The following is a 144,179-nucleotide window of genomic DNA, read 5'->3' as shown; positions in this document are numbered from 1 at the left end:
CAAATTCGGTGTTTGAATAGGTTTGATTATTTGAACATTTACCTCCATGTGACCATTTTCCGCATTTGTGACATCTTTCAAGGTGTCGTGCTCTTCTTTTCGCTGCGGATTTTGATTTTCCTTTACCAAATTGTAACTTATTATCTTCGCATCTGGATTCTTTTCTTACTCCGTCCAATCTTTCTCTGATTACTGATACTAGATCACTCGGAAGGACGTCATTATTACGTTCAGTAATCAAAGCGTGTAGCATTAGACCATGGTTTAGTTCACAGGAAGTCTTCATTTCGTAAAAACCTAAAATAAAAATAAAAATTCAGAATGGGGGGAGAAGACTAGTTCTTTAGGGTCTGCTAGGGAAAGACCATTCGGGTTCCATTTTCGAGAACTACACGAAAACAGACAATCTAACTCTAACAGAAATACATATTATCCTTTAAAGACTTGATTCTTCCCACACTTAGTTAGCTGTGGTGTTGAAATTGTGATTAACTCCGTTGTCAATTTCCATCGGACTATCTATGTAATGTTTAACTCTGTGACCATTAACCTTAAATTCAATCCCATTTGAATTTATTAATTCTACGGTTCCGTATGGGAAAACTCTTTTGACTATGAATGGTCCAGACCATCTTGATTTCAATTTTCCAGGAAATAGCTTGAATCGTGAATTGAAAAGAAGAACTCTATCTCCTTCTTTAAATTCTTTTGAACTTCTGATTCTTTTATCATGCCATTTCTTTGTTCTTTCCTTATAGATTAATGAATTTTCGTATGCTTCTTGTCTTAATTCTTCTAATTCGTTTAATTGACTTAATCGTAGACGTCCAGCTTCATGTAAATCAAGATTACATGTCTTCAAAGCCCAAAATGCTTTGTGTTCAATTTCAACTGGAAGATGACATGCTTTTCCGTAAACGAGTCTAAAAGGTGTGGTTCCAATTGGAGTTTTGTAGGCTGTTCTAAAATCCCAGAGTGCATCCTCCAATTTAATGGACCATTCCTTCGGATTTGATCCTACGGTTTTCTCTAAAATACGTTTTAAAGCTCGGTTAGTATTTTCAACTTGTCCACTTGTTTGTGGATGATATGCGGTGGAGATTTTATGAGTTACTCCATATCTTTTAAGAACTTTCTCAAGTTGATTATTACAGAAATGAGTACCCCGATCACTTATTAAAGCTTTCGGTGTTCCAAACCTTGCAAAAAGACGTTTTAAAAAGTTGACTACAACTCGTGCATCGTTAGTTGGGAGAGCTTGTGCTTCCGCCCATTTAGATACATAATCAATGGCTACGAGAATGTATAAATTATTATGAGATTTTGGAAATGGACCCATAAAGTCAATACCCCAAATGTTTCACATACTTGAATGACATTTTGTCGCATTTCATCACGTTGACTTATTTTTCCGGCCCTTTGACATGCATCACAGGATTTGCAAAGAAGGTGTGCGTCTTTGTAAATTGTAAACCAATAGAATCCAACATCATAAACTTTTCTTGCTGTTAGTTGAGGCCCATAATGCCCTCCTGTTGGTCCTGTGTGACAATGGTTTAAAATTTTACTAGCTTCATCTCCGAATACACATCGGCGTATTATTCCATCTGGACAACTTTTAAACAAATGTGAATCTTCCCAGAAATAGTGTTTTATATCACTGAAGAATTTCTTTCGTTTTTGGTACGATAATCCTTTTTCAAGGAATCCACATACTAAGTAGTTTGCATAGTCTGCAAACCATGGAATTTCAATATAATCTATCTTCAATAGATATTCATCAGAAAAGTTGTCTTGTATGGTCGATTCATTTAGAACTTCTAATTCAGGATTTTCAAGACGAGAAAGATGATCAGCGGCGAGATTTTCTGCTCCTCTTTTATCTCGAATTTCAATATTGAACTATTGTAAGAGTAAGATCCAACGGATTAATCTTGGTTTGGCATCTTGTTTCGAAAATAGGTATCTAAGAGCAGAATGGTCGGTATAGACCACCGTTTTTGCTAGAACGAGATATGAACGAAATTTGTCAAATGCAAAGACAATAGCAAGGAGTTCTTTTTCAGTAGTTGTGTAATTTGTTTGTGCTCCTTGTAACGTCTTACTAGCGTAATAAATAGGTTGAAATTGTTTTTCAATCCTTTGTCCTAAAACGGCTCCCATTGCAAAATCACTTGCATCGCACATTAGTTCGAATGGTAGATTCTAATTTGGTGTTATCATGATCGGCGCATTAGTGAGTTTCTCTTTAAGAATATTAAAAGATTTGATGCATTCATCTGAAAAGATGAATGGAGCATCATTTTCTAGGAGTTTATTCATAGGAGTGGCAATTTTAGAAAAATCTTTTATAAAATGTCGGTAAAAATCGGCATGCCCTAGAAAACTCCTAACTCCTCTAACATTGGTGGGATGTGGAAGTTTAGCAATTACATCTACTTTAGCTCTATCCACTTCAATTCCTTCCTTTGAAATTTTATGACCAAGAACGATGCCTTCTTTAACCATGAAATGACATTTCTCCCAATTAAGAACTAGATTTGATTGTTCGCATCTAATAAGCATTCGTTCAAGATTAATTAAACATGTTTCAAAAGTATCACCGAAGACTGAAAAGTCATCCATGAAAACTTCCATGCATTCTTCTATCATGTCGTGAAAAATCGCCATCATGCACCTTTGAAAGGTTGCAGGGGCGTTGCAAAGTCCAAACGGCATGCGTTTGTAAGCAAAAGTACCATAAGGGCACGTGAACGTGGTTTTCTCTTAATCTTCGGGTGCTATTGGAATTTGAAAATATCTGGAAAATCCATCAAGAAAACAATAGTAACTATTTCCGGCTAATCTTTCCAACATTTGATCAATAAAAGGTAAGGGAAAGTGATCTTTTCTGGTGGCGTCATTTAATTTTCTATAATCAATACATACACACCATCCTGTTACAGTCCTAGTAGGAATAAGATCATTTTTCTCATTTGTGATGACAGTCATGCCACCCTTCTTAGGCACGCATTGAATTGGGCTTACCCATGGACTATCAGAAATTGGATAAATTAAACCTGCATCAAGCAGTTTAATAATTTCTTTCTTAACTACATCTTGCATATTCGGATTTAGTCTTCGTTGGTGTTGCACATACGTTTTATGACCTTCTTCCATAAGGATTTTATGTGTGCAATACGAAGGACTTATTCCTTTTATATCATTAATCTTCCATGCAATGGCTGGTTTATGAGCTTTCAACACAGAAATGAGTTGTGATTTCTCATTTTCAGTAAGAGAAGACGATATTATTACAGGTAATTCAGATTCACCATGTAAATAAGCGTATTCCAAATGATTTGGAAGTGGCTTTAACTCTAATTTCGGTGGTTCTTCTATCGATGATTTATATCGATATCTGTCTTCTTCTTTTAGCATTTGAATTTCTTCTGTTGTTGGTTCATATCCATTAGCTATTAGTGTAGCTAACATTTCAGCTTCATCAATTGGTTCAGTACTTTCTCCTAAAGAACATTCTCCTGTTCCTTGTAATTCTGGAAATTCTTCTAACAATTCTGCATGTGAATCTATAGTTTGAATATGTGACGATCGCTCCAAATCCATATGGACAATACGTCATTCCTTGATTTCATTGAGAGGTATTTGACCTCTATATGATACTGATAATGCTAAAAACGAACATATATTTCATAGCATTATTTCTCAAGAAAGACAAGCTTTTAGTTGCAATTGTTCTATTTACAAGTGATATTCGTTTAAATAATAAAAGGTGAAGACAAAAGACAGATTCGACGAATTGAAGACGCAAACGACCAAAAAGCTCAAAAGTACAAAAGACAATCAAAGAGGTTCCAATTATTGATAAGAAACGTCTCGAAATTACAAGAGTACAAGATTCAAAACGCAAAGTACAAGATATTAAATTGTACGCAAGGACGTTCGAAAATCCGGAACCGGGACCAGAGTCAACTCTTAACGCTCGACGCAACGGACTAAAAATTACAAGTTAACTATGTATATAAATATAATATAATATATAATTAATTATATTAATTATATATATATTATATATATATTATAAACCGTCGGTAAACAAAGAGCCAAACTCCTCTGAGCTGTAAAAGTAACCTCCGCGACTCGCGGAGTTTGAAGGCAAAATTGGCCGCGAGTCGCGGAGCCCCAAAATGAAAAAATGCCTATAAAGCCAACCGAATTCTGATCGCAAATATCCATTTTTTTCTTCTTCTCCTCATACGTAAAATTTATATTTATATTTATAATTTATATTTTAATTTTAATTATAATTCTAATAATAAGGGTATGTTAGCAAATGTTGTAAGGGTGTAAGTCGAAATTCTGTCCGTGTAACGCTACGCTATTTTTAATCATTGTAAGTTATGTTCAACCTTTTTACATTAATGTCTCGTAGCTAAGTTATTATTATGCTTATTTAAAACGAAGTAATCATGATGTTGGGCTAATTACTAAAATTGGGTAATTGGGCTTTGTACCATAATTGGGGTTTGGACAAAAGAACGACACTTGTGGAAATTAGACTATGGGCTATTAATGGGCTTTATATTTGTTTAACTAAATGATAGTTTGTTAATGTTAATATAAAGATTTACAATTGGGCGTCCCTATAAATTACCATATACACTCGATCGGACACGATGGGCGGGGTATTTATATGTACGAATAATCGTTCATTTAACCGGATACGGGAATGGATTAATAGCCACTAGAATAATTAAAACAGGGGTGAAATTACATTCAAGGGTAATTGGTGTAATTGTTAACAAAGTAGTAAAACCTTGGTTTACACGCAGTTGATAACCTGGTGTATTCATTAAACAAAGTATTAAAACCTTGTTACAATTCGAATCCCCAATTAGTTGGAATATTTAACTTCGGGTATAAGAATAATTTGACGAGGACACTCGCACTTTATATTTACGACTGATGGACTGTTATGGACAAAAACCAGACGGACATATTAAATAATCCAGGACAAAGGACAATTAACCCATGGGCATAAAACTAAAATCAACACGTCAAACATCATGATTACGGAAGTTTAAATAAGCATAATTCTTTTATTTCATATTTAATTTCCTTTATTTTATATTTAATTGCACTTCTAATTATCGCATTTTTATTGTTATTGTATTTAATCGCACTTTTAATTATCGTACTTTTTAATTATCGCAAGTTTATTTTATCGCACTTTTATTATTCGTAATTTCATTTATCGTTATTTACTTCATGCTTTAATTTAAGTCTTTTATTTATTTAATATTTTACATTTGGTTTTAACTGCGACTAAAGTTTTAAAATCGACAAACCGGTCATTAAACGGTAAAAACCCCCCTTTATAATAATAATATTACTTATATATATATTTGTATTTTTATAAAAGTAAACTAATATAGCGTTGAGCTTTGTTTAAAAAAGATTCATTGTGGAACGAACCGGACTTACTAAAAACTACACTACTGTACGATTAGGTACACTGCCTATAAGTGTTGTAGCAAGGTTTAAGTATATCCATTCTATAAATAAATAAATATCTTGTGTAAAATTGTAGCGTATTTAATAGTTTTTCCTAGTAAAATATAAGCTATTTTATATACACCTCGCACGACATCAAGTATTTTTGGCGCCGCTGCCGGGGAACTTTCTAAACGCCGGAAGCGCAACGCTAATATAAAAAAAAAAAAAGATTTTTAGTTAACTTTTATTAAAAGTCGCTTTTGTAAAAATACGTTTTAAATATTCGAAAATATAAAAAGAAAAACAAAAATATAAGTATTTTTAAGATTTTGTTAAATATTTAAGTTTATTAAGTTTCTTTATTTTTATTTTAGTTTATAAAAATATAAGTTTTATTTAAATATCTTTTATTTATATAAAAACAGAAAACAGAAAATAAAAAAAAATAAATAAAGAAAAACGCGTTGAAATTAAACCTGTCAGTTGAAATTCTGAACCCCGCGACTCGCGGGGTTTGATGTTTTAAATACCGCAACTCGCGGAGTGACTCTGACACGAGACAGAACCCTAATTCAGCATTAATTACGGGTTATTTAATAATTATTATTATTATTAACCCTAATTATTATTATTATTATAATTAATTTTATTTTAACTTTTACTTTTTATTTAATTTATGTATTTAGTATTAATTAGTTTTATTAAATTGTTAAATTAATAGTTTTAATAAATAAATAATATAAAAATAATATTTTTATAAAAATTGTACTTTTTACAACTTTTTGTATATTTTTAAATTTTGTCCCTTTTTAATCGTTGTAGCATAACTTTTGTATTTTTAGCTCATATTTAATTTTAAACTTAGTTTTTGCCATAGTCATTTTTACTCCTAGATTTTTAGGCTTTGCCGTAGAATTCCTTAAGTGCTTTTTCTCTAGACTAAGATTTAGGTACTTTAGAATTTTGCGACGCCTTTTTAAGTTTTAGTTTCTTTTTAAGTTATTTCCATTTGGGATTTAGTTTTTCCTGTAAGCTTTAATATTTTTAGACACCTTTTACTATGTATCAATTATCATTCCAATTAGTAATTTCAATTTGCGATTATAATTTTAAGTTAGTTGTAGTAATAAGGATAGGTTAGTCAAGTATTTTTAAGTTTTTATAAGTTTCTTTTATTTTCCCGTCACCTTTTATTTTTCAACCATTTTTTTTTTCTTTTTCGACCTTTTTCGACGAACTCTTTTTCTTTCTTATTTCTCGCTATTTTAGTTTTAGGACATAGATTTTTATTCTACTTCTTATCTAAATTTCTTAAAATTACGAAAATTTATTTTAAGTGGTTAAATTGATAGACATCAAAATTTTCTGGTTCGTAGTAATAGTTGGATTTGTACGTGGACCGGGTTATTGGAGCCAAACAATCCTCAATTATATTGAGACCAAACGAATCCTGCCCCTCTGCTGCATCTTTTGGCTATTCAAAACGTGGGCAAAATCAGAAAAGTCTATTGGTTGGATAACTTATTATAATTTTTCTTTCCTTTTAAAAACTAATAGGATATTCAGTGAATGCACCGAGCAAGACGTTCACCACCTTTTGTACGTTCACCACCTGTAACTAGATCAAGACATTTAGCAAATATAACTGCCGTTGATTTTTCTTTAGAATCGTCATCCAGTAGACCAAGTACTTCAGTTCAAATTTCCGATAATCCATTTTTTGAACCCGACCTCACAATTGAGAATCCGGAGAATATTCAGGAACGGTTCATAGATCCTGAACCCCTAAACTTTCCTCCGGAACCACCAATCATTCAAACAGAGATTGTTGAGGAACGAACCATTAAATCAGAATCATCTAGTGATACCGATTCAACAAATTCAATTATGGAGAATCTGGAACCTTTAAGTATGGAAGACCGAATGAGAGCTAAACGCACTGGCCAAGGTCACGCAATTACTCATCCAGACATTAATGCGCCAGATTATGAAATCAAAGGACAAATTCTACACATGGTGACTAATCAATGCCAATTTAGTGGTGCGTCGAAGGAAGATCCAAATGAACATCTACGTACCTTTAATAGGATCTGCACACTATTTAAAATCCGAGAAGTGGAGGATGAACAGATATATCTCATGTTATTTCCCTGGACTTTAAAGGGAGAAGCCAAAGATTGGTTGGAATCGTTACCTGAAGGGGCGATTGATACATGGGATGTTTTAGTTGACAAATTTCTTAAACAATTCTTTCCTGCATCTAAAGCCGTAAGACTTCAAGCAGAAATTGTTACGTTTACACAGAAGCCAAATGAAACTCTATATGAGGCATGGAAAAGATATGGAAAGTTGTTAAGAGGATGTCCGCAACATGGTTTAGACACCTGTCAAATAGTACAAATATTCTACCAAGGATGCGACATCACTACAAGGAAAGACATAGATATAGCAGCTGGTGGTTCTATTATGAAGAAAACCGAAACTGATGCTTACAAAATTGTTGATAACACTGGTTCCCACTCACATGAGTGGCACCAAGAAAAAGACATCGTTAGATCATCTAAAGCAGCTAGAGCCGATTCTAGCCATGACTTAGATTCCATTTCCGTAAAGATAGATGCTGTGGAGAGACGAATGGAAAAGATGACTAAGGATATTTACTCAATACGAATTAGTTGTGAGCAGTGTGGAGGACCACATTTGACAAAAGATTGTCTCAGTATTGAATTAACAATGGAACAAAGAGAGAATATTTCATACATAAACCAAAGGCCTGGAAATAATTATCAGAATAATTATCAACCGCCAAGACCGATTTACAATCAAAACCAGAATTATAACCGAAATATTCCATACAACAACCAACAAGGTCCTAGCAATCAACAAGTATCCAATAATAATTACAATCAGCAAAGACCAAATTTTCAAAACAAACCACCACAACAAACAGATGATAAAAAGCCGAATTTAGAAGATATGATGACAAAGCTAGTTGAAACTCAAACGCAGTTTTTCACATCTCAGAAACAAACCAATGAACAAAATGCTCAAGCATTTAGAAATCAACAAGCTTCTATTCAAAATCTAGAACAAGAAGTAAGTAACCTAGCAAGGTTAATAGGTGAAAGAAAACTGGGAAGTTTACCGAGCGATACAAATGCTAACCCCCGAAATGAAACAGCTAAAGCCATTACCACAAGAAGTGGAACAACACTTAAACCACCTGAAATACCTGTAACTTCTGATGAAACCATTCCTACTCCACAAGAACCACAACCTGATCAAGATAAGGAAAAAGAACCGGTAGTTGAAAAGGTTAATGAAGATAACACAGTTAAGGATAAACCTTATGTTAAACCATATCAACCACCACTTCCTTACCCGAGTAAAATGAAGAAAGAGAAACTTGAAGCCGAGCAATCCAAATTTTTGGATATGTTTAAACAGATAAATGTAAATCTTCCTTTCATTGATGTGATTTCAGGAATGCCTAGATATGCTAAATTCTTGAAAGATCTAATCTCAAATAGAAAGAAAATGGAAGAACTCTCGGCTGTTACTATGAATGCTAATTGTTCAGCAGTGCTGTTGAATAAGATACCAGAAAAACTATCTGATCCAGGAAGTTTCACAATTCCATGTTTTTTGGGTAGTCTTAGTTCAATAGAAGCATTAGCAGATTTAGGTGCTAGTATAAATCTAATGCCGTATTCACTATACGCTAAACTAGACCTTGGAGAATTGAAACCAACCAGAATAAGCATACAACTAGCCGATAGATCAATAAAATATCCTAGAGGGATAATGGAAAACATGCTAGTTAAAGTTGGTACTTTAGTATTTCCAGTAGATTTTGTTGTTCTGGACATGGAAGAAGATTCTCAAGTTCCTCTCATATTAGGAAGACCATTCTTAAACACGGCTAAAGCAATGATAGACGTGTTCGGTAAGAAACTGACCCTAAGTATAGAGGATGAGAGTGTTACCTTTTCAGTTGATAGAGCAATGCAACAACCACAATCTGCAGATGATACATGTTATTATATTCAAACTATAGATGCACATGCAGAATTATTAGAAGAATTTCCAGAATTACAAGGAACAGGAGAATGCTCTTTAGGAGAAGGTAATGAACCAATTGATGAAGCTGAAATGTTAGCTACACTTATAGCTAATGGATATGAACCAACAACAGAAGAAATTCAAATGCTAAAAGAAGAAGACAGATATCGATACAAATCATCGATAGAAGAACCTCCGAAATTAGAGTTAAAGCCACTTCCAAACCATTTGGAATATGCTTATTTACATGGTGAATCTGAATTACCTGTAATAATATCGTCTTCTCTTACTGAAAATGAGAAATCACAACTCATTTCTGTGTTGAAAGCTCATAAACCAGCCATTGCATGGAAGATTCATGATATTAAAGGAATAAGTCCTTCGTATTGCACACATAAAATCCTTATGGAAGAAGGTCATAAAACGTATGTGCAACGCCAACGAAGACTAAATCCTAATATGCAAGATGTAGTTAAGAAAGAGATTATTAAACTGCTAGATGCAGGTTTAATTTATCCAATCTCTGATAGTCCATGGGTAAGCCCAGTTCAATGCGTGCCTAAGAAGGGTGGCATGACTGTCATTACAAATGAGAAAAATGAGCTTATTCCTACTAGGACTGTAACAGGATGGCGTGTATGTATTGATTATAGAAAATTAAATGACGCCACCAGAAAAGATCACTTTCCCTTACCTTTCATAGATCAAATGTTGGAAAGATTAGCCGGAAATAGTTACTATTGTTTTCTAGATGGATTTTCCGGATATTTTCAAATTCCAATAGCACCCGAAGATCAAGAGAAAACCACATTCACGTGCCCTTATGGTACTTTTGCTTACAAACGCATGCCATTTGGACTTTGTAACGCCCCTGCAACCTTTCAAAGGTGTATGATGGCGATTTTTCACGACATGATAGAAGAATGCATGGAAGTATTCATGGATGACTTTTCAGTCTTCGGTGATACATTTAAATCATGTCTAGTTAATCTGGAACGAATGCTAATTAGATGCGAAAAATCAAATCTAGTACTTAATTGGGAGAAATGCCATTTCATGGTTAAAGAAGGCATCGTTCTTGGACATAAAATTTCAAAAGAAGGAATTGAAGTGGATAGAGCTAAAGTAGATGTAATTGCTAAACTTCCACATCCCACCAATGTTAGAGGAGTTAGGAGTTTTCTAGGGCATGCCGGTTTTTACCGACGTTTCATAAAAGATTTTTCTAAAATTGCCACTCCTATGAATAAACTCCTAGAAAAGGATGCGCCATTCATCTTTTCAGATGAGTGTATCAAATCTTTTAATATTCTTAAAGAGAAACTCACTAATGCGCCGATCATGATAACGCCAAATTGGAATCTACCATTTGAACTAATGTGCGATGCAAGTGATTTTGCAATGGGAGCCGTTTTAGGACAAAGGATTGAAAAACGATTTCAACCTATATATTATGCTAGTAAGACATTACAAGGAGCACAAACGAACTATACAACTACTGAAAAAGAACTCCTTGCTATTGTCTTTGCTTTTGACAAATTTCGATCATATCTCGTTCTAGCAAAAACGGTGGTCTATACCGACCATTCTGCTCTTAGATACCTATTTTCAAAACAAGATGCTAAACCAAGATTAATCCGTTGGATCTTACTCTTACAAGGGTTTGATATTGAAATCCGAGATAAAAGAGGAGCAGAAAATCTCGCCGCTGATCATCTTTCTCGTCTTGAAAATCCCGAATTAGAAGTTCTAAATGAATCAGCCATACAAGACAACTTTCCTGATGAATATCTATTGAAGATAGATTATAAAGAAATCCCATGGTTTGCAGACTATGCAAACTACTTAGTTTGTGGATTCCTTGAAAAAGGATTATCATACCAAAGACGAAAGAAATTCTTCAATGATATAAAACACTATTTCTGGGAAGATCCACACCTGTTTAAAAGTTGTCCCAATGGAATAATACGCCGATGTGTATTTGGAGATGAAGCTAGTAAAATTTTAAACCATTGTCACACAGGACCAACAGGAGGGCATTATGGGCCTCAACTAACAGCAAGAAAAGTTTATGATACTGGATTCTATTGGCCTACAATTTACAAAGACGCACACCTTCTTTGCAAATCCTGTGATGCTTGTCAAAGGGCCGGAAAAATAAGTCAACGTGATGAAATGCCACAAAATGTCATCCAAGTATGTGAAGTATTTGACATTTGGGGTATTGACTTTATGGGTCCATTTCCAAAATCTCATAATAATCTATATATACTCGTAGCCATTGATTATGTATCTAAATGGGCGGAAGCACAAGCTCTCCCAACTAACGATGCACGAGTCGTAGTCAACTTTTTAAAACATCTTTTTGCAAGGTTTGGAACACCGAAAGCTTTAATAAGTGATCGGGGTACTCATTTCTGTAATAATCAACTTGAGAAAGTTCTTAAATGTTATGGAGTAACTCATAAAATCTCCACCGCATATCATCCACAAACAAGTGGACAAGTTGAAAATACCAACCGAGCTTTAAAACGTATTCTAGAGAAAACCGTAGGATCAAATCCAAAGGAATGGTCCATTAAATTGGAGGATGCACTCTGGGCTTTTAGAACAGCCTATAAAACTCCAATTGGAACCACACCTTTTAGACTTGTTTATGGAAAAGCATGTCATCTTCCAGTAGAAATTGAACACAAAGCATTTTGGGCTTTGAAAACATGTAATCTTGATTTACATGAAGCCGGACGTCTACGATTAAGTCAACTAAACGAATTAGAAGAATTAAGACATGAAGCATACGAAAATTCGTTAATCTATAAAGAAAGAACGAAGAAATGGCATGATAAAAGAATCAGAAGTTCAAAAGAATTTAAAGAAGGAGACAGAGTTCTTCTTTTCAATTCACGATTCAAGCTATTTCCTGGAAAATTGAAATCAAGATGGTCTGGACCATTCATAGTCAAAAGAGTTTTCCCATACGGAACGATAGAATTAATAAATTCACATGGGATTGAATTTAAAGTTAATGGTCACAGAGTTAAACATTACATACATGGTCCGATGGAAGTCGACAACGAAGTTAATCACAATTTCGACACCACAGCTAACTAAGTATGGGGAGAATCAAGTCTTTAAAGGATAATATGTATTTCTGTTAGAGTTAGATTGTCTGTTTTCGTGTAGTTCTCGAAAATGGAACCCGAATGGTCTTTCCCTAGCAGACCCTAAAGAACTAGTCTTCTCCCCCCATTCTGAATTTTTTTTTTTTAGGTTTTTACGAAATGAAGACTGACTGTGAACTAAACCATGGTCTAATGCTACACGCTTTGATCACTAAACGTAATAATGACATACTACCGAGTGAATTAGTATCAGTAATCAGAGAAAGAATGGACGGAGTTAGAAAAGAATCCAGATGCGAAGATAATAAGTTACAATTTGGTAAAGGAAAATCAAAATCCGCAGCGAAAAGAAGAGCACGACACTTAGAACGATGTCACAAATGCGGAAAATGGTCACATGGAGGTAAATGTTCAAATAATCAAACCTATTCAAATACCGAATTTGTTACTTTATGCAGAGACGGACCGTTCATATGTTTAGAAGAAAAGACACTGAATGCTCGAGGTTACGCCTATGTAGCTATGGAAAACCAATTAAACCGACTATCTTATGAATGGGATAGATCATATAACTAAGAAATCTATTTCACATGTATGTCTGTACAGTTTTTATTTTTATTTTTATTTTTAACCTTTTGATAATAAACGCTAATTTGTTCGCTAAAAAGTATTAAATTGGTATTAAATAAAATTAGGTTTGGCGACCGAAATTATTGATATCATTCAAAAATTTATTACATCACTGCGAAATTTAACGTTTATTCTTAAGGTATAAATATCTTTAAACAATCAACCCAAAATATTTTAAAAATTCGTCATGAGTTAAATTAGGTCTTGAAACCAAAATTACTTTACCGAAAAGAGGGGCGCATATTTTTGATAATATTTGATTGATTAAAGTGGGATAAAAAGCCAAAAAAATTTTTAATTTTATTTTTACCATGTTTTTAAAATTAATATTTAAATCTTAAATTAATATTGTAAACTTTGTAAAAACAATATATTTAAAATTGTAAATATTTGAAAAATTAATATAAGTTTGGTGTGAATTTATAATATGAATTTTTAAATTAAGATTGGTGTAAATTTTTAATTTTTAAAATATAAATTTTTAATTTTATGCATTTTAAATTTTAAGTTTGGTGTGAATTTTTAATATTAATTTTGAATTTTATATTTAAGTTATGTGAATTTAAAAACAAAAATTTACTTTATCTCATTAAGTTAAGAATATGAAATTTTAAAATTCGTCGTAAGTTGAAGACTAGGTCTTTGAACCGAAATTGCTTTACCCGAGGAAGGGACGAGAACTTTTATTATCATTATTTTTAATCTTATTGAATTAAAGTATGCCAAAAACATTAAAAAACTCCAAAAATCTTAGCTTTTAAAACAATCGCTACAAAAAGACAAATTTTAAAATTTTGTCGAGGGACGGACTAGGACATCGATCCGAAACGACCTCGTCCTAAATAACAAGGGAAACAAAATTTTAAAATTAAGTACTTAATTGTTTTATAAGTTATTGATTATAAAAAAAAAAAAAAAAAAAAAAAATATCAAACTCCGCGACTCGCGGAGTTTGAAGGGTTATTCACCGCGAGTCGCGGAGGGATGAAAAATCAAAAAAAAAATATAAAGAGCTGGAACAGATCAGTCCCAACCCCAAAACAATAAAAACCTGCGAAAAACTGCACGCGAAAAACCCGAAAAATACACCCCAAAATCACAATTTTTAACCGTTAATCACCAAATCTTTTGCTAAAATCATGTTGAGAAGGATGCTATCTAAGAATTACTCAAGAAAAACGGTAAATTTCTACACCTAAACACCATTTAATCCGAAATTTGGTGTTCTTGAGTCATTTTTTTTCCCAATTTGATTTTGATGCTTTTTAGTGTAATTAGGCTTAAATTGTTTATGTATTATGCTTGTATAACCTAGATTGATGCTGTTTAACATGATTAGAAGCCTTAAACTTCACATTTAGAATAATCTAGGGTTTGTGTTCTTGAGAAATTTGGGACTTTTTGATATAAACAGGTTATGGCCGATTTTTGTCATGAATTGTTGCTAAATTGAGTAGTGTAACATGTCTAGGTAGTTAAATGATCCAAACTTTGAGCCTAAACATGATTTTGAGAATTAAAGTGGACTTTTTCAAGTCTAAAATTCATGAACTTGATTTTTGAAAGATAATGCCATTTGAGACTTGTTTAATTGCTAGTAATGATTATTTTGACATGTTATTTGAGTTGAATGCTTATAAACTTGGCGAACATTTTCGTATATGCTTATTTGAAAAAGTGTAGATTTGATGAAAATATGAAAATAAGCTTAAGTTTGATATAAATTGATAATGTCATTGTAATTATTTTGATTGATGATTTTGCTGACACTAATGCATATTTGGATGCACAAAAATTGTGTTTGATGTGTTTTGCAGAATGAAAGGGGTGAATCTTCATCCCAAGCCCGCAATGCTCCTGCTGAGAATTTGAAACAACAGGAGGTGGATAACTACTACAAGCAGGATATACCTCATCCAGTCATGACCTTTTCTGATATGCACTTGGAAGAGTTGCACCCGAACCTGAGATTTGACAGACTTTGGATAGATTATCCAAAATACCAAAGGGGTTTGCATACTCTTCATTCTAAGGTTGTTGAGGTACCGAGGGTCATAGAATGGGGACCCTTAGAAGCTGTAGAATTGGCCGGGCCAATTAGGGAATTACTTGTACAGAGGTATGGTAATTCTTCTTTTAATGAATGGGTACGTTTATTCACCATACGTAGACCTGTATATAAAGTATGGTGTGAAGAATTGTTATGTAGTATAGAGTTGAATGATCGGGTAGCTAGTTTAACCGATCGTTCTTTTATTAGATTTTTGTTAGGCGGTTCGATGCGCCACATGTCTTTACTGGACATGGCTCAGGCTTTACGTATATATACGCCTGAGGAGTTAGCGTCTGCCGATTGTAGAGGATTGATACTAAACGGTAGAAAGATAGATGAAAATTTTGATACACACGGTGTGTGGAGTCAAATAACAAGCCATCACCGTTTCAAAGGGGGAAATTACTCTTATTTGGATATAGATAGAGCAGAATTAAGAGTGATACATAGGTTTTTAGCTAATTCGATTACACAAAGGGGTAAGAACAAGGAAAAAGTAAATGAACAGGATTTGTTTTACCATATGTGTATTCGAGACCCACAAAGCACTGTAAGTATACCATATTGTGTGGGTTATTATTTATCAGCTATGGTTCGGGGGATGCGACCGCATAGCATAATAGGAGGTGGTATTTTTATTACTTTGATTGGTGAATATCTCGGTGTGGATATAAGTCGGGGGGGATTATTAGTAGAAGAACCAGAACCCCGCGATACTATAGGTTTAAATGTATACCATGGTGCGAAAGTTTTGAAGAGGCGAAATAACGCCGCAGTACGATACCATGGTAGACATCCACAAGTGGAGAGAAACCAACAGCAAGGTAATGTAGGAGGGGGGAATGAGATGCAAGAAATGCAAAGGTTTATAGCTTCTAAGGAATACGAAAATGCTAGACAGAGAGCATTTGAAGATTGGCAAGTTCATCAGAACCAAATCATAGCTCATTGCCAACATATAGGTAGAAACTATATTCCTACACCGAAACCCATTTTCCCTCCCTGGTCTATAGAGATGCAGCCACCATATCCTACGTATAACCCTGCCGAAGCATTCTATAGCACCTATGGTTATGCCTGGAACCCCTATTGGTACCAATATCATCCTTAGTTTACTTATTTTTTTTTTATTTTGTAATTTGTAATGATTGATACGTTTAATACTTTTGTTAATATTGTAATCATTTTTATAATTGTCTAACTTTTATTCTTAGATTTTAATAATTTTTGAATGTGGGGTAATATACCAAACTTCAAAAATATGTATATATGTTTGCAGTTTATCTTATGTACACAACAGGGTAAAACAACGCATTTTCAAAGACTGGCATTAAGTTCAGCAAAAGCAACTAATTTTGACGACAAGATGCAAAATATATGTGAAATAACAACAAGACGGAATGAACAAATGATGTGCACCATTTATCATTCAGCAAACAAACGCCAATATATTTGGAAACTTTGGTAAAAATTTAATCATTATCACACTAATCACCCTCAATAATTTAAATTGTTACTGATTTCTTGCAAATGAGGGCATTGCAAGATCTTAAGTGTGGGAAGGGGTTAAATTCTTTCGGATTTTAAAATTTTTATCTTAAACACTTGGTTACCATTAAAAATACTAGTAAAGCAGTAGTTGTATTAGAATCTAGTGCTCTCTGATAAAAAAAAAACCCTAGTCTTATATACTAGCTACCCAATTCTAGTAAAATTTTTCAAAATTTTCAATTAAATGAACTAAAAATCATGTTTATACATATTTATGAACGATAAAACTAGGTTTTAACACCGAAATTATTGTTACCTCAAAAAGGACATAAATTGAGAAACAAACTAAAATGTTAAAATTCATTTAAAATGGAATAGAGACGATAAAAAGGAAAATAAAAGCCAAGTGTGGGAAAATTTACCAAGTTATCTTAAACATATGTCACATATATCTGTAACAAATAACTGAAAATACTTTTGCTTTGGACTAAACTAAACTGTTTTACCCGATGAAAGAAAATAAGAGATGGATCTACACGATGAATCAATTCCATCATTAAAAGGAAGTAAAGTCTTCCGAAAAAGACACGCGCCTCTTGATTTAGGTCATGAAGTTGTCGTCCAGACCAGCTGTAGGTTGACGAAAAATCTAGAAAAGTCATCACTAAAATCAGCAGGAAATCCACGGACCTCAGCATTAAACAGGGTCGCCAAGTGGTCAGATTTATCCTAACCATGAGAAGGATTTATCTTGTACAATGGGGGGGGGCACCATGCAAATTAGCTGGATAAGACTAATAAATCAGATCCCCAGAAAGGATAATCTCCTTAAAGATTAAAAATCAGCTTTTAAGCCTGATATTACTCAATCCTAGAGATTGACCTTAAAGATTGAGAATTCAAACTCATGGAATTCAATGATATCTAAACTCGAGCTTGAACGAGAAAATATTTTGATCAAAATTATAAACCGATTTGTTTTCTGAAAACCCTATTTTCAATGCGTTCATTACCATTGAACGTAAAATCCTAGGAATTCACCTGGAATTCATTAGGTCACCTGAACCAAATCGGGTGTCAACCGTAAGAACGGTGGTTGCATAGTGGTCAAAGACAGGACCTTGTGCCATACCGAAAAATTATAAGGGTGAGCTTTACTATTGCTCCTACCAAGGATAGTAATTGCGTCCGACACGTTATAGACCATAACTAAAAGCATGTCAGGGGACATTGCCTTAACAGTTGCTTGTTCAACGCTTTCCTTTCAACCGGACGGTAGTTTACCGAAAGGTAATATACGGGACAAGTAAACTGGACGTGTTGCATTCCAAATACAAGGTTAGCAAGTGGGTGACACAAAACCGCAGGTTTGAGCTAAAATTTTCAAATCTGAAACCCACCAAACCCACAAAAATATTTTGCAAACACCGGTAAAGGGTTATCCCGGAAAACTTATCTAGGGTAAAAACTAGATTTAATTTTCAAAAGATCAAATGTTTTCATAAAGATCCAATTTCCTTAATGGATCTAAATTTTTATAGTCATGTGGGACTGTAAACCATATCGTTACTACCATTGTTTATACCGCCGTATAGAAATCACTGATGTACAAAGTGTGAAGAATAAAGAAGTGATTCTAGTATTTCAAGACGATATTGCTTGAGGACAAGCAACGCTCAAGTGTGGGAATATTTGATAATGCTAAAAACGAACATATATTTCATAGCATTATTTCTCAAGAAAGACAAGCTTTTAGTTGCAATTGTTCTATTTACAAGTGATATTCGTTTAAATAATAAAAGGTGAAGACAAAAGACAGATTCGACGAATTGAAGACGCAAACGACCAAAAAGCTCAAAAGTACAAAAGACAATCAAAGAGGTTCCAATTATTGATAAGAAACATCTCGAAATTACAAGAGTACAAGATTCAAAACGCAAAGTACAAGATATTAAACTGTACGCAAGGACGTTCGAAAATCCGGAACCGGGACCAGAGTCAACTCTTAACGCTCGACGCAACGGACTAAAAATTACAAGTTAACTATGTATATAAATATAATATAATATATAATTAATTATATTAATTATATATATATTATATATATATTATAAACCGTCGGTAAACAAAGAGCCAAACTCCTCTGAGCTGTAAAAGTAACCTCCGCGACTCGCGGAGTTTGAAGGCAAAATTGGCCGCGAGTCGCGGAGCCCCAAAATGAAAAAATGCCTATAAAGCCAACCGAATTCTGATCGCAAATATCCATTTTTTTCTTCTTCTCCTCATACGTAAAATTTATATTTATATTTATAATTTATATTTTAATTTTAATTATAATTCTAATAATAAGGGTATGTTAGCAAATGTTGTAAGGGTGTAAGTCAAAATTCTGTCCGTGTAACGCTACGCTATTTTTAATCATTGTAAGTTATGTTCAACCTTTTTACATTAATGTCTCGTAGCTAAGTTATTATTATGCTTATTTAAAACGAAGTAATCATGATGTTGGGCTAATTACTAAAATTGGGTAATTGGGCTTTGTACCATAATTGGGGTTTGGACAAAAGAACGACACTTGTGGAAATTAGACTATTGGCTATTAATGGGCTTTATATTTGTTTAACTAAATGATAGTTTATTAATGTTAATATAAAGATTTACAATTGGGCGTCCCTATAAATTACCATATACACTCGATCGGACACGATGGGCGGGGTATTTATATGTACGAATAATCGTTCATTTAACCGGATACGGGAATGGATTAATAGCCACTAGAATAATTAAAACAGGGGTGAAATTACATTCAAGGGTAATTGGTGTAATTGTTAACAAAGTAGTAAAACCTTGGTTTACACGCAGTTGATAACCTGGTGTATTCATTAAACAAAGTATTAAAACCTTGTTACAATTCGAATCCCCAATTAGTTGGAATATTTAACTTCGGGTATAAGAATAATTTGACGAGGACACTCGCACTTTATATTTACGACTGATGGACTGTTATGGACAAAAACCAGACGGACATATTAAATAATCCAGGACAAAGGACAATTAACCCATGGGCATAAAACTAAAATCAACACGTCAAACATCATGATTACGGAAGTTTAAATAAGCATAATTCTTTTATTTCATATTTAATTTCCTTTATTTTATATTTAATTGCACTTCTAATTATCGCATTTTTATTGTTATTGTATTTAATCGCACTTTTAATTATCGTACTTTTTAATTATCGCAAGTTTATTTTATCGCACTTTTATTATTCGTAATTTCATTTATCGTTATTTACTTCATTCTTTAATTTAAGTCTTTTATTTATTTAATATTTTACATTTGGTTTTAACTGCGACTAAAGTTTTAAAATCGACAAACCGGTCATTAAACGGTAAAAACCCCCCTTTATAATAATAATATTACTTATATATATATTTGTATTTTTATAAAAGTAAACTAATATAGCGTTGAGCTTTGTTTAAAAAAGATTCCCTGTGGAACGAACCGGACTTACTAAAAACTACACTACTGTACGATTAGGTACACTGCCTATAAGTGTTGTAGCAAGGTTTAAGTATATCCATTCTATAAATAAATAAATATCTTGTGTAAAATTGTAGCGTATTTAATAGTTTTTCCTAGTAAAATATAAACTATTTTATATACACCTCGCACGACATCAGATACGTTTTGTAAACATTGCATTCTTTTGAAAAGGCACACCATAAATGAATATTTAAATCAAAGGTTTTCGACATCTGATGATTTCTACATATAGACAATCACCGTAAATAATAGTTTACAATAGTACTTCCGTTGACAATGCAGTCAAAATAAGATACATGGTAATTATTTGGTGAATGCAACGTTTTCTTGAAAAGTATGTCATGTAAGACTCCATGCACATAGCTTGTCTAACATATAAGCAACAGCGGAAGACTTCTAGTAAACCTGAGAATAAATATACTAACAAGTGTCAACACAAAGGTTGGTGAGTTCATAGTTTTATTGTTTCGTATAATCTGTATGTAAAGGTGAATCACAAGTTTTCAGTTGTTTTATCCAGAAACGTTTATCAAAATATTCTACGAAATTGAGCACCCTGGTAACTAAACTTAACGTATATATATTTTATACCCTTTGTATAATCATCTTAATAATACACGCAAACCAACGTGTACGCTTCTCAAATAGAATACGTCCGTTAAAAGGCTAGCGCTCTAGCTCGGACGGGGATATCAAGCCCTATGGATCCATATACCTCTATTCGCGCCCATCGGTTCTTATAACCGACAGTTACTAGTTACCAAAGCTAAGGGATTTTTGGTTCAAACTCAGTGTAGAATTTAGTATGTACTTGTATCCATTGCGTTTAAAATAAAGTGCATGTATTCTCAACCCCAAAATATAGATTGCAAAAGCATTTAAAAAGGGAGCAAATGAAACTCACCTTAGCAGCATATAAAGTCGTTCACCAAAATGTGACTAAATCTCGGATTACCAAATAACTGTAGATCTCAACCTAGAGAACATATGTTGGTCAATAAATGTCTATCAAGTTAGGTCAGGTCATAGTGTATCATAATCCTAATGCTCGAGATCGACATACAAAAGTTATCCAAAGTCGTTTCAAAAAGTCAATTTTGACAATAATTCAACAAAACGAGATGTGCCTTATATATGGATTCATTTACTTGGTTGGTAATATTCAAAAATCCAATTTATCATTCTTACAAACAAGTTTCAAAAGCAATTTCAATCAATGTCAATCATAATTCAGTTGATCATATCTTTTAATTCGTTCACCGAAATTACGCGATTTCTAAATGAAATGTTATTGATTTTTCGCCAGCTTTCCAAAAACATGCATATCATATACCTTTTATCAGTAATATATGTATTTACTTCATGATTCATCATAACTGTTTAACGACAAAATTTAGCATACAAGCATGCATAAATATATATACTCGAGCACTAGACATGGATACACAATTAATGTATAAAAATAAGATATGAATGCTCACGTATCAATATTGTGATCCAATATTGCAGGAAAGTACGTAGACGCAACAGAGATGATAAACACTAGGTTTATCTTGCGAATAATACCCATAAATATTACCCATAACTTCCATATTTAAAACCCATAATTTCATTAGCTCTATCCCGTTTGAAAACCCATTTTGAAAGTGACACGCTCATGACCTCGTCGTAGTATTTTATGTATAAATAATAATAATAATACTAATACTAATACTACTAATAATGATAAGATTAATAATAATATTAATCTTAATAATAATAATAATAATAATAATAATAATAATAATAATAATAATAATAATATATAATTTAAATATATACGGAGTAAAATTATTGAAGAAACAACTGAACGAAATCGAGTTTTTATAGTATGTGGCATGCTACAGTACCCCATGCGATCGCATGAGTTTTCAGTGTTTTTGCCATGCGATCGCATGGCCGCCTTATCCTGTTTTTGTTTGCTAGTTCGTCGACATCAAATAGTGTTTACTGTAGCAAATAGTGTACTGTAGCAAATAGTGTTTTACTGCAGCAAATAGTGTTTTACTGCAGCAAATAGTGGTACTGTAGCAAATCACTGTAGCAAAATACGGTTTCACTGTAGCGCTGTAGCAAAATACGGTTTTACTGTAGCAAATAGTGTTTTACTGTAGCAAATAGTGTTTTACTGTAGCAAAGTCATTTTTACTTGTACATATATATATATATATACATACATATAATTGTTCATGAATCGTCGAGAATAACCGAAAGGTATTTGAATATATGAAAGTAGTTCAAAAATTTTGAGATTCAGTTTTACAGACTTTGCTTATCGTGTCGGAAATGTTAATCATACAAATATTAAGTTTAAATTTGGTCAGAAATTTCCGGGTCATCACAGTACCTACCCGTTAAAGAAATTTCGTCCCGAAATTTAAGTGAGGTCATCATGGCTAACAATAGAAATGTTTTCATGACGAATATGAGTTGATAAATAGAATTTTATCACCGTTGAATAATATGGATAAAATAATCCGATTATTCGAAACGTATGAGAGAAGTTATTGTAAAAGAGTGAAATGGAGAATAGAGATTCGTTTTAACTCTTGATGTAGTAACGATTGATTTTCGGATTTTAAGGAATAGAAAATCTTCATAATTTAAATAAACTTTGATTCTTCAGAATTTAAGAAAATTAGGATTTCCTTTGATTAAATGCGTAATCTGCCTCGATTGCTATGTCTGATATTTTGCTATAAAGTAACCTCTTCCATTTCATTTATTTTCACCACTCCTATAATCTTCTTTCTTATTTCATACTTACAAAAGATTTGTGAAATTGCTTCATCCAGTTCTGATTCTTGATATTTTCTTGGCTATCATATCATTCATTCTTCTTTTCCATCTGCCACCAGAGGAGGTTATTTTCTTCTACTATTACCTTGGGGTTATATAGTTTTTCATTCTCCCGTGTCTTTATATTGCTATACGCATTGATATACACTGTTTGTAATTTCAGGGTTGTTTTCGGGCTTTATATTTTCCATTATATTTCGGAGCTTCATGCTTTCGTTTTCTCTTCCCGACTTTAAGTCAAGCGAATAATGGTTCAAAATTCGTAGGTATGGATTTTGAAATGAACATAATTATTGTTCTAAGAAAGAAACGGTAATGGCACAATCTGACTTGTCAAATTACCAGAATACCTCGAAAAAGATCGAATCATCAAGAAAATATTTTCTTGATATGTTTAGAGGTTAAATAGAATGAAAGAGTTATGTAACATGGTTCATGATGAGGGTATGATCTGTGAACCTCTATCACGTTCCATTAGAAACTCAGCATGACTTACTGTAATATAATCACGTTGATCAAGTGTCGTTATATTATACTAACTCATGCTTCAATTTCCAACATTACTTCAAAACATTTATATTTTAAACTTGAAAGTTTCAGAATTTAGAAACTAAAATAGTTTCTGTTATGGTGTAACACAGATATCGTAAGGAGAAAATTGATTTTCGATAAGAATGATTATGGAATTATCTCCAGATATATGGAGGATATTTATAATGAAAGATACGATGATATCTTAGAATTTCTAATATCAGAGGATGATGCGAAAAATATGTCTGTGAAGGTTTAGAATAAGAAGTAAGGTTCTTACTAATGGTTTCAGCAGTCACTGAATCATTTGGATTCTTTGAAGGCAGGTTCAGTCTTTGTGATTTATTCACAGCCTCTTTCATACTTTACTCAATCCGTTTTTCAGTTCCAAACCTTCTCTTTTTCTCAGTTTTACCACCATACTATTCTTTATCATCAAACTTTTGACTGTTAAGGTCGTTTACAGTTTTTGCTGCTTCATCAAAATTTTTCCAAAATTCGGAGAACTAGTTTCGTAGTTTGGGGTGTTTTTCGGAAAACTTCACATTCGAAGTGTGTAATTCCAGGAGATAGACGTTATATGAACACATATAACTGTTGGCGTAGACGTGCTGCAAGATTTCAAAATATTGCTTGCTAATTCCCGATAGTTGGTATGGCAATTTCCGTTACAAGATGTGGATGAGTACATGACACGGTTTCAATGAGTATAAGGATTTTTCGGAAGGTCAAAGATCAATGAAGTTGTTGGTAAATTTACTGCTAATATGGTGGAACATGAAAGATTCCCCGATAACAAAAACGTATATGCCAAAGTTACAAGTCTGAAAGGTCGTCGTTGACTGGTTGAACGGTTGATAATACTGGATACTTTGAAAAGAAATTACAAGGTTATTTTCAGTAATAACAATGCTAAAGGATCTTTCACATTTTTGAAGTCAAAGTATAGCTTTGAAAGATGTAGAGATCTAAGAATGATGTCACCCGTTAAATCTTGACTTGGATTCTGATCCGTCAATATCAGAATATGTAATTGAATTTGTATGGAAACGATTGTATATCGCTGTGAGCATAGTTAATAATTTTTGAATCAAAGTTGAAGAATGTACAGTATAACATATTAATTGTGAACTTATATATTTCCCGGGAATTACCTACCCGTTAAAGATTTCACAAGTAATATTTTGTACAAAAGAATTTTTATTACCGTCTTTATGAAAATATATGTATGTATATTTTCTTTAGATGTAATACAGATTTGATGAGTTAATATCATATTAAGCTCATTTGATTTTTGACTTGAATTAAAAATGAATAATCTCTAAAACATTAAAGATTTAATAATCTTTACGGATTATTTCACTAATGTAATCAATACTCAGTTTCATTGATATTTTCTCAGTGAATCATGTTAGTGCTCATGGAACTCTTGCTAACTTCGCAAGGTACGAATGATGTTTTCTAGAAAGTTTCGAATACATCTAAGATGAAAGTATAAAATCAACCATATAATTGAATAATATACTTAGTTTATTATGAAATGGAATTCATTGAGTTGGAAACAGAGATTGTAGTTAACGATGGTTAAGTCATTAACGAAGGATGTACATCATAGCATATTAGTAATATGAATTAACCGAGTAGTACCTACCAGTTAAGATTCACACGTAATAACTTGGTATGAAAAGATTTATTTTGATTTAAAAATTCATATATATTAAATATACATAAAATTTCTTCAGGGGAAATTAGTTAATACTTCATCGGTTATTGTTGCTGGTATTTATTGGTAACTACGGTGCATATGACGTTGATACTCGTGGAACAGATTGTGAAGTTGAGGTTTGCGATGCGGATGTTGTTGGTGGTGGTAATGGTACTGTTGGTGTTGTTGTCGGTGGTACTGTTGATGCCGGTGATGCTGCTGGTGCTTGTAACCTTTGCACCATATTCTCCAAAGACACTACCCGAGCGCGAAGCTCGTTGACTTCTTCTACTACACCGGGATGATTGGCGGTTCGGACGAGCGGATGAATAAGATCCAGAATTTGATATAGTATATTATCGTGACGAGATACTCTAGAAATGAGAGAGAAAATGGTGTCTCGAACAGGTTCGCCGGTAAGTGCTTCAGGTTCTTCGCCAAGAGGGCAATGTGGTGGATGGAAGGGATCGCCTTCTTCTTGTCTCCAATAATTAAGTAGGCTACGAACCCATCCCCAATTCATCCAGAATAGATGATGGCTAATTGGTTGATCCATTCCGGTTACACTGTCTTCGGAATTCAGGTGAATATCCATATCGGAATAGCTGTCAGAGTTTAAGGAATTTGAACTAGATACGGGATCCATCTTGTATAATTAGGGAGATGATTTTTGATATGAATTAGATTATAGAATTTAGTTTGGTATTCTTCAATACATAATTTACATATGTATATATAATACCAAATTCCATAAATCACGGAGAAATTTTCGGAAGATGTCAGGAAAAGTTTACAGTAACAGATACGCAAAGATATGAATTTTTCTCTATACACTATTTATGCAATAAATGCAGGAAAGCGTGTCTAGACTTAAGAATGATAAACAGCTAATTTCTGACAAACAAAAAAAATAATAAGCAAAACTTTTGACATGCAGCTACGGTCGAAGTCCAGACTTACGAATGCATCCTAACAATTATCAGTTAGACACATTAATGCAAGACTTGGTTCACTAGGACCAATGCTCTGATACCAACTGTGACGATCGATCCAAATCCATATGGACAATACGTCATTCATTGATTTCATTGCGAGGTATTTGACCTCTATATGATACGTTTTGTAAACATTGCATTCTTTTGAAAAGGCACACCATAAATGAATATTTAAATCAAAGGTTTTCGACATCTGATGATTTCTACATATAGAAAATCACCGTAAATAATAGTTTACAATAGTACTTCCGTTGACAATGCAGTCAAAATAAGATACATGGTGATTATTTGGTGAATGCAACGTTTCCTTGAAAAGTATGTCATGTAAGACTCCATGCACATAGCTTGTCTAACATATAAGCAACAGCGGAAGATTTCTAGTAAACCTGAGAATAAATATGCTAACAAGTGTCAACACAAAGGTTGGTGAGTTCATAGTTTTATTGTTTCATATAATCTGTATGTAAAGGTGAATCACAAGTTTTTAGTTGTTTTATCCAGAAACGTTTATCAAAATATTCTACGAAATTGAGCACCCTGGTAACTAAACTTAACGTATATATATTTTATACCCTTTGTATAATCATCTTAATAATACACGCAAACCAACGTGTACGCTTCTCAAATAGCATACGTCCGTTAAAAGGCTAGCGCTCTAGCTCGGACGGGGATATCAAGCCCTATGGATCCATATACCTCTATTCGCGCCCATCGGTTCTTATAACCGACAGTTACTAGTTACCAAAGCTAAGGGATTTTTGGTTCAAACTCAGTGTAGAATTTAGTATGTACTTGTATCCATTGCGTTTAAAATAAAGTGCATGTATTCTCAGCCCAAAAATATAGATTGCAAAAGCATTTAAAAAGGGAGCAAATGAAATTCACCTTAGCAGCATATAAAGTCATTCACCAAAATGTGACTAAAACTCGGATTACCAAATAACTGTAGATCTCAACCTAGAGAACATATGTTGGTCAATAAATATCTATCAAGCTAGGTCAGGTCATAGTGTATCATAATCCTAATGCTCGAGATCGACATACAAAAGTTATCCAAAGTCGTTTCAAAAAGTCAATTTTGACAATAATTCAACAAAACGAGACGTGCCTTATATATGGATTCATTTACTTGGCTGGTAATATTCAAAAATCTAATTTATCATTCTTACAAACAAGTTTCAAAAGCAATTCCAATCAATGTCAATCATAATTCAGTTGATCATATCTTTTAATTCGTTCACCGAAATTACGCGATTTCTAAATGAAAAGTTATTGATTTTTCGCCAGCTTTCCAAAAACATGCATATCATATACCTTTTATCAGTAATATATGTATTTACTTCGTGATTCATCATAACTGTTTAACGACAAAATTTAGCATACAAGCATGCATAAATATATATGCTCGAGCACTAGACATGGATACACAATTAATGTATAAAAATAAGATATGAATGCTCACGTATCAATATTGTGATCCAATATTGCAGGAAAGTACGTAGACGCAACAGAGATGATAAACACTAGGTTTATCTTGCGAATAATACCCATAAATATTACCCATAACTTCCATATTTAAAACCCATAATTTCATTAGCTCTATCCCGTTTGAAAACCCATTTTGAAAGTGACACGCTCATGACCTCGTCGTAGTATTTTATGTATAAATAATAATAATACTAATACTAATACTACTAATAATGATAAGATTAATAATAATATTAATCTTAATATTAATAATAATAATAATAATAATAATATATAATTTAAATATATACGGAGTAAAATTATTGAAGAAACAACTGAACGAAATCGAGTTTTTATAGTATGTGGCATGCTACAGTACCCCATGCGATCGCATGAGTTTTCAGTATTTTTGCCATGCGATCGCATGGCCGCCTTATCCTATTTTTGTTTGCTAGTTCGTCGACATCAAATAGTGTTACTGTAGCAAATAGTGTACTGTAGCAAATAGTGTTTTACTGCAGCAAATAGTGTTTTACTGCAGCAAATAGTGGTACTGTAGCAAATCACTGTAGCAAAATACGGTTTCACTGTAGCGCTGTAGCAAAATACGGTTTCACTGTAGCAAATAGTGTTTTACTGTAGCAAAGTCATTTTTACTTGTACATATATATATATACATACATATAATTGTTCATGAATCGTCGAGAATAACCGAAAGGTATTTGAATATATGAAAGTAGTTCAAAAATTTTGAGATTCAGTTTTACAGACTTTGCTTATCGTGTCGGAAATGTTAATCATACAAAGATTAAGTTTAAATTTGGTCAGAAATTTCCGGGTCATCACAGAATATAATAACATGTATCATCTGCAGATTGCGGTTGTTGCATTGCTCTATCAACTGAAAAGGTAACACTCTCGTCCTCTATGCTTAGGGTCAGTTTCTTACCGAACACGTCTATCATTGCTTTAGCCGTGTTTAAGAATGGTCTTCCTAATATGAGAGGAACTTGAGAATCTTCTTCCATGTCCAGAACAACAAAATCTACTGGAAATACTAAAGTACCAACTTTAACTAGCATGTTCTCCATTATCCCTCTAGGATATTTTATTGATCTATCGGCTAGTTGTATACTTATTCTTGTTGGTTTCAATTCTCCAAGGTCTAGTTTAGTGTATTGTGAATACGGCATTAAATTTATACTAGCACCTAAGTCTGCCAATGCTTCTATTGAACTAAGACTACCCAGAAAATATAGAATTGTGAAACTTCCTGGATCAGATAGTTTTTCTGGTATCTTATTCAACAGCACTGCTGAACAATTAGCATTTATAGTAACGGCCGAGAGTTCTTCCATTTTCTTTCTATTTGTGATTAGATCTTTCAGAAATTTAGCATATCTAGGCATTCCTAAAATCACATCAATGAAAGGTAGATTTACATTTATCTCTTTAAACATATCCAAGAATTTGGATTGCTCGGCTTCAAGTTTCTCCTTTTTTCATTTTACTCGGGTAAGGAAGTGGTGGTTGGTATGGTTTAACATAAGGTTTAGCCTTAACTGTGTTATCTTCATTAACCTTTTCAACTACCGGTTCTTTTTCCTTATCTTGTTCAGGTTGTGATTCTTGTAGAGTAGGAATAGCTTCATCAGAAGTTACAGGTATTTCAGGTGGTTTAAGTGTTGTACCACTTCTTGTGGTAATGGCTTTTGCTGTTTCATTCCGGGGGTTAGCATTTGTATCACTGGGTAAACTTCCCGGTTTTCTTTCACCTATTAACCTTGCTAGGTTACTTACTTCTTGTTCCAAATTTTGAATAGAAGCTTGTTGATTTCTAAATGCTTGAGCATTTTGTTCATTCGTTTGTTTTTGAGATGTGAAAAACTGCGTTTGAGTTTCAACTAGCTTCGTCATCATATCTTCTAAATTCGGATTTTTATCATCGGTTTGTTGTGGTTTGTTTTGAAAATTAGGTCTTTGCTGATTGTAAGTATTGTTGGATACTTGTTGATTGATAGGACCTTGTTGGTTGTTGTATGGAATATTTCGGTTATAATTCTGGTTTTGATTGTAAATCGGTCTTGGCAGTTGATAATTATTCTGATAATTATTTCCAGGCCTTTGGTTTAGATATGAAATATTCTCTCTTTGTTCCATTGTTAACTCAATACTGAGACAATCTTTTGTCAAATGTGGTCCTCCACACTGCTCACAACTAATTCGTATTGAGTGTATATCTTTAGTCATCTTTTCCATTCGTCTCTCGACAGCATCTATCTTTGCTGAAATGGAATCTAAGTCATGGCTTGAATCGGCTCTAGCTGCTTTAGATGATCTAACGATATCTTTTTCTTGGTGCCACTCATGTGAGTGGGAAGCAGTGTTATCAATAATTTTGTAAGCATCTGTTTCGATTTTCTTCATAATAGAACCACCAGCTGCTATATCGATGTCTTTTCTTGTAGTGATGTCGCATCCTTGGTAGAATATTTGTACTATTTGACGGGTGTCTAAACCATGTTGCGGACATCCTCTTAATAATTTTCCAAATCTTTTCCACGCCTCATATAGAGTTTCATTTGGTTTCTGTGTGAACGTAACAATTTCTCCTTGAAGTCTTACGGCTTTAGATGCCGGAAAGAATTGTTTAAGAAATTTTTCAACTAAAACGTCCCATGTATCAATCGCCCCTTCAGGTAACGATTCCAACCAATCTTTGGCTTCTCCCTTTAAAGTCCATGGAAATAACATGAGATATATCTGTTCATCCTCCACTTCTCGGATTTTAAATAGTGTACAGATCCTATTAAAAGTACGAAGATGTTCATTTGGATCTTCCTTCGGCGCACCACTAAATTGGCATTCATTAGTCACCATGTGTAGAATTTGTCCTTTGATTTCATAATCTGGCGCATTAATGTCTGGATGAGTAATTGCGTGACCTTGGCCAGTTCGTTTAGCTCTCATTCGGTCTTTCATACTTAAAGGTTCCAGATTCTTCGTAATTGAATTTGTTGAATCGGAATCACTAGAGGATTCTGATTTAATGGTTCATTCCTCAACAATCTCTGTTTGAATGATTGGTGGTTCCGGAGAAAAAATTAATGGTTCAGGATATATCAATTGTCCCTGAATATTCTCCGGATTCTCAATTGTGATGTCGGTTTCAAAAAATGGATTATCGGAAATTTGAATTGGAGTACTTGGTCGACTGAATGACGATTCTAAAGGAAAATCAACGGCGGTAATATTTGCTAGATGTCTTGATCGAGTTACAGGTGGTGAACGTACAAAAGGTGGTGAACGTCTTGCTCGGTGCATTCACTGAATATCCTATTAGTTTTTAAAAGGAAAGAAAAATTATATAAGCTATCCAATTAATAGACTTTTCTGATTTTGCCCACGTTTCGAATAGCCAAAACATGCAGCAGAGGGGCAGGATTCGTTTGGTCTCAATATAATTGAGGACTGTTTGGCTCCAATAACCCGGTCCACGTACAAATCCAACTATTACTACGAACCAGAAATTTTTGATGTCTATCAATTTAACCACTTAAAATAAATTTTCGTAATTTTAAGAAATTTAGATAAGAAGTAGAATAAAAATCTATGTCCTAAAACTAGAATAGCGAGAAAAAAGAAAGAAAAAGAGCGCGTCGAAAAAGGTCGAAAAAGAAAAAGGGTTGAAAAATAAAATTGGAAAGAAAAAGAGTGACTATAAAACTTAAAAACACTCGACTAACCCAACCTTATTACTATCACTAACTTAAAATTATAATCGCAAATTGAGATTACTAATTGGAGTGATAATTGATACATAGGTAAAAGGTGTCTAAAAATATTAATGCTTACAAGTAAAACTATATCCCAAATGGCAATATCTTAAAAAGGAACTAAAACTTAAAAAGGTGTCGCAAAATTCTAAAGCACTTAAATCTTAGTCTAAAGAAAAAGCACTTAAGGGATTTTACGGCAAATCCTAAAAATCTAGAAGTAAAAATAACTATGGCAAAAACTATAACTTAAAACTAAAAATGAGCGAAAAATACAAAAATTACGCTAAAACGAATAAAAAGGGACAAAATATAAAAATATACTAAAAGTTGTAAAAAGTACAATTTTTATAAAAATATTATTTTTATATTATTTATTTTATAAAATTAGTAATTTTATACTTTAATTAAACTAATTTAACAAAATAATAATAAAAACTAAAATAAATAATTAATTAAAACCTAATTAGGGTTTTATAATAATAATTATAATAATTACCCCGTAATTAAATGCTGTTAGGGTTTCTGGTCACGTGTGTCAGGGTGGCTCCGCGAGTCGCGGTGCCACCTGGCAAAAATCTCCGCGAGTCGCGGTGAATGAAAATTCAGATCAGGTGCAGTTTTAAATTCGACGTTTTACTTTTTTTTATCTATATTTTTTATTTTTCTGTTTTAATATTTAAATAAAATATTTATACAAACTAAATAAAAACTTATGTTTTAAAAAACTAAAATAAAAATAGAAATACTTTATAATTTTATAAAAATCTTAAAAATAGATTTATATATATGTTTTTTTCGGTTTTTTAATTTTATGCTTTAAATAAAAACAAAATATTTAAATAAAACTTATATTTTTTTTTAAAAAAAAATAAAGAAACTTTATAAAACTTAATTATTTAACAAACTCTTAAAATTATTTAAATTTTTTTTTCTTTTTTTTTGAATATTTAAAACGTATTTTTACAAAAGCGTATTTTTATAAAAGTAAACTAAAAATAAAAATCGTTTTTTTTATATTAGCGTTGCGCTTCCGACTTTTAAACTAGATTTTAAGTGTCCCCGGCAGCGGCGCCAAAAATACTTGATGTTATGTGAGGTGTATATAAAATAGCTTTATTTTTACTAGGAAAATCTATTAAATACGATATTCTTTTACACACGATATTTATTTTTTTATAGAATGGATATACTTAAACCTTGCTACAACACTTATAGGCAGTGTACCTAATCGTACAGTAGTATAGTTTTTAGTAAGTCCGGTTCGTTCCACAGGGAAAAAAAATCTTAAAAACAAAACTTAACGCTATATTAGTTTAATTTATAAATTACAAATATATATATATAAGTAATATTATTATTATAAAGGGGGGTTTTTACCGTTTAATGACCGGTTTGTCGATTTTAAAACTTTAGTCACAGTTAAAACCAAATGTAAAATATTAAAAATAAATACAACTTAATTTAAAGCGTAAAGTAAATAATGATAATGAAATTGCAATAAATAAAAGTGCGATAAAATAAACTTGCGATAATTAAAAAGTACGATAATTAAAAGTGCAATTAAATACAATAACAATAAAAGTGCGATAATTAGAAGTGCAATTAAATATAAAATAAAGGAAATTAAATATGAAATAAAAGAATTATGCTTATTTAAACTTCCGTAATCATGATGTTTGACGTGTTGATTTTAGTTTTATGCCCATGGGTTAATTGTCCTTTGTCCTGGATTATTTAATATGTCCGTCTGGTTTTTATCCATAACAGTCCATCAGTCATAAATTTAAGGTGCGAGTATCCTTGTCAAATTATCTTTATACCCGAAGTTAAATATTCCAACTAATTGGGGACTTAAACTGTAACAAGGTTTTATTACTTTTTTTAATAATTACACCAGGTTATCGACTGCGTGTAACCCAAAGTTTTAATACTTTGTTATCAATTATGCCAAGTGTCCTTGTACATAATTTCACCCCTGTTTTAATAATTCTAGTGGCTATTAATCCATTCCCGTGTCCGGTTAAATGAACGATTATTCGTACATATAAATACCCCTCCCATCGTGTCCGATCGAGTGTATATGGTTATTTATAGGGACGTCCAATTGTAAATCTTTATATTAAAATTAACAAACTATCATTTAGTTAAAAAAATATAAAGCCCATTAATAGCCCATAGTCTAATTTCCACAAGTGTCGTTCTTTTGTCCAAACCCCAATTATGGTACAAAGCCCAATTACCCAATTTTAGTAATTAGCCCAACATCATGATTACTTCGTTTTAAATAAGCATAATAATACCTTAGCTACGAGACATTAAATTAAAAAGGTTGAACATAACTTACAATGATTAAAAATAGCGTAGCGTTACACGGACAGAATTTCGACTTACACCCTTACAACATTCGCTAACATACCCTTATTATTAGGATTTAAAATTAAAATTAAAATATAAATTATATATATTTACTTATACATATATAGAGAGAGATTGATTTTATGGATATTTTTACGTCGAACTGCGCTGGCTTTTATAGGGAATTGAGTCCAGGTGAGCTCCGCGACTTGCGGCCTTTTTCTTCTTCAAACTCCGCGAGTCGCGGAGTTTGTTTTTACAGCTCACCCAGCTTTGGCTCTTTGTTTGCCGACGATTTTTAAATATATTATAATATATATATTAATTTTAAGAATTAATTATATATTATATTATATTCATGTGCATAGTTGACTTGTAATTTTTAGTCCGTTGCGTTGAGCGTTGAGAGTTGACTCTGGTCCCGGTTCCGGATTTTCGAACGTCCTTGCGTACAATTTAATATCTTGTACTTTGCGTTTTGAATCTTGTACTCTTGTAATTTCGAGACGTTTCTTATCAATAATTGGAACCTATTTGATTGTATTTTGTACTTTTGAGCTTTTTGGTCGTTTGCGTCTTCAATTCGTCGAATCTGTCTTTTGTCTTCACCTTTTATTATTTAAACGAATATCACTTGTAAATAGAACAATTGCAACTAAAAGCTTGTCTTTCTTGAGGAATAATGCTATGAAATATATGTTCGTTTTTAGCATTATCAATCATAATCCCCTAGATGAGGTTTATCTGAATTAATCAGAAGATTTAACCTCTCAGGTTGATGAGGAGTTCTACTAGATCTACGAATTACAAGTGCAACACGTTATGGCTCACCAACAGTGTGTTCAGCTTCAACGTGCAGTCGGCTAGTGCCTTCAGAAGGTATGTTATTATGTGATTCTTGAATTTCTTCAAGATCTACTTTACTCCCTCAGACTTCTTGTAAAAGAAGATCTCTTTCAAAGAATTCTACAAACCGAGCAGTAAACACTTTGTTTTCAGCTTGGTAGTAAAAGTAGTAACCCGTTGTTTCCTTTGGGTATCCCACAAAGTGACATTTGATACCTCTGGGTTCTAACTTGTATAAAGTGTCACGTTTCACATACGCTTCACAACCTCGGACTTTCAAATAAGACAATTTAGGACTCTTTCCATGCCATAACTCATATGGTATCTTTTCTACCTTCTTGGTTGGAAGCATATTGAGTATGCGTGCAGCAGACTCTAATGCATAACCCCATAAATACATTGGTATAGTAGTTAGACTCATCATAGATCGAACCATATCAAGTAAAGTTCGATTCCTCCGTTCTGACACACCATTGTGCTGTGGTGTATAAGGTGGAGTGAATTGTGAGACAATTCTACGATTCTTCAGGTGGTCTAAAAACTCTTGACTCATATATTCCCCTCCCCTATCAGAGCAAAGGGCTTTAATGGTCTTTCCAAGTTGATTCTCTACTTCTTTTTGGAAGATTTTGAATGTTTCAAAAACTTCATGTTTATGTTTCAGCAAGTAAACATAACCATATCTACTTTAATCATCAGTAAATGTAATGAGTATGATTCACCATTTCTAGACATAGTTCTAAAAGGGCCACATACATCAGTATGTATTAGTCCTAAAAGATCTTTAGCTCTTTCATCTAAACCGGAGAAAGGAGCCTTTGTCATCTTTTCACATAAACATGACTCGCATACATCAAATGACTCAGAGCCAGTTGATTCTATAATCCCATCAAATTGGAGTTTTGAAATGCGTTGTTTGTTTATATGACCAAGACGATAATGCCATAGGTATTATTTAAGTCTTTTTTGACTCGTTTGGAAGTACATGTATATACAGAATTATTATTTGAAATCACACCATGCATATTAATTTCAAAAATACCATCACGTGGAATATCATTAAAATAAAATACATTATTCTAAGAAACTGAAATACCAAGGTGCATAAAAGTAAGTTCAAAACTAACATATTTCAAAAGAGAAACTGAAATTACATTGCTCGTAATACTAGGAGCATAATGACATTGTTCCAACAAAACAATAAGACCACTAGGTAGAGTAAGCTCATAGGTGCCAATAGCTTCGACAGCAGCTCTAGCCATATTGCCCACTCTTAAGTCTACTATGTTGTTCTTCAGTCTCTTACTTCTTCTCATTCTCTGCATATTGTTACAGATGTGAGTACCACAACCAGTATCAAAAATCCAGGAATCACTAGAAAAAGTGTATAACTGTATATGAAATATACCTGATTTCCTGGTCTGGCCAGCTTTGCCTTTTCTCAACTCAGATAGGTAGGAAGGACAGTTCCTTCTCTAGTGGCCAACTTTTCCACAGTGGAAACATTCGGCATCTTTCGCTGGGTTTTCTTTCTTGGGAGGTGGTGGAATTTTCTTCTTAGCAATTGACTTGCCTTTTCCTTTTCCCCAAGTTTTTGGCTTATTCTTTTTCACCTTACCATCCCTAATCATCAGAACACTTGGATTGGAAACCTTATATGGAATATTCTGTTCAGCAGTTTTGAGCATCAAGTGCAACTCTGCCAGAGATTTCTCCCAACCTTGCATATTGTAATTCATCACAAATTGGTGATACGATTTTGGTAGTGAAACCAAAACCGTGTTCACAGCCAAGTTAGGCGGCAAGGTAGTTCCAAGTTTTTCCAATCGGTCAATGTAGCTTTTCATTTTTAAGACATGAGAGCTCACTGATTGACCCTCCTTCATTTTGCATGTTTGAAGAAGCTTATAAGTTTCATATAACTCTTGACTAGCCTGTTTCTGAAACATATTTTTCAGCTCAGTCATCATATCATATGCTGTACGATCTTCCATTTCCTTTTGGAGGTCAGAAGTCATAATAGCAAGCATGATTAAAGCTATCTTCTCTTGCTCATCAAACAACTTCTGATAAGCATTCTTTTGAGCAGCGGTGGATGTCTCAGCAGGAGAATCAGGTAAGGGTTCTTCAATTTTGTTCAACTTCCCTTCATATTTGAGAACAATTCTCAGGTTGCGGTACCAATCGAGGAAGTTTGAACCATTGAGTTTCTCTTTCTCCAACAAAGAACGGAGGTTGTTTTTGTAGCGACCCGACAAAATTGTCATTGACGGCGCCGTCTACTTAGGTCCCGTTACGTGGTCATAATTCTTTAAAATGACGTTTGACCAAAATATGTCGCATTCATTTCAAATGTAAAGATGTTTCAAGTTTACAAAAGTAGTTCAACGACTAGTTACAATACAACGTTTAACGTACAAATGAAACCTATGCGACACGATTTAAAAGCAAGTCAAAAGATGCTTCATGTATGCATGTATACTCGACATCCAAGCAAGTATCAAAAATAGTGAGCGGAAGCATGTAACACCTATTGTTCAAGGACCCGAGAAAAACATAGAAATCTGTCAACGAAAACGTAGGTGAAATCATAGGTTTATGTAAGTAAGTGAATAAGTACAAATGAACCACAAGATTTATAATGTTGAAATAATAGTAAACCATTCTAAAAATTGTTATCACGAGCACCCAATTATCAAGTCTTAACTTTCCACGAACCCCATACACATAGTGTTAGAACCTACACTGTTTCTCGAAAATATATTTCATCCGAATAACGGTAGCGAACCGTCTGAATGAGGGTTTGTCAAATCCATATGGCCATACAACATAAGTTCTCGCTTACACCCGGCAAGTGTAACTAATGGTAATCGAATTAAGGATTTTTGTTCTAACTCGTACGTAGAATGTTTGTTTCCGTACTCATGTTCACTTTGTAAAACGAAACGTTTATGTTTTCTCATCCCAAATGTAAGTTTAAAAGAGTAAAAGTGGGACTATGATCTCACCTTGAGTGCACAAAGGTAAAAGTACTTCACAAGTAAACGTGTGCAAGAACGGATGCTAGTCGTGACCTAAACAAGTAGGTCGTATCAATAACGGTAAACATGATTGGTCAAAGTTGTTCAATTAGTCCTATGCCTCGTTACGACTCGATTATATATAGCATGTGAATCACGTTGCCAAGTTTCATGCATGATACAAATATAAAAGCATGTTAAAAGGATTGCATAAGTATTCGATTAAGTTTGAACAAAAGTCAACTTTGTTCAAGTCAAAGTCAACGAAAAAGTCAACACGTTCGGGTCGGGTCCCGAACTATTTTTCTAAGCTAATTAATCATATATAGGCATGTTAGAACAAGTTACATGTCAATCGGAGGTGCGTATCATAGTTAGAATTTTTGGTGTAAAAGTAAAGTTGATCAGTCCCTGGTCACGCCTAATGTCGCGCCGCGACCAAGGAGTGTCGCGCCGCGGCAATCAACGTGAACTGGTGCCTGTTCAGTTTCAATTGTTCAAGTCTCAACCAAACTTCAATTAATCACAAATCACAAACCGTAAACACTTAAAATGCATACCATACATCGTTGGAAAGGTAATTTAACGAGGAATGCGACTAAACACATTTCATCAACCAAAATCATCATTTACAATAATCAAATTTCCAAATTGAATGATCAATTAATGCTCATCATAAATGCTTCAAGTTCATAAATGTATATTGATGATTCTGGAATAAAATGCACACATATGATATGTCGTTTCGTAGGTAAGTACGCATACAATGCAACTAGACACTTACAAATAACATTGCAAAGCATTCAATGCATCAAAAGTTCATTTTACTTCTATCAAACCCTAACTCAAAATCATAAACTTAACAATTATGTTTATGAAGCTTTTCCATGTCAACCTACACACCAAATTGAAGCTAGTGATGCTCGTAACACATTTAATACATGCACTTTTAACATCTAACAACATTTAAGCAACCAAATCACAAGATCAAACACACCAAATTTCAAGTTCATGCTAGTTACTTAAAATAACAAGTTCGAGCATATAAATCACATATTCATGTTAGACTTGAGCCATAGACACTAATTAACACTTCTATAAGTTAAAAACATCAAGAACAAAGAATCTAGTGTTTTTAGAAAGTTACCCAAATGAGATGAAGTTGGTATGGATTCGAAGAGGAAGATGCAAGGATTTCGAATATGTAATTTGTTTTGATGAACACTTTCTAGATCTAAATTGGATGATGATTCTTTGATTTGGGTGTTGAGAGAAAATGATGGAAGTATAAAGGAAAAGTGGAGGATGAATGAATTGAGGAGATAGTGTTGACCATTTGACCTAGTCAAAAGTTTAGTCTCTTGGCAAGTTTAGTCCCTCAAGTTTGAAGCGAGTGCGTGAATTACCTAAACGAAATATTTTAAAATGCGTATTAATGGAAGATGTTATAATTATATAACGGACTTTATAATAGATAGACGGAAAGTAAACGAAAAAAGACGGGATGTTACAGTTTTGGTTTACGTTTTGATTGTGTGACAACCCGGAAATTTTCGACCAAATTTAAACTTTAATCTTTATATGATTCCGACACGATAAGCAAAGTTTGTAATGTTGAGTCTCGAAAATTTTGGAACTATGTTCACACATTCAATTACCCTTTTGACTATGCTCGACGATTCACGAACGAATATGTAAATAGATATGAATATATATATATATATATATATATATATATATATATATATATATATATATATATATATATATATATATATATATATATATATATATATATATATATATATATTATAACTTGAAAACGTTAACAAAGTATTAAATGTATAATATTTTAGATTAAACGTATTTATCTCAATATATGCTTAATATATTCATCTACGGAATTAGAAGATAATACCAACGATTAGATTAGCAGATATTTCAACAATTATCAATCCCGTAAGTATTGTGATAAGTCTTTGTTGAGAGGTCCACCTTGATTTAAGAAATCTTTCCTTTTTAACTGTATTTGATATATAAATAACTTGTAACGTGTATAGAAAAAGTATTTATATATATATTGTATATATATATATATATATATATATATATATATTAAGGTTTGAAATTATTTTTGTAAACAATAGTAACACCCATTTATTTTTCCGTTTGATAAATAAATATTATATACAAATTTATATTTTTCTAAACGAAAATATATATTTTAAAATGTGATAATGCATAGAATTGAATTAGATATAAAACGTTTCGATATTATTAAATATATTTTAATAAACAACGAGGAGTTGATTTATAGAAGCAAATGACCAAATTACTAAAATGTATAAGTTATACTTTGATTAATATAGTTTATTGATAATTTAAGATTATATTTTGAAAAGGGTACGAAATTGAATTAGATATAAAACGTTTCGATATTATTAAATATATTTTAATAAACAACGAGGAGTTGATTTATAGAAGCAAATGACCAAATTACTAAAATGTATAAGTTATACTTTGATTAATATAGTTTATTGATAATTTAAGATTATATTTTGAAAAGGGTACGAATCACGAAACGTAAAGTACAAGTTTTCTAAGCATACGAAAATGCATTCGAGAAACCAGAACTGAGACATTAGTCGAGCGTAAACATACGAGTCATCGGACTAAAAATTAAAAGTCAACTATGCAAGTGAATATAATATAATATATAATTAATTAATATAAATTATATATATTATATATATATATATATATATATTATAAAAATATGTCGACAAACAAAACAACCAAAAATTGTGAGCTGGATTTTGGGGCCATGCGATCGCATGAGAAATAGGCATAAAACCCATGCGATCGCATGGCAGTCAGGACTCATAAACATTCTATAAATTGGCCAGTTTGCTCGACGTACACACACCCCCATATTCTATTTCTTACTCCCTCTGTTATATAATTATTATTATTATTATTATTATTATTATTATTATTATTATTATTATTAAGATTAATATTATTATTAATCTTATAGTCCGGAGTATTATTAATTAGTATTATACATAAAATACTACGACGAGGTCATGAGCATGTCACTTTCAAAACAAGTTTTCAAACGGGTTTAAGCTAAGGAAACTATGGGTTATAGCTATGGAGATTATGAGTAATGTTCATGGGTATAATTCGTAAGTCTAACCTAGTGTTTATCAGCTCCGTTGCGTCTACGTACTTTCCTACAATATGGAATCACAATATTGATACGTGAGCATTCATATCTTATCTTTTATATATTAATAGTGTATACATGTCTAGTGCTCGAGTATATATGTGTATGCATGCTAGTATGCTAAATTTTGTCGTTAAACAGTTTATGATGAATCACGAATTAAATACATATATTACTAATAAAAGGTATATAATATGCATGTTTTTGGAAAGCTGACAAAAAATCAATAACTTTTCATTTAGATATCGTATGATTTCGATGAACAAATTAAAAGATATGATCAAATAAATTATGATTGACGTTAATTGAAATTGCTTTTGAATCTGCAATTAATATTTAAACAACTTGTTTATAAGATTGATAAATTGAATTTTTAAATATTACCAGCGGAGTAAATGAATTCTTATATAAGGCACGTCTCGTTTTGTTGAACAATTGTCAAAATTGATTGTTTTATCATATTTTAAAGCCTTATAAAAACTATAGTTTAATTTTACAAAAATTAGGAAACTATGTGAAATGTTAAAATGTTTCGATTGCCATGATCATTCAACTATTGTATTGAGTCAGATTGACTTTTTGAAATGACTTTTGATAACTTTTGTATGTTGATCTCGAGCATTAGGATTGTGATACACTATGACCTGACCTAGTTTGATAGACAATTATTAACCAACATATGTTCTCTAGGTTGAGATCTACGGTTAATTGGTATTCCAAGTTTAGGTCACATTTCGGTGAACGACTTTATGTGCTGCTAAGGTGAGTTTCATTTGCTCCCTTTTTAAATGATTTTGCAATATATGTTTTTGGGCTGAGAATACATTCACTTTATTTTAAACGCAATGGACAAAAGTACATACTAAATTCTACACTGAGTTTGAACTGAAAATCCCTTAGCTTTGGTAACTAGTAACTGCCGATTATAAGAACTGGTGGGTGCGAGTAGTAGTATATGGATCCATAGGGCTTGATATCCCCGTCCGAGCTAGAGCACTAGCCTTTTAACGGACGTATGCTATTTGAGAAACGTACACGTTGGTTTGCGTGTATTATTAAGATGATTATACAAAGGGTATAAATTATATATACGTTAAGTTTAGTTACCAGGGTGCTCAATTTCGTAGAATATTTTGATAAACGTTTCTGGATGAAAAACTGAAATCTTGTGATCCACCTTTATGTACAGATTATGCAAAACATTAAAACTATGAACTCACCAACCTTTGTGTTGACACTTGTTAGCATGTTTATTCTTACGTTCCCTAGAAGTCTTTCACTGTTTGCTTATATGTTAGACAAGCTATGTGTATGGAGTCTTACATGGCATGTTTTTCAAGGAAACGTTGCATTCACCAAATCATCACCATGTATCTTATTTTGATTGTATTGTCAACAGAAGTACTATTGTAAACTATTATATTACGGTGATTGTCTATATGTAGAAATCATCAGATGTCGAAAACCTTTGATTTAAATATTCATTTATGGTATGCCTTTTCAAAAGAATGCAATATTTACAAAACGTATCATATAGAGGTCAAATACCTCGCAATGAAATCGATGAATGACGTGTTCGTCCATATGAATTTGGGGTGACTGTCACAGTTGGTATCAGAGCGTTGGTCCTTGCGAACCAGGTCTTGCATTAATGTGTCTAACTGATAGTTGCTAAGATGCATTAGTAAGTCTGGACTTCGACCGTGTCTGCATGTTAAAAGTTTTGCTTATCATTTCTTGTCGAAAATTACATGCTTATCATTCTTAAGTCTAGACACGTTTTCCTGCATTTATTGTATAAATAGTGTATAGACAAAAATTCATATCTTAGCGTATCTGTTACTGTAAACTTTTCCTGACATCTTTCAAAAATTTCTCTGTGATTTATGAAATTTGGTATTATATATACATATGTAAATTATGTATTGAAGAATACCAAACTAAATTCTATAATCTAATTCATATCAAAAATCATCTCCCTAATTATACAAGATGGATCCCGTATTTAGTTCAAATTCCTTAAACTCTGACAACTATTCCGATATGAATATTCACCTGAATTCCGAAGACAGTGTAACCGGAATGGATCAACCAATTAGCCATCACCTATTCTGGATGAATTGGGGATGGGTTCGTAGCCTACTTAATCATTGGAGACAAGAAGAAGGTGATCTCTTCCATCCACCCCATTTCCCTCTTGGCGAAGAACCTGAAGCACTTACCGGCGAACCTGTTCGAGACACCATTTTCTCTCTCATTTCCAGAGTATCTCGTCACGATAATATACTATCTCAAATTCTGAATCTTATTCATCCACTCGTCCGAACCAACAATCATCCCGGTGTAATAGAAGAAGTCAACGAGCTTCGCGCTCGGGTAGTGGCTTTGGAGAATATGGTGTAAAGGTTACAAGCACCAGCAGCATCACCGGCATCAACAGTACCACCGACATCAACACCAACAGTATCATTACCACCACCAACAACAACATCTGCATCCCACACCTCAACATCATAATATGTACCTCAAACACCAACGTCATACGCACCATAGATACCAAGGAATACCAACAACAACAAACGATGAAGTATTGATTCATAACTTCATCGAAGAAATATTCTTCAGAGAATATGTAGTTTCTAAAAGTTTTAGAGATTATATATTCTAGTCCTAGTCGAAAACCAGATGAGATTAATATTATGTTAACTCATTAAATCCATGATTACACCTAAAGAAAATATATATGTAGGTATATTTTCATAAAGATTGTAATTAAGAAAATTAATTTACGAAAGTCTAAGATCCACATAGAGGTTCCATAACTACATCTGTTGATTAGCTAGCATTTATGGAATCTACTGGTAGGTAGCGAGTACCAATTGCATCATAGGTGCAACTCTTAGATCTTTATGAGACCTAGAAATATGTTTTGTTCAACAAACCACTATTATCTAATGGCATGTTTGTCCCACCCTTGCCTTGAATTCAGGTCTCACCGTGAATACGATTAAGTCGTCCAATTTGGAAACAGTGAAAATTCAGCCTAGTCTCACTCGTAACTGAAAATTCACCTCGTGGCTATAATTCAATTAGGTCTCACGTAATCAAAAAAATAACGAGGAGTGTTTGCAAGCTCATTGGATGGCATGACTTAAATTTGACGGTTATTTTAAAAAAGTTTGTGTTAACGAATAATGCATGCACACAAGATTCGCTACACTATTTGTTAAAAATCATTTTAACCAATTTTATATATGTCGATCGTGTTTATGCATCTAGTTTGTTATTTTATTTTATATATAAAAGTAACAAATACACAAACGTGTATCGTTTTAAAACAATTTTAAAAGATTTCGGTCATATATAATTTGTGTTTCAAAAATCATTTAACTTTAAACTCGTTAGAGTTTAACTTTTAAAATCATCAATTTTAATCTTTGAAACTGTTTACGATTTTATTTGATGTTTTCATCAAAAACATTTAGCATATATTATAATCAACAATTATATATAAATGCGTAAAAATAAAACAAAACCATACCATGCATCACACACACATAGCCTAGCCTAAAAATCCTATGCTTGATCCCATGAGCCGACATGGTATCAAGAGATCAAACTAAGGGTAATATCGTAGCTCCCACTTAATTCAAGAATCAAGTGAAAACTTGACAAACGTCATCGTTGTCAAATTGACCTGTTCGCCATCCTCTAAGTCAAACTCCACGTTGCATCTTTATCTTTAATCTTCATCTTATTACATTTATTTAAAATTGAAAAATACAACTAATCTAATACTTTTACAATTTAGAATAAACTTAAATACAATACTATGAAAATAAATATAAATATAATACAACTTTGGCTTCAAAATGGCCTTTCTTATAAAAATAAATAATCAACATGACATAATATTGCCGTAATCAACAATCACAACAATCACATATAATCAAACACATAGGTCGGGGCATTACGGGCTATGTATGCAATCACAATTTTAATAATTATATTATTAAAACCTATATATGGCTTGTCCATGGTTACAATGCATGTGTATAACCATGGAATATAACAATCAACAATTATAATAAATATTCAAGCCATTACAAATAAATTCAAAATTTAAAACTAGTGATGTTTCTTAGATCTTATTTCTGCGTCGTGTGGTTAAAATCTAAATCAACTAAGTTGAATTTAAAACCGTAAATGTTTCAATTTTACCAATTCACCACAAAGCTAGATTTAAGAAAATCACATGACAATTAAAATGGTGTAAAAGCGGCTCGGATACCACTGATGAAAAATCCTGTGTACTTTTAAATCAGATTAACGCAGCGGATAGTTAAAATAATAATCAATTATTATTTTATAAACCATTTACAAAATTAAATATTTATATATATTTAAATTTAAAAAAACATGCACATGATTAACGATCCCAAAAATCCAGTTACACCACTAATAATTGTCAAAATATGTAATTCACAAAGTGAGTAAACGATATATCTTTCTTAAATAAACTAATTGAAGGAGAGAAACCTACGATCAAAAATATGACCGTCTCTTAGGATAGTCCACACTGCACTTCAAACAACCGTCAATGGAACTAGTCCAAACTCAAGTAACGTATTAATATAATCATATTATATTAATCAACTATATATATTAATACTTCATAACAAGAACTTGTTGCCAAAGATAATCGAATTAAAGCTTTGAGATGTTATATGAATTCGTGCAGTAGTAGTAAAAGATAATAGCAATAATGTGTGTGTTTTATATTGGTTTTCTTTCAACTGCTCCTTTCAACTTTCTTTTCAACTGCTCATTTCTTTGTAGATATATATATATATATATATATATATATATATATATATATATATATATATATATATATATATATATATGACTTTTTTGCTCCGTTGGTCCTTCACTTATACACGAAATTGCAATCCGAGTCCCTCAAGTTTTTTTTGGATTTTCGAGTCTTTTAAATTGCAAAATTTAGCAATCCGGGTCCTTCCGTCAGTTTGCCGTCTAAATCGACCGTTAAGTGCCGTCACGTGATTAATACGTGATGGGCAATTTCGTCTTATTATTTTATTTTCGGCCTTTTTTACTCTGTTAGTCCCTCGTTTTTACAATGTTTAGCTACGGTGATCCCTTCTTTTAACAATTGTTGCGTGTAGGGTTGTTAACGAATCGAGTTTTTAAAGAGCTATTCGAGTGAACTCGTTTATTTCAAATTCGAGCCTTAACGATTTCGAACTCGAGTCGAGTCCGAACAAAAAATAATATTCGATTAGTTTCACGAGCAGAGTATAAAAAAATTGATATTCAGCTTGACTGGCTCGAAAACTCGTTTACAAGTCGAACGAGTAATCGAGCATACATGGCTCGAATGGTTCGGAAGCTCGTTTATGTTCGAGCAATATCGAGTCGAGCGAGCATACGTAGCTTGAATAAGTCAAATGATCATTTACGCTCAATCTTATTCTTAATAAAAATAATAATGCACCTTAGAAGATTAGAAGTCAGGACCACTTCAATACATTCCTCATACGGTTACCACTTGAACGTAAGACACTTTTATTTTATGTATGATTTTATTTAGTAGTAACAATTGGATATTATTATTGGAAAATTATCTTTTTACATATAAAAAAATCGTTGATTGACTTTTTTTTTTCGCAAGTCCGAATGAAAGCAAGCTCGATCTTATAGTTTGTTTCTAATATTACTATTAATGGTACGTACACCTAATTTTCTTATGTTTTACTTTTCTTACGAATACATAACATAAATTATTAATTTGTAATATCAATATTGGAAATGAAATTTAACAAGAATTTTAAATTACATACAGTAAACACAAAAATGGAATATATAATAATTCTATTCGTAATTTGGTATCTATTTGGATTTTTAATTAATTTTGCCATTTTAGTTTTCTAAAAGACCAAATAATGAAACTTTCCTAAAGCCTTTCATTTTATTTGGTTTTTACGTTTCACTAATATATATAAGAAAAGAATTAATATAAACGAGCTCGTGAAATTGTGAAACTAATCGAACATTATTTTTTGTTCGAACTCGACTCGAGTTCGAAATCGTTAAGGCTGGAATTCGAAATAAACGAGCTCGAACTCGAATAGCTCTTTAAAATCTTGATTCGTTAACCACCCTACACACAACAATTGTTAAAAGAAGGGATCACCGTAGCTAAACATTGTAAAAACGAGGGACCAACAGAGCAAAAAAGACTGAAAATGAAATAATAAGACGAAAATGTTCATCACGTGTTAATCACGTGACATCACTTAACGGTCGATTTAGACGGCAAACTGACGGAAGGACTAGGATTGCTAAATTTTGCAATTTAAAGGACTCGAAAATCTAAAAAAAAAACTTGAGGGACTCGGATTATATATATATATATATATATATATATATATATATATATATATATATATATATATATATATATATATATATATATATATAATATTGGATCAAGTTGATTTAATTTAACACGTTTTGGCATGTTATAAATATTAAATTAATTAATTAATTCATATCAATCAATTAATTCATATTCATTTTAAAAAGTCGTATTTTTCAAATACTTTAGGGATATGTTATGTAACTTATAATTAATAATTTCTATCATGTCGCTTTCATGTAAATAGTAAATTAATTAATTTCGTTTCATTTAGTATCATATGAATAGTAAATGAATTAATTTCGATTTATTATTTTGTTACTTGAGTAATATATATACATCATATATATATTTTTATTTGACGTCTCGATGTATATGTGTGTGACTCCGAAGGCTCAAATGAAGTTGGCCATATAGTTATATGTTGTACCTTGCACATTAATCCTACACATTATACATGTATATGAAGTATATATAAACTTTTGGTCATTGTTTTTAGCAACGTGTTTGTGATAATAAGTTTGATAACTTAAATCAACTCACAATCGACTATCTAAAGAGAGTTAAACATGTTTAGTACCAAACGAGCGTTTAATTCTTTATTATACATCGAGGATGATCAAACTAGCAAATTGATAATATTTCATTTTCAGGTATGTCGTTTTATAGATCGATCTACTACCCTTAAACGGAGTATTTCAATATGTATTAATTTATGTAACTATTGATATTTCTGTGATACCTATTTGTTAATACGTTGTGTTACTTAGTGTACAAATAAAACTTATCTAACCACACAGGTTCGAATCTCGGCAAAGCCATTTTGTTCAAATAGTGAGTGTGACCAGAGAGTGTGATTTGTGCGCAACTTATCTGGTACCAAGTCTCGCGCTCAGGAGCAGGGGCGAAGATGGTATGGGGCAGGGGGCGGGCGCCCCCGGTGGATTTTTTTTTAGTGTAAAAATTTTGAGTTTTTCAACTTTGCCCCCGGTGGATTTTTTTTGCCCCCAAACCTACATATTTTGCCCCTAAATCTTCAAATTTTGCCCCAAATTCTCCAAATTTTGCCCCAAAATCTTCAAATTTTGCCCCAAAATCTTCAACTTTTGCCCCAAAATCTTCAAATTTTGTCCAAAAAAATTGCTACGGTTAAAAAAAAAAAAATTTGCCCCCGGTGAAATAAATCCTAGTTTCGCCTCTGCTCAGGAGGTCCGAGATTTACCCTTTATGAAGGAAATCAATGTACTCATTCATAGGGAGTTTCCTCGTTAATTCAAAACATAAAACTTATCTATCAATGTGTAAACAACACAATCTTGTGTGTTTTGTTCTTTGTGGCCGGGGATTATTTTATTTTAGCATTTACATGATATTTGCACAAAAAGTGATCACATATGAAGCCTTATGAGATTTTGACAAGTTCTAGGATTTGTAAGTGATACAGGTAGTGGATTTAATTTTGATTACAAACATGATTATGATTAGCAGTCCACTTGTTACTAAAAGTTGTTTACCACTTAAAACAACCAAAAGAAAGGGGTTAGTGGTGAGGCATGATTACAAAGTTCATGAGACCTTTTAATCTCATTTGTAAATAATATATATTATATCAATGATTATGTTATCATGATGTTAACGTTGGTGTTTTAATAGGTGTTTAAGCTTTAAAGGATGAGTATAAAGTGACGGCAGAAATGTAGAAATTAATGACCATCACCCCTCCGTTACACATACTTTTTTCTACAGGTGAATGCTCCAAATATCAAAAATTATATTATTAAAATTTTTTAAAAATTGATAGCCATAGTCTTTAGGGTCGTCTCACTGTTTTATGAGCTCCGTACGAAACATTAAAAAGAACTTCATAAACGTTATATTTATAGTAATACATATAGAAAGATAAGTAGTACTAAAATTTTATGAACAGAAAATGTGCAATTAAGTTGTTCGATAATTAACTTTTCATGATTTGATTTATGAAAAAAGATATAAATATAAATGAATGTATTATAATATGGGACTTTTATAATTTTGGGGCTTTTAAAATTTAGAGTCATGTTCGGCTACACACTTTGCACATACTGCTAATCAATAATTATAAAGTTAATATTTCTAGTATGAAATTACATATTTTCATAAATAAATTGACCACCTGAATTTTAAGTATGAAAAGTATGTTATAATATAAAAAATTAACACTTTAAAATAAATGCTTAAATGTATCCTTTAGAGCTATGTTTAACATTATTAAAGTAGTATAGTATATAACTACTTAAAAAAGTATAAATAAAAGCAGATCACCTTCGCTTGAATTGATACTCTGTAATAGATCGAAAAACTTAAATTTGATCGGTTCAATTTATAAGACTTTGTATCAACTATAAAATTAATAAAATAAAACTATGAATTCTAAAAACAAAATATTCGTAGTAAAGCCGAATAACGAATTTTGCAACAAGCCTTACAAGGAGCTCTAAAAACTCTAAATATTTATTTTAGGAATTCGTGCCAATATTAGCGTATTGAGAGCAATGAAACAAATATTGAATTAGCTCATGGTAACCATTCAAGTCGACGAATATGGTTATACTAGTTAATTTCTCCTTTTTTAAATACAAGGCAGTATAGTAATTTAATTTGCTACTTTTTATTTTTTTTTTATTTTTTTTTTTTTTTTTTTGGGTATGGCCTAAACGAACTGAAAGTTATGTACTCGTATTCGATATCCATAATAATTTGTGGGTTACATTTTAATTTGGGATTGTGGATGTGGATATGAAATATATAAATTATTTTGTACATAAATTTAATTTTATTTGACAAGTTAAATGTTAAAAAAAATGGACTGTATACTTTTGTATCTTTATGAGGAAAATATAAGTCAAAAAAATTACGGAGTAGTATTATACAAAGGGGCACGTTTGAACATTACTATTAGAAGCAACACAAAGTAGTGACAACTACCACTTATTTCCATCCATTCAAAACAACTTGTATTATTTGATCTATCGACACGTTTTTGTGTCCCTTATCACTAGCCGACCTGTTTATTACTAATTATCACGAATCATGATAAATAACAAATAACCATATCAGAAAATAGCCCAATAAATGAGCTCATTATATCCTTACAAGAGATCTCACTTTAAATCTTGAGGTGATCAGAAAAATAGTTGAAACATTCAGAGAGTAATCCTGCTAAATTGTGTATATTAGAATATGAGGTAGAATTACTCGTCTTCCGGATAAATCGGACAGGAAAAACCTTGTAACTTTAAACGTATATGAATACACAACAACAAAATTCAATTTCACATATGTGTGGTATGAGAGAGGTAAGATGTAGACAATCTTTCTCATATACTAGAATAAAGAGATATCATTTCTCTACTCGGAGTTACAAACCCCAAGATTAGAGAAAGTCATATCTCTCAATGTTTTATGGATAGAGAGATTGTTTCTGAATGGCTCTCGGGCCAATAAGTAGGTTAAAAAAAACGTGTGAGACGCCATGAAGATGGTAGAATAAATTTTTTATGGGTTTTAAATCTGTCTGAAGTTCAATTTAGGCTCTAAGCGACAGTCAAGTCGTCAATAAATCAACGCATGCTATTGACTCGATTAATAACCAAATAAACGTAAACGTATATGAATAAAAAGGTTAAAATAAATGATAATGAACATTTATATAAATAAATGAAGTAATATAAAATAAAATAAAAAAGAACATGCTCTTTATAAGAGATAATTACTGCCGCATAACAAGAGGAAGTAATCGAGTGCATCTCACGTACAAGTCAGCATGCACACGCAAATAATTGGCCATTAGATAAGATTTTATTCAAATTTCTTTGTGTCTCATAATTGAGTTCTTATTTCTTAAAAAAACAAAATTTATTTAGGGTATGTTTGGATGAAACTAGCTGAAGCTAGAGCTTGCAGTTGAAGTTGAAGTTGAAGTTGGTAGACTAGAGCTGGAGTTGGAGCTTATTTTTGAAGTTGATAACTAGAGCTTATTATTTTCTACAAGTGTTTGGTAAAATAGCTGAAACTTATTTTCTACTAGCTCTACTTTTTTTCATAAGCTACTAGAAGCAAGGTTGTAAAATTCGCTATTCGTGGATTAATCGGCCGGGACATTAGAAGGATTAATCGATAATTCGAGGATTAATCGGAGATTAATCGGATTGTACTTTTTACATTTAAATAATAAATTTTAAAAATTATATGTGTAAATATAGAAAAAAAATCATAAATATAAATATAAACTTTGACATAATTGTTTAAATTCATGTTAAAATGTTAGCCATTTTTTACTTTGACCGACTTTGATTACCAAATTCGATTTTGACCCATTAATTGACATTGACCGCTTAATTAAACGGATTTTTGGAAATCGGAACGAATTTCTCTAAGAAATGATTAATCGGAGATTAATCGGTGAGTAATCGGGTTTTTTGCAACACTGACTAGAAGTAACTTATTTTTCAAGAGTTTATGACTTTCATAAGCTCTACTTTTTATGTTTACTAAACAAAGTTTATTACTTTGAGCTTATTAAAATCATAAGTTCAAACTCCCATATGCTCTCATAAGCTCCCATAAGCTCTTGTGTCAAACACACCCTTAGTTCCCCGACTGCTTGTAACTTTTTTATAAAAAAAAAAAGCAAAGCAATTTTTTATTTAACATACAAACAGATTTACAATATGTATATGAGGACTTGTTTCTAATTTACTACAGTATCGGTTAAAGAAAATTAAGCTCTGTGGTTGATAAACGAGTATTTTATGGTAGAAGAATGCATATCTTCACCAGTTTACCTTTTGATCCGTCAAGAGACACTACTAGTTTGAAAATTTTGTGCAAAAAACACCATTTAAAATGTATGAAACATCACTAAATTTAACTACGGAACCTCATATATCTTTCGAATTTATAGCTTTTTCTTTGAATTGTATAAGATACCGCTAAATTTAACTAGTCAACCCCATATATATTTTGAATTTGTAGTTTTTTAAGGTAAATAACCATTACAATAGCATTAAAATATAATTAGTACTAAAAAAAATCGAGACCCATTACATTTTGATTCTGAAATCGCCACTAATCTTCAACTTACCTACTCTATATCTCGTACATAGAGAATTGAGTATCCATGTTATATTATCAAAATGAAAGTAGGATTCAATAGCGATTCTAAGATCAAAAAATGATCTCGAAGTAGGATAATTATATTTAGTGACTATTTACTTGAAAAAATTCATAAATTTTAAAAATATACGAGAAGTTATAGTTAAATGTAGTACAATAATCTATATATTTATATAAAAGAGAGATTTGATTAGATTACATGTCATTAGCTCCTTAAATATTGCATATTAAGCCAATTGCAATTTTCACATGTCACAATTATTCATATATACCCTTATCAACTTTTAAAATCACATATTTATTCAAATAAATCATATAATATCATATATACCCAATTTAAATATTAAAACTATCATATGTACCCACTTAATTTTAAAAAATTCACTAAACTCAATTTCACAGATTTTAATTCCTATTTGATCTCTACACCTATATACTACTACGATCATCACGAAAACTACATACATTTGTTCATACACACATGTCCTAATATTATAGTATGTTCATACACACATTTGTTCGTATAAAATCATAAGAAAAACTACCGAACAAATTTTAATACTAATTTTGAGGGAATGGTAACGTATTACTCTGTATTAGTAAAATTATACCATTACATAATTAGATTCAACCGACTTCTTAAATCTGATAAAACTCGGGCAATTTTTTGTTGTTGCAACTACAAGCAATATGAAATATATACGTATTTTATAGTCCCGTTATGTCAACGAGACATACTAACATACTAGAAATTCGTCCTTTTCTAATAGCTTTCGGCGATCGTCGGAGCACATCGAAAACGATGACACATGGATGGTTTTGTTTTTAAGAACAACCATTAATTAAAGATTTGTTAATTTGTTAATTGTAATTAAAATAAAAAGAATTGGGACGAATGGAGTACATAATTTGTTTGTGGAGATATAACGTCAAATAAGAAAATTGATACATAGTTTGTTTGTTGGAGAGAAGGTTGAAAAAAGTGGTTTATAAATCTGTATCATAAAATATGTATGTTCCTTCTATAACTTCTAAATTATGAACTTGGTGGAAGCTATAACTGATTCTGAGAGCTAAATCGACTGTACTTCTCTAACCTCTAAATTATGAACTTGGTTTCAACACTTCTTTGTCCATTTCATTTTAGTCTTATTGATTCCTCTGTGTTATTTGTAATTGTCAAAATATGATGTAACATATTATTTGAAAGACGCATATTTAAAATATTTCAATGAACCAATAACAAAAAGGGTAAATTTTAACCTTTTTGATATGATCAACTAATCAAACACATTACCATTTTATAAACTTTCAAATAGTAACCGCTATAACCTATTGAAAATAGAGTACGGGCTCAATTAACCACACTTAAGCTATTGGGTCGACATGTCCTCCTTAAATACAACCACAAATAGCGTTTGAAAATGTAGATCAAACGTCATAAAATTAAAATAAGTGACTTATTTAAAACGGATTTTGAGTACACGTGCAATGCACGGGCTCAAAACCTAGTATCTTATATTTTATACAATTTGAATGATAGTTTTTTCTTTAAAAAAAAAAAAAAAAAAATTAAAGTAGTAATGTTACGGGATATCACATCACAAGTTATTACAAAAGCTCATGTGTACATAACTAAATATTTTTGTTCTAATATCAAAGAACCTACTCCAATGGCAATTGATAATGATATTTCTACTATTATATTTGATCGATTCATTATAACTATGCATTAAGTATTTATATGGTACAATTACTTAATGACAGAGATGAAATTGTGTTTTTAATATGTAGCCTAAGAGAGTCGAACTTCGACCTACCCTAAAGGAGTCTGGCCACCAAACCACATCACAACTTATTACTTGTTACTTAATGTAAGATTATGGTGATATATCAAATACAATCTTGGATTTATCGATTTCAATTTTGAAGAGATAACTTAGTATCAAATCTTTGAAGGGAATCATACTGTAGCTAGGAAGGAGAATACTGATTACCGCAGTCATATGGATAGGTTATTGTGTCACAAGGAACCTGCGACTGATGACGTGTCAAGTGGGGCTCATATACGAATGGTCCCATGTGTTTAAGAACTTCTCAACCAATCATGAAACGAAACGAAGGTGTGATACGGTACACGCAGCCCCACCACTGTAAATGTGTACCTTTCTGGTACGTCTAATTTTCGTTTACACGGAGACTCATACCAAACCTAAATTACAGTATTTGTTTTTCCTCAAAAATAACATTCAAATCATATTCCATACGAATATGATTATTTGTCTCAAGTATAAATATGTTTTTGTTAATTTAATGAATTTTACAAAGAACAAGAAGCTCGTTCATGTAAACATAATTTTAATAATTGCAATGTGGTCAAGGTCAACAATTGCTTCCAGCGACGGACCTTAACCCAAACATTGAGGGGGCAAAAAAACTTAATCAAAACATGTAGTCTCTTGTATGTAAATAAAATTCATAAATTTCATGAATAATACGTTTAATTGAAGAGAATACATAACCTTTCATTGAAAAACGGTATGCTAGAAGTCAAAATTTTAATTTGGTGGGGTCAAAATTTGAATTTAACATAATCCCCAAATCATAAAAATTGCTGGTAATGACAAAATTTGTTGGGGGGACCATGGCAACCCCTCCCCTTTAAATACTCTGTCGCCGATTGCTTCAAAACTATTTGTTACTACGACTCACTAACCATTCATTTTCATTAAGTATATCAATATCATTATATCAATACCCTCTCATTTATAGTAATATCAAATTGATTATAGTGGTTAACATTACATAGAGGCCAATAGTTAGCAGATTTCAAATGAAAATTGAGTCAATGTGCTCATATTAATATGTTGTTGACCATTGTTTACCGATTAAGTCAATGTGTTCATATGAAGGTTGAGTTAAAACAGAATTACTAAAATCGATTGGCCGTGGCATTAGTTATGACTTCTCAGCCACTTTTATAAACGTAGAGGAGATAATAGCGATAATTTATTCACCTCGTGGAGGTTTTTCATCCCGTTATGGAGAGTTTTCGTTAATTGGTGAATTATCGGGGATCCAATACCCACGGAGGTGGTATATATCAAACAAGAAAATTTTATTATTGTCACGAAGGAGATAAATCTAATTAATCTTGCTTCAAGGTGTGTCCTACTGTGGCTAATTTGAAGTTGGATTAATATATATTAATATGTATTAAAACACGAAACTTTGGAGCAACGACGATCAATTCTTAGTAAGACAACTTTGCTTCTATGAGAATTCTTTTCAAAAAGAAACTCAAGACTTCCGGCCAAATTAGAAGTATGGTAGGTGAATTCAAGAAACACTAAGGCTTAATGGTTAGGTTTTGTGTACATAATTTTTCACACGTCTTTGGATTGCTTAAGTATGTTCCTTGCGAGTTTGTGATTGTAACAGCGAAATTAGGAGTCGCCGACGGGAAACCACCAAAGGAGTTCTCGCCATCCGATTATATCCATCCCACGTGTCAAGGATGTTTCACTGAGCAACTGTCGTACGACATGCTCTGTGTGTAATCATTCTTGTAAAGCACCCCCTTGTTGGAAAATCGTGTGTACTTTTAAATTAGATTAACGCAGCGGATAGTTAAAATAATAATCTTTTATTATTTCATAAAACATTTACAAGATTAAATATTCATATATTTAATGAAACATGCACACGATTAATTTATCCTAATGAGATCCAGTTACACCACTAATAATTGTCAAAATATGTAATTCACAAAGTGAGTAAACGATATACCTTTCTTGAAGAAACTGATTGAAGGAGAGAAACCTACGATCAAAAATATGTCCGTCTCTTAGGATAGTCCACACTACACTTCAAACGACCGTCAATGGATGCTAGTCCAAACCCAAGTAACTTATTATAATAATCAAATTATTATAATAAAACAATATATAATACTCCGTATAACTCTTGTTTTCAAGAACACTTAAGCATCTCTTCATGCTAATTAATTTCACGAATTAAAGAGCTAAGGATGAGATAAAAAGGGTTCATTTGATTTGTGATGTATGTGTTTCCTTTTCTTTTTGTCTGACTTACTCTTCCAAAAACCAATCAATGCTTATATTTATAATATATGTGTAAAAGTAAACACTGAATTATGAAGTCCGTGAAACAAAACACGTACAAAGTTATTTTGTTTCTATCTATATTTAGATTCCCAAAATCTATATTTCGTTTGATTTTATTTTAAAAAGTCGTATTTCTCAAATACTTTAGAGATATGTTATGTAACTTATAATTAATAATTTCTATCATGTCGCTTTCATGTGAATAGTAAATTAGTTAATTTCGTTTCATTTACTATTCATATAAATAGTAAATGAATTAATTTTGATTTACTATTTTGTTACTTGAGTAATATATATACATCATATATATATTTTATTTGACGTCTCGGTGTATATGTGTGTGACCCCGAAGGCTCAAATGAAGTTGGCCATATAGTTATATGTTGTACCTTGCACATTAATCCTACAGACTCCCACTTGTGCATGGCACAACACTAAGTAACTATACAAACAATGGTAAGCGTCTAGCAATACGTCATTGTCCCCAAATTCATGTGATATAGTGACCCGAACTTTTCCATGTTTATATATATTAATTGAGATTGATATTTACATGATTAAATGTTTCCAACATGTTAAGCAATCAAACTTGTTAAGACTTGATTAATTGAAATATGTTTCATATAGACAATTGACCACCCAAGTTGACCGGTGATTCACGAACGTTAAAACTTGTAAAAACTATATGATGACATATATATGGATATATATATAGTTAACATGATACTATGATAAGTAAATATATCATTAAGTATATTAACAATGAACTACATATGTAAAAACAAGACTACTAACTTAATGATTTTTAAACGAGACATATATGTAACGATTATCGTTGTAAAGACATTTAATGTATATATATCATATTAAGAGATATTCATACATGATAATATCATGATAATATAATAATTTAAAATCTCATTTGATATTATAAACATTGGGTTAACAACATTTAACAAGATCGTTAACCTAAAGGTTTCAAAACAACACTTACATGTAACGACTAACGATGACTTAACGACTCAGTTAAAATGTATATACATGTAGTGTTTTAATATGTATTTATACACTTTTGAAAGACTTCAATACACTTATCAAAATACTTCTACTTAACAAAAATGCTTACAATTACATCCTCGTTCAGTTTCATCAACAATTCTACTCGTATGCACCCGTATTCGTACTCGTACAATACACAGCTTTTAGATGTATGTACTATTGGTATATACACTCCAATGATCAGCTCTTAGCAGCCCATGTGAGTCACCTAACACATTTGGGAACCATCATTTGGCAACTAGCATGAAATATCTCATAAAATTACAAAAATATGAGTAATCATTCATGACTTATTTACATGAAAATAAAATTACATATCCTTTATATCTAATCCATACACCAACGACCAAAAACACCTACAAACACTTTCATTCTTCAATTTTCTTCATCTAATTGATCTCTCTCAAGTTCTATCTTCAAGTTCTAAGTGTTCTTCATAAATTCCAAAAGTTCTAGTTTCATAAAATCAAGAATACTTTCAAGTTTTCTAGCTCACTTCCAATCTTGTAAGGTGATCATCCAACCTCAAGAAATCTTTGTTTCTTACAGTAGGTTATCATTCTAATACAAGGTAATAATCATATTCAAACTTTGGTTCAATTTCTATAACTATAACAATCTTATTTCAAGTGATGATCTTACTTGAACTTGTTTTCGTGTCATGATTCTGCTTCAAGAACTTCGAGCCATCCAAGGATCCATTGAAGCTAGATCCATTTTTTTATTTTCCAGTAGGTTTATCCAAGTAACTTAAGGTAGTAATGATGTTCATAACATCATTCGATTCATACATATAAAGCTATCTTATTCGAAGGTTTAAACTTGTAATCACTAGAACATAGTTTAGTTAATTCTAAACTTGTTCGCAAACAAAAGTTAATCCTTCTAACTTGACTTTTAAAATCAACTAAACACATGTTCTATATCTATATGATATGCTAACTTAATGATTTAAAACCTGGAAACACGAAAAATACCGTAAAACCGGATTTACGCCGTCGTAGTAACACCGCGGGCTGTTTTGGGTTAGTTAATTAAAAACTATGATAAACTTTGATTTAAAAGTTGTTATTCTGAGAAAATGATTTTTATTATGAACATGAAACTATATCCAAAAATTATGGTTAAACTCAAAGTGGAAGTATGTTTTCTAAAATGGTCATCTAGACGTCGTTCTTTCGACTGAAATGACTACCTTTACAAAAACGACTTGTAACTTATTTTTCCGACTATAAACCTATACTTTTTCTGTTTAGATTCATAAAATAGAGTTCAATATGAAACTATAGCAATTTGATTCACTCAAAACGGATTTAAAATGAAGAAGTTATGGGTAAAACAAGATTGGATATTTTTTCTCATTTTAGCTACGTGAAAATTGGTAACAAATCTATTCCAACCATAACTTAATCAACTTGTATTGTATATTATGTAATCTTGAGATACCATATACACGTATACAATGTTTCGACCTATCATGTTGATGTGCGAAAAGTGTCGTATAAAATTGTCTTGTAAATAATATGGAAAAATACCGATTTAAGATTGCTACACACTAACGGGCAGTGTACCCGATCGTGTAGTAGTATAGATAATGGTAAAATCCGTGTATCGTTCCAAGGACAGTATATCAGTCAAACTAGAATTAGAAACTATATTATGATTAACTAAGTTAATTAAAGTAAAAGTACAAGTTTTATGTTTTGTGGCTGTTTTAACGATTTAGCCAAATCAAAGAAGGTTAAATGTAAAAACAATATTTTTAGTCTTTTGGTTTATAAGATGCAAATAAATGCAAATAAAGCAATAAAGATAGTTTTGAATTAAATCAAAGAGATGAAATGTTCATCTAGATATTTTACCCTCGGTATTGGATGTAAATTAGATATTAAGCCCTGATTGAATAATTATGTGTGTAGTTATCTAATAGGTTTTACTAAGAGTTCTCTCGGATAAACACTCAAATACAATAACAAGCTCAAGGGTTCCCTTTTCACTATAGTTCTTGTATTTGTAATCAAATAACTATAAGCATGCTAATCACCTAAATCGACTCGCCAAGAGTTCTCTTTAGCAAGTACTCAAACTAGAATTACTAAGCGAGGGTTCCCTATAACTTAGACCTTTTCGTTTGTGACTAGTTGATCAACAAGATTAAAGACTTGAATAACAATTGCCTTTGCGTTCGCTCTACACAATTCATTCCTATTTTGTCTAACTGTTTTAATCTAGTTTACCCCCTTGGTCCGGTTTAGCAAACAATCAATCTAAGACAAGTTGATTGTAAATCAATATGATACATTAACAAGAGTTCTCTTTATCAACAACATATCAATTAACTAGATACAAATGGTTCTAACAACAATAAGCATGGTTCTCTATTCAAGCTTCAATCTAACACACATAATACATTCAATCAATAAGATTACATCCAATACCTTGGTTATTAATCTAGACAAACATTAATGAAACTAGCCAATAATCATTGTAACAGACAACAATTCACTCAAATTATAAACTGAAATCATTTCTGAGAACAAGTATATAACCTACAAGAACAAGAGTTCTTGGATGAAGAAGATGTTGATGGATGATGCCTTGATGTTTGGCCTCTTCAAAGAGGTTGGAATTCTCCAAATAGCTCTTCAAAATCGTCCCTGAAACTCTCTGTGCGTAACTCCAATGAAACAGTCCCCAAAATGACATTTTAAGGTGGAGAAATTAGGTAAAAAGCAGATAAATCGGGTACACCTACTTTGGGACGGCGTCCTAAAAGGCAGGACGGCGTCCCGGTTTAATGATCAAGACGGCGTCCCAACTTGAAAGACGGCGTCCCTTTGCGAAGGCCAGGACGGCGTCCCGGATATCTAGACGGCGTCCTGGTGGGTTTTAAGGCACTGTTTCGTTTTCTCTTTAATATTAGCTCATTTGGACGAACTCTCACATATCGGAGGCTTTGTTATATCATTTTAAAGCGCTATCTTGATACTAACTCGTATCGGGATCAACCGATGTCATAAATCATCGAAATTCTTTGCAAACTACTCTTCCGATACAAATTCGCGCATCTTGACATATCCCTTGTAGATCATCTTCATTATCTTCGAATATAGAGTATTTTTAGTGATATTGCGATAGATATATATGATGTAATTGAGCAATATCAAAACACCCCACACTTAAACCTTGCTTGTCCTCAAGCAATTCTTTCGTTACAAAGTAGAACACTATCAATCATAATCACACAATATAGATTACAAACATTACATGAATTACTCGAAACACACGAAACACACACGTTGATATGAAAACACAATTCACACTATATGAAACGCACGCTTTAAGTAACACACTCACGCTATATACACTATAGAAACACACGCTTTAAGTATATCACACATTTATTGAAATCACACGCACGCTTTAGACACAATGGAAACACACACACACATTTTTGGGAGATTAGAGCCAAGTATCCGAAAAATTTGATCCTAGGGAAATCAGGACCTTGATGAAAACGTTTTATGGTTTTGAAAATATCATGCTAGTTTTTAAATACTAGACACGTTTTCCGATTTTGTCGGATTTTCTTAATTTTGAAAAATGAGTGCGGGTTTCCCGCTATTGGTCAAGCCAATCCCTCCCACGGTACCTAACATTACAAGATGTCGGTAGAAAATAATGTGCTTAGGAGGATACACATCACATCCGGATATCATTGACAATTATGAGGTAATCATCTAATCCGTTAAGTCAATCATAAAGATTGAAGTTTATCAGGCTTAAAAGCTGATATATTACCTTTCCGGAGGTTATCCACTGGGAATCTGATCAATCACTGACAATTTGTGTATCATGGTGCGCTTCCCATTTGGCTAGCAAATCTTCCTCATTGAGATAAGCTTTGACTACCAGTTTCCCTGTTTGATGTTGAGGCCTGGTAGATTTCCAGTCGATTTTAGCAATGACTTTTCAAGACTTTTCGTCACCCTACAACTGGTCTGGACTACAACTTCTGAAATAAATCAGCAAGTGTGTCGTTCGGGAGACTTGACTCCCTTTAGGATGGAATAGATACATCCTATTGGTCATAAGAGGTGGTCGGACGCAACATTGTCCTTGTTAGGAGAAACAATGAGGATCGTCCTTAAGGTTTTCGATCTGGCGCGAGATCCGGTTTCCGACCACGCTATACAATCACCGCTCTCTCACGGTTTACACTCGTTTTGGTACAAGTGACCTACTCGTTAGCTTACTAAACTAGTAGGATTTTCATTCAAATAATTGAATGATGGAGCAACTTCAAAGACTATTAATAATTTAAAATGCAAAACAACATTTGTTTTCTAAATTTTAAGACCATAATGTGTATAAAATGTTTTTCGGGCTTTTAATCGTTTTTAAGGCTGCTTGAAAATTTTAAAATTTTTTATATAAGCTTATAATCAATTAAATTTATAAAATATCTTTTAAAAATTTATATTTATGATGGAAATTCGGTTGTTAAACCTGATCTTAATCCGTCTATAAATTTTAAAATAAATTTTATAAAATTTAACCTTTTATAAGTTATTTTGCCTTTAACGCCTTATTTTTAGTAAAACGAGTTCCCGATAAATTTCTACTCCCCACCCCACACTTGAGATCATGCAAGGCCCTCATTGCATGAAATCAGAAAAAGGTTTAAATTTAGAGGGCAAAGTGATAGGGTGATTGTAGAAATTTCCAATTTTTAACCTGTAAATCGTGGAACAAGTAGACGGATGCCGCTGAACTTACTGCCAGCATAAGAACATCGTCTAGTCCGCGATTATCATCATACACACATCATAATATCAAATGTCGCTGAACTTAATGCCAGTCTTGGAAGTTCAATCATGCTGCAAAAAATAAACAAACCACACAAAGCATATAAAAATAACGGTGTTTATTCAACCACATCCGTTTAATCAAACCACACATTAGTATAATTATTACAAACCATAAATGTATCCAAATACATCACACAAATAAAAAGTCTCAAACAAGGTACAAAAAGATCAAATAGGCACGCAGGCCTAGTTATCAAACGGCCAAAAATAATTACCCGAACCATCGCGGTACGGGCGTCCCTGTGGATATTGCTGCTCAAATCTGTTCCGAGCATCCTGCAACGCAGCGGTATTATCATAAATCGGGTGAGGCGGAGGTGGGTTTTGAGGATCCGTGTAATATTGGGGTGTCAGACGTGTCGTCCCATAGTACTGCTCGGGGTTGGAATAAAACAACTCTGAGTTATGGTTATTCCAATCAATACCATAACTCATCCATCCCTGATCGTGCACTTGAGCAATCTGTCGTTGCTCCATTCTTTCCTGACTATCCCACATTTGTTGGTTGTGCCTCCTTTGTTCATTCGGGCTCAATCGCATGTTGTTAACACTACCAACCAAACTGTCCCAATTCTCTTGGGACGGTTGCCACGGAACCTGCAAATTAACATTAGTTTGGGCCTCCATTTCAGCCTCCTCTTCCTGCTCCTGTTCCTGTTGAACACCACTGCCACTCGTGCCACCTGCACCGGCTGCCACAAAGGGGACCAAATGCCCATTTGCGTCTTTCATAAGGATTTCGGCATTAATATAAAAAACCTTTTTCAAAGGTTTCATTATACTCGGTAATTCCTGTAATCTGTCGAAATCAATGTTAAAGTGTCGGGCAAATCGGGTTATGTAGTGCCCCCCCAAAAGTGGCTTCCGTACCCGCGTCTCGGTAGCAATGGAAAGAAAATAGTTACCGATTAACCCAGGAATATCGGTATAGGCCCCCCGCTTGATCTGATCCATAATCCACAAATCTAAGGTTTTCACCTTCTCATTACCCTCTATCCTTGCATTAAAAGTACATGCAATGAGTCGGTGAAGCAGCTTATCATCTCGGGCTGCGATTTCATTGTACCGGTGTTTGCTCGATCGAAAATGGGCCGGCGCAATATTTGGCTTACAGATTCGGCGCCAATAAGAGGTATCGTCAAACTGATGTCGGCCAACGTAATCCGAAGCCCTCAAGTACTCACCTAACTGTGTGTCGGTGAGTTCCTCAAAAATACCCAAAATTCTACACACTTGAAAACTGCTCAAACCCCTATCTTGGCCTCCAAGACGAAACCGTAGAAACTCAGCGGATAAATAATCGGCTACATTGCTAAACCGCATTGTAGAGTAGAATTCTTTAAGAAGCACCGGGTAGATTGGTTCATTGATGCTAAAAAGATGTTCCCAAGCATGGGTGACTACTCTATTGTATGGAATGGCGAGTAAATTAGTAACATGACGGCGCATGCCCGCCTCCTCCAATGGCCCCCAAATGAAATACCAAGTAGCATTAATGGGCCTGCGGTTTATTCTTTCAAAGGTTTCGGTGTAGTCATCGTCATTCTGTACCTGATTTAACCAAACCCGAGGATCATTGAGATCCTCCCCTTCTTCTTCTCCCGAAGAAGATGATGAATGATGTTGTTCCTGTGGTGGTGGTGGTTGTCTTGGTGGAGCCAAACCCGATGGCCTTCCCCTTTTAGCCGCCGGTCCTCCCCTGCTAGTTTGTCCCTGCAAAACATTATACACAAAACCAAAAGAACATAGAAATCGTTGTGTTAATGTTAGCCAAAATATAACCGAATAGCAGGAGAGATTAATCACTCAATTCCTAGTTCAAAAGTAGTATGATTCATTTACACAAAAGTGCATGTTCACAAGTTTATACCAGAGTCAACCAAAGTCAACTTGAATTCATTAGCACACTTTCAAAAATGAAAATCATAACATCACAATGTAGCACAAACTTAGGATTCAAAGATCCAAGTATGTTGCGTTATAGGTCATAACTTTTAACCTTGCATTCTAATCATATTCATCACAAATCATAATACAATTTTCACAATTTTTAGCTCAAATGACCATCTTAACACATACATTATGGCATTACATTCCATTAATTTGATACAACATGACCTTACAAACGAAAAACAAGCATACACATTTCATCAATTCATTACAATTCACAATATGCTTAGAAATTCACTAACTTTCAAAAACGACCCGGCCAATGTTGACATCATCATCACCAACATAATCAAATACTTCACAAGAATCATAAACATCAAACATAAACCCAACATCATGAATTAAGCACTTAAAATTCGGATTTAAATTTTACAAACCCTAGCATCATGAGTAAACCCTAAAGAACATGTTAATCTTCGCAAAATAAACACATAAGGGCAATTTAAACAATCTAAGGCATGTTAATCTTAACAATAATCAAGTAAATCAAACACCCCACACTTATCTTTAATCAATTGATAAATATAAACATACAATGTAATTAATTGATAAAGAAAAGTGAAGAAATGTATAATTCATACCCAAAAGTTCATGATTAGAAGCTTGAAATTGAAGAGAAAATCGCGAATTTGAAGTAGAAATTAGGGTTCTTGAAGTTTGGTTCGGGTTAGGGCAGAGAGAAAGAGATAAGAGTGTGTTTTTGTGGATGAAAAATAAGTGGAAAGGGTATAAAACGCGTAATTTTTTTTTCTGACTTGGGGTTCGGGACGTCGTCTCGGAGTGGAGGACGGCGTCTCGATTAGTATGTTGGGACGGCGTCGAGCAAATTAAGACGGCGTCTTTCTCTTTTAAGTGGGACGGCGTCTTGCCTGTCGGGACGGCGTCTCGGTCTGCATATTGGGACGTCGTCTAGGCCAAATGGGACGGCGTCCCGTAACACTAAAACCCACTGATCTGAATTTTCGAGTCGTTCGCGTTTCGAGGTCATACGGTAATCGTTTTGTACCAAACAAAAATTTATAATACACACAAAACAAACCTAATTACAATGGTGAACCAGTTTTTACGAGTCGTTCACCCAACTCGTCCCCGTTTTGATTTAAGCGTTTTTGTTGAAGTTGAGGCTAACCTCATCCTCAATTTCCAGGGGACCATCAACGTAGTGTTTGACCCGGTGGCCATTCACTTTAAAAGTATCGCCTTTCCAGTTCACTATTTCAATTGTACCATAAGGGTACACTCTTTTAACCACATATGGTCCCGTCCATCGGGACTTTAGCTTTCCTGGCGATAACTTAAAACGAGAGTTATAAACAAGGACACGGTCTCCTTCCATGAATTCTTTCGGGTGTTTCAACCGTTTGTCGTGCCATTGTTTCGTCTTTTCCTTGTAAATTAGAGAGTTGTCATAGGCTTCAAGCCTCAACTCGTCTAATTCATTCAATTGGGTCAAACGTAACCGACCCGCTTCTTTGTAATCCAAGTTGCATGCCCTTAATGCCCAATGAGCTTTATGTTCAATCTCCAACGGGAGATGGCATGCTTTTCCGTATACCATACGGAAAGGAGTAGTTCCAATCGGTGTTTTGTAGGCCGTGCGAAATGCCCACAATGCATCATATAACTTGTTGGACCACTCTTTTGGATTAGCACCAACGGTCTTTTCTAGTATGCGTTTTAACGACCTGTTGGTGTTCTCTACTTGCCCACTCGTCTGAGGATGATAGGATGTCGAAATTTTATGGATTACTCCATATCTTTTCAACACCTTTTCCATTTGCTTATTGCAAAAGTGGGTGCCTCGGTCACTTATTAGAGCTTTAGGCGTGCCAAATCTAGAGAAAAGCTCCATCAAAAAATTTACTACTACTCGGCCATCATTTGTTGGTAGAGGCTTTGCCTCTGCCCATTTTGACACATAATCGATGGCGACAAGTATGTAGAGATAAGAGTGAGATTTTGGAAAGGGGCCCATAAAGTCAATTCCCCAAACATCGAACACCTCGCATACTTGGATGCTTTGTTGAGGCATTTCATCCCGTTTGGTTATTTGACCCGCCCGTTGGCACGCGTCACAAGCCTTGCAAACAGCGTAGGCATCTTTGAATATTGTAGGCCAATAGAAACCGGCCTCATAAACTTTCCTCCCCGTAATTTGGGGACCAAAGTGCCCACCTGTGGGACCACGGTGACAGTCAAGCAGAATTTCGGTGCATTCCTTCCCTGAAACACACCTGCGAATAATTCCATCCGCGCATCGCCTGAATAGATAAGGGTCTTCCCAAAAATAGTATTTTAGGTCACTAAAGAATTTCTTCCTTTTCTGATGTGACCAACCAGTTTCTAGGTACCCTCCAACAATATAATTGGCGAAGTCAACAAACCACGGATCCTCCACCTTCTCTACTCTCATTAGGAATTCTCCGGGAAAATCATCTTTAATACTCGATTCATGGAGTACTTCAAGATTGGGATTTTCGAGTCTAGAAAGATGGTCCGCTGCAAGATTTTCTGCACCTTTCTTGTCCTTAATCTCGATATCAAATTCTTGCAAAAGCAAGACCCACCTTAACAATCGAGGTTTTGCATCCGGCTTAGAGAAAAGATATTTTAATGCCGAATGATCAGTAAAGACAACAGTCTTTGATAGGACAAGATAAGATCGGAATTTGTCAAAGGAAAAGACTATCGCAAGGAGCTCTTTTTCTGTTGTTGTATAATTTAATTGGGCTCCTTGTAAAGTCTTGCTCGCATAATAAATGGGTTGAAAACGTTTCTCAACCCGTTGGCCCAAGACTGAACCAACCGCAAAATCCGATGCATCGCACATTAGCTCGAATGGTAAAGACCAATTTGGAGCTATAATTATTGGTGCGTTAACAAGTTTTTCCTTTAAAATTTTGAATGCCTTAGTGCATTCACTTGTGAAAACAAAGGGTGCATCTTTTTCAAGAAGTTTATTTAATGGCGTTGCAATTTTTGAAAAATCCTTAACAAATCGCCGGTAGAACCCGGCATGCCCAAGAAAACTTCTCACACCCTTTACGTTTGAAGGAGGTGGAAGGTTGGCAATGACATCAACCTTTGCTGGATCCACCTGAATACCAACACTTGAGATTTTGTGCCCTAAGACAATGCCCTCTTTAACCATAAAGTGGCATTTCTCCCAATTCAGCACTAAGTTCGACTTCTCACACCTGTTTAGCATTTTCTCCAAATTTAGAAGGCATGAATCAAAAGTGTCACCGAAGACTGAAAAGTCGTCCATGAACACTTCCATGCAATCCTCAATCATATCGTGGAAAATGGCCATCATACACCTTTGGAATGTTGCAGGAGCATTACATAGACCAAAGGGCATTCGGCGATATGAGAAGGTGCCATAGGGACACGTGAAGGTAGTCTTTTCTTGATCTTCTGGGGAGATGGGAATTTGAAAGTACCCCGAAAAACCATCTAGGAAACAATAAAAGCTATTTCCTGCAAGTCTCTCTAACATTTGATCAATAAATGGTAGAGGAAAATGGTCTTTTCTTGTGGCTTCGTTTAACTTTCGATAATCTATACAAACCCGCCACCCCGTAACAGTTCGTGTTGTGATAAGCTCGTCCTTATCATTGGTGGTAACAGTTATACCACCCTTTTTAGGAACACAATGAATCGGGCTTATCCACGGACTGTCTGAAATCGGGTAGATTAGACCCGCATCTAGCAATTTAATGATTTCCTTCTTTACAACGTCTTGCATATGAGGATTTAGTCTCCTTTGACGTTGCACCACTGGTTTGGAATTCTCTTCCATTAAGATCTTGTGCGTGCAATAAGAAGGACTAATTCCTTTTATATCATGGATTTTCCATGCAATGGCCTGTTTGTGGGCCTGTAGCAAGGAAACAAGACGTTCTTTCTCATTTTGAGAGAGAAGTGAGGAAATAATTACCGGAAGCTTTGAATCTTCCTGAAGGAAAGCGTACTCAAGATGATCAGGGAGCGGTTTAAGCTCCAAAATGGGAGGTTCCTCAATTGAGGATCGACTCCGGTACTCGCTATCCTTACTCAGGGTTTCTATTTCCTCTTCAGTTGGTTCACACTCATTGGCCATCAAAAATGTGGCCATCACATCCATTTCTTCTTCGGTGAATTCATCATCTCCATTTGCCAAATCGTATACACCTGTTTCATCCGATTCGGGAGATTCTTGCAAGAACTCATAATGCGAATCTATACTTTGCATAAAATAACAAGTATCATCTGTAGATTCAGGATATTTCAATGACTTGTCAATTGCAAAAGTCGCACTAGCTTCACCAATTCTAAGGGTCAACTGCTGGTCATAAACATCAATGACACATCGAGCAGTATTTAAAAATGGCCTACCCAGAATAATTGGTATTCTCTCATCAACTTCCATGTCTAAAACCACAAAGTCAGCCGGAAAGATCAGATTTCCGGTCTTAACTAACAAATTCTCTATTATTCCTCGAGGGAATTTTATAGAGCGATCAGCTAGTTGAATAGCCATTCGTGTGGTTTTGAGTTCTCCAGGGGCTAACTTAAGGTAAATTGAATAGGGCATTAAATTGATACTAGCCCCCAAATCGGCTAATGCCCTCATGCAATCAAGGTCACCCATTAGACATGGAATAGTAAAACTACCCGGATCTTGAAGCTTTTCAGGAAGTGTGTTAGACACCAGCGCGGAACATCTAGCATTTAAAGTTACTGATGAAACGCTTTCCATCTTCTTTCGGTTAGTAAGTAAGTCTTTTAAAAACTTAGCATACTTTGGCATTCCGGAGATAACATCAATAAAAGGCATGTTTATGTTTATCTGTTTAAACATATCTAGAAATTTTAGCCTTTCGGCTTCTAGCCTTTCTTGTTGTTGTTTTCTTGGGAATGGGAGCGGTGGTTGATATGGTTTCACTACGGGTTTTTCCCGTTCTTCCTTTTCAACCACTTTTTCCGGCTCCTTAACCGGTTCATCGTTTTGGTTCAATGGAACTCTGAAATCAGAATTTTTGGGCATTTGTGGAGCATCGTATGCTAAACCACTCCGTGTGGTAATAACATTTGCGTGCTCATTTCTGGGGTTCTTGTTGGTATCTCCCGGTAAACTACCGGGTTTTCTCTCACTCAGTAAATTGGCTAAACCACTCATTTGTTTTTCCAAATTTTGGATTGATGCTTGTTGGTTACGAAACTGATGTTCGTTTTTCTCGTTGGTTTGATTTATGTTTGTGACAAGCTGAGTTTGTGATGCAATTAACTTTTCCAACATATTCTCTAAATTTGACTTTTTCTCCTCCTGTTGGGGTTTTTGATAATAACCCGGAGTTTGTTGTTGGAACCCACTACTTGACCCTTGTTGAAAATTAGAATTTTGACCTTGAGGGTTGTAGGGGTTGTTAAAGTTACGGTTAAATTGGGCTCTACCCTGAAACTGGTTATTATTTCTTTGGCTTACAAAAGCCACTTCTTCTTTTTGAGCCATGGTTAACCCGGCATCACAATCTTTACCTAAGTGTAGACCACCACAGTATTCACAACCTACTTTCATACTATGGATTTCTTTTGTGATTTTGTCCATGTTTCGGACAACACCGTCTATTTTTACACCTAGGGAGCTGAAGTCATCATAAGCACCGGCGCTTTGGACTTGAGCATTTCGAGTAATTGGGCGTTCTTGATGCCACTCATGAGAATAATCGGCTAATTTCTCGATTATCTCATAAGCCTCTTGCTCGGTTTTGTCCATAATTGAACCTCCGGATGCTTGATCAATGGAAATTCGGGTTGCAACTTCGCAACCCTTATAGAAGATTTGAACCTGTTGAAAGGTATCCAAACCATGGTTTGGACAACCTCTAAGCATTTTGGAAAATCTATTCCATGCTTCGTACAAGGTTTCCATAGGCTTTTGACAGAACTGGGTAATCTCCTGTTGGAGTCTCGCGGATTTAGACGCTGGAAAATATTTCTTAAGAAATTTTTCCATCATACTATCCCACGTTCTTATCGTAGCCTCGGCTAATGAATCTAACCAACTTCTTGCTTCCCCGTGGAGTGTCCACGGGAAAAGTCTTAGAAATATAGCCTGGTCAGTTTCTGGTTTTAATTTGAAAAGAAGACATATCTCTTCAAAGAGACGAATATGTTCGTTTGCGTCTTCATTAGGACCGCCACTAAATTGACACCTATTATTAATCATTTGAAGAATAGGTCCTTTAATTTCAAAATTTACCTCACCCGTGAGCGGAGTAATAGCACTACCTTGTCCGGTTCGCGTCGCTTTCATCCTTTCTGCCATTGATTGTCTTTGTACCAACGGTCTTTCTCCTTCCATTTCAAAATTTGGTGGTTGAACTGGTTTACCAAAGTCTGAATATCTAGGCTTGGTGGTACTTGATTCTGAATCAAAAGTTTCCTGCTTTGATGAAGATTCAAAAATATCAAGCACTTCTTTTGGAATTCTACCAAGCTTTCTATCCGGTTCTGTCAATGGTGTAAATAATGGAGATTCTGAACTTCGGGTATGTGGCATATGCAACCTATAATCTGCCAATCACACAACTAACAAAAACTATCACACATACCGATTCTACAAAATTAAAAATCAAAAACTATTAATAATTTAAAATAATTAAGAAACTACTTAATCACAAATTAGTTAATAATCCTATTTTGACACAAAACTGTCCCCGGCAGCGGCGCCAAAAACTTGATGTGCGAAAAGTGTCGTATAAAATTGTCTTGTAAATAATATGGAAAAATACCGATTTAAGATTGCTACACACTAACGGGCAGTGTACCCGATCGTGTAGTAGTATAGATAATGGTAAAATTCGTGTATCGTTCCAAGGACAGTATATCAGTCAAACTAGAATTAGAAACTATATTATGATTAACTAAGTTAATTAAAGTAAAAGTACAAGTTTTATGTTTTGTGGCTGTTTTAACGATTTAGCCAAATCAAAGAAGGTTAAATGTAAAAACAATATTTTTAGTCTTTTGGTTTATAAGATGCAAATAAATGCAAATAAAGCAATAAAGATAGTTTTGAATTAAATCAAAGAGATGAAATGTTCATCTAGATATTTTACCCTCGGTATTGGATGTAAATTAGATATTAAGCCCTGATTGAATAATTATGTGTGTAGTTATCTAATAGGTTTTACTAAGAGTTCTCTCGGATAAACACTCAAATACAATAACAAGCTCAAGGGTTCCCTTTTCACTATAGTTCTTGTATTTGTAATCAAATAACTATAAGCATGCTAATCACCTAAATCGACTCGCCAAGAGTTCTCTTTAGCAAGTACTCAAACTAGAATTACTAAGCGAGGGTTCCCTATAACTTAGACCTTTTCGTTTGTGACTAGTTGATCAACAAGATTAAAGACTTGAATAACAATTGCCTTTGCGTTCGCTCTACACAATTCATTCCTATTTTGTCTAACTGTTTTAATCTAGTTTACCCCCTTGGTCCGGTTTAGCAAACAATCAATCTAAGACAAGTTGATTGTAAATCAATATGATACATTAACAAGAGTTCTCTTTATCAACAACATATCAATTAACTAGATACAAATGGTTCTAACAACAATAAGCATGGTTCTCTATTCAAGCTTCAATCTAACACACATAATACATTCAATCAATAAGATTACATCCAATACCTTGGTTATTAATCTAGACAAACATTAATGAAACTAGCCAATAATCATTGTAACAGACAACAATTCACTCAAATTATAAACTGAAATCATTTCTGAGAACAAGTATATAACCTACAAGAACAAGAGTTCTTGGATGAAGAAGATGTTGATGGATGATGCCTTGATGTTTGGCCTCTTCAAAGAGGTTGGAATTCTCCAAATAGCTCTTCAAAATCGTCCCTGAAACTCTCTGTGCGTAACTCCAATGAAACAGTCCCCAAAATGACATTTTAAGGTGGAGAAATTAGGTAAAAAGCAGATAAATCGGGTACACCTACTTTGGGACGGCGTCCTAAAAGGCAGGACGGCGTCCCGGTTTAATGATCAAGACGGCGTCCCAACTTGAAAGACGGCGTCCCTTTGCGAAGGCCAGGACGGCGTCCCGGATATCTAGACGGTGTCCTGGTGGGTTTTAAGGCACTGTTTCGTTTTCTCTTTAATATTAGCTCATTTGGACGAACTCTCACATATCGGAGGCTTTGTTATATCATTTTAAAGCGCTATCTTGATACTAACTCGTATCGGGATCAACCGATGTCATAAATCATCGAAATTCTTTGCAAACTACTCTTCCGATACAAATTCGCGCATCTTGACATATCCCTTGTAGATCATCTTCATTATCTTCGAATATAGAGTATTTTTAGTGATATTGCGATAGATATATATGATGTAATTGAGCAATATCACATGTCGACACATCTATATATATTTCGGAACAACCATAGACACTCTATATGTGAATGTTGGAGTTAGCTATACAGGGTTGAGGTTGATTCCAAAATATATATAGTTTGAGTTGTGATCAATACTGAGATACGTATACACTGGGTCGTTGATTGATTCAAGATAATATTTATCGATTTATTTCTGTACATCTAACTGTGGACAACTAGTTGTAGGTTATTAACGAGGACAGCTGACTTAATAAACTTAAAACATCAAAATATATTAAAAGTGTTGTAAATATATTTTGAACATACTTTGATATACATGTATATATTGTTATAGGTTCGTGAATCAACCAGTGGCCAAGTCTTACTTCCCGACGAAGTAAAAATCTGTGAAAGTGAGTTATAGTCCCACTTTTAAAATCTAATATTTTTGGGATGAGAATACATGCAGGTTTTATAAATGATTTACAAAATAGACACAAGTACGTGAAACTACATTCTATGGTTGAATTATCGAAATCGAATATGCCCCTTTTTATTAAGTCTGGTAATTTAAGAATTAGGGAACAGACACCCTAATTGACGCGAATCCTAAAGATAGATCTATTGGGCCTAACAAACCCCATCCAAAGTACCGGATGCTTTAGTACTTCGAAATTTATATCATATCCGAAGGGTGTCCCGGAATGATGGGGATATTCTTATATATGCATCTTGTTAATGTCGGTTACCAGGTGTTCACCATATGAATGATTTTTATCTCTATGTATGGGATGTGTATTGAAATATGAAATCTTGTGGTCTATTATTATGATTTGATATATATAGGTTAAACCTATAACTCACCAACATTTTTGTTGACGTTTTAAGCATGTTTATTCTCAGGTGATTATTAAGAGCTTCCGCTGTCGCATACTTAAATAAGGACGAGATTTGGAGTCCATGCTTGTATGATATTGTGTAAAAACTGCATTCAAGAAACTTATTTTGTTGTAACATATTAGTATTGTAAACCATTATGTAATGGTCGTGTGTAAACGGGATATTTTAGATTATCATTATTTGATAATCTACGTAAAGCTTTTTAAAACCTTTATCTATGAAATAAAGGTTATGGTTTGTTTTAAAAATGAATGCAGTCTTTGAAAAATGTCTCATATAGAGGTCAAAACCTCGCAACGAAATCAATTAATATGGAACGTTTTTAATCAATAAGAACGGGACATTTCAGTTGGTATCAGAGCGTTGGTCTTAGAGAACCAGAATTTTGCATTAGTGTGTCTTATCGAGTTTGTTAGGATGCATTAGTGAGTCTGGACTTCGACCGTGTTTACTTGAAAAAGGATTGCTTAACAAATTTTATTGGAAACTATATATTTTTAACATGTGAATATTATGTGATATATTAATCTCTTAACGCGTTTGATATTATGTGATAGATGTCTACCTCTAGAACAAGTCCCATTGACTCACCTAATAATAATGAAGAGTCAAATGTAAATTGGAATGATTCGTGGACTGATTCACAAGTCCCCGAAGAGGAACCGGAAGAAGAGTCGGAACCGGAAGAAGAATCGGAACCGGATGAATAAATAGAACCGGTGGGGGAAATAATAAAACGGTTAAGTAAAAGAAAATCCTCAACCAACCGACCAAGGTTAATTATGGTCAATGGTGTTTCCGCCAAGGAAGCAAAATATTGGGAGGATTACCAATTCTCCGATGAATCGGATTCCGACGAGAATTCCGATGATGTTATAGAAATTACCCCAACTGAATTTAAAAAGGCAAAAGAAAATAATAAGGGAAAGGGCACAAAAATAGAGAAATCTAATTCCAACCCCGATGAACTTTATATATATCGTCAACCCCCGAAGTCCTTAAGTTGTAACAATGACCCGGGAACCTCTAAACCACCAATGTGGATCACGACGGCTCGTATTAGGGGAACATCATATATCCCTAGAAACTTGGCAAAACGAACCAAAACCGAAGAAGAAGAAACAAGCGAGTCGGAATAAGATAGTTGTATTCGTGTGGTGTAATATATGTAATATAGTGTGCTTATGCTTTATGATATATGTAAAAATTGCTTGTATTAATAAGTATTTTTTTTTATGAATCTAACTCTTGTCTATTTTACAGTATAAAAACACAAAATGGATAGACAACCCAATATTTTAAGAGACCTACCCGGAGACATGATTGATGAAATCTTGTCTAGAGTCGGTCAGAATTCTTCGGCACAACTATTTAAGGCGAGATCAGTTTGTAAGACATTCGAAGAACGTTCCAAAAATGCCTTGGTTTATAAAAGGCTTTCGTTCGAAAGATGGGGGATATCACATTGGGAAATCCATAAGTTACGATGTGTTTACTTTGACGCATATATTGCGGGGAACCCAAATGCTATTTTACGCAATGGGTTAAGAAATTATTTTGACTCAATATATCCGAATATTGGACTTCGTGATTTAGAAAAAGCGGCTAACATGCAACATAAAGAAGCATGTTATGCTTACGGATTAGTAATGTTCGCTTCTCACCAAAGTGAGAACAAGAACATCGGGCTACAACTATTAAACAAAACGTTCCCACAAGTGACGGAGTCGGTAATTGGGGTAAGAAATGAGGTTTTTAGATTGTTACGGGACTGTTGGACATTACGTAACCCTCGTCCCTTTGACGACGTTACAACACGCTGTCTTATCAACGGCCTTAACGGTTATGTTCCACAAGACCAAGGATGGGAAGTAATCCTAGTAAAACCAGAATGCATGACTTGTTTCTGGACGTATGAATTACGTGTCTTTATTGCCTTTGCTGAACGACTTGTGTACTAGCTAGAATTATCTTCACAGCCATCTTGTATCAAATTTATTGTGTGCTATATTTCATGCTATATGTAAAATAAGCGGTATTGTAAGTTTGTAAAATATTGTGTAAAAGTTTGAACGCGAAATATTATTATAATCAGTTTTTCATATAGAATTGTAGTAGTTGAATTGTATATTAGCTACTAAGTATGAACTTAACGGGTAGGTACTACCCGAATTTAAACTTATAAAACGCTAATATGAAGAAAAAGCTTTTATAAATGAGTTCATATTATGCTACGAAATACTATTAACTACTCTTAATATTCTGTATGATTAACTTGTTCCATTTAACTATTTTGAAGGAAATAGCACCGACTACTCGACACACCGTGAATATGAATGAAGAGGAATTCCGTACTTTTCTAGCTTTAAACATAGCCGCAGTACAGGCTGCGCTACATACCAACAATAACCTTGGATCTAGCAGTACAGGAAATCGTGTAGGATGCACCTACAAAGAATTCACTGCCTGCAAACCTTTGGAATTTGATGGAACCGAAGGACCGATCGGATTGAAACGGTGGACCGAGAAGGTTGAATCGGTGTTTGCCATAAGTAAGTGTACTGAAGAGGACAAAGTGAAGTACGCTACGCATACCTTCACAGGTTCTGCGTTAACATGGTGGAATACCTATCTAGAGCAAATGGGACAAGACGATGCGTACGCACTACCGTGGTCAGCATTCAAGCACTTGATGAACGAGAAGTACCGTCCCAAAACCGAGGTCAATAAGCTCAAGACAGAACTTAGAGGGTTACGAACCCAAGGATTTGATATTACCACGTACGAAAGACGATTCACAGAATTGTGCCTATTGTGTCCGGGAGCATTCGAAGATGAGGAAGAGAAGATCGACGCGTTTATGAAAGGATTACCGGAAAGAATCCAAGAAGATATAAGTTCACACGAGCCCGCCTCCATACAACAGGCATGTAGAATGGCTCACAAACTAGTGAACCAGATTGAAGAAAGAATTAAAGAACAGACTGCTGAAGAGGCCAATGTGAATCAAGTCAAAAGAAAGTGGGAGGAAAACGGTGATAAGAATCACCAATACAACAACAACAGCAATTATAACAATAATCGCAACAACTATCCTAACAATCGCAACATCAATCGCAACTACAACAAACGGCCCAACAACAACAACAACAACAACAACAACAACAGCAACCACAACAATCATCCTAACAACAATAATAACTGCAACAACAACATCAATCAGAAGCAGCTATGCCAAAGGTGTGAAAAGTATCACTCGGGGTTCTGCACCAAATTTTGCAACAAGTGTAAAAGAAATGGTCATAGCGCGGCGAAGTGTGATGTCTACGGACCAGGGGTTAACAGAACGAAAGGAACAAATGGTGTCGGAACGAGTAATGGCGGAGCAAGTAGTGTCGGAGCAAGTTATGCCAATGTAGTTTGTTATAAATGTGGAAAACCGGGCCACATTATTAGAAATTGCCCGAACCAGGAGAACACGAATGGACAAGGCCGCGGAAGAGTTTTCAATATTAATGCGGCAGAGGCACAGGAAGACCCGGAGCTTGTTACGGGTACGTTTCTTATTGACAATAAATCTGCTTACGTTTTATTTGATTCGGGTGCGGATAGAAGCTATATGAGTAGAGATTTTTGGGCTAAATTAAGTTGTCCATTGACGCCTTTGGATAGTAAATTTTTACTCGAATTAGCAAATGGTAAATTAATTTCAGCAGATAATATATGTCGGAATCGAGAAATTAAACTGGTTAGCGAAACATTTAAGATTGATTTGATACCAGTAGAGTTAGGGAGTTTTGATGTGATAATCGGTATGGACTGGTTGAAAGAAGTGAAAGCAGAGATCGTTTGTTACAAAAATGCAATTCGCATTATACGAGAAAAAGGAAAACCCTTAATGGTGTACGGAGAAAAAGGCAACACGAAGCTACATCTTATTAGTAATTTGAAGGCACAAAAACTAATAAGAAAAGGTTGCTATGTTGTTCTAGCACACGTCGAGAAAGTACAAACTGAAGAAAAGAGCATCAATGATGTTCCCATTGCAAAAGAATTTCCCGATGTATTTCCGAAAGAATTACCGGGATTACCCCCACATCGATCCGTTGAATTTCAAATAGATCTTGTACCAGGAGCTGCACCAATAGCTCGTGCTCCTTACAGACTCGTACCCAGCGAGATGAAAGAACTACAAAGCCAATTACAAGAACTTTTAGAGCGTGGTTTCATTCGACCAAGCACATCACCGTGGGGAGCTCCTGTTTTGTTTGTCAAGAAGAAAGATGGTACATTCAGGTTGTGTATCGACTACCGAGAGTTGAACAAACTTACCATCAAGAACCGCTACCCACTACCGAGAATTGATGACTTATTTGATCAACTACAAGGCTCGTCTGTTTATTCAAAGATTGACTTACGTTCCGGGTATCATCAAATGCGGGTGAAAGAAGATGATATTCCAAAGACTGCTTTCAGAACACGTTACGGTCATTACGAGTTTATGGTCATGCCGTTTGGTTTAACTAATGCACCAGCTATGTTCATGGACCTTATGAACCGAGTGTGTGGACCATACCTTGATAAGTTTGTCATTGTTTTCATTGATGACATACTTATTTACTCAAAGAATGACCAAGAACACGGTGAACATTTGAGAAAGGTGTTAGAAGTATTGAGGAAGGAAGAATTGTACGCTAAGTTTTCAAAGTGTGCATTTTGGTTGGAAGAAGTTCAATTCCTCGGTCACATAGTGAACAAAGAAGGTATTAAGGTGGATCCGGCAAAGATATAAACTGTTGAAAAGTGGGAAACTCCGAAAACTCCAAAACACATACGCCAGTTTTTAGGACTAGCTGGTTACTACAGAAGGTTCATCCAAGACTTTTCCAGAATAGCAAAACCCTTGACTGCATTAACGTATAAAGGGAAGAAATTTGAATGGAATGATGAACAAGAGAAAGCGTTTCAGTTATTGAAGAAAAAGCTAACTACGGCACCTATATTGTCATTGCCTGAAGGGAATGATGATTTTGTGATTTATTGTGATGCATCAAAGCAAGGTCTCGGTTGTGTATTAATGCAACGAACGAAGGTGATTGCTTATGCGTCTAGACAATTGAAGATTCACGAACAAAATTATACGACGCATGATTTGGAATTAGGCGCGGTTGTTTTTGCATTAAAGACTTGGAGGCACTACTTATATGGGGTCAAAAGTATTATATATACCGACCACAAAAGTCTTCAACACATATTTAATCAGAAACAACTGAATATGAGGCAGCGTAGGTGGATTGAATTATTGAATGATTACGACTTTGAGATTCGTTACCACCCGGGGAAGGCAAATGTGGTAGCCGATGCCTTGAGCAGGAAGGATAGAGAACCCATTCGAGTAAAATCTATGAATATAATGATTCATAATAACATTACTACTCAAATAAAGGAGGCGCAACAAGGAGTTTTAAAAGAGGGAAATTTAAAGGATGAAATACCCAAAGGATCGGAGAAGCATCTTAATATTCGGGAAGACGGAACCCGGTATAGGGCTGAAAGGATTTGGGTACCAAAATTTGGAGATATGAGAGAAATGGTACTTAGAGAAGCTCATAAAACCAGATACTCAATACATCCTGGAACGGGGAAGATGTACAAGGATCTCAAGAAACATTTTTGGTGGCCGGGTATGAAAGCCGATGTTGCTAAATACGTAGGAGAATGTTTGACGTGTTCTAAGGTCAAAGCTGAGCATTAGAAACCATCAGGTCTACTTCAACAACCCGAAATCCCGGAATGGAAATGGGAAAACATTACCATGGATTTCATCACTAAATTGCCAAGGACTGCAAGTGGTTTTGATACTATTTGGGTAATAGTTGATCGTCTCACCAAATCAGCACACTTCCTACCAATAAGAGAAGTTGACAAGATGGAGAAGTTAGCACGACTGTATTTGAAGGAAGTCGTCTCCAGACATGGAATACCAATCTCTATTATCTCTGATAGGGATGGCAGATTTATTTCAAGATTCTGGCAGACATTACAGCAAGCATTAGGAACTCGTCTAGACATGAGTAATGCCTATCATCCACAAACTGATGGGCAGAGCGAAAGGACGATACAAACGCTTGAAGACATGCTACGAGCATGTGTTATTGATTTCGGAAACAGTTGGGATCGACATCTACCTTTAGCAGAATTTTCCTACAACAACAGCTACCATTCAAGCATTGAGATGGCACCGTTTGAAGCACTTTATGGTAGAAAGTGCAGGTCTCCAATTTGTTGGAGTGAAGTGGGGGATAGACAGATTACGGGTCCGGAGATTATACAAGAAACTACCGAGAAGATCATCCAAATTCAACAACGGTTGAAAACCGCCCAAAGTCGACAAAAGTGCTACGCTGACATTAAAAGAAAAGATATAGAATTTGAAATTGGAGAGATGGTCATGCTTAAAGTTGCACCTTGGAAAGGCGTTGTTCGATTTGGTAAACGAGGGAAATTAAATCCAAGGTATATTGGACCATTCAAGATTATTGATCGTGTCGGACCAGTAGCTTACCGACTAGAGTTACCTCAACAACTCGCGGCTGTACATAACACTTTCCACGTCTCGAATTTGAAGAAATGTTTTGCTAAAGAAGATCTCACTATTCTGCTAGATGAAATCCAAATCAACGAAAAACTTCAATTCATCGAAGAACCCGTCGAAATAATGGATCGTGAGGTTAAAAGACTTAAGCAAAACAAGATACCAATTGTTAAGGTTTGATGGAATGCTCGTAGAGGACCCGAGTTCACCTGGGAGCGTGAAGATCAGATGAAGAAGAAATACCCGCATCTATTTCCAGAAGATTCGTCAACACCTTCAACAGCTTAAAATTTCGGGACGAAATTTATTTAACGGGTAGGTACTGTAGTGACCCGAACTTTTCCATGTTTATATATATTAATTGAGATTGATATTTACATGATTAAATGTTTCCAACATGTTAAGCAATCAAACTTGTTAAGACTTGATTAATTGAAATATGTTTCATATAGACAATTGACCACCCAAGTTGACCGGTGATTCACGAACGTTAAAACTTGTAAAAACTATATGATGACATATATATGGATATATATATAGTTAACATGATACTATGATAATTAAATATATCATTAAGTATATTAACAATGAACTACATATGTAAAAACAAGACTACTAACTTAATGATTTTTAAACGAGACATATATGTAACGATTATCGTTGTAAAGACATTTAATGTATATATATCATATTAAGAGATATTCATACATGATAATATCATGATAATATAATAATTTAAAATCTCATTTGATATTATAAACATTGGGTTAACAACATTTAACAAGATCGTTAACCTAAAGGTTTCAAAACAACACTTACATGTAACGACTAACGATGACTTAACGACTCAGTTAAAATGTATATACATGTAGTGTTTTAATATGTATTTATACACTTTTGAAAGACTTCAATACACTTATCAAAATACTTCTACTTAACAAAAATGCTTACAATTACATCCTCGTTCAGTTTCATCAACAATTCTACTCGTATGCACCCGTATTCGTACTCGTACAATACACAACTTTTAGATGTTTGTACTATTGGTATATACACTCCAGTGATCAGCTCTTAGCAGCCCATGTGAGTCACCTAACACATGTGGGAACCATCATTTGGCAACTAGCATGAAATATCTCATAAAATTACAAAAATATGAGTAATCATTCATGACTTATTTACATGAAAACAAAATTACATATCCTTTATATCTAATCCATACACCAACGACCAAAAACACCTACAAACACTTTCATTCTTCAATTTTCTTCATCTAATTGATCTCTCTCAAGTTCTATCTTCAAGTTCTAAGTGTTCTTCATAAATTCCAAAAGTTCTAGTTTCATAAAATCAAGAATACTTTCAAGTTTGCTAGCTCACTTCCAATCTTGTAAGGTGATCATCCAACCTCAAGAAATCTTTGTTTCTTACAGTAGGTTATAATTCTAATACAAGGTAATAATCATATTCAAACTTTGGTTCAATTTCTATAACTATAACAATCTTATTTCAAGTGATGATCTTACTTGAACTTGTTTTCGTGTCATGATTCTGCTTCAAGAACTTCGAGCCATCCAAGGATCCATTGAAGCTAGATCCATTTTTTTCTTTTCCAGTAGGTTTATCCAAGTAACTTAAGGTAGTAATGATGTTCATAACATCATTCGATTCATACATATAAAGCTATCTTATTCGAAGGTTTAAACTTGTAATCACTAGAACATAGTTTAGTTAATTCTAAACTTGTTCGCAAACAAAAGTTAATCCTTCTAACTTGACTTTTAAAATCAACTAAACACATGTTCTATATCTATATGATATGCTAACTTAATGATTTAAAACCTGGAAACACGAAAAACACCGTAAAACCGGATTTACGCCGTCGTAGTAACACCGCGGGCTGTTTTGGGTTAGTTAATTAAAAACTATGATAAACTTTGATTTAAAAGTTGTTATTCTGAGAAAATGATTTTTATTATGAACATGAAACTATATCCAAAAATTATGGTTAAACTCAAAGTGGAAGTATGTTTTCTAAAATGGTCATCTAGACGTCGTTCTTTCGACTGAAATGACTACCTTTACAAAAACGACTTGTAACTTGTTTTTCCGACTATAAACCTATACTTTTTCTGTTTAGATTCATAAAATAGAGTTCAATATGAAACTATAGCAATTTGATTCACTCAAAACGGATTTAAAATGAAGAAGTTATGGGTAAAACAAGATTGGATATTTTTTCTCATTTTAGCTACGTGAAAATTGGTAACAAATCTATTCCAACCATAACTTAATCAACTTGTATTGTATATTATGTAATCTTGAGATACCATATACACGTATACAATGTGGACAACTAGTTGTAGGTTATTAACGAGGACAGCTGACTTAATAAACTTAAAACATCAAAATATATTAAAAGTGTTGTAAATATATTTTGAACATACTTTGATATACATGTATATATTGTTATAGGTTCGTGAATCAACCAGTGGCCAAGTCTTACTTCCCGACGAAGTAAAAATCTGTGAAAGTGAGTTATAGTCCCACTTTTAAAATCTAATATTTTTGGGATGAGAATACATGCAGGTTTTATAAATGATTTACAAAATAGACACAAGTACGTGAAACTACATTCTATGGTTGAATTATCGAAATCGAATATGCCCCTTTTTATTAAGTCTGGTAATTTAAGAATTAGGGAACAGACACCCTAATTGACGCGAATCCTAAAGATAGATCTATTGGGCCTAACAAACCCCATCCAAAGTACCGGATGCTTTAGTACTTCGAAATTTATATCATATCCGAAGGGTGTCCCGGAATGATGGGGATATTCTTATATATGCATCTTGTTAATGTCGGTTACTAGGTGTTCACCATATGAATGATTTTTATCTCTATGTATGGGATGTGTATTGAAATATGAAATCTTGTGGTCTATTATTATGATTTGATATATATAGGTTAAACCTATAACTCACCAACATTTTTGTTGACGTTTTAAGCATGTTTATTCTCAGGTGATTATTAAGAGCTTCCGCTGTCGCATACTTAAATAAGGACGAGATTTGGAGTCCATGCTTGTATGATATTGTGTAAAAACTGCATTCAAGAAACTTATTTTGTTGTAACATATTTGTATTGTAAACCATTATGTAATGGTCGTGTGTAAACAGGATATTTTAGATTATCATTATTTGATAATCTACGTAAAGCTTTTTAAAACCTTTATCTATGAAATAAAGGTTATGGTTTGTTTTAAAAATGAATGCAGTCTTTAAAAAATGTCTCATATAGAGGTCAAAACCTCGTAACGAAATCAATTAATATGGAACGTTTTTAATCAATAAGAACGGGACATTTCATGTGAGGGTAGTTTCTCGAAACTGTTTATGGTAAGTTTTAAATGTCATTCGTCCTTTTGTTTCAGATACTTTAATTAAACTTGAGATATGGATCATCGGTCATTCTCATTTGTTTAACAATTTTATTTCTCGATCTTAGAACTGAATTAGATCACTAAATTAATTAAGTATCATCTTAATTACATCCGGGTGCGGTCACACAAATATCTTATTCATTTATCGAGGAGCTCAAAAAGTATCTAACTTCAAATATTTTAGAGGAACAAATCCTATATTGCATACACGTGTCTATCACGAGCTTTACATTATACCCAATAATGACCTTTATAACAGCCTTATTCAGGACAGCGTTTAACCATATCAAAGTACAATGCTACACTCATCAAGACGGGCGTGCATCTCAAGTCTAAGGACACAAAGACATAATCACTAAAAGATTCACTACTGACTACGATCCATGTAGTGACATCCCATGGTTGGGTCATTTCAATATTCATCATCAATGAATACATATGAATTTTGGTCTCAACAAATTAACTATTCATCATCAATGAAAATAGCCAAAATTTCACATTAATCTTAATTCATGTTATTCCCATAACATGACCGATTATGGAGATTTTGATTAATCAACAATTATTCATGGATTAAACATGCTATATAGAACACAGTGATATAAATGAAAACGATCATACCAACTATATATCAATTCATTAATACAAAACTGCTTAATGTTCCAAAAATATCCAAATACTAAATTACAAATAAAAAAGATCAGCATCATAACGAAGTCCAGTAGTACTAGAATGATAATCATGCTTGTTGTGCATCATTGGCTTCATAAACGGGTCAGCCACATTATCATTTGTATGAACCTTTAAGAATACTAATATCATTCCTCTTAATGACTTAATGAAATGTAGTCAAACTTTTGAAGAATGTGCCAGATACTTAAATGTACATGTGATTCTTTCAAAAGTATATTAACACTCGAACTATCACAGTACATATTATAGAAGATTAAATGTTGTGTACTACTATGAGTATAACAACAAACTTCCTTATCCAGACAGCTTTCTGAGCAGCTTCTCAGTCAACAATGTATTCTGCTTTTGTTGTAGATTGTTCAATAGTGCTCTGCCTAGAGCTCTTCCAATCAACTGTCTTGCCCATCATGACAAAGAAACAACGTGACTGGATCCAGAATCATCTTGATCAGTTTGGAAACTAGAATCAGTATAAAACTTAATACTTAACTCTTCTTCCAAACCACCGTAAACCAAAAACATATCATTAGTACTCTGCAAATACTAAAGAATTTTCTTAACAACAATCCAATATAATTCATCTAGATTATGTTGACAATGACTCGTCAAATTCAAAACTAATGAAACATCGAGCATAGTACATATCATGGCATACATAATGGATCATTTAGCCGAAGCATATGTGATACATTTCATTTGTCTCATCTCATCTGCTGTGATAGGACTTTTGAGACTTTCTCACGGTTATGCCCTTTTGCATTGGCAAAGCTCCATGCTTGGAGTTTTGCATGCTAAATATCTGCAAGATAATGTATGTACTTTGATTCAAACCAATAAGCCAATTGGATCTATTGTATAGATCCTCATTCCAATAATATAAGTAGCTTCATCAAGATCCTTTATGAAAATACATTTTCCAAGCCAAGACTTGACATCTTGCAAATTGGAATGTTATTTCTAATAAGTAATATGTCATCAACATATAAGATCAAGAAGACTACTCTGCTCCCACTAGCTCTAATGTAAACTCAGGGCTTATCTTGGTTTTGAGAAAAATTAAACACTTTGATTTTCTCATTAAACTTAAGATTCTAGCTCCTGGATGCTTGCTTTTATCCATAAATGAATTTTAGAAGCTTGCATACTTTATTAGGATGCTTAGGATTCATAAACCCTTCCTGCTGAACCATATATACGTCCTCGCTTAGGTCGCCATTTAGAAAAGCGGTTTTGACATCCATTAGCCATATTTTATTATCATGAAAGGTAACCATGGCAATAAGTATCCTAATTGTTTTAAGTCTCGCGACTGGTGAAAAACTTTCTTCACAACTTTTTGTTACCAATCGAGCTTTAAAAGTGTTTACATTACCGTCCATATCAGTCTTCCTTTGAAGACCCATTTTTACCTCATTGTCTTACAATTGGGTAGAAGATCAATCAAGTCTCATACTTGATTATCCTTCATGGACTGCATATATGTATTCATAGAATCTAGTCATTTTTAGATTCAGGATCTGATATGGCCTCACGCAGCTAGAGGGTTCATCATAATCCCTTAGTTGAGGTTTATGTTAATTAATCAGATAATTAAACCTCATAAGTCGATGAGTTCTACCAGATCTGTAAAGTGCAAGTGTAACACGTTCTGGCTCACCAACAGTGCGCTCAGTTTCAACGTGTGGATTGCTAGTGCTTACTGAAGGTATATTACTTTAAAGTACGTGAATTTCTTCAAGATCTACTTTACTGCCACTGACTTCTTGTAAGAGAAGATATCTTTCCAGAAATTCAGCAGACCGAGCAGAAAATACGTTGTCTTCAGCTTGGTAGTAAAAGTAGTAACCCATTGTTTCCTTTATGTATCGTACAAAGTAACATTAGATAGTTCTGGGTTCTAATTTGTTTGAAGTGTCATGCTTCATGTACGCTTTACAACCCCAGACTTTCAGATAAGACAACTCGGGATTCTTCCCATGCCATAACTCATATGGTGTCTTTTCTACCTTCATAGTTGGAATCACATTGAGTATGCCTGCAGCAGACTCTCATGCATATCCCTAAAAGATGGTAGTAGAGAAATCAGACTCATCATAAATCAAACTATATCAAGTAAAGTTCGATTCCTCTTACTCAGACACACCATCGTGTTGTGGTGTGTAAGGTAGAGTGAACAATGAGACAATCCCACAATTCTTTAGGTGGTCCAAAAAACTCTTGACTCGTAAACTTACTTACTCCATCGGAGCGAAGTGCTTTAATGGTCTTTCCAAGCTGATTATCTACTTCATTTTGGAATACTTTTGAATGTTAAAAATAGCTTTATGTTTATGTTTCAGCAAGTGAACATAATCATAGCTACTGTACTCATCAGTAAATGTAATGAAGTAAAATTAACTAAATCTGTACATTGTTCTTAAAGGGCTACATACAACAGTATGTATTAGTCCTAAAAGATCTTTAGCTCTTTTACCTAAATCGGAGAAAGAAGCATTTGTCATCTTTTCACATAAACATGACTCGCATACATCAAATGACTCAGAGTCAATTGATTCTAAAAGTCCATTAGATTGGAGTTTTGAAATGCATTGTTTGTTTATATGACCAATATGACAATGTCATAGATAGGTCTTATTCAAGTCTTGCTTGAAGACTTTGGCGATGTAGGCATACACAAAATTCTCATTTAAAATTACACTATGCATATCAATTTCAAAAATACCATCACGTGGATAGGTATTAAGATAAATTTATTATCCTTAAAAACTGAAATACCTAAGTGTGTAAATGCAAGTTCAAAACTAACATCTTTCAAACTATGTCGCTCGCAGTATTGAGAGAATAATGCTATTGTTCCAACAAAACAATAAGACCATTTAGAGAAGTAAGTTCAGAGGTACCAATAGCTTTAACAAAATATTGATCCCCTTTGCCTACTTGCAAATCCAGTGTGTCTTTCTTCAGTCTATTACTTCTTCTCATTCCCTTCATATTGTTACAGGTGTGAAGGCTACAACCAGTTAACAAACATCTAGGAATCACTAGAAGAAGTATGTAACTATATATGGAATATACCTGATTTGCTAGTCTCACCAGCATTGCCTTTTCCCAGCTCATATTGGAAGATAGGACAACTTCCTTCTCCAATTGCCAACCTTTCCACAATGGAAACATTCGGCGTCTTTTTTTGGGCTTTCCTTCTTGGAAGGTGGAATATTTTTCCTAGCAAATGATTTGTCATTTTTCTTTCACAAAGTATTCGGTTTATTCTTTTTCACCCTTCAATCCTATTTCTTCCCGATCATCGAACAACATTCGATAATCATTTTGCTGAGCAGCAACAACTGCCACAACATGAAGAAAGGATATGGGTTCTAAACTTTATTCAACTTCCAATTATGCTTGAGAACAATTCTCAGGTTACAGTGCTAGTCTAGGAAGTTTGAACATTGAGTTTATCCTTCTCCAACAAAGAAGGAAGTGTGTTTTGGTTTACGTTTTGATTATTTGACATCTACAACAGATATAAGATTCAATTTAGTATTTTCGATATTGAGCTTTAACAAATTAACTACCCAAGTTTTTTTTATAATATTTTTCAAAAATAATTAATTTACGAAAGCTTAAGATCCACATAGAGGTTCCATAGCCACATCTGTTGATCAGCTAGCAGTTATGGAGTCTATTGGTAGGTAACGGGTACCAATTGTATTACAAGTACAACTCTTAGATCTTTATGGGACCTAGAGATATATGTAGTCCAACAAACCACTATTATCTAATGGCATGTTTGTCTCATCATTGCCTCGAACTCAGGTCTCACCGTGAATACGATTAAGTCGTCCAATTTGGAAATAGTGAAAATTCACGCTAGTCTCACTAGATCGAAAAATCCACCTCGTAGCTATAATTCAGCCTAGTCTCACTAGATCAGAAAAATAACGAGGAGTGTTTGCAAGCTTATTGGATGGCATGACTTAAATTTGACGGGTATTTTGGAAAAAGTTTGTGTCAACGAATAATGCATGCACACAAGATTTGCTATACTATTAGTTAATTTTTTTTCCCCAATTGTATATGTCGATTATGTTTGTGATCTAATTTGGTATTTAATTTATAGGATATAAAAATAACAAATACACAAACGTGTATCGTTTTAAAACAGTTTTAAAAGATGTCGTCCATATATATTATTTGACTTTCAAAATCATTTAACATTAAACTCGTTAGAGTTTAACTTATTTTAAAATCATCAATTTTTATCTTTGAAACTCGTTTAGAGTTTTATTTAATGTTTCCATAAAAAACATATGTAATTTAAGTCTCAAAATTATTTAACTTTAAACTCGTTAGAGTTTAACCTTTTTAAAAATTATCAATTTTAATATTTGAAACTCGTTACCGGTTTTATTTAATGTTTTCATCAAAAACATTTAGCATATATTATAATCAACAATTAAATATAAATGCGTAAAATAAAACACAATCATGCATCACACGCACATAGCCTAGCCCAAAATTCCTATGCTTGATCCAATGAGCCGACATGTGATCAAGAGGTCAAACTAAGGGTAATATCGTAGCTCCCACTTAATTCAAGAATCAAGTGAAACCTGACAAACGCCATCGTTGTCAACTTGACCTGTTCGCCATCTTCTAAGTTAAAATCCACGTTGCATCTTTATCTTTAATCTTCATCTTATTACATTTATTTAAAATTGAAAAGTACAACTAATCTAATACTTTTACAATTTTGAATAAACTTAAATACAATACTATGAAAATGTAAAATAAATATAATACAACTTTGACTTCAAAATGGCCTTTCTAATAAAATAAATAAACAACATGACATAATATTGCCGTAATCAACAATCACAATAATCACATATAATCAAACACATAGGTCGGGACATTACGGGCTATGTATGCAATCACAATTTTAATAACTACACTATTAAAACCTATATATGGCTTGTCCATGGTTATAATGCATGTGTATAACTATGGAATATAACAATCAACAATTATAATTATAATAAATATTCAAGCAATAACAATTAAATCTACAATTTAAAATAGTGATATTCTTTCAATCATATTTGTGCGTCATAAGGTTAAGTCTAAATCAACTGTGTTGACTTTAAAAACCAAAAAGGTTTCGAATTTTACCATTTCACCACAAAGCTAAATCTAAAGAAAATCACTCGATAATTAAGATGGTGTAAAAGCGGCTCGGATACCACTGTTGAAAAATTGTGTGTACTTTTAAATCAGATTAACGCAGCGGATAGTTAAAATAATAATCTTTTATTATTTCATAAAATATTTACAAGATTAAATATTCATATATGTAATGAAACATGCACACGATTAATTTATCCCAATGAGATCCAGTTACACCACTAATAATTGTCAAAATATGTAATTCACAAAGTGAGTAAACGATATACCTTTCTTGAAGTAACTAATTGAAAGAGAGAAACCTACGATCAAAAATATGGCCGTCTCTTAGGATAGTCCACACTACACTTCAAACGACCGTCAATGGATGCTAGTCCAAACCCAAGTAACTTATTATAATAATCAAATTATTATAATAAAACAATATATAATACTCCGTATAACTCTTGTTTGCAAGAACACTTAAGCATCTCTTCATGCTAATTAATTTCACGAATTAAAAAGCCAATGATGAGATAAAAAGGGTTCATTTGATTTGTGATGTATGTGTTTCCTTTTCTTTTTGTCTGACTTGCTCTTTCAAAAACCAATCAATGCTTATATTTATAATATATGTGTAAAAGTAAACATTGAATTGTGAAGTCCGTGAAACAAAACGCGTACAAAGTTATTTTGTTTCTATCTATATTTAGATTCCCAAAATCTAGTTTGATTTTATTTTAAAAAGTCGTATTTCTCAAATACTTTAGGGGTATGTTATGTAACTTATAATTAATAATTTCTATCATGTCGCTTTCATGTGAATAGTAAATTAATTAATTTCGTTTCAATTACTATTCATATGAATAGTAAATGAATTAATTTCGATTTACTATTTTGTTACTTGAGTAATATATATACATCATATATATATATATATATATTTTATTTGACGTCTCGGTGTATATGTGTGTGACCCCGAAGGCTCAAATGAAATTGACCATATAGTTACATGTTGTACCTTGCACATTAATCCTACACCCTTGAACAACTGTAATAGGACATGCTCAGACACAAATGCCACCAACGAAATTCAAACCCATGACATTCTGCACCCATGAACCCGGATATCTGGGGCATTGTTCGGGCAATGCCTAGTCGGTAGCTTGCGGTTGTAACCTATGCAATCTTTTGTTTGATTGATTAAATTATTAGCTTTCCTAAAAAAGGTTAGCAAGTTTCATAAGCTATTACCAATAGCGACTATTAGTCGAGTAACAAATCATTATTAACATAACCATAAATGTTTGCTTGAACGTGTCACAAGTCGTAGGCCCAAATAAAGGGAGACAGCTAACATCTACCCCGTAGTTGTTTTATCAGTTATAGTAGCTAGCGTAATTAGCGAAAAATTAATAATTGATCTTCTAATTAAGCACTATACCAAATGTAGCAAATGCATTACTACTTTACTAGGAAGACTTTGAATGCCTTTTCTTGCTAACATTCAAATGGAAACCTCATTTTTAGCATCTTATAGTTAATACGAGTAGTAGTTAATACTAGAAATCAATTACTCCAAGATTCTGCCACTTAACTTTAATTACAAAATTACCCTCACGACTTTATATGTATTACTGTAATTTTGAAAAAAATAACATAACCTAATGACTGCCTTTAATGGTGTGGTTAATTTTTAAATATCAAGATTAAATAATATTCTGTACTTATATTATTATGTTAGGACTACCGTTATCATCCTCCTTATATATTATATTAGTTTTATGAGTCCGTACGTTACACGACGTTTGTATAAATAATTAGTCGATAACGTTAGTATTGATACTTATCAAATTTATAATACTATTGCAATAAAAAATCATTTATTACTGATAACATTTATATCGAAAACATTAGTACTGAATAATAACGCATAGATTATGAGTCCGTCCGTTGGAATCATTTTAACTAATTAACAAATAATCGATAAAACACCAAACATGAGCTCCTAAATTTTTTTTTAAACCGATCTTTATGAATAAATTTTATGTACATCTTTAATTGTATATGTTTTTTAGTACAAATTTACTAACGATATTAATCATTGACTTCGCGATTCATGAGCATTAATATATTTATATATATAAATATTATATTATCAAAATTTATATTAAATCAATATATCACATAAAATAGTGTTATTTATAATCATTTAAACAATTTCATAATAATAATATAATATTAGTAATATAACTATAACATCTATAGTTAATATTATATTAATATATATTATTAGGGGCAGGATCAATGGGGAAGTAACCAATCGGGGGGAAGCGGGGGGAAATAAATTATTATTTTTTTCATTTTTTTGGAATTTTTTTTTTCCGACATCAAGATCACACAAAAATATGAACATTTAGAAGAGACACTTCGTGATGAATGTTATTATTTAGGCAGAAAAACGATCGACAAAAATAACATTCAAGATAATATTGTTCGTGAAGAATATGAACGTTTTTTTCCATGTTTTGTGAAGTAAAATTTAGCCCGATTTAGAGTTTAGGGTTTAGGGTTTAGGGTTTGGTGTTTTGGGTTTATGAATAAACCCAAAACACCAAACCCTAAACCCTAAACCCTAAACTCTAAACCGTTCGTGTTAAAAACTCAATCTAAATCCTAAATCTAAACCCTAAACCCTAAATTTCTAAACCCTAATATCTACACTCTATAAACCCTAATATCTAAACCCCAATAGCTAAAACCTCAACATACGCTCGAAAAACACGATAATTGTTATATATTACTTCTTCGAGCGTTTTCCCGCCAAAATAAAAACATTTATCACAAAGTGTCTCTACTAAATGTTCATATTTTCATCCCATCTATAATGTTCGTGAACAAAGTTTTTTCAAAAAACGAAAAAAAAAAATTTGCTTCCCTCCGCTTTCCCCCGATTTGTTACTTCCCTCTTGATCCTACCACTATATTATTATATTATATACAGTAATAATTAATATAATATTTTAGGTAATAACATATGTGTATTAAATTAAATTAAGAAATCTAATAAATCAATTAATATATAGAAATAACTGATAGATTAACACATTGTAGGAGTAAAGGAGGAGTTGACACTTGACAAAAATTAACCAGAAATTAAGGTGTAAGATAATTATCACGCACTTTATATATTGTATAGATAGATTACTCATAAATGCAATGAACAAACACCCCAACATATTTCTAAGAAGAACTATAGCACTTCAAAATTAAGTCAGTCAGTCGGATTATAGAAAGTTTAACTATAGCTTTAAAAGACTTGGTTATTAAAGAAAAATCAAACTCCAGAAACCTATAATATTACTTCCGTCAATTATTAATTCTCCAATATTTTTATTTGATATCTTAGACCACTCCTTATAGTTCATTACCAGCTCATTACCCGTTCATTACCCGTCATTACCCGTAACTAACCATAGACACGAGCTAGTTACCCGCTTCAGTTACCCGCATCCACCATCAATTTAACAGAAGTTTTAAGTTTAGTTATAGGAATTGTGGGTCCAGTGACTTTTCATTGTTGGACTTGATGCTTTATTGCTTGTACGTTGTATATTAAGAGGAGTATTGTTTTAGCCATTATAGGGAGTGTTTAATTATGAGTTAGTTATAAGATATTGGTGTTGATGTGGCGCTAATATGAAAAGTTAAGATGATAAATAGTTTAGTTATGATAGGGAGTGGCCTTACTGTCAACTTTATAAATACATATGACTAAAAGGTAAAATTTCTTTATATCATTAATGTATTCATTACAAAAAGATAGTTAAAAGTGGGTAGTGATAAATTCAACATCAAAATTGATAGATCCACCATTTTCATGCAATACTGTAACAACCCTCACTTTTCGACTTCTAAATTACTGAATTAACCCTAGGGTTATATGTCTGACTATATGTATTAAGGGTTGTTATATACAATTAAATATTGACAGAATAGTAATTTTTAGTCAACAATGTACGCTTAAATAAATAATATATTATTAATTTATATAATTTGAAATAATTTAACTAAGTATATAAACTTTGTATCACTTTTATTATTTAGTTAATGTATTATATATTTAACTATATAATAAATCTAATTATATATAAATGTAATAATATTTATAAACTTACTAAAGCTATACTTTAATAATTAAAATCATAATTATTATTAAAAATACAAAATACCAAATTATTTATTATTTTTATACAAAATTTGTATTTATTAATTAAATAAAAAAAATATTATTGACAAATATTCTTGGAAAAACATTAAATAAATTTGTTTATTTACATAAAAAAAATCCTTAAAATAAATAAAAAAAATAAATAAATAAATAAATAAATTACTTTTTAATTATATATATATATATATATATATATATATATATATATATATATATATATATATATATATAATTGTAATGGAAAAACTACTTTTATTATTTTATTTTGTGCATTATCCCATGACCTAACATTTAATACTTTTTAATTTTAAAATTCCATTAAGAATTAAATATTTCTTTTTCTTTTAATTATTTTATTCTTTTTACCTAATTTTTTCAAGTATAAATACCCCTCATTTCTCATTCAAACTCACACCAAAATTTCTCTCATTCTCTCTTTGAAGAATTACTACTAGTAAGTATTCTTTCCTTACTTTTTATTTTTTTTACTTTTTACTTTTTACTTTTTTTACTTCGGTTATTATTTTTACCGAAATATGTAAATAATGTTATAAATTATATGCAATTAAAAATAAAATAAATAACATGTATACACTATTACTATTACTAGCACCTATAACCTACTACTTATATTGTAACATAAAAACATTTTGGGATATGTATTAGAGATGTATAGATCTTCGAACTTTCTTGACGAATGGTTTCTATGAGATTCTAGGCAGAGGGTTTGGATTTCCGATTTAAAGGGTCCTATGGCTCAAGCCCCTAGATCTAAATTAGCCATTCGAAGGGAAAGGGGTGATTAGAAGCTTATCTAATACGACAAGTATCCTAAAATGGGAAATATTGATAAAAGTAGAAACTCTCTAGTCATAGAAACTTAGTAAAATAAGAAACTTTCTAAAAATGAAAACTTTATAAAAATAGTAACTTACTAGGAATAGAAACTTAGTAAAACAAACTATACTTAAACACATACTTAAACTTAAACATGGGCAAAACACTTAACTACTCTTAAATGTCAATAGGTTGACTTTCCTGCTCACTCGTTCAACTCTTTATTTCGAGGAATAACACTCTCTCTACTTACTAAGGTGAATTCATAGCCCCTCTTTAATTGCTAGCAAACTTACTTACTTTTACTTGGGGTGAGACACATGCTGTTTTTACTTTTTACACTTTAGACGCAAGTACCAAACTGTTAAACTATGCTATACCCGGCTATGTCCGACTAAGTCCCTACAGTGATATTTTTAATTGCTGCGGCATGCTTAATTATTGGGGGTAGGCCTATCGGGAGTAACGTCCCCGATACATTTGACCAAGTCATTGTATTACTTAATAATGAAATTAAACCGACAAGGACAGAACAACTTGTCATGGGGCAAACTTGAACGTTTAGTCTAAATATCACGCATTGGCATAACTTTTTGATCCTGCGGGAGATCAACTTTACAAACTAAATCTTGTGGTCTAAAACAACGACAAACTTTTTGTTAAACCTATGAACTTCACTCAACCTTTTTGGTTGACACTTTAACATATTTTGTCTCAGGTGCTGTTTGATTCAAGCTCTTATACTTACTGCTTATGTGATGCTACTTGGACATAGGATCAAGAGATATCGCATTTATTATTTCTGCATGTGAACATTTACGATATTGTTATTCCTGTCATTGTAACGACATTTCATTTTCCGCTGCGTACTCATTAAAGTTAAATTCATCATTTAGTATTGTTCTCGTTTATTATAATATGTTGGTATGTTTTGATATTAGTGACGTTCCTTTCAGACCCTATTGGGAGGACGTTACAAATACTGTGTTGTACAGTACAATACAGTAATGCTTGAAAATGGTGGATCTATCAATTTTGTTGTTGGATTTATCAACACCCGTTAAAGTAGGCGATAAAATTATAAAATTAAAAAAATTTACAATGTAATAACAGCTTTTTTTTAGATTGCATATAGCTTATTTTTTTTGTATGTGAACAATTAAATTAATATGGGGAGTAATGCTGGTTGGTTTTTTAAAAGTTAAAAAGATTATGTTTTTACAACAAACTTATTGTAACACCCAAAAGTTGTAATCGTACTTCCATATATAGAAATGAGAGGCAAGTAGATAAAAAAGGTGCCAAAGAAAGGCTCAATTATTACTCAAGGTCACAAATTAAGATTTGAATGTACACATTGATATTGCCCAAAAGAATATTTAATTAAAAAGGAACTTTTTTTCTTTTGGAAAAAAAAAAAAAAAAAAAACTTGAGACAGAGAGAGAGAGTGTTTTGATTCTATGTATATTGGTTGCGTTAAAAGCCATTCAATCTGTTCTGGCTATCATTGTCAAAATATGTATCATGCTAGTATTATAGTCCAAGTCACTATCTTGTTTTCTCTGTCATCAAGATCCTGTTTCTCTCTCTATTATCTTTGAAATCATTCTTTTTTCTTTCTGGGTTTGTTTTGTTTGTCAACAAGGTGGTCAAACAAATGATAAAAATCCAAACTTTGTGAATCTTGTGGTGTTTCTTGAATCTTTTGTTTCATCTGTTTCTGCTTTGGTTTAAGATTTTGTTCAAGATTTTTATTTAATAATATAAGATGACAGTGGAGGAAATTAGAGGGGCTATTGGTGTTAGTAATGAAATTGATAGATTTCCAATTGGTATGAGAGTTCTTGCTGTTGATGATGATCCAACTTGTTTAAAGCTATTAGATGGGCTTTTAAGGAAATGCCAATATCAAGGTTAGTTTTATTTTTTAAAATATATATTATGTTACATGTTTGGATTTATTATCTAATTTGGGTGTTTTTGTTCTTATTCTTCTTGAGCAGTTATTTGTTTTGTTTTATGAATCAAATTTAAAGTTTTAATTTGTAATTTTGTTTTTATTTGGGAAATTAGTATTACAAGGTTCTGTTGAATTGAAGTTAAACTGTTGACTCAAATCATTTTCAACTTTTTAACAATTTTCTTACAAGGGTTTCAATCTCTTTTACCTTTATATAAACAATAATTTACAGATGGAAGTCTTTGATCTATTCTAGGGATTGATGTTAAATGACTAAATCATTAAAAACTTCAAGTTTGTTAGTTAATTAAATTTGTACTCATAATTCATCATATTTTTATTTTATTTTATTTTAAATTTTGGCAGTTACAACCACAAATCAAGCAATAACAGCATTGAAGATGCTAAGGGAAGATCGAAACCGTTTCGACCTTGTGATCAGTGATGTGCATATGCCAGACATGGATGGCTTCAAGCTTCTTGAACTTGTTGGTCTTGAAATGGACTTGCCTGTTATCAGTAAGTCTTAAAAAACTTTGCTTTATCACAGAAATTGCTAATTTGTGTGTTTAGCTTGATTAATCTCAAATTTGATGTGGGTTCGGGTAGTTTCATTGAAATTAGTCTTGATGCTAGTTGTTTAGTAACAAATATTGTATGAAGTTGATGAATTGATGTGGGATTTACAAGTTTATGTTAAAAGTTCACATTTTTGTTGCTTTGACCCGAAAAAGTCAAAAATTTTAGCAAGATAGAGTGTGTTCTTTAAAAGTTTCTAATGTTTCTTGAAATTGTTGCAGTGTTATCAGGAAACAGTGACCCGAAGCTTGTAATGAAAGGGATCACACATGGTGCTTGTGACTACCTTGTGAAGCCTGTTCGTCTTGAGGAATTACGCAACGTATGGCAACATGTGATTAGGAAAAAAGTTGAAACAAAATCTCAGTCAAAGTCAAACAATAACCAAGATAAGCAGAATTACGAATGTGGACAAGAAGCTGGTAGTGGAGATTCAAATGGGAAACTTAATAGGAAAAGAAAAGATGAAGATGAAGATGTTGAAGATAATGAGAATGAAGATGATGACCCGTCAACACAAAAGAAGCCACGTGTTGTTTGGTCCATTGATCTTCATAGAAAATTTGTAGCTGCCGTTAATCAACTTGGAATCGAGAGTGAGTTGTTAAATCCTCTTATTCATGTACAAACTTTTTTTTTTTATTTTTAAAATGACTGATATTTTTTTATTTTTTTTTTGTTCAATGCAGAAGCTGTTCCTAAAAGGATTCTTGATTTGATGAATGTTGAAGGTCTTACTAGGGAAAATGTTGCAAGCCATTTACAGGTTCATTTGTTTTCTTATAAGTTAAATTTTAGCTGCAACAAAATTGAGTATCGTGCATTGTTGTGAAAAACCCGATTACTCCCAAGTAATCCCCGATTACTTATTTTCAAGAACAGACCGATCCTATTTTTCAAAATCCGTTTAATTAATCGGTCGGTTAGGGGGTCAAAATCAGTTTTGTTGGTCAAAGTTGGTTAATGGGTCAAAACCAGATTTGTTGGTCAAAATCATGTCGTAACCTTTTTTTAACTTTTCTTGTTTAACAAGACGTCTTCCATGAATCCTTAAAAACATGCAATGCATATTTTGGCTCCTGACTAAACAAACAATGCTTATGTTTTTTTAACAGAAATATCGTCTTTACTTAAGAAGGATCAGTCAACAATCTAACATGGTTGTGGCATTTGGCGGTAGCAAGGACGCATCATCTTACATGAGGATGACATCACTCGATGGGCTTGGTGACTTTCATTCGTTATCAGCTTCTGGAAGACTACCAAACGCTCAGTTATCATCGTATTCACCTTCTGGTATGCTCGGTAGACTCAATAGCCCAAACGGGATGACCCTTAACAGCCTCACAACTCCTTCGTTTATCCAACAAACTCATACTCCAAGTTTGACCAATTCGGTCAACAATATACAACCGGTTGTATTACCGACACCATCAAATCACCAAACCCAGAATCTTCTTCAGGGTATACCGACATCTTTTGACCTCGGTCAACTACAACCGAGTAATAAATTGAATACCCAACTCTCGGATTTCAATACCGTTGACCAAGCTCGAATCTTTAATGGTTCTAACAACTTTTCAACGTTAGCGAATCAGTCTTCATTGAATCTTGTTTCAAGTAGTTCCACCTTTCATGATGTCCCACCACCAATGGGAGTAAATTATCACGATTCGAATAGTAACCTAAAATTCGGTTACACTGCTAGCAGTAACACAATTAACGGATTTGGTTCTAATATTGCTAGCATAGCCTCGGTCCCTCTTGAAGGTCAGGGTCAAAGTCAAGGTCAAAGTCAAAGGCCTGGACAGTATGGTAAACAAAGTTATGGTCAGTATTCAAGTAATGGTTTTAGTGCAGGACCAACACTCACAGGTGGTAGTTTGAGTGGACCCGTGAGTCAACCGGTTGACCAAATATGTGGGGTCTACAGTAGGTCGAATATACTCCCTATGCAGCGGAATAGAGAGACTCATAGGTCAAGTACCGAATTGAAAATGGAATCTGGTGAAAACTATTTACTGGATCAGATTAAATTACCAAATGGTTTTGTTGCAAACAATGGTTATGATTCCTTGGATGATCTTATGAATGGAATGATGAAACGGGTACAATGTTTTTCTTAGAATTTGTATTTATATTTACATTTTATAAAGTAAGAATTCAATGCTCTTATTGTTGCAGGAGCAGGATCCAACGGTGATGATGGATGGAGAATTTGGATTTGATCCGTATTCATTCGGATCATGTATATGATGATGAGACGTTACTTAGCTCTTGATTCCTAGAGAACGATAAAACGAGGCTGCAATGACAAAATAGGTTCTATGAAATGAAAAGTTTGTATTAATATGTAATTTATTTATTTTCGAGGACTATTTATGTCTAGCTTCTTTGATGTCATCCTTTATCAACTTGTGGGTACAACTGCTTTTAGTTTTTCTTCAATCTATTTTCGGGTACCTAATTGTCTTGCTGTTTACGGTTATGATGCAAAGCTGAACTGGTGTTTCTAGTGATCTTGTTTAAGATTCAAGTTTTTAATATAAAGATGAGCTGAAGTTACAAATAAGTTATAACAAGTTTCATACCAACAGCAATACAGTTTGTTATATAAAGATGAGCTAAAGTTACAAATTTGTTTTTTTTTTTTTTTTTTTTTTTTTTTTAAAGTTCATACAAGGGACTATTTAACAATAAGTATTTTGTTAGGACGTTTATTTGAACTAGCTTAACTTAAGTATTGGAGTATAAGTTAACATGATTCGACCAACATGCGTTATATAAATTTGAGAAGTATTCAAGATTTAAGATGGCTAGAGTTCATGTCGAAATCTTATTTCAGGTATATGATTTTTTTTCCTTCTAAAAATGAAACCATTATTAGAAGTTGAGACATTCAACAACAAATGAAAACAACTTGCGTGCATAGTTCAACAGTTCACCCCATGTTCTTGAGTCATGGGATATGGAGAGGTCATCTATTTGATTCTTATGGCCATGATTTCTTTAAACCGGTTGAACACTAATAGTGGTAGTATATATATTGACCATGTATGGAGGTTTTACCGGCTCGCTCGATGGGATAAAGGCTCGACTACATGCCCGTATGGATTGTGGTTCGATGTCCGCTGGTTAGCGGTTCGGGTTTCCGCCCGAACGTGTGCGTGAGTGACAAATGAGAGTATTCGATGTCAAAATTTGCCGTTAAAAAAACAAAAAATAAAAGAACCCCACAAACACAACAACAAACGGGGCAAGCCAAAACAACTAAACAATGAGTCACTAAACAAATACATGCCTAAAAGGTAACTTAGCTATAATGAGAACATCAGCAAACCGAGAAGAAATCAAACAAACGAAAGAACATAACCTAAGAACCCAAGAAGAAATATGAAAGTATGAATTTACTTTAGTTATTAGCTTTTTGTTCGTATCGTTTTTGTATGTTTGAGTGTTGAAGCTTCATGTTGCTTGTTTGGTTAGGTTGTTAGGTCATTTGTGTTAAATTGTTATTTGTTTGTGGTTGAGGTGAGGGTGTTGTGTCGTTTGTTTAGTTGTTTGTGTGTCTCGTGTTGTAAGTTTCTTTGTTGTTAAGAAAGTTTTCGTTATTTTGGTAAATAAATTTAATATTATATAAAGTATAAGAAAAAATAAAAAAAATAAAAAACTAAGTACTTCTCATAATAGTTTGTAGTAATTTTGCTACAAATAAAAATAAAATTCCTAGTTTGTATAAGTAGTAATTTTCCTAGTTGTTTGTTACTAGTTCAAAACTAATTTAAAGGCCAAAATAATAATACATATCAAAGATCGGGGACCAAAATAAGAAAATGAATCAAAAGTATTCAATCATGTATATCATGTATAAGCAAAACTAGTCCGGACCGGCCCGCGCGTTGCGGCGGAGGCTTTCGACCTGCGTATTCATATTTAACGTAGCGTTGTGTATTTACAGAGGGGAACAAGGCCCATGTGTTAAGCGCCGTTTTGAATGTCGTTGTGTTAATCGTTTTTTAAAAAGTATCCGTTTCGAACGTAGTTAGTTTTATTTTGTTCAATAATTTTTTTCAAGTGTAACGGCGCTTTCGAAAAAATTTAACTCGCGGCGAAAAGAAAGATACGGGCTGTCATTGTGTTTAGAGTTTTTTAAAAAGTGTCCGTTTCGCGTATAATTAGTCCCGTTGGGTTCGTAAGATTTTTTCGAGTTAAACGGTGGTCTCGGAAAAATTTAACTCGCACCGAGCGAGAAGATAGGTCCCGTTATAAATTCGGGTGGAATTAGTTTCTTTTATTTTAATAAAATTATATATTTACACATTTTACCCCTAGAAAAGTGTAAACTTCAGGGGCCGTTTGTAAATATAGTAGAAGTTGATGGACCGTTTGTAATGTGAACGCAAACTCAAAACGTCAATTCGATATAACTGAAACGACGGAAATCGCCACCACTTTTAGTGTGTAAAAAAATAAGTATTAGTTTCTTTTTTTTTTAATAAAATTATATATTTACACATTTTACCCCTGGAAAAGTGTAAATTTTAGGGGCTGTTGTGTAAATATAGTCGAAGTTGATGAACCGTTTGTAATGTGAACTCAGAACGACAATCCGATATAACTGAAACGAAAGAAACCGCCACCACTTTTAGTATACAAAAAAATAAGTATTAGTATTAACCTTATATACTAAAAGTTATGGGGCATGGGCATGTTGTAGTTTCAGTTATATTTGACTGTAGTTTTGAATTCGCGTTCACTGTGACGACCCGGCAATTTCCGACCAAATTTAAACTTAATCTTTATATGATTTCGACACGATAAGCAAAGTCTGTAACGTTTAGTCTCCAAAATTTAGAACTGTTTCATATATTCAATTGATCTTCGACCATTCCCGACGATTCACGAACTTGTACTTGTAAATGAACATGTATATATATATATAAAATGAATAAGTATCAAATATTTAAATAATGTTATCATATAATGAATGATATCATTACATAATTAATAGAATGTAATATTAACATATTAAATGTGTTATAAGTTAAAATATAATTGTTATGCTAACATCTACCCCGTAGTTGTTTTATCAGTTATAGTAGCTAGCGTAATTAGCGAAAAATTAATAATTGATCTTCTAATTAAGCACTATACCAAATGTAGCAAATGCATTACTACTTTACTAGGAAGACTTTGAATGCCTTTTCTTGCTAACATTCAAATGGAAACCTCATTTTTAGCATCTTATAGTTAATACGAGTAGTAGTTAATACTAGAAATCAATTACTCCAAGATTCTGCCACTTAACTTTAATTACAAAATTACCCTCACGACTTTATATGTATTACTGTAATTTTGAAAAAAATAACATAACCTAATGACTGCCTTTAATGGTGTGGTTAATTTTTAAATATCAAGATTAAATAATATTCTGTACTTATATTATTATGTTAGGACTACCGTTATCATCCTCCTTATATATTATATTAGTTTTATGAGTCCGTACGTTACACGACGTTTGTATAAATAATTAGTCGATAACGTTAGTATTGATACTTATCAAATTTATAATACTATTGCAATAAAAAATCATTTATTACTGATAACATTTATATCGAAAACATTAGTACTGAATAATAACGCATAGATTATGAGTCCGTCCGTTGGAATCATTTTAACTAATTAACAAATAATCGATAAAACACCAAACATGAGCTCCTAAATTTTTTTTTAAACCGATCTTTATGAATAAATTTTATGTACATCTTTAATTGTATATGTTTTTTAGTACAAATTTACTAACGATATTAATCATTGACTTCGCGATTCATGAGCATTAATATATTTATATATATAAATATTATATTATCAAAATTTATATTAAATCAATATATCACATAAAATAGTGTTATTTATAATCATTTAAACAATTTCATAATAATAATATAATATTAGTAATATAACTATAACATCTATAGTTAATATTATATTAATATATATTATTAGGGGCAGGATCAATGGGGAAGTAACCAATCGGGGGGAAGCGGGGGGAAATAAATTATTATTTTTTTCATTTTTTTGGAATTTTTTTTTTCCGACATCAAGATCACACAAAAATATGAACATTTAGAAGAGACACTTCGTGATGAATGTTATTATTTAGGCAGAAAAACGATCGACAAAAATAACATTCAAGATAATATTGTTCGTGAAGAATATGAACGTTTTTTTCCATGTTTTGTGAAGTAAAATTTAGCCCGATTTAGAGTTTAGGGTTTAGGGTTTAGGGTTTGGTGTTTTGGGTTTATGAATAAACCCAAAACACCAAACCCTAAACCCTAAACCCTAAACTCTAAACCGTTCGTGTTAAAAACTCAATCTAAATCCTAAATCTAAACCCTAAACCCTAAATTTCTAAACCCTAATATCTACACTCTATAAACCCTAATATCTAAACCCCAATAGCTAAAACCTCAACATACGCTCGAAAAACACGATAATTGTTATATATTACTTCTTCGAGCGTTTTCCCGCCAAAATAAAAACATTTATCACAAAGTGTCTCTACTAAATGTTCATATTTTCATCCCATCTATAATGTTCGTGAACAAAGTTTTTTCAAAAAACGAAAAAAAAAAATTTGCTTCCCTCCGCTTTCCCCCGATTTGTTACTTCCCTCTTGATCCTACCACTATATTATTATATTATATACAGTAATAATTAATATAATATTTTAGGTAATAACATATGTGTATTAAATTAAATTAAGAAATCTAATAAATCAATTAATATATAGAAATAACTGATAGATTAACACATTGTAGGAGTAAAGGAGGAGTTGACACTTGACAAAAATTAACCAGAAATTAAGGTGTAAGATAATTATCACGCACTTTATATATTGTATAGATAGATTACTCATAAATGCAATGAACAAACACCCCAACATATTTCTAAGAAGAACTATAGCACTTCAAAATTAAGTCAGTCAGTCGGATTATAGAAAGTTTAACTATAGCTTTAAAAGACTTGGTTATTAAAGAAAAATCAAACTCCAGAAACCTATAATATTACTTCCGTCAATTATTAATTCTCCAATATTTTTATTTGATATCTTAGACCACTCCTTATAGTTCATTACCAGCTCATTACCCGTTCATTACCCGTCATTACCCGTAACTAACCATAGACACGAGCTAGTTACCCGCTTCAGTTACCCGCATCCACCATCAATTTAACAGAAGTTTTAAGTTTAGTTATAGGAATTGTGGGTCCAGTGACTTTTCATTGTTGGACTTGATGCTTTATTGCTTGTACGTTGTATATTAAGAGGAGTATTGTTTTAGCCATTATAGGGAGTGTTTAATTATGAGTTAGTTATAAGATATTGGTGTTGATGTGGCGCTAATATGAAAAGTTAAGATGATAAATAGTTTAGTTATGATAGGGAGTGGCCTTACTGTCAACTTTATAAATACATATGACTAAAAGGTAAAATTTCTTTATATCATTAATGTATTCATTACAAAAAGATAGTTAAAAGTGGGTAGTGATAAATTCAACATCAAAATTGATAGATCCACCATTTTCATGCAATACTGTAACAACCCTCACTTTTCGACTTCTAAATTACTGAATTAACCCTAGGGTTATATGTCTGACTATATGTATTAAGGGTTGTTATATACAATTAAATATTGACAGAATAGTAATTTTTAGTCAACAATGTACGCTTAAATAAATAATATATTATTAATTTATATAATTTGAAATAATTTAACTAAGTATATAAACTTTGTATCACTTTTATTATTTAGTTAATGTATTATATATTTAACTATATAATAAATCTAATTATATATAAATGTAATAATATTTATAAACTTACTAAAGCTATACTTTAATAATTAAAATCATAATTATTATTAAAAATACAAAATACCAAATTATTTATTATTTTTATACAAAATTTGTATTTATTAATTAAATAAAAAAAATATTATTGACAAATATTCTTGGAAAAACATTAAATAAATTTGTTTATTTACATAAAAAAAATCCTTAAAATAAATAAAAAAAATAAATAAATAAATAAATAAATTACTTTTTAATTATATATATATATATATATATATATATATATATATATATATATATATATATATATATATATATAATTGTAATGGAAAAACTACTTTTATTATTTTATTTTGTGCATTATCCCATGACCTAACATTTAATACTTTTTAATTTTAAAATTCCATTAAGAATTAAATATTTCTTTTTCTTTTAATTATTTTATTCTTTTTACCTAATTTTTTCAAGTATAAATACCCCTCATTTCTCATTCAAACTCACACCAAAATTTCTCTCATTCTCTCTTTGAAGAATTACTACTAGTAAGTATTCTTTCCTTACTTTTTATTTTTTTTACTTTTTACTTTTTACTTTTTTTACTTCGGTTATTATTTTTACCGAAATATGTAAATAATGTTATAAATTATATGCAATTAAAAATAAAATAAATAACATGTATACACTATTACTATTACTAGCACCTATAACCTACTACTTATATTGTAACATAAAAACATTTTGGGATATGTATTAGAGATGTATAGATCTTCGAACTTTCTTGACGAATGGTTTCTATGAGATTCTAGGCAGAGGGTTTGGATTTCCGATTTAAAGGGTCCTATGGCTCAAGCCCCTAGATCTAAATTAGCCATTCGAAGGGAAAGGGGTGATTAGAAGCTTATCTAATACGACAAGTATCCTAAAATGGGAAATATTGATAAAAGTAGAAACTCTCTAGTCATAGAAACTTAGTAAAATAAGAAACTTTCTAAAAATGAAAACTTTATAAAAATAGTAACTTACTAGGAATAGAAACTTAGTAAAACAAACTATACTTAAACACATACTTAAACTTAAACATGGGCAAAACACTTAACTACTCTTAAATGTCAATAGGTTGACTTTCCTGCTCACTCGTTCAACTCTTTATTTCGAGGAATAACACTCTCTCTACTTACTAAGGTGAATTCATAGCCCCTCTTTAATTGCTAGCAAACTTACTTACTTTTACTTGGGGTGAGACACATGCTGTTTTTACTTTTTACACTTTAGACGCAAGTACCAAACTGTTAAACTATGCTATACCCGGCTATGTCCGACTAAGTCCCTACAGTGATATTTTTAATTGCTGCGGCATGCTTAATTATTGGGGGTAGGCCTATCGGGAGTAACGTCCCCGATACATTTGACCAAGTCATTGTATTACTTAATAATGAAATTAAACCGACAAGGACAGAACAACTTGTCATGGGGCAAACTTGAACGTTTAGTCTAAATATCACGCATTGGCATAACTTTTTGATCCTGCGGGAGATCAACTTTACAAACTAAATCTTGTGGTCTAAAACAACGACAAACTTTTTGTTAAACCTATGAACTTCACTCAACCTTTTTGGTTGACACTTTAACATATTTTGTCTCAGGTGCTGTTTGATTCAAGCTCTTATACTTACTGCTTATGTGATGCTACTTGGACATAGGATCAAGAGATATCGCATTTATTATTTCTGCATGTGAACATTTACGATATTGTTATTTCTGTCATTGTAACGACATTTCATTTTCCGCTGCGTACTCATTAAAGTTAAATTCATCATTTAGTATTGTTCTCGTTTATTATAATATGTTGGTATGTTTTGATATTAGTGACGTTCCTTTCAGACCCTATTGGGAGGACGTTACAAATACTGTGTTGTACAGTACAATACAGTAATGCTTGAAAATGGTGGATCTATCAATTTTGTTGTTGGATTTATCAACACCCGTTAAAGTAGGCGATAAAATTATAAAATTAAAAAAATTTACAATGTAATAACAGCTTTTTTTTAGATTGCATATAGCTTATTTTTTTTGTATGTGAACAATTAAATTAATATGGGGAGTAATGCTGGTTGGTTTTTTAAAAGTTAAAAAGATTATGTTTTTACAACAAACTTATTGTAACACCCAAAAGTTGTAATCGTACTTCCATATATAGAAATGAGAGGCAAGTAGATAAAAAAGGTGCCAAAGAAAGGCTCAATTATTACTCAAGGTCACAAATTAAGATTTGAATGTACACATTGATATTGCCCAAAAGAATATTTAATTAAAAAGGAACTTTTTTTCTTTTGGAAAAAAAAAAAAAAAAAAAACTTGAGACAGAGAGAGAGAGTGTTTTGATTCTATGTATATTGGTTGCGTTAAAAGCCATTCAATCTGTTCTGGCTATCATTGTCAAAATATGTATCATGCTAGTATTATAGTCCAAGTCACTATCTTGTTTTCTCTGTCATCAAGATCCTGTTTCTCTCTCTATTATCTTTGAAATCATTCTTTTTTCTTTCTGGGTTTGTTTTGTTTGTCAACAAGGTGGTCAAACAAATGATAAAAATCCAAACTTTGTGAATCTTGTGGTGTTTCTTGAATCTTTTGTTTCATCTGTTTCTGCTTTGGTTTAAGATTTTGTTCAAGATTTTTATTTAATAATATAAGATGACAGTGGAGGAAATTAGAGGGGCTATTGGTGTTAGTAATGAAATTGATAGATTTCCAATTGGTATGAGAGTTCTTGCTGTTGATGATGATCCAACTTGTTTAAAGCTATTAGATGGGCTTTTAAGGAAATGCCAATATCAAGGTTAGTTTTATTTTTTAAAATATATATTATGTTACATGTTTGGATTTATTATCTAATTTGGGTGTTTTTGTTCTTATTCTTCTTGAGCAGTTATTTGTTTTGTTTTATGAATCAAATTTAAAGTTTTAATTTGTAATTTTGTTTTTATTTGGGAAATTAGTATTACAAGGTTCTGTTGAATTGAAGTTAAACTGTTGACTCAAATCATTTTCAACTTTTTAACAATTTTCTTACAAGGGTTTCAATCTCTTTTACCTTTATATAAACAATAATTTACAGATGGAAGTCTTTGATCTATTCTAGGGATTGATGTTAAATGACTAAATCATTAAAAACTTCAAGTTTGTTAGTTAATTAAATTTGTACTCATAATTCATCATATTTTTATTTTATTTTATTTTAAATTTTGGCAGTTACAACCACAAATCAAGCAATAACAGCATTGAAGATGCTAAGGGAAGATCGAAACCGTTTCGACCTTGTGATCAGTGATGTGCATATGCCAGACATGGATGGCTTCAAGCTTCTTGAACTTGTTGGTCTTGAAATGGACTTGCCTGTTATCAGTAAGTCTTAAAAAACTTTGCTTTATCACAGAAATTGCTAATTTGTGTGTTTAGCTTGATTAATCTCAAATTTGATGTGGGTTCGGGTAGTTTCATTGAAATTAGTCTTGATGCTAGTTGTTTAGTAACAAATATTGTATGAAGTTGATGAATTGATGTGGGATTTACAAGTTTATGTTAAAAGTTCACATTTTTGTTGCTTTGACCCGAAAAAGTCAAAAATTTTAGCAAGATAGAGTGTGTTCTTTAAAAGTTTCTAATGTTTCTTGAAATTGTTGCAGTGTTATCAGGAAACAGTGACCCGAAGCTTGTAATGAAAGGGATCACACATGGTGCTTGTGACTACCTTGTGAAGCCTGTTCGTCTTGAGGAATTACGCAACGTATGGCAACATGTGATTAGGAAAAAAGTTGAAACAAAATCTCAGTCAAAGTCAAACAATAACCAAGATAAGCAGAATTACGAATGTGGACAAGAAGCTGGTAGTGGAGATTCAAATGGGAAACTTAATAGGAAAAGAAAAGATGAAGATGAAGATGTTGAAGATAATGAGAATGAAGATGATGACCCGTCAACACAAAAGAAGCCACGTGTTGTTTGGTCCATTGATCTTCATAGAAAATTTGTAGCTGCCGTTAATCAACTTGGAATCGAGAGTGAGTTGTTAAATCCTCTTATTCATGTACAAACTTTTTTTTTTTATTTTTAAAATGACTGATATTTTTTTATTTTTTTTTTGTTCAATGCAGAAGCTGTTCCTAAAAGGATTCTTGATTTGATGAATGTTGAAGGTCTTACTAGGGAAAATGTTGCAAGCCATTTACAGGTTCATTTGTTTTCTTATAAGTTAAATTTTAGCTGCAACAAAATTGAGTATCGTGCATTGTTGTGAAAAACCCGATTACTCCCAAGTAATCCCCGATTACTTATTTTCAAGAACAGACCGATCCTATTTTTCAAAATCCGTTTAATTAATCGGTCGGTTAGGGGGTCAAAATCAGTTTTGTTGGTCAAAGTTGGTTAATGGGTCAAAACCAGATTTGTTGGTCAAAATCATGTCGTAACCTTTTTTTAACTTTTCTTGTTTAACAAGACGTCTTCCATGAATCCTTAAAAACATGCAATGCATATTTTGGCTCCTGACTAAACAAACAATGCTTATGTTTTTTTAACAGAAATATCGTCTTTACTTAAGAAGGATCAGTCAACAATCTAACATGGTTGTGGCATTTGGCGGTAGCAAGGACGCATCATCTTACATGAGGATGACATCACTCGATGGGCTTGGTGACTTTCATTCGTTATCAGCTTCTGGAAGACTACCAAACGCTCAGTTATCATCGTATTCACCTTCTGGTATGCTCGGTAGACTCAATAGCCCAAACGGGATGACCCTTAACAGCCTCACAACTCCTTCGTTTATCCAACAAACTCATACTCCAAGTTTGACCAATTCGGTCAACAATATACAACCGGTTGTATTACCGACACCATCAAATCACCAAACCCAGAATCTTCTTCAGGGTATACCGACATCTTTTGACCTCGGTCAACTACAACCGAGTAATAAATTGAATACCCAACTCTCGGATTTCAATACCGTTGACCAAGCTCGAATCTTTAATGGTTCTAACAACTTTTCAACGTTAGCGAATCAGTCTTCATTGAATCTTGTTTCAAGTAGTTCCACCTTTCATGATGTCCCACCACCAATGGGAGTAAATTATCACGATTCGAATAGTAACCTAAAATTCGGTTACACTGCTAGCAGTAACACAATTAACGGATTTGGTTCTAATATTGCTAGCATAGCCTCGGTCCCTCTTGAAGGTCAGGGTCAAAGTCAAGGTCAAAGTCAAAGGCCTGGACAGTATGGTAAACAAAGTTATGGTCAGTATTCAAGTAATGGTTTTAGTGCAGGACCAACACTCACAGGTGGTAGTTTGAGTGGACCCGTGAGTCAACCGGTTGACCAAATATGTGGGGTCTACAGTAGGTCGAATATACTCCCTATGCAGCGGAATAGAGAGACTCATAGGTCAAGTACCGAATTGAAAATGGAATCTGGTGAAAACTATTTACTGGATCAGATTAAATTACCAAATGGTTTTGTTGCAAACAATGGTTATGATTCCTTGGATGATCTTATGAATGGAATGATGAAACGGGTACAATGTTTTTCTTAGAATTTGTATTTATATTTACATTTTATAAAGTAAGAATTCAATGCTCTTATTGTTGCAGGAGCAGGATCCAACGGTGATGATGGATGGAGAATTCGGATTTGATCCGTATTCATTCGGATCATGTATATGATGATGAGACGTTACTTAGCTCTTGATTCCTAGAGAACGATAAAACGAGGCTGCAATGACAAAATAGGTTCTATGAAATGAAAAGTTTGTATTAATATGTAATTTATTTATTTTCGAGGACTATTTATGTCTAGCTTCTTTGATGTCATCCTTTATCAACTTGTGGGTACAACTGCTTTTAGTTTTTCTTCAATCTATTTTCGGATACCTAATTGTCTTGCTGTTTACGGTTATGATGCAAAGCTGAACTGGTGTTTCTAGTGATCTTGTTTAAGATTCAAGTTTTTAATATAAAGATGAGCTGAAGTTACAAATAAGTTATAACAAGTTTCATACCAACAGCAATACAGTTTGTTATATAAAGATGAGCTAAAGTTACAAATTTGTTTTTGTTTTTTTTTTTTTTTTTTTTTTTTTTTTTTTTTTTTTTTTTAAGTTCATACAAGGGACTATTTAACAATAAGTATTTTGTTAGGACGTTTATTTGAACTAGCTTAACTTAAGTATTGGAGTATAAGTTAACATGATTCGACCAACATGCGTTATATAAATTTGAGAAGTATTCAAGATTTAAGATGGCTAGAGTTCATGTCGAAATCTTATTTCAGGTATATGATTTTTTTTCCTTCTAAAAATGAAACCATTATTAGAAGTTGAGACATTCAACAACAAATGAAAACAACTTGCGTGCATAGTTCAACAGTTCACCCCATGTCCTTGAGTCATGGGATATGGAGAGGTCATCTATTTGATTCTTATGGCCATGATTTCTTTAAACCGGTTGAACACTAATAGTGGTAGTATATATATTGACCATGTATGGAGGTTTTACCGGCTCGCTCGATGGGATAAAGGCTCGACTACATGCCCGTATGGATTGTGGTTCGATGTCCGCTGGTTAGCGGTTCGGGTTTCCGCCCGAACGTGTGCGTGAGTGACAAATGAGAGTATTCGATGTCAAAATTTGCCGTTAAAAAAACAAAAAATAAAAGAACCCCACAAACACAACAACAAACGGGGCAAGCCAAAACAACTAAACAATGAGTCACTAAACAAATACATGCCTAAAAGGTAACTTAGCTATAATGAGAACATCAGCAAACCGAGAAGAAATCAAACAAACGAAAGAACATAACCTAAGAACCCAAGAAGAAATATGAAAGTATGAATTTACTTTAGTTATTAGCTTTTTGTTCGTATCGTTTTTGTATGTTTGAGTGTTGAAGCTTCATGTTGCTTGTTTGGTTAGGTTGTTAGGTCATTTGTGTTAAATTGTTATTTGTTTGTGGTTGAGGTGAGGGTGTTGTGTCGTTTGTTTAGTTGTTTGTGTGTCTCGTGTTGTAAGTTTCTTTGTTGTTAAGAAAGTTTTCGTTATTTTGGTAAACAAATTTAATATTATATAAAGTATAAGAAAAAATAAAAAAAATAAAAAACTAAGTACTTCTCATAATAGTTTGTAGTAATTTTGCTACAAATAAAAATAAAATTCCTAGTTTGTATAAGTAGTAATTTTCCTAGTTGTTTGTTACTAGTTCAAAACTAATTTAAAGGCCAAAATAATAATACATATCAAAGATCGGGGACCAAAATAAGAAAATGAATCAAAAGTATTCAATCATGTATATCATGTATAAGCAAAACTAGTCCGGACCGGCCCGCGCGTTGCGGCGGAGGCTTTCGACCTGTGTATTCATATTTAACGTAGCGTTGTGTATTTACAGAGGGGAACAAGGCCCATGTGTTAAGCGCCGTTTTGAATGTCGTTGTGTTAATCGTTTTTTAAAAAGTATCCGTTTCGAACGTAGTTAGTTTTATTTTGTTCAATAATTTTTTTCAAGTGTAACGGCGCTTTCGAAAAAATTTAACTCGCGGCGAAAAGAAAGATACGGGCTGTCATTGTGTTTAGAGTTTTTTAAAAAGTGTCCGTTTCGCGTATAATTAGTCCCGTTGGGTTCGTAAGATTTTTTCGAGTTAAACGGTGGTCTCGGAAAAATTTAACTCGCACCGAGCGAGAAGATAGGTCCCGTTATAAATTCGGGTGGAATTAGTTTCTTTTATTTTAATAAAATTATATATTTACACATTTTACCCCTAGAAAAGTGTAAACTTTAGGGGCCGTTTGTAAATATAGTCGAAGTTGATGGACCGTTTGTAATGTGAACGCAAACTCAAAACGACAATTCGATATAACTGAAACGACGGAAATCGCCACCACTTTTAGTGTGTAAAAAAATAAGTATTAGTTTCTTTTTTTTTTTAATAAAATTATATATTTACACATTTTACCCCTGGAAAAGTGTAAATTTTAGAGGCTGTTGTGTAAATATAGTCGAAGTTGATGAACCGTTTGTAATGTGAACTCAGAACGACAATCCGATATAACTGAAACGAAAGAAACCGCCACCACTTTTAGTATACAAAAAAATAAGTATTAGTATTAACCTTATATACTAAAAGTTATGGGGCATGGGCATGTTGTAGTTTCAGTTATATTTGACTGTAGTTTTGAATTCGCGTTCACTGTGACGACCCGGCAATTTCCGACCAAATTTAAACTTAATCTTTATATGATTTCGACACGATAAGCAAAGTCTGTAACGTTTAGTCTCCAAAATTTAGAACTGTTTCATATATTCAATTGATCTTCGACCATTCCCGACGATTCACGAACTTGTACTTGTAAATGAACATGTATATATATATAAAATGAATAAGTATCAAATATTTAAATAATGTTATCATATAATGAATGATATCATTACATAATTAATAGAATGTAATATTAACATATTAAATGTAGTTATAAGTTAAAATATAATTGTTATGCTAATATTATTATTATTATTACTTTCATTATTAATATAAAAATCAACATTAGTATTTTATTATTTTTAATATAAAATATATGAAAGTTAATACATATAATTTGTTATATCCTTATTATAACTAAAAGTTATCAATTGTATTCCAAAATTATTATTATTATTATTTCTAATACTTTTAATCATTATTCTCATTATTATTAGTATTAATTGGATATTATTATTATTATTATTATTATTATTATTATTATTATTATTATTATTATTATTATTATTATATCTAATTATTTGTTAATGCAAATTATATATAATAATGAAATATAAATACAGATATATAAAAACAGTTATATATATTGAGATATACAGATACACAATATGAATCAGTATTTTTGTATTTGGATTAATTAAATACAGAAGTATGCAAACAGAAAACCAAAATCAGTTTCACATTACAATCATACTGTGATTAATTTGATTCTCCTATTTCAAATTAGTACCAGTCAAGATTCAATCACAAGAACAAAACAAAATTTGATAGAAATCAGTAACAGAAGAATGTACGAATTTTATTACAGTTCATTATCTGACTTATTTCTTTTCTTGATTCTTCTTCTTGTTTGAAAATTCCTGTCTACGTTCTGTTACATGTCGACTTTACAATCGTCCTTCAAATTTTCTTACTACCTAATCCTGTCTGAATATTATTACCCGTCGACCTCAATAAGCACTACACAATCAACTTGATTATAAGTATTAACAATCATTCATTTACTAATAATAACCAATCCTCAATGAAAATAGAAATTCAAACAGAAACGTATATATATATATATATAGACTTATATTACTTACACAAATATGGAAACTCGTATCAATTCACTATCACCACTAGCAAGCATGAACAACCCACCATCATCATATTTTTTTTTTCTTTTCTTCTCGATCACCAATATCTTTTTGATGAAACCTTCACCTTATGACTTGTACCATGGTCCTTTGATTATTATTTCATCATAGAGCATCTACAACAAACAAAACCAACCACTATCCTCGACTGCTATTGCCTTTTTGACTGCTCGGTACCCATCCCAAATTACCCTATCGATTAAACCCAAACCCCATCAAAACCTGCTACTCGATGAAATAAATACTACTTGACTGCTGCTATAAATGTTCTGTTTGACAACCCAAACAAAACCATCAACGAACCATAAAACGTCACCCCCTCAACCACACCATTAAAAAAATACCTCGGCTAATACAAATCGAATGTTTACTGCCGTTGCGGTTCGTGATCTACATCCATAGTGCTGCTATTTAATTATCTGCTTTTCATGAATATAACAAGGATGGATGAAAAAGTTAGCGAATATAATTATGATGAGGGGTCACGAAATTATAGTGGTCATATCAAGTGTATTGGAATTTAATTATATAAAACTTTATAAAGTTTGGACGTGATTAGTGTGGGACATCTCAATCGAGAATGTATGGCCGACAGAATTCCATGCGTTTGATATCTTTTCTTCGAGGTAGGCCAAGGAAAACTCCCAAAATATCAAAACAACAGAAAAGCTAATTGATTATGCAAAATTATGGAAGTGGGACAGATTTCAACTGGTATTAAAGCTTACCATGCGATTTTTTTTTTTACTTTTCATGATGGCCGATCAATTAGGGTTAATAAAGGGATGTGCTTTAGTTGATTAAGAAAAGCTTATGATTGTGGTCAAACCCCACTTCCAACTGATGGTTTCACGAAGCATAATTAATCCAAAACAAATATGGACGTATTTTTAGGTAGTGGTTCGTGGACTGTTGTGTTGGACCGTAATTCCACTTTTTTTTTTTTGCTGTTGGGCCATCACATACTTTCGGTTCGTCCACCGTGTACTTTGTTTTAGACCGAGACGTTTATCAATGATGATGATGTATGTTGATAGTAAATGATGATGATGATTACAATGATGAAGATGATGGTAAACCATGATGTTATGTAGATGATGATGATGAATTGGATTTTTATTTAAGAAGAAAAAGAAGCAGACGGATAATTTGGTTATATACTTTTGATCCGTAAATTACAAAAGTAAGAAATCGATGGAGCAATGGTTAAGGGTGTTCTTGGTTAAGCGAGAGGTCCCGGGTTCGAGCTTTGGCGATTCTTTTTAGGAAGCTTATTTAATCATTTAAGGTTCGTGAATCCAAGGCCAACCCTACATTTGTTCAATGTCGTCATATGTATTTTTTACTACAAAATACAATACTGTGAGTTTCATTTGCTCCCTTTTACTCTTTATATTTTTGGGACTGAGAATACATGCGCTGTTTTTACAACTGCTTTATTAAATGCTTTTGAAATATATTTTGGACTGCGAATACATGAAATGCTTTTATAAATGTTTGACGAGATAGACACAAGCAAAACATTCCTCGAATGAATTATTATGCAGACAGAAGTTCTGCGAATTATTATTGAATTATGTGGACATGATAATTGCCACCATTGAATTATGCGGACATGATAATTGCCACCATTGAATTATGTGGACATGATAATTGCCACAAGTGAATTATGTGGACATGATAATTGCCGCCATTGAATTATGTGGACATGATAATTGCCACCATTGAATTATGTGGACATGATAATTGCCACTAGTTGATGTGAATGCTATATATCGAGAGAATAATTTTATACACAGGTTATGTGTATATCAGTTTTTGTGCACAATATATGTGTACGGTTACTATGATTTATGAAAATGATTTCGTACACGAGAAAGATGTACTGTATTTAAAAGATATAGCATGTACATTACATGTGGGTATAGGATTCGGGCCCATTTGTACCATGCAACATTTAAATTAATATTAATATTAATATTAAAATAATATTAATAATTAATATTAATATTAATATTAATTAATTAATATTAATATTAATATTAATAACAAAAAGACACGGGGAACCATAAACCCTAAAATAACCGGCCGGCCACCTTCATACTTATTTCAATGGCGGTCGACGAAATAGTCAAAACATTTCCAGTACGACCGAAGCTCAAATCAACAACGAACAGATCCAAAACAACAACACCTGAATCAAAATACTGGAAATCGTTCAAATCAAAGCAAACACAAACCCTAATTTCATCCATTACCTCACTCTCATTTTCCCCAATTTCACCACACGATTTTGCCGCAACACATTCTGCAACCGTCACAATATTCAATTCACAAACCCTAGAACCTAAATCCACCATCTCATCATTCAAAGACACCGCTACTTCCGCTTGTTATCGTTCCGACGGTCAGTTACTCGCCGCCGGTTCACTTTCCGGTCAAATTCAGGTCTTTAACGTCAAAAACGGTCATCTCTCCGGCGTCTTCGTGGTCACTCCGTTCTGTGCATTTTGTAAGTTATCCTCGTGTTGATAAGTTGTATTTATATTCTGGTGGGGATGATTCCATTGTTAAGTATTGGGATGTATCGACTGAAACATCGATATCGAATTTATACGGTCATAAGGATTATGTTCGATGTGGTGATGGATCACCTGTGAGTGATGATATGTTTGTTACAGGGTCTTATGATCATACTGTTAGGGTTTGGGACATTAGGGTTTCGAGCAATGGATCCATGTTGGATGTTAATCATGGGGCCCCGATTGAGGATGTGATTTATTTGCCTTCTGGTGGTTTAATTGCGACTGCAGGCGGTAATTGCGTGAAAATTTGGGATGTAATTGGTGGTGGTAAGCTGTTGTATTCGATGGAGAGTCATAATAAAACTGTAACGTCTTTGTGTGTTGCGAAAATAGGTGAAGGGAAAGGCGATTTCGCGAATCAGTATAGGATTTTGAGTGCTTCGTTGGATGGGTATATGAAAGTTTTTGATTACTCAAAGTTGAAGATTACAAGCTCGATTAGGTTTACGTCTTCGCTTATGTCGGTAGCGTTTTCACCCGATGGTTCTACTAGGGTTATTGGTAGTTCAAACGGGGTGCTTTATGCTGGGAAAAGGAAAAAGGAAGATAATTTAGGGTTGGTTAAATCAGAATGGGGGAAATATGTTGGTTTTGGAGCTATAGACGAGCCCGAAAAGAGGGTTTTAAGGCCTTCGTATTTTCGTTATTTTCATCGTGGACAAAGTGAGAAGCCTTCAAAAGGGGATTATTTGATCACGAGACCGAAAAAGGTGAAACTTTCTGAACATGACAAACTATTGAAGAAATTTCATCATAAAGAGGCTTTGGTATCGGCACTAAAAGCTAAGAATCCTGAAAATGTAGATGCAGTTATGGAAGAATTGGTGTCAAGAAAGAAACTTTTGAAATGTGTTTTGAATTTGGGAGTGGATGAGATTGGATTGTTGTTAAGTTTCTTGCAGAGGTACTCAACAATGTCACGTTATGCTGGTATTTTGATTGCGGTAACAAAGAAAGTTGTTGAAAACTGGATTGATGATATTAATGGATCTGATGAATTAAAAGGTTATATTCGAAATCTAAAGAGGTCGATTATGGAGGAGATAACTATACAACAGTCTTTGCTAGAAATACAAGGTATGATCTCTCCCTTAATGAAGATTGCAGGGAGAAGATGAATAATAATGACATTGTCTTATGTCTTTTTTTTTTTTTTTTTTTTTTTTTTTTTTTTTTTTTTTATCACTAGAGGTTTTGGTTTTCAAGAAAGATCCTTAATTTTGTTTACAAGAAGTTATAATTGTTTTTCTTAGAATTATTGTTGTATGATTACTCTTTTGAGGGATGGTGCTATTCATTTTTACTGATATTTAAATCTTAATTTGATCCTGTTCGAGATGTTAGCTTATATTCAAAATAGAGATCTTGTTTGTTTCAGTTCTGATGTTATTGATTTCTAATCATCGTCTAAATTGTTAGTTTGTTTTGAAACTGGATTTTGTTAACAGCACTGGGTGAAAGTTGTAAGCAGTTATATTAGAGTGGTTTTATATAGTTGCAGTTATGTCTTTAGCAGTTACGGATTTAGTTCTAATATTGCTAGCACAGCCTCGGTCCCTCTTGAAGGTCAAAGTCAAACTCAAACTCAAAGTCAAAGTCAAAGGCATGGACAGTATGGTAGACAAAGTTATGGGGTCAATATTTAAGTAATGGTTTTAGTGCAGCACCAACGCTCACAGGTGTTAGTTTGAGTGGACCCTTGAGTCAACCGGTTGACCAAATTTGTGGGGTCTACAGTAGGTCGAATATATACTCCCTATGCAGTGGAACAGAGAGACTCATAGGTCATGTACCGACCTGAAAATGGAGGTGAAAACTATTTACCGGAGCAGATTAACTTACCAAATGGTTTTGTTTAATTGTTGCAAACAATGGTTATGATTCCTTCGATGATCTTATGAGTGGAATGATAAAGGGGTACAAATTATAAATCTATTAGCTTTTATATATTTATGTTACATTTTATAAAGTAAGAATTTCATGTTCTTATTGTTGCAGGAGCTGGATCCAACGCGTATTATGGATGGAGAATTTGGATTTGATCTGTATTCTTTCGGGTCATGTATATGTTGATGAGACGTTACTTTGCTCTTGACTCCTAGAGAACGATAAATCAAGGCTGCAATGACAAAATAAGTAAGTTTATGAAATGAAAATTCTGTTTAATATGGTTTTTAATTTCAAGGACTATTTATGTCTAGCTTTTTTCATGTCTATCCTTAATTAACTTGTGGGTACAGCTGCTATTAGATTATCTTGAATCTATTACTGGGGTACCTAATTTTCTTGCTGTTTACGGTTATAATGCAAAGCTGAACTGGTGTTTTAGTGATCTTGTTTAAGATTCAAGTTTTTTATACTTGAATTTTCGCACAAAATTTGCTTCAAGTTCTTTGTTTTTGACTCATTCATATTGAAACCTAGATCATTTGATTCTCACAGGTTAGCCAACAATGATATTAACGTTTTGAACCAATCACCTATATTTGAAAAACTTAAGAACGGAACATTTCCATCTGCACCATTTGAGGTAAATGGGCATGAATATAGCAAAGGATATTACCTTGCGGATGGTATATATCCCGATTGGGCAACTTTAGTTAAAGGATATTCATGTCATACTGAAAAACCAACGATTAAGTTTATTAGATTTCAAGCTAGTGCCCGAAAGGATATAGAGAGGGCATTTGGGGTTCTTCAAGGTCGTTTTCATATTATACGCATAGCTTCACGAAGTATGTCAAATAACAGGATGCGAAGAGTGATGGAATGTTGTCTCATATTACATAACATGATACTTGAAGATAACGACTTTGCACTTTCTAAATGGGAAGAAAGATTCACTACCGAAGAAATGAAAAATGGTATGGAACGTATAAGGAACAGAGGGCGGGATCGAGACATCATCGCAAGAGAAATAAGGGATCGAGATATGCACAATCAATTTACCGAGGATTTAGTCGAGCATATTTGGAACCTTCCACCCACTTTTCGCAATGCGAATTAGTTTTTTTTTTTTTATTGAATCTATGTAATCGTTAATTTATGTATTTTTAAATTCTTATGAAAGATTAATTATGTATTTTTTATTTAATATGTAATTTATTTCATTTTGTTGTATTTATTTACCATTTTAATTCATTTGAAAAAAAAATACAAAACTGGTGGACCCTACTGAATTTGACACTACCATTTGACATTTGGGGTTATTGGGAGGTCAAAATCTGACATTGTCATGTCATAGGTAAATGCACTTTTTGAGCCAAAAAGTACAAATCTGCTTATAATGTCGCAGGGTTAGAACCAGTCTAATAACAGCAAATTCATAACAATTAAAAAGTTTAAAAGGGCAGGGTTAGAACTAGTCTAATAACAGCAAATTCATAACAATTAAAAAGTTTAAAAGGGTATGATTACCAGGAGCAAGTTTGAGAAGTGAAAGAGGTGGAGGGCAATCACATATACATGGATTACAAGAAATTGAAGAACCCCCTTTTAAATTAAAACCCTTTTTAATTTTCCAATAAAGAGCTGGTCCAGATACACATAGTGCTGAAATCACTGCAAATATCACTAAACATGTTTTTATACATGATCCAGATCTCCTTGTCATCTTTGTAAATCAAAAGATCTAATCTGTATCCAATACTATTTCGTTTATAGGTGTGTTAGCTTTAAGTGCTCTATTTGTATGACATTATCTATATATTCAGTTAGAAAACTGAAATTGTTCTATTAACTTAATATATCTACAGTGCGTGGGAAATTTAGTGACTTTTTGAAGATCTGGGAATCGGGAAGTTCACGATGTGCATATCTTTGAAGAGATATGGGAGTATGGGACTATGGGTGATCACCGACGACTGACCCGGCCCGTTTAATGACCCAAAGTGTGATGACCCGGAAAATTTCGACTTATTTTGAACCAAATTCTATATAGAAATTAATATTTATGACACGATAAGCAAAGTCTGTTGAACTGAATCTCAAAATTCTTGAACTATTCAATTACTCTTCGATTGTTCTCAACGATTCGCGAACAATTATATGTAAATAGATACATATATATACTATAACTTGAAAACGTAACAAAGTTTTAAGAAAATGATACTGTGCATTAAACTTGTTGGTTTGATTATCTGATTGATATATTTAACTACGGAATTAAAAGATTATGCCAAACGATTGAATTAAAAGATATTTATTAAGTCCATTAAGAATTATAATATTATTACGAGTTTCTGTTGTGAGGTCCACGTTGACATGTTTAACGGTATTCGGAATAAATGGTAAAGTGTTTGTTTAAATAACGTAATTTGGACACATACAATAATAAGGAATATTAACTGTTAGAATTAGATATATGAATAAATTGTGATATGTATTTTAAAACGTGTTTATAAATATTGAGAATAGATATTAACTTGGTTATGAAACGTTTGATAAATACTATTATATTAATAAATAACGAGACAATGATTTATAGAAGTAAATGACCAAAACACTAGAAAGATTAAGATATACTTTGAGTGGTATAGTTTATTGATAATTTAAGACTATATTTTGACAAAGGTACGAGTCACGAAACGTAAAGTGATAGTTTTCTAAGCATACGAAAATGCGTTCGAGAAATCGGAACCTGCTCATAAGTCGAGTGACAACGTACGAGACATCGGAACAAAAATTTCAAGTCAACTATGCACGAGAATATAATATAATATATAATTAATTAATATAAATTAAATATATTATATTATATATTAAAATAAAACGTCGACAAACAAGAAAACAAATCAGGTGTGAGCTGGATCAGGGAACTCCACGATCGCGGAGCTGTAAGGCACAAAAACTCCACGATCGCGGAGCTGTCAAAATCAGAAATGGCTATAAAAGCCCGCATTTTCTTTGCTGAATCCATCCACCTTCTATCGCTCGATCTCTCTATATATTATTATTATTATTATTATTATTATTATTATTATTATTATTATTATTATTATTATTATTATTATTATTATTATTATTATTATTATTATTATTATTAATACTATTATTATTATTATTATTATTAAGATTATTATTATTAATTTTAATATTTTTAGTAATATTATACATAAAATATTACGACGAGGTCATGAGCGTGTCACTTTCAAAACTGGTTTTCAAACGGGATAGAGCTAAGAAAACTATGGGTTATAGCTATGGAGGTTATGGGTAATATTCATGTGTACTGTTCGCAAGTCAAACCTAGTGTTTATCATCTCTGTTGCGTCTACGTACTTTCCTACAATATTGAATCTCAATATTTATACGTAAGCACTCATATTTTATCTTTTATATATTAATTGCGTATCCATGTCTAGTGCTCGAGTATATATGTATATGCATGCTTGTATGCTAAATCTTGTCGTTAAACAGTTTATAATGAATCACGAATTAAATACATATATTATTGATAAAAGGTATATGATATGCATGTTTTTGGAAAGCTGGCGAAAAATCAATAACTTTTCATTTAGACACCGAATAGTTTCGATGAACGGATTAAAAGATATGATCAACTGAATTATGATTGACGTTAATTGAAATTGCTTTTGAATCTGCAATTAAGATTTAAACAACTTGTTTACAAGATTGATAAAATGGATTTTTGAATATTACCAACCGAGTAAATGAATCCTTATATAAGGTACGTCTCGTTTTGTTGAACTATTGTCAAAATTGACTTTTTGAAACGACTTTGGATAACTTTTGTATGTCGATCTCGAGCATTAGGATTGTGATACACTATGACCTGACCTAGCTTGATAGACATTTATTGACCAACATATGTTCTCTAGGTTGAGATATACGGTTATTTGATATTCCGAGTTTCGGTCACATTTTGGTGAACGACTTTATATGCTGCTAAGGTGAGTTTCATATGATCCCTTTTTAATTGCTTTTCCAATTTATATTTTTGGGCTGAGAATACATGCACTTTATTTTAAACGCAATGGATACAAGTACATACTAAATTCTACGCTGAGTTTAAATCGAAAATCCCTTAGCTTTGGTAACTAGTAACTGCCAGTACATAGGATATGGACTGGTGGGCGCGAATAACAGTATATGGATCCATAGGGCTTGACATCCCCGTCCGAGCTAGAGCACTAGCCTTTTAACGGACGTGTGTTATTTGAGTTTAGGACACGTTGGTTTGCGTGTATTAAAACGAATGAGGTATTTATCATTATAACGTTAAAGTTTAGTTACCAGGGTGCTCTGTTATGTAGAATCTATTGATAAACGTTTCTGGATGAAACAACTGAAATCTTGTGATCCACTTTTATATACAGCTTATGCGAAACACTAAAACTATGAACTCACCAACCTTTGTGTTGACACTTGTTAGCATGTTTATTCTCAGGTTCCCTATAAGTCTTTCGCTGTTTGCTTATATGTTAGACAAGCTATGTGCATGGAGTCTTACATGGCATATTTTTCAAGGAAACGTTGCATTCACCAAATTATCACCATGTATCTTATTTTGACTGCATTGTCAACGGAACTATTATTGTAAACTATTATTTACGGTGATTGTCTATATGTAAAAATCATCAGATGTCGAAAACCTTTGATTTAAATATTCATTTATGGTGTGCCTTTTTAAAAGAATGCAATGTTTACAAAACGTATCATATAGAGGTCAAATACCTCGCAATGAAATCGATGAATGACGTGTTCGTCCATATGAATTTGGAGCGATCGTCGCACAAAGTGTTTACTTGCAAAGTAAAGGGTTTTGTTTATGGGTTCTCGGTTTAATCGTTTCGGTTTATTTGATTTTTGAACTTTTGAAAGTAAAATCAATATCAAAATCAAATAGAAAATCGAATTTGAATTCAATTTAATTTTGACTTTTGAATTCGATTTTAGTTATAACCGGAAAAAACAAAATCAAATTCGAGTTCACCGAGTATGAATAATTTTATGACACTACTTAAATATAATCATTAATAAGTGTTCGTTATATATATATATATATATATATATATATATATATATATATATATATATATATATATATATATATATATATATATATATATATAGATTAATGTGTGTGAATTTTAAAGTCCATACAAGCGCTTTATATTTCACAATCACATCATAGCTAATTATTTTAATTTTCAAAACTGTAAACTATTCAATTTTACTCAACCGAATTCAAAAAGTCACACATGTATATTAATTTGATATATTTATACAAAATATTATCATTAAGTTATTATCGATTTTGAATTCGGTTTTTGATTTAACCGAGTTCGGAATATTCAAAAGTGAAAACCGAACCGAAAACAAAATTTTGAATTCGGTTTCGGTTTTAATCTATCTGAAAATCATATTTCTAATCCGGTTTGGTTTTAGCTAGTTTGGATTCAGTTCGGCATTCAGCTTAAACGGTTTCAAACCAAATATTAAACACCCCTAAATTATAATAGTACTCGCTCGTTCATACTTGCGAGAAAGAAATTAATCATACATGTTTTTTAAAAATATGATACCTAAATACATGTTGAAAAATATGTTACATTTTTACACTATTCGTTCGCACACGTCCGCTCAAAATTTGTCAAAACTCACTGTGATCGAGAATCGTTTAAAAAGTTAACTGAGATTTAGCTTTCGTACACATTACCTTATCTTGTGTGAACTCGTGTTCGTTTTAAACGAATGCGAGTATGTGAGGACACAAAGCATGTTTCGTTCTTGTGTATTGACTTTGCTCAAAGCTTTGTGTGGACGCGAGTTTTTTCAAATTTGTTTAAGCTTCGCTTGCATTTTTAGAAACTTAACAAAAATTTTATATTTCATGATTACATAGTCGTTCATATTAAAGCTTTCAAAAATACCAAACTATTGAATGTTTTTCTACCGAATTCGAAAACTCACACACATAAATTAATATATTTATGAAATATTATTATCGAGTTATTTTCGATTTTGAGTTCTGTTTTTGGTTTAATGAAATTCGGAAATTCAAAACCGAAAACCAAAAGTTATGATTTTAATCGATTTGAAAATCGTTTTGAAATTCGATTCGCTTTTAACTGGTTTGAATTCGGTTCGACATAATACTGGACACCCCTTAATATTTGTGAGTGACATGATACAATTTAAATATTTTCGTAAAAGAATATATTTTTTTCATTTCTCAATATATTTTTTTATCTTATGATATTCTTTTATAAAATAAAACTAAATAAATTAATAAAAAAATATAAAATCAATTAATTATGTTATAATAATAATAATAATATAGATATGGATAGTCAATTTTGGTGTATACATATAGTCAATTTTGGTACACAAAGTATGTATTTTTATATTGAGATTTTAGGCTATAAATACTCATGAATGCAAGCATTAAACTTGCACCATTTCTCACACTTACAAAGTGTTTCTTTCTTTCTCTCCATTATCATCTTTGTTCTTACAATTCATTATTAGTATTCTAAATCAAGAATCAAATCACTAAAGGTAGTTATAAGCCTACTGAATTATAACATCAAGAATCAAACCACTAAAGGTAGTTATAAGCCTACTGAATTATAACATCAAGAATCAAACCACTAAAGGTAGTTATAAGCCTACTGAATTATAACACGTTATCAGCACGATAATCTTAATACTAAATATGGTTGGCTCTGCCACCAAAATGATATATGGTCGGTTATACCACCAAAATGATATATGGTCGGTTATACCACCAGAATGATATATGGTCGGTTATACCACCAGAATGATATAGGTCGGTTATACCACCTGAAAAAATATATGGTCGACACTGTCGCCAAATTTTCATTTATGTTTACTAATATTTATATTTTTGTTATATAACATTTATTTATGATTGCTTACACATGGTCGACACTGTCACCTACTTATCATTTATGTTATATTAAATTTATGTTTAATGTTTATATACTTATGAATATAAATTGACTCTAATTTATCATGATGTTTGTTTTAATTTTTGATAATAGAAAATGTCGAATCTGGAAAAGCTTAAATTTACTCCTTTAGAATCAACTGGAAACAACTACATGCCATGGGTTATAAAAGTAAAAATGCATCTTAAATCAATGGGCATTCTTGAAACCATAAATGAAAACAACACTTGTTCTGAAAAAGAACAAGCTACGGCATGTTGCTTTATTCATCAACATATTGATGAATGCTTACAAAATAATTATGTGACTGTAGAAGATCCCCATGTTTTATGGGAAGGTCTCAAAAGCAGATTCAATAATCAAAGAGAAATTTTACTTCCAGCTGCAATGGAACAATGGAGAACATTAAGGTTCCAAGACTTTAAGAAAGTAAATGAATACAGCTCAGCTCTGTATAATACATGTTCACAACTTAAATTCTGTGGACATGAAATTAGTGATGCAGACATGATGGAGAAAACTTTCTCCACAATGAATGCTGCAAACATCACAGTGCAAAGAAATTTGAGAATGCTAAAGTTCAAAACATATCCTGAACTTAATTCATATCTCTTAGTTGCAGAGCAAAATGATGAGCTATTAATGAAAAATCAGCAATCCCGTCCTACTGGTACACTTGCAATCCCTGAAGCAAATACTGCAAATAATTATAAACAGGGACAAGGACGCGGGCAAGGTCGTGGTTATAATAACCATCACCATCATCATGCCAAAAGCCATAACTATGGTAGAAACCATCCTTATGGTAATGGTAATGGGCGTGGACGTGGTCGTGGTCGTGGCCGTGGTGGTCAAAGAAATAGTAATCCACGAAAATATAAATATCAACCACAAAACAAGCCCATTAAACAAGATGTTGAAGAAAATTCTTCTAAAAATTCTGAAGAATCTTGCTACAGATGTGGTAGAATGGGCCACTGGGCTAATACTTGCCGAACATCTAAACATCTTGTTAAGATGTATCAGGATTCGCTGAAAGGTAAAGAAAAGGAAGTAAATTTTGTGGATAATATTGATCCAACAGTCACTGAGAAACCATCTGATTTATATGAAGATTTCTTGAATGTTTAAGTTGTGTGTCTTTTGAAAAATAAACGATTTAATATCGTCTGTCTTTGTCATTATGTTTGCTAAATGTTTCAGTACTATCTATTTGCGTTTAAAATATTGTGTAATATTAATGTACTCACTATTTATTTCTTATATATGAAGTTCAATATGAATTTTGCTGGAATACAACATCAATCAAGTGGTGGAGATCTCTGTATAGCAGACAGTGGAACTACACACACTATACTTAAATCCGAGAAATATTTTATTGATCTAAAACCAACGGAAGGAACTATACATACAATATCAGGACCTGCTAACTTGATAAAAGGGATAGGAAAGGCAAATTTCATACTACCAAATGGTACAAAATTTTTAATAAATGATGCCTTATTTTCTCCCAAGTCAAGCAGAAATTTATTGAGTTTCTCCGACATATACCTTAACGGGTATGATTATCAGTCAGTGACAACAGAAAATGAGAAATATTTAAGTATCACTGACAAGAGTCATGTGGTTGAAAAACTGCCAAGACTTAGTTCTGGATTACATTATACACATATAAATGTACCAGAAATACATATGGTAGTTAACGAAAAATATATTGATCCTGGTGTATTCAGTTTATGGCATAACAGATTAGGCCATCCAGGATCAACAATGATGAAAAGGATTATTGAATGTACTCATGGACATCCACTAAAGGATAGAAAAATCCATCATGATACAATGGTTCCATGTACATCTTGCTCTCTTGGAAAATTGATAACTAGACCCTCACCACTTAAGGTTGAGAAAGAATCACCAATGTTTCTTGAAAGAATTCAAGGTGATATATGTGGACCAATTCATCCACCATGTGGACCATTTAGATATTTCATGGTTCTAATAGACGCATCTAGCAGATGGTCTTATGTTTGTCTGTTATCAAGCCGTAATGTGGCATTTGCAAAATTTCTTGCCCAAATTATTAAATTGAGAGCTCATTTTCCTGATTACACCATTAAAAGGGTGAGACTTGATAATGCTGGTGAATTTACATCTCAAGCATTTAATGACTATTGCATGTCTATAGGAATTGTTGTTGAACATTCTGTTGCTCATGTGCATACACAAAATGGTTTAGCCGAGTCATTGATTAAACGTTTACAGTTAATCGCTAGACCATTGATAATGAGAACAAAACTCCCTGTATCTATATGGGGTCATGCAATTTTACATGCTGCTGCATTGATTCGCATCAGACCAAGTGCAAGTCATAAATATTCCCCCCTACAACTTGCTTTTGGTCAAGAGCCAAATATTTCCCATCTTAGAACATTTGGTTGTGCAGTGTATGTTCCAATTGCGACACCACAACGTACAAAAATGGGTCCTCAAAGGAGGTTGGGAATATATGTTGGATATGAAACATCTTCAATATTAAGGTATATTGAACCTATGACAGGTGACGTTTTTACAGCACGTTTTGCTGATTGTCATTTTAATGAAACATTGTTCCCTAGATTAGGGGGAGAAATGAAAAATAAAGAAAATGATGTTTCATGGTGTGAACCTCAATTAAAGTATCTTGATCCTCGCACAAAAGAATGCGAGACAGAAGTTCAAAAGATAATGCATATACAAGAACTTGCAAATCAATTGCCTGATGCATTTACAGATACAAAAACGGTGACAAAATCATATATACCAGCAGTAAATACTCCAGCTCGAATTGAAATTCCAAAAGCTGGCAATAACGTCACTCATGAATCTTTGCCACGTCAGAAACGTGGAAGACCAATTGGTTCAAAGGATAAAAATCCTCGAAAAAGAAAATCAGCTGATAATGAAGTAAAAGAAAGTGTTCAAGAAGAACCACAAATCAGTACTCCTACTGCAGAGGAGATTGATGATGTCAATACAGAAATTGCAATCAATTATGCATATTCAAAAATATTATGGAACCGAAATGAAATGAAAAATCTTGATGAGAAATTTTCATTTAATGTTGCGTATGACATCATGAATAATGATGATGATCCAGAACCAACATCTATGGTTGAATGTCAAAATAGACATGATTGGGCTCAATGGAAAGAAGCAATACGAGCTGAATTAGAATCACTCAATAAAAGAAAGGTTTTCGGATCCATCATTCTCACTCCTAAAGATGTGAAACCTGTAGGATACAGATGGATTTTTATCCGAAAAAGAAATGAGAAAAATGAAGTTACAAGGTATAAAGCTAGACTTGTAGCTCAAGGTTTTTCTCAAAGACCAGGAATTGATTATGAAGAAACTTATTCCCCTGTTATGGATGCAATTACTTTTAGATACTTAATCAGCCTGGCAGTTTCTAAAAATTTAGAAATGCATCTCATGGATGTTGTGACTGCTTATCTATATGGATCACTTGATAGTGATATATATATGAAGATACCTGAAGGATTTAAGGTACCAGAAGCATCAAATGCAAAACCCAAAGAAATGTATTCGATTAAATTACAAAGATCTTTATATGGGTTAAAACAATCGGGACGTATGTGGTATAACCGATTAAGTGATTACTTGATAAGCAAAGGGTATACAAATAATCTTACTTGCCCTTGTGTTTTCATTAAGAAAACAACATCCGGATATGTGATCATAGCTGTTTATGTTGATGATCTTAACATCATAGGTACAAATAAAGAGATCCATGAAGCCATTCAACTTCTAAAGAAAGAATTTGAAATGAAAGATCTCGGAAAAACCAAGTATTGCCTTGGTTTACAAATTGAGCATATGCCTAATGGTTTACTTGTACATCAAACAACATATACTGAAAAGATTTTGAAACGTTTCAATATGGACAAGGCAAAACCATTAAGTACTCCTATGGTTGTTAGATCACTCAATGTTGAAGCTGATCCATTTCGTCCATGTGAAGATCAAGAAGACATTCTTGGACCAGAAGTACCATATCTTAGTGCAATTGGAGCTCTTATGTATCTTACAAATTGTACAAGACCTGACATTTCTTTTGCAGTTAATTTGTTGGCAAGGTTCAGCTCTGCTCCTACCAAAAGACACTGGAATGGGATCAAACACATATTTCGATACCTTCGAGGAACTACTGATTTAGGATTATTTTATTCTAACGAATCAAAACAAGATTTGGTTGGTTATGCAGATGCAGGTTATTTATCTGATCCACATAAAGCTAAATCTCAAACTGGATATGTATTCCTAAATGGAGGTACTGCAATATCATGGCGTTCTCAAAAACAAACACTTGTTGCTACATCGTCAAATCATGCCGAAGTGATTGCATTACATGAAGCTACTCGGGAATGTTTTTGGTTGAGATCAATGACACAAATCATTACTGATTCTTGTGGACTAGAACGCGATAAAAGTCCAACAATTATCTATGAAGATAATGCAGCTTGCATAGCACAGATGAAAGAAGGGTATATCAAAAGTGACCGAACCAAACACATACCTCCTAGATTCTTCTCATACACTCAAAATCTCATTAAGGACAACGAGATTGAAATGAGATATGTTCAATCCAGCAAAAACTCTGCTGATCTTTTCACGAAAGCACTTCCAACTGCTATTTTCAGAACACACGTTCATAACATTGGCATGAGACATGTTCAAAAGATGTAACAGCTGAAGCGATGTCTACTTGAGGGGGAGTCAACTCCATGCTGCACTCTTTTTCCCTTAGCTAAAGTTTTTTCCCACTGGGTTTTCTTTAGCAAGGTTTTTAACGAGGCAGTAATTTATAGTTGATCTTCAACAAAATAAAATTGCTATCCAAGGGGGAGTGTTATAATAATAATAATAATATAGATATGGATAGTCAATTTTGGTGTATACATATAGTCAATTTTGGTACACAAAGTATGTATTTTTATATTGAGATTTTAGGCTATAAATACTCATGAATGCAAGCATTAAACTTGCACCATTTCTCACACTTACAAAGTGTTTCTTTCTTTCTCTCCATTATCATCTTTGTTCTTACAATTCATTATTAGTATTCTAAATCAAGAATCAAATCACTAAAGGTAGTTATAAGCCTACTGAATTATAACATCAAGAATCAAACCACTAAAGGTAGTTATAAGCCTACTGAATTATAACATCAAGAATCAAACCACTAAAGGTAGTTATAAGCCTACTGAATTATAACAAATTAATCATTATTATTACCTCGATTCTTAAGCAAAATGTTTAGTGACAGCTTGGAAGTTTCTTTTGCGAGGGAACATCAACAACTATGGTCGGTAGCCATTGCTATTGATTATACATACAATTTAAATCTTAAATCTAAAATTATTTATCACCCGTATTAAGCTTCAATCCAAAATTCGATCCCGACACTCCTCTTGATCCTTCACAAACCAAAAAAAGGTAAGAAATTTATTCGATCAAAAAGGTAATAATCTACTACACTCATTCTATATACAACCGTTAATTAATGTTCTGTTTCGCAATTCATACAATCAACAGTAATAATTTTTTTGTTAGAAACCTAACCCTAATTCCTAATTCCTGATTTGTGGTTATTATTATATAATTGTGAATTGTGATGTGATTGAATAGACGAAAATGAAGATCACGGCATTACTCGTATTGAAATGTCACCCGATTCCAAACGGGTCGGATCCGTTGATCCTAGCGAACGCAACGGACGTGAATCATTTTGGGTATTTTCAAAGGGTTACCGTACGGCAGTTCATTGTGTTTGTTGGTAGGACCGTCGCTAAACGAACGCCACCTGATCAACGCCACTCTGTTCAACATGAAGGTTATTCATTATTTTTCTTGAATTCTTTTAACCATTTTAAGCTTCAATTATTCGATTATTCGTAGACAATTGTGACTGATACTCATATGGTATCATGGAATATTGTGATAGATAGTTTATTGTGTTAGTTAATTGCATTAATTTATGGGTGACAGAGTATAAGGTGCATTCGTATAACCGAAATGGACTATGTGTTGTGGGATTTATGGATGATCACTATCCAGTTAGAAGTGCATTTTCTGTGTTGAATCAGGTAAATTCATATATTTATAACAAATTTTGAGAAATTAGCATCATTTGGTTGATCAGGATTAGTCTTAAACGGATTCGTTTGACATGAAATGTTGATGTTGATTAGGTAATAGATGAATATCAGAAGAAGCATGGTGATTCATGGAAGAGTGTACAAGCAGATAAAACTGATCAATGGCCTTATCTCAATGATGCGCTAAACAGGTTTCAGGTACGTTTTAATAATTCTACTCTTAATATTTCGATTTTAGTGTATCTGACTTTGATCTAGTTGAGTAAATAATTTTGGGTCTTTTTTTGGATGGTACAGGATCCTGCTCAGGCAGACAAACTATTGAAAATTCAAAGGGAGTTGGATGAAACCAAAATTATCCTTGTAAGTATCAATTCAACATAAGTATTTGTTGTAATTTAATCATTATAAATTAATGTTCATAACATTCTGTTATTTACTGTAATGTATTATTATATATACAGCATAAAACCATAGATAGTGTTCTTGAACGAGGTGAAAAGCTGGACAGTTTAGTTGAGAAGAGTTCAGATCTCAGTGCAGCTTCACAGGTGCATATTTTTTCACATTAAAATTGGATGAAATTTGCTTATTTTCATGCAAAATCTGGTTTGCAAGGTTGTTACTTGTTCTCAAAATAGTTAAAAGAACATAACATGAAAATATTGTTTGATTATGAAACAGATGTTCTACAAGCAGGCAAAGAAATCGAATCAATGTTGTACTATATTGTAAAAGACCGATTTATGTTCCCCTTCCATGGTTATGAACTATTCTTAAAAACGTCAAACTTTTGGGAGGTAACTTATTCCTGGATCTACGCTTGCTCTTAATATACAACAAGGTGCACGCTGGTGTTCATGCTTATCGTTCTTATGTATCTAGATTCAATTTCTTTGTTATTCAAAATGTTATCTTGTAATCAAGAGATATTATGATCATGTCATAATGATAATACATTGCTGATTTCTGCAATGTTCAACATGTGTAATTGTACATCTTTCTTGTGTGATTTTGCAATACTAACGACTTAAAATCTACGTTTAAAAGCAAGATGTTAAGAACACTTATTTTGCATTTGTGATCAATTGGAAAATAGTGTTTTGATCCATTATACTTGACTGTTAACAAAAGAGATAGATATAATGTAAGAATTCAGGATAATATCTCTATTGCTGAATATAGGCAGATATATGGTGATGAATGGCCAGAGGAATGGAAGTTAAAATATCCTGTCTTTGATCAGATCCAAGTCCCTATGCTGCAGAATAGGGAGGATATGATTAAATGGGTAACAAGAAATGGTGATATTGTTAATTATTCTACTGGGCAGGTATGGTGTGATCTTAGGTGTAGTAATGCTATTAAGGATTGGCATCATATTGTATGGTTCAGTCAAATGGTGCCAAAACATGCCTTTATTCTATGGTTGGCCATTTGGAATAGGTTATCTACACAGGATAGAATGAGTAAATGGAATTTATCCAAATCATATAGTTGTGCATTGTGTGATGAGGTTCCTGATTCTGTTGCTCATTTATTCTTTGAATGCTCATATTCCAGAAAAGTTTGGGAAATCATGAAGACTAAGCTGTTATTCAAAGGTTTATCTTATAAAATTGGTTCTGTTATTGAAGTTTTGGAGAAGTATCCTTTTAAAAAGCAGATATGGAGTGTTATAAATAGAATTGTGATTGCAGCTATTGTATATTACATTTGGCAGGAAAGAAATAGTCGTATTTTCAAAGGTATGAAAAGGGATAGTCAAGGTTTGAGTATGAAAGTTCAAGAATTTATCAAAGTCAAACTGTTGACTTTAAAAGTCAAACACACGAAGAGTGTGCAGCAGGCTGGAGAGATTTGGCAGATAAACTGGAATTGTTAGTTTGAGTGGGTATTGCTCTTTAGTGTTAGCGTGTCATGAAAGATGGGACAAGCTTGATCTAAGGTAGCAAGGTGTTTTGGGTGCCTTAATGGGTTTAAGGTGCTCGTGTTCTTCTTTGTGATTGTTGTATTTTGGTTGTTTTGGGTTAGGTTCATGCCCTGCCCGTGTATTGTATTGTTAATTGTTATGTAATATAATATAATGCACTTTCACCTAAAAAAAAAAGAAAAAAAAGAAAATAGTGTTTTGCAGGATGGTAACTTTACATTGTCTGTAATATTTGCTTTGGTTAAATAGCAAAGATAATATAACAGAAAATGAGAAAAGTTTAATAAAGAAAAATAAGATAAACAATTACTACACTTCATTTATCTACCAAAATTGTCAGTACAATTACAACTATCAACTTCAACTTCATATCATATACAATACAAGTATATTTACCTGAACCAACAACTAACTACAATAACCAACACAATCAACAATAAGGATATAACCACCACACGAACATCAATCTTCCATTCAGATTTTGAATTATCACCACCTTTTCCCGATGCGTCTTTGCGTGCTGCAGCATTCACCGGAGGTAATGGCGGATCGATAACATCCGTCACCTGAAGTGGAGGAGTTGGTGCTGCCGCTGGTGGCAAAACTCCAGGTTCAACTTGAGCCAAATAATCCCCCGGTTTAATTGGTTGGAAAACAAATGGTGCCGTACTTTTTTCGTCAACACATGGACTCCCTGTTACACCATTAGTCAGCAAAATCTTAAATCTTATAAACTGAATCCAAAACCAGGGTTGTAAAAGTTGTGAGTCAGTCAAGACCTTAGAGTGACAAGCCAGTCGAGTCGGGGACAAGTCGGGCATTGACCAACGTTGACTTTTAGGAATAAATAAATAAATATAAATACATATATGAATAAATAAAACACACACACATACATTATTACACACAAATATATCATACATGAAACATAAATATTTCAAACATAAATATTTCAAACACAGATATGTGGCGCAAAATCTAATTTAAAAAATACACATATATTTTTTTTATCTAACTTTGAATTTGACTACTCAGACCCGACCGAGTCTGCCCGACTTTGACCAACTTTTAAGGCGTTTTTGGGCCAGTCGTGTCGGGCTAGTCTCTAAACCGACGCGTTGACCGACTCGGCCAACTTATACAACAAAGTCCAAAACCCGTGACGGACTTTTGACGAGTTTTTTTTAAAACATTACTCAAAACTAAAACAAGTACTTTATTTTTAGTCACTTACTCAAAAACGCGCTTGCGGTTTTCGGGTTATCAGTGATAACGCCATCGATACCCTCTGCAAGGAACGAGACAAGCTCCGTGTACGGATCACTATAAAAATCAAGCATCATACTTAACGATTCAGTTGAAAATCCCGAAACGTACACCAAGATATTTGCAGCATGCATCTCTTCGATAATTTTCGTCGACCCAGTTGAAAAATATATCTTACTCTCCTGAACAATCGATTTCTTCCCCACATTCACTGCATCGGCATATTTCTTAATGTCATCGATAACAGGCTTCGGTGCATCACTAATCAGTTCACTAACAAGACTCTTTGGTAACTTGGTGCTGATGTTTTAATCGTTGCGAGCACCGATGTATCGTCAGATTGGATTAAAACTTGTTGTTTTGGGTTCAAATTTGCTTTCTTGAGTGCATCGTTGACGGTACTTATAATGTCGAGACCTTTCTTCGATGCTAAGTACGCAGCATGCTGGATGCAATTGAATCAAATAAATAAAGCTAAAGGCATAATGTCAAGAATGGTCCATATGGTTTGTGTAAGAAATCATCGGTGGTCCTTTGTAGTTTTTTTTAATCAAGAATGGTCCTTGTGATTTGCATTTGAGTCACCGATGGTCCCTGTGATTTGCATTTTCCTTGTGGATATGCACAAGGACCAGCGATGATTCAAAATGCAAACCACAAGGACCATCCATGACAAAAAAGTACTAGGACCACGGTCCCAGTGATTTTTGATACAAACAACATGGACCATCCGTGATATTTTGAAATTGTCCTCGTGGTTTTTAAAATATTGCTGATACAGTCCTTGTTACTGAGATAGTCCAAGTAGATTTTGAAAACCATTTTGAAAAGGACTATCTCAGCAACATTTTGAACACCACGAGGACCAAGTAGATAAACAAAAAGCCTAGGGACTATCTCAGCAATTTGGGTGAAACCACATGGACTATCTCAGTAATTATGTCAATAAGCTGAAAGTTAACTTTAAGGTCCAATAATTTTGGGATTACGTGAAACTTACTTGAATCCCAATGAGAATACTTGACGAATTCGTCTTAGCAAGATCCAAAAACTCTAACAAAGTTAGAAACTTTCCGGCATGTTTTGATTTGGGGTTTCGTAACAATCCAGCAGACTGAAACGGGTTTTGAATCAACGCTACAACCAAGTTAAAATAAGTAAAAGAAAATAAAAAAGTTCATATTTTGATTCGATTACAATAAAAGAGAAAACTACTTACGTTTAACGGACTTGATCTCGGTCCACGTGACATCGAATGTGAAAACACCGCTTTTTGGTTGAACTTCTGGTATGGAAGTTGACCGGTCCATAAAAGCCATTGCTGCATTAGTTTTTCCTAATAAATCAACTGAATCTAGACAAAATGCGACACCATCTTCAGTCATTTGGACATTGCAATCGATGATGTCAGCACCATCGTTGATAGCCTTCTTATAAGCAAGATCGGTGCACCCTGGGTAATCGATACTCGCTCCATTGTGAGATATCACCAATGTGTTTGCAACCTTTGGGCTCGTATTTGGAACTTGAGCTAAGCATGCTACAATAGTAGGGGGTTTACACGTTTAGATTATAAAATTGAAAAAAAAAAAAAAAAAAAACACTAAAGGTGACAACTTCGACTAATGCGCACAACTTTCAATGATAAATTTTTTAAAAAGATGTAATTAACCATGCTAAATAAGTTGGAAGGGTCCAAAGTCTCCAAATATAATGTGTAGATTTCAAACATATTGTATAAAAAGTGTTTTGGGTTAATTTTGCCCCATGTGCCAAAAGTCAACAAATTTTGACTTATTAATAATTAGTGGTGTCTCATTCGACCCATTTAATCCATTTCAACCCATGACCCGTCTCGACCCAAACCCATTTTATCCTTGACCAAACCCGACCCGACCCGTTTGCTAGGCATACTAATTATCCACTTCGCATACTGTAACTCCACTACTTACCGATAGCTTTTGAAGCAGATCCAGGATATTCTGTTACAACACCATCGACAGAAAATTGTGAATTATCAACAAACTGCAAGTACTCAGCTGCGGGATCATAACTATAATTGTAGCTTGAAAATGTATCAGATGCAAAACCCGAAGCATAAACTGCAAGGCCTTCTTTATGAGCATCGGTTACAAACGTTGTTGCAGGCTGCAGATATCCATTTTTACCAATGGGCCAAATATAGTCTTTAGGGACAAGAACTCCAAATGCAAATGTCTTGATCATTGCAAGCTTCTTTATAAGGGTGCCATACGTTTCTTTAGAAGTGGGCTCCACCTCAACGGGGGTCAAGAATCGGAAGATGAGTTTGGTCTTTGTCTTGTCGAATGTTTTGCTCGCTCCTACGGCTTTCAAGAAACCAATATCGGGTGATGAGATGTAATCAGCTACAAAAAACTCTCTCGATTCATCTATGTACCGTACCATATTTAACCGATTTGAGCTCCAGAACGCGTTGTTCTGCAAAAAAAAAAAAAAAAAAAAAAAAAAAAAAAAGACAGTTTTCAACGTGGGACCAATATGCAAAGTTGTAAAAATCGCGATTCGGAACGAGTCAGTCGGGATCTTGGAGGGGATGAGTCAGTCAAGTCAGGGACGAGTCCGCCTTTGAGCAACATTGACTTTTAGTAATAACAAATAAATTAAACACAAAAGTCTAATTTAAAAAATAAAACATTTTTTTACCTAACTTTGACTTCGTTGACTTTGAATGACTCGGACCCGACTTTTTAGTGTTAGACCGACTTTTAAGGTGTTTTTGGGTAAACAGGCTAGACCTCAAACTCACGGGTCGTCCGACACAGTCAACCTTTACAACAGTGCCCATAAGATCACATGGGTCCCACGTAACCCACCTGAACATTCAACCATAGTAAGCCTTTCGGGTCCATGCCAAAAACACTCTCAGGTGCCAATGGAGGGTATACAGAATCAAAAACACTCGCTCTTGAAAAAATATTCTGTATCACTGTTAAAAAACATTAGTACACAAATATCTACAACTGCATTCCATACGCTTAGCCACGATACTTACGACGTATCTCCTTTAAAATCTCATCGATAGAAAAATCGATAGGGAACCACCCATCAACGTCAAGACCATTAACGTTGTACTTTCGTTGATGCTTTGGGAACTTGGTAGCCGCATTGGTGCAATTATCAAGCTTTATGTCAGGTAGACAAACTCCTAGATTATCTTTTGTTAGTTGCAAATTACAATACTTGCGGGTCCCGGGCACACCCATTGCCATAGCGGCTGTATATCCCGCCCTGGATGAGTCGGGAAATAGCCCCGGAAACCCTCCTTGTGCTATCACCAAAGGTTCCCCACCTATGTATAGTCATATATCATCATTATTTATCAAATAGGATGACATAATGACAAGATTAATATCATGTGAGAAAAAGATAGAATTTTTACCGTCCAAAGTTAGCCATTTCTTGCCTGGACCAGGATCTGGGCCAGGGCCAGGTCTGGGCATTTGTTGCAACCGTGATCGTCTTGAAGGTTTGCTATTGCCCGAATGACCAATTTTGATGAAACATGAATGAATTAACAAGAAACCAAAGAGTAATTCCTTTATCATAACTTGTATATACAAAAGAATGTTATGTTATGAACCATGTCTCTTCCCGTTCATTGAAAAAACAGGAAAGAGATAGATTTTAACGAGGATTTTATACCATACAATGCCAAACTTATGTACAACCAATTTGATTCATTCGCGTTAGAACGATTAGAAACAGGAAGAAAAAAAAAAAACAAACTTTTAATTTAAAATATTTCCCTTGTTGAGTTTCAGGAAATTAGAAACCCTGTAGGGGAAATGAAAAAAATGGAAATCTTAAAAAAATTAGTATAAACTCTGTAATAGTTATTTGTATCCACGAATAAAAGACACATATAGGAGATGGATATAAATTAATAGCCTTGTAGTGATTTTTCTTTATTAATACGGAGTAATTGGTATTTGTTTCACTAATGATGCAGAAAACTAATTATTAGTCTTATCAAAATCTAAAAAACCAATATAAGTAAGCAATTTCTAAAAGAGATTGAAAAATTAAAAATGAGGCTCAGATCTAACAGAAATATCAAGCAAAAGAGGATAAAAAACCGCCATGGCTGCATATATCACGAATTCAATCAAGGTTTCAAATTCAATAAATCAAACCTCGAAACCCTCGGAATTTGCCCCGCCAAGATACGGATCATCTCAATCTTCGCTCAATTTACTCAGACGACAACAACATAATAATACATTAATTCATCATCACAGCCTCAATAGTTTTGATCAAAATTAGGGTTTATAGTTTTGGGGATGGCAATAGAATAATCTATGATCATAACATCACCACCACCAGCATCATCATCATCATTATCATCATCATCTTTTTTTTCTTCTTAATCATAACAACAACAATAACAATTACAATTACAATTACAATTACAATTACAATTACAATTACAATTACAATTACAATTACAACACAAATGAATGTGCCGATTGTTAAGGATGCATTTATATTGGGTACGTTTGTTGTCGCTTATTATAACTGTTTATCTGCATGCTGCTTCTGTTCATGCTTATCTATGTAAGTGTAAATTTTTCGTTACACCAAATAAACACAGAAAAGCAAGGAGACAGATTCAAGTAGCAGTTGAAAGGGTTGTTGATTAGGGTTAATTGTGAAAAATCATCAGCAGCAAAAGGGGGTAACAACCCTTTAAAAACTTCCATTCCCATTTGCTGCTTCATTTTCCATTGTTGTTGTCGTCTGAGTTTTTCTTAATTTTTTTCGATTAAACCCTAGCCCTAGTTTTGTAGATGGCACCGTTTATATAGTTTTTACTTTTTACCACTATTTTGTGACAAAAATTGCTAAAATGGGCACCATAATTTGTCAAAATGCTGATGTGATTTTTTATTGAAGAATTTCGTCCTCCTGGTTTGTAATTGTTGCTGATTTCGTCCATTCAACTGACGGTCATCAAATATTTCCGTTAAATTAGGCCATGTGCAAAGCATGTAAGGATATTTTAGTCATTTCAATCATTTCTCTCATCCTTTCTCAATTTTCTTTCCCTTTTTATTCTTCTCATCTTTATCATAACACATTCCTATATTTTTTTCTACAACTCAAAATTAAAACTAAAAATTAAATCAAAATCAAAATGAAAGTAAAAAACTCATATCAAAGTTAAAAACTCAATCACCCATTTATAAGTTGAGATGAGGTGTTATTGATGATATAATTTGATCTGGTAGTGAAGATTAGTTGAAGTTTAGGATGAAGATAGAAAAGAGATGATGAATGAATGAATCTGATGAGAGAGGGATATAAATCTGATATGTTAATGTATATTTTTAAAAATTTTATAAATAAATATATGTGTGTTCTTATTTTGATAAATTTATAAATTAAAAATATATAAATTATTTGCGCTGGTAGTCCCTCGTTTTTAATGATAAAAAGAGTAAAAACGAATTTACCCTCACATGTATACCTAGCAAATGGGTCAGGTTTGGTCGGTTTGAGTAACGGGTCAAAATGGTTTTGGGTCAAAATGGGTTCATAGGTCAAACGGGTAAAAAAATTTAAAAGGGTCCAAAGGTTCAGGTTGGGTTGGTTTTGGTAATAGGTCAAATAGGTCATAAGTTAACAAGTCAAACAGGTCAAATGGGTCATGTCAGTTGGAGACCATTTTTTTTTTCAAATTTTTTTTAGCTATAAGTCTTAAATTAGAATAAATGAGCTATGTAATTATAAATAACCCATGTGGACCAACTAACTATAGGTTACCAAAGGTTACGGGTTAGGTCCAAGGGCAAATAAAAATAGTTGAAAATTACGTGATTAAGAGATAAGTTAAAAAAAACTTCAACTGTAAATCAACATAATAGCATTAAAAAGGAGAAACACTTTCCAACATTCAACAAGTCCATTGTATATAACTAGGCCTGGAAATCCAACCCCATATTGAGATTATTAGGTATGATGGGCCTTGTATTTTTACCTATTGGGTTTTCTCCTATTTTAAATCAATGTCCTAATAGGTTTAATGGGCTTACAAAAAAAGATACCCCAGCATAAGACAGTTCAATTAGTTTTCTACTTTAACCAATTGGTTTTACTGTCACGTTTGCTACCGCTACCTGTTGGTTTATACTTGTATTACGGAGTATTATGATTCCAAAATCAAAAATCTCTATGCCGATTCATGAATAATAATGAAGAAAGCTTGCTCTGATTGAATACGACGATTGAATAACGTAACTAATATCGGTTCATCTCTATTAATTTCTCGTCAGGTGAGATTCTTCATTCTTCCCCACAATATTTGAAATTAGGGTTCTTAGACAAATATCAGTTATGTGATATTACTCAGTTTCTTACACAGATCATTGTTTGTTTCTTCAATAATTAGTTATAGTTTATTTTAATTTTATATATTTCTCCACATCTGTTTGTATTATATTTGCCTATACTGGGTAAATTGCTCTTGTACTTCTTAATTCATTTTATGATGCATTAGTTCAATTTGGACGAATCTAATTATGACATAGTTATATATATACCTGGCAAATAGGTCAGGTTGGGTCGCTTTGGGTAACGGGTCAAAATGGTTTTGGGTCGAAATGGGTCATGGGTCAAATCGGTAAAAAAATTTAAAAGGGTCCAAACGGTTCAGGTTGGGTTGGTTTGGGTAACAGGTCAAACAGGTCAAATGGGTCAGGTCAGTTCGAGACCATTTTTTTCTTCAATTTTTTTTGAGCTAGAAGAATAAATGAGCTATGTAATTAAAAATAACCCATGTGGACCAACTAACTATAGGTTACCAAAGGTTACGGGTCAGGTCCAAGGGCAAACAAAAATAGTTGAAAATTTCGTGATTAAAAAATAAGTTAAAAAACTTCTACTGTAAATCAATATAAATAGCATTAAAAAGGAGAAAAACTTTCCAACATTCAACAAGTCCATTGTATATAACCATGTCATAATTTGATTCGTTCGAATTGAACTAATGCATCATAAAATGAATTAAGAAGTACAAAAGCAATTTACCAACAGTATAGGCACATATAATACAATCAGGTGTGGAGAAATAAATAAAATTAAAATAAACTATAACTAATTATTGAAGAAACAAACAATGATCTGTGTAAGAAACTAAATAATATCACAGAACTGATATTTGTCTAAGAACCCTAATTTTAAATATTGTGGGGAAGAATGAAGAATCTCACTTGACGAGAAATTAATAGAGATGAACCGATATTAGTTACGTTATTCAATCGTCGTATTCAATCAGAGCAAGCTTTCTTCATTACTATTCATGAATCAGCGTAGAGATTTTTGATTTTGGAATCATAATACTCCGTAATACAAGTATAAACCAACAGGTAGCGGTAGCAAACGTGACAGTAAAACCAATAGGTTAATGTAGAAAACCAATCGACCTGTCTTGTGCTGGGGTATCTTTTTTTGTAAGCGCATTAAACCTATTAGGACATTGATTTAAAATAAGAGAAACCCCAATAGGTAAAAATATAAGGCCCATCATACCTAATAATTCCAATATGGGTTTGGATTGCCAGGCCTATTCACATGCAATGCAAATGTCAAGAGTTAACGGTCAATTTAAACGGCATGTAGACAGAGGAACTATGATTGCCAGATTATGCAATTAAAAAGATTCAAACATCCAATTAAAAACTTGAAGAATTCGAATTGCACTAGTGTATAAACGAAGGATTAACGAAGCATAAAAGTCTTTAAATCAATTAAAGGAGAATTTTCTCAGGTGTAAAAAAAATGTTATATAATCAGTGAAACTATCATCCATATTATTTTATAATTTTGATTAATTTGTGATTGTGTATAATAATTTATTTTATAATACTTAATATTAATAAATTCAGAAAACAAACCAAACTAAATTAATAAACAAAGGCATTTATTTTAATTTTAATTTTAAGATAAAATAAAAATAATACTAATACTCCATAACAATGTGTAATTTTGATTATCAAATGAGGTTCAGATCTGTAAACGAATCAAACCAACGAGGATAGATCTGTCATGGCTGCAAATCTGATTAGCTTGAATGCGACATAAACCAATGAATGAATCATTCGTTTAATCACATGCATACTTTAACCATCCAGATTGCCCCGCCAAGATACGCATAATCTCAACGTTTCTCGACTTCCACTCGAATCACTTTAGATTTCATCATCATAACCTCATGCAGAATAATATATGTACTCCCTCTCTCACAAAATATTTTCTGTAATCCAAAACAAGTTTCGAAAAAAAAAAGTAGTCGCATGAAATAAGGGCTGTTGATATAGAAGAAATCATTGGCTACAAAGAAGAATAATGTTTCTATCTTTGATATAATGTTTCTATCTTTGATTTGATTTGATCATAAGGGGGCAACTGCGATG

At 33.0% G+C, this 144,179-nt stretch overlaps 6 protein-coding genes, 1 long non-coding RNA gene and 1 other non-coding gene across 11 annotated transcripts; 7 read left to right on the top strand and 1 right to left on the bottom strand.

Annotated features, from left to right (window-relative positions):
* Nucleotides 1-30,451: 30,451 nt before the first annotated feature.
* LOC139873964 (small nucleolar RNA R71) lies at nucleotides 30,452-30,558 on the top strand. The gene has a single exon (XR_011767673.1). It is a non-coding gene; the product is annotated as a small nucleolar RNA R71 (small nucleolar RNA).
* A 65,922-nt stretch (nucleotides 30,559-96,480) lies between these two features.
* Nucleotides 96,481-99,871, top strand: LOC139872386 (two-component response regulator ORR22-like). 2 transcript variants are annotated; one of them, XM_071860245.1, is made up of 6 exons: nucleotides 96,481-96,917; nucleotides 97,331-97,483; nucleotides 97,765-98,139; nucleotides 98,233-98,309; nucleotides 98,659-99,651; nucleotides 99,728-99,871. In XM_071860245.1, exons 1-6 carry the CDS (start codon nucleotides 96,773-96,775, stop codon nucleotides 99,797-99,799), a joined length of 1,815 nt encoding a protein of 604 aa, XP_071716346.1. In that variant the 5' UTR covers nucleotides 96,481-96,772; the 3' UTR covers nucleotides 99,800-99,871. The 2 variants fall into 2 exon arrangements, with proteins under 2 accessions (XP_071716346.1, XP_071716347.1); XM_071860246.1 differs by having other exon boundaries at nucleotides 99,734-99,870.
* Nucleotides 99,872-107,802: 7,931 nt separating this feature from the next.
* LOC139872106 (two-component response regulator ORR22-like) lies at nucleotides 107,803-111,210 on the top strand. 2 transcript variants are annotated; one of them, XM_071859917.1, is made up of 6 exons: nucleotides 107,803-108,239; nucleotides 108,653-108,805; nucleotides 109,087-109,461; nucleotides 109,555-109,631; nucleotides 109,981-110,973; nucleotides 111,056-111,210. In XM_071859917.1, exons 1-6 carry the CDS (start codon nucleotides 108,095-108,097, stop codon nucleotides 111,119-111,121), a joined length of 1,809 nt encoding a protein of 602 aa, XP_071716018.1. In that variant the 5' UTR covers nucleotides 107,803-108,094; the 3' UTR covers nucleotides 111,122-111,210. The 2 variants fall into 2 exon arrangements, with proteins under 2 accessions (XP_071716018.1, XP_071716017.1); XM_071859916.1 differs by having other exon boundaries at nucleotides 111,050-111,210.
* Nucleotides 111,211-116,960: 5,750 nt separating this feature from the next.
* On the top strand, nucleotides 116,961-118,551 carry LOC139873510 (protein SLOW WALKER 1-like). The gene is given in 3 exon segments (XM_071861438.1): nucleotides 116,961-117,303; nucleotides 117,306-117,341; nucleotides 117,344-118,551. Coding segments are annotated over 3 exon segments (1,587 nt in total).
* Nucleotides 118,552-118,666: 115 nt separating this feature from the next.
* On the top strand, nucleotides 118,667-120,429 carry LOC139872107 (uncharacterized). The gene is made up of 3 exons (XR_011766872.1): nucleotides 118,667-119,350; nucleotides 119,432-119,569; nucleotides 120,185-120,429. It is a non-coding gene; the product is annotated as an uncharacterized lncRNA (long non-coding RNA).
* Nucleotides 120,430-131,749: 11,320 nt separating this feature from the next.
* Nucleotides 131,750-133,527, top strand: LOC139872946 (VAMP-like protein YKT61). 2 transcript variants are annotated; one of them, XM_071860880.1, is made up of 7 exons: nucleotides 131,750-131,865; nucleotides 132,058-132,262; nucleotides 132,418-132,515; nucleotides 132,621-132,725; nucleotides 132,825-132,890; nucleotides 132,992-133,078; nucleotides 133,212-133,527. In XM_071860880.1, the coding sequence occupies exons 2-7, from the start codon at nucleotides 132,064-132,066 to the stop codon at nucleotides 133,260-133,262; spliced, it is 606 nt and encodes a 201-aa protein (XP_071716981.1). In that variant the 5' UTR covers nucleotides 131,750-131,865; nucleotides 132,058-132,063; the 3' UTR covers nucleotides 133,263-133,527. The 2 variants fall into 2 exon arrangements, with proteins under 2 accessions (XP_071716981.1, XP_071716982.1); XM_071860881.1 differs by having other exon boundaries at nucleotides 131,809-131,890.
* Nucleotides 133,274-134,412, top strand: LOC139871394 (uncharacterized). Its single transcript, XM_071859109.1, has 2 exons — nucleotides 133,274-133,327; nucleotides 133,627-134,412. The coding sequence occupies exons 1-2, from the start codon at nucleotides 133,274-133,276 to the stop codon at nucleotides 134,410-134,412; spliced, it is 840 nt and encodes a 279-aa protein (XP_071715210.1).
* A 363-nt stretch (nucleotides 134,413-134,775) lies between these two features.
* Nucleotides 134,776-139,052, bottom strand: LOC139872053 (glycerophosphodiester phosphodiesterase GDPDL7-like). Its single transcript, XM_071859854.1, is given in 8 exon segments — nucleotides 134,776-135,154; nucleotides 135,695-135,994; nucleotides 135,997-136,171; nucleotides 136,727-136,863; nucleotides 136,946-137,266; nucleotides 137,679-138,186; nucleotides 138,582-138,694; nucleotides 138,761-139,052. Coding segments are annotated over 8 exon segments (2,073 nt in total). The 5' UTR covers nucleotides 138,978-139,052; the 3' UTR covers nucleotides 134,776-134,852.
* Nucleotides 139,053-144,179: the final 5,127 nt, after the last annotated feature.

The sequence above is a fragment of the Rutidosis leptorrhynchoides genome, chromosome 10 (genome assembly GCF_046630445.1).
Source record: "Rutidosis leptorrhynchoides isolate AG116_Rl617_1_P2 chromosome 10, CSIRO_AGI_Rlap_v1, whole genome shotgun sequence".
NCBI lineage: Eukaryota > Viridiplantae > Streptophyta > Magnoliopsida > Asterales > Asteraceae > Rutidosis > Rutidosis leptorrhynchoides.
Note: the sequence above shows the minus strand (reverse complement) of the source record. Positions and strands in the feature narration are given on the sequence as shown.

Excerpts from the sequence above, each read along its gene's own strand:
- LOC139871394 (XM_071859109.1), top strand. The coding sequence starts at position 133,274 with ATGTTCCCCTTCCATGGTTATGAACTATTCTTAAAAACGTCAAACTTT. Across the intron at positions 133,328-133,626 it reads AAACGTCAAACTTTTGGGAG|TGTTTTGATCCATTATACTT; the intron begins GTAACTTATTCC and ends ATTGGAAAATAG.
- LOC139872386 (XM_071860245.1), top strand. The coding sequence starts at position 96,773 with ATGACAGTGGAGGAAATTAGAGGGGCTATTGGTGTTAGTAATGAAATT. Across the intron at positions 98,140-98,232 it reads TAATCAACTTGGAATCGAGA|AAGCTGTTCCTAAAAGGATT; the intron begins GTGAGTTGTTAA and ends TGTTCAATGCAG. Across the intron at positions 98,310-98,658 it reads ATGTTGCAAGCCATTTACAG|AAATATCGTCTTTACTTAAG; the intron begins GTTCATTTGTTT and ends TTTTTTTAACAG.
- LOC139872106 (XM_071859916.1), top strand. The coding sequence starts at position 108,095 with ATGACAGTGGAGGAAATTAGAGGGGCTATTGGTGTTAGTAATGAAATT. Across the intron at positions 109,632-109,980 it reads ATGTTGCAAGCCATTTACAG|AAATATCGTCTTTACTTAAG; the intron begins GTTCATTTGTTT and ends TTTTTTTAACAG. Across the intron at positions 110,974-111,049 it reads TGAATGGAATGATGAAACGG|GAGCAGGATCCAACGGTGAT; the intron begins GTACAATGTTTT and ends TTATTGTTGCAG.
- LOC139872946 (XM_071860880.1), top strand. The coding sequence starts at position 132,064 with ATGAAGATCACGGCATTACTCGTATTGAAATGTCACCCGATTCCAAAC. Across the intron at positions 132,516-132,620 it reads CATTTTCTGTGTTGAATCAG|GTAATAGATGAATATCAGAA; the intron begins GTAAATTCATAT and ends GATGTTGATTAG. Across the intron at positions 132,726-132,824 it reads ATGCGCTAAACAGGTTTCAG|GATCCTGCTCAGGCAGACAA; the intron begins GTACGTTTTAAT and ends TGGATGGTACAG.